This window comes from Malus domestica, chromosome 16 (genome assembly GCF_042453785.1).
Source record: "Malus domestica chromosome 16, GDT2T_hap1".
Classification (NCBI taxonomy): Eukaryota; Viridiplantae; Streptophyta; class Magnoliopsida; order Rosales; family Rosaceae; genus Malus; species Malus domestica.
This window is the reverse complement of record NC_091676.1, coordinates 6,444,557-6,575,561: the sequence shown is the minus strand read 5'-3', so window position 1 is coordinate 6,575,561 and position 131,005 is coordinate 6,444,557. Positions and strand designations below refer to the sequence as shown.

Sequence of the window (131,005 nt, the reverse complement as noted above, 5' to 3'; positions counted from 1 at the left end):
TGGATGTGTGGGCACACGAGAAAGGATAAGATTAGGAATGAGGATATCCGGGGTAAAGTAGGAGTAGCCGAAATTGAAGGAAAGATGAGAGAAAATCGGTTACGGTGGTTTGGACATGTGCAAAGAAGGCCTACTGACGCTCCGATTAGAAGATGCGACTATGGGACAGAGGTTCAGGGCCGAAGGGGTAGAGGAAGACCTAGGAAAACTTTAGAAGAGACTCTAAGAAAAGACTTAGAGTACTTTGATCTAACGAAGGACATGACACAGGATCGAGCACAATGGCGTTCTAAGATTCATATAGCCGATCCCACTCAGTGACTTGGATTTTCCAAGTCTCCAACCGAGAAGTTTTCCTCACTCGGGAAATTAAGGGAACACTACCCCAACCTACATGCTCCACTCAGAAAGCTTCAACATACAAGCTTCAACAAAAGAAAATTCAAAGAACTTAGCGAAGAAGGCTTTGGTGTATTTAACACAATACGTTGAAATGAAGGAAAGCTTATTTATTGATATCCCCGATAAGCTACAAATATGTACATATACATGAGTCAAAATAAACACACAAGAGGGAGCCTTCACAAAGGTTGCTTAGGAGAAGTCTCAGTAGTCGGTAGAGCCCCAGAAAGAGAAGGCACCGGAGGGGGATCATTTGGAGCCTCAGTACTGGACAGAACCCTAGAAGGAGGAGGCATCAGAGGTTGATCATTTGGAGCTTCATTACGCGGTACAGCCCCAGAAGACGAAGGCAATAAATGCCTTTGGAACAAACCCACAAATCTCTGATGATCAAGTAAAACCTGACCATCAGTTTCCTTCATCTGGTCAAGCTTCCTCTTCATGTTTGTAGCATAGTCATGTGCGAGCCGGTGCAACTGTTTATTCTCATGCTTGAGCCCTCTAATCTCCTGTTTGAGACTCATCACTTCAGCCGCCAATGATTCAACTTGGCGGGTTCGAGCAAATAGGCGTTGGGCCATATTAGACACAGAACCTGCACACTGAACACTGAGAGCCAGCGAATCCTTAACAGCTAACTCATCAGACCGTTTGGAAAGTAGTCTGTTATCTTTGGGAGTGAGAAGGTTCCTGGCCACCACCGCAGCGGTCATATCATTCTTCATCACGGAATCCCCAACGGTAAGAGGACCAGTAAGGGAGACGAAGGATGGGCGCCATATGTTGTCTGGAGAAGGCGGGGCTGCCTCTTCAACAAGGTTCAAGTCAAAACGACGGTCGGAGGGGCCAGACATTTTCAAAGGTGTTGAAGAGAGAAGAGGTCGGACAAATCAAGATCTTAGAAGTGCAAGAATGAAGCTTCTACTGGTGGAGATTCAAGTGTGCTTTGGAACTTAATGCCAGCCCCTATAAAAATCTGCACTCGACGGAGCTTCAGAAATCGAAGAGGCGCCTGCTCAGAAATCGAAGAGGCGTTTGCTTTCTCAAAAGCTGGGCTGCTTAGAGATCACGAGGGTTGATCTCAGAAATCGAAAAGGCGTTTGCTTTCTCAAAAGTTGGGCTGCTCAAAGACCTCGAAGGCTGATCTCAGAAATCGAAGAGGCGCTCGCTTTCTCAAAAGCTGGGCTCCCCAGAGACCACGAGGGCCGATCTCAGAAATCGAAGAGGCACCTACTTTTCCAGCCTTGTCAGCACCTGTCACACGCACACTCAGCTTTGCGGAAATTATGGGCAGTCTGTCGAAGACTTCTGGGGAAGTAGAAAACACATGAATCTTACTGTTCAATCACCCACTTCCCACACGCAACAATAGCTCATGGGTACCACAGATAACTTTGCCAAAGTTCTCTGCCAAAGTTGAGCACGTGAAGCTTGCAGCTCCCACTACATCGCTCTGACCAAGAAGGGTAAAAGAATAGCAAAGAAACAGCACTAACAAAGTTTATACCCATAAATTTTGAAGGTCTAGCTACCATATTATTACCCACAAGGGTAAAGGAATAGTACCACTGCTGGATAATTGGAAAGTCCCTGTGTGTCAACCTCTGTGCTTCGTGGCAAGGTAGACTAGCAAACATGCCCAACCTTTACTCACATTCGAGAAAACACTCCCAATAAGATTGCTTGCTCCAAAATCGAAGAGGCACCGTCCTCCGAATCTCGAGAGCCAGACTCCCAACATGACTACTTTCTTAAAAATCGAAGAGAGGGTAAAGGAACAGTACCATTGCTGGATAATTGGAAAGTCCCTGTTGCTTCGTGGCAAGGTAGACTAGCAAACATGCCCAACCTTTACTCACATTCGAGAAAATACTCCTAACAAGATTGCTTGCTCCAAAATCGAAGAGGCACCGCCCTCCGAATCTCGAGAGCCAGACTCCCAACATGATTACTTTCTCAAAAATCGAAGAGACACTGCTCCCCGAATCTTCGAGAGCCAGACCCCCAGCATGATTGCTTTCTCAAAAATCGATGAGGCATCGTTCTCCGAATCAATCGAAGAGGCGCTCGCTTTCTCAAAAGCTGGGCTGCTTAGAGACCACGAGGGCCGATCTCAGAAATCGAAGAGGCACCTACTTTTCTAGCCTTGTCAGCACCTGTTACACGCACACTCAGCTTTGCAGAAATTATGGGCATTCTGTCGAAGACTTCTGGTGAAGTAGAAAGCACATGAATCTTACTGTTCAATCACCCACTTCCCACACGCAACAATAGCTCATGGGTACCACAGATAATTTTGCCAAAGTTCTCTGCCAAAGTTGAGCACGTGAAGCTTGCAACTCCCACTACATCGCTCTGACCAAGAAAGGTAAAAGAATAGCAAAGAAACAGCACTAACAAAGTTTAGACACATAAATTTTGAAGGTCTAGCTACCATATTATTACCCACAAGGGTAAAGGAACAGTACCACTGCTGGATAATTGGAAAGTCCCTGTTTGTCAACCTATGTGCTTCGTGGCAAGGTAGACTAGCAAACATGCCCAACCTTTACTCACATTCGAGAAAACACTCCCAACAAGATTGCTTGCTCCAAAATCGAAGAGACACCGTCCTCCGAATCTCGAGAGCCAGACTCCCAACATGACTACTTTCTCAAAATCGAAGAGAGGGTAAAGGAACAGTACCATTGCTGGATAATTGGAAAGTCCCTGTGTGTCAACCTTTGTGCTTCGTGGCAAGGTAGACTAGCAAACATGCCCAACCTTTACTCACATTCGAGACAACACTCCCATCAGATTGCTTGCTCCAAAATCGAAGAGGCACCGCCCTCCGAATCTCGAGAGCCAAACTCCCAACATGATTACTTTCTCAAAAATCGAAGAGACACTGCTCTCCGAATCTCGAGAGCCAGACCCCCAGCATGATTGCTTTCTCAAAAATCGAAGAGGCATCGTTCTCCGAATCTCGAGAGCCAGATACCACAGACCACTTTTTCAAAGTGCTCTGACAGAGTTAAAACATGTGAAACTGGCAGCTCCCACTACCGTGCTATGACCAAGCAGGGTAAAGGAATAACATTACTACTTCTTAGGGAGACTCCTATATATGTCGACCTCCATCCCCAACAGACAGGCAGACCTGCAAAAATGCTCAACCCTTCATCATATCTGAGAGGGCACTCCCAACGAAGCCTTTCGAAATATTCAGCTTTCCTTCCCCCCGATAATACCTCTGCAAACAAGCTATACTAGAGCAAGAATATCTCATATCATCAGGGTTAAAAGCAAGAGTATCCCATATCATGCTTTTTCCCTGTCTTTTCCTTTGGCCTTGTTTTTACCTGCAAGACAAGGAGAAAGAGAGCAATCAGTCAGCACTTGGAATCAAGCTTCCAGCCAGGAACTGACTGCCTGGAACCCCTTACCTGATTACTTACCTGGCATTGCTCTCGAGTACTCATCTTCAACATCTTATATTTCCAGGGAAGATTCCGCATCTGCTTGAGGAACAGATAGGGCAAGTGCGAAGGATACAAGGAAGCATGTGGAGACAAGCGTACCAGCACACGTGCCGATACATCCATTACGCTGTCAAAAGCAAAAGTATCCCATATCAGCAGGGTGGAACGTACTCTAGATTTGATGGACTTGTTTTGACCCTCAAATTCTTCAGTCGGCCTTATACTCTGGAGGAAACCAGAAAACCCTCCAGCTCAGTTCAAGAATAAGCCTGTGGAAAGTTACTTCTTCAAAAGCAAAAGTATCTCATATCATCTCTTCTCATTTTTCTTCTCTTTATCCTTCATGCTGCTGCAAGATGGGGAGAAGGTGAACAATCAGTCGGAGCTCTGATTGCTTACCTTGTCTGTCACCTCTTTCAGCAGACCCCCTAGCTCGGCGACTTGGGGGACTCCTACTACATGGTTTGTATCGCGCTTGACCAAGCCTGAAACTACAAGTAAGCTTCAAGTGAAATTGATACATTACCTTGTGCATCTCCACCAGTTAAAGATACCACCCCTGGATGGAGGAAGAGTACTTCCAGAGAAGATGCCACATCTACCTATGAGACAGATAAGGCAAGTCAAGACGACACCACACTCCGATACTTAGAAGTTTCGTGATTACGAGATCATTCTCCCACAATATTTCCTAATGTCATTTGTACTAAATCATTCACTTGTACTCACTAAAGGAGAGCTTGAACCTATGTACTTGTGTAAACCCTTCACAATTAATGAGAACTCTTCTATTCCGTGGACGTAGCCAATCTGGGTGAACCACGTACATCTTGTGTTTGCTTTCCTATCTCTATCCATTTATATACTTATCCATGCTAATGACCGGAGCAATCTAGCGAAGATCACAAAAAGCGACCGTTTTCGCTACCTAGGATCTATCTTGCAAGAGAACGGAGAATTAGATGGAGATCTCAACCATAGAATACGAGCTGGATGGATGAAGTGTAAGAATGCATCCGGCGTGTTGTGTGACCGTCGTAGGCCACTGAAGCTCAAGGGAAAATTTTATAGGACGGCAATAAGGCCAGCGATGTTGTATGACACAGAATGTTGGGCGGTGAAGCATCAACACGTACACAAAATGGGTGTAGCGGAGATGAGGATGCTTCGTGGGATGTGTGGGCACACGAGAAAGGATAAGATTGGGAATGAGGATATCCGAGGTAAAGTAGGAGTAGCCGAAATTGTAGGAAAGATGAGAGAAAATCGGCTCCGGTGATTTGGACATGTGCAAAGAAGGCCGAATGACGCTCCGGTTCGAAGATGTGACTACGGGACAGAGGTTCAGGGCCGAAGGGGTAGAGGAAGACCTAGGAAAACTTTGGAAGAGACTCTAAGAAAAGACAGTACTTGGATCTAACGGAGGACATGACACAAAACCGAGCGCAATGGCGTTCTAGGATTCATATAGCCGACCCCACTTAGTGGGAAAAGGCTTTGTTGTTGTTGTTGTTGTTGTTGTCCAAATCTTGCAACTATCTAGTAAGATTTGTTCCCCAACAACTGACAACCATATGGAAAAGCTTCGTACCATTAATATTCATATATTGGCCGTTGGCTATATAAATTTTACTTAGCTTATTTACCAAATATTATTTGCTTGATTGAATTGATTTTTTTGGTTTCATAAGTAATCACGTTATCCGAAAAACGCTTTTCACAAAAATATATAATTTGCGTGTATTTAATCTTAATAATCAACGTCGTTCCACATTGATTTGCCATTATAAAATATGCTCTTGATAGTCAAATATTAGCTAAAATAAAAAAGAAATCGTAAAAAAGGTTGTTCTACCACGTAATTTTATCAAGGGAGACTTTGGATGCGGTCCCTAGTTATGAATAGTCTTTGACTGAAACCTTGTTGGTTTTCAATTTTTGATCCAAGTCCCTGAAATTAATTGATACTTTATTTCTATGTACGTTACTATATTTTTTAAATTAAAAATTAAAATTTATAGTTGTTTATAGTAATGAGATTTTAAATAAAAAACCATAATTTGTGGGATTAAAAATATTAAAATATAAATATACTATTGTGTGTGTGTGTGTAAACATGGGTACATTCATAAAAAATAACCAAAAAATTATTGTATCAAAACATGGATACATTCTTCAAAATGGGTACATTTAGCAAAAATAAAAATGGGTACAAATAAATAAAAAAATATGGGTACAATACAAATAAAACTTTAAAAAATATGGGCACAAAAAGAAATTAATATATGGGTACAAATTAAAACTGAAAAGAAAATTGGTACAAATTAAAAAAGGGTTGCAAATTAAAAATGGGTACAAACTAAAAATAAAAATATATGATAAAAAATTTAGCCATAAATATAAATATACTAATTGTAATATTTTTAATATTAAATGAATATATTTAGAAATAAAAAATATTTTATTATTGAAATAATTAATGATATTATTAATACAAAGGACCTTGATCAAAAATTGAAAAGTAATAAGGTTTTAATCAATAAAGTAGTAAAAAATAAGGATGAAAACCTAATTACTCCTTTTATCAATCTATTCAAATTATAAGTTTAAATTTACACCAATTTAGCATTCTGATTTGGCACGAGAACCACGTGGATTATTTTGAGTGGTGTGGTTGTTGAGGAAAGACGTAGCACCACCTAATCCCACCGAATTTGAAATATAAATAAAAAACAATAGCTGAGCCTGTTGACTTTGTGTTTGACTGGTAGGGGAAAAATTCCGTCTTCTTTTCGATCTTCTGATTCTTCTCCAATCCAATCCAGTCCTCCACAAGGTAAGGAATTTAACCATGAAAAAGCTCTGCTGATTATTTTGTTCTCTCCCGCATTTGTACTTGAAATAATTCTTCGGCTTTTAAATTATGCTCCTTTCGTACTGCAGTTTTTTGTGTTCCTTCATTTGTAGTTCAAACTTCTGTCGAATCGTTGTTTGATTTGTACGATATTTTGTTTGTTTGTTTGTTAACATTCGACATGTAAACTGTTACCAAGTTTTTGTCACAAAAATTTGCAGGGTTGTTATGGTTTCTTCCATGCTCTCTGATTTGAGCAATTATGTTTTTGCAATTTCTGTGGCAAATTAGATAACGTAATTAGTGGGGCAAGTACGAGTGAAACTCACGAGCTATGAGTTTCTTCACAGGATCATCCAACCGCACTAGTACTAGGCAACCCGTCATGACTGCGGATACGACTGATCCGAGTTATTGGTTGAATTGGAGGTTTCTCGTTTGTGCAGTATGGATCTTATCTACCATCGTTGCAGCCTCAATTCTTATATGGAAATACGAAGGTTTCAAAAAATCAACAACGGGGAGGAGAACAGAAGATGAGCGAGAAGCGGTGGGGGCTTTGTACGAGGGTGAAGTCTGGAAGACGTGCCTTAAGGGAATTCATCCCGCGTGGTTACTTGCTTATAGAGTAATCGCTTTCTTTGTGATGTTGGGGTTGATAGTTGCCAATGTTGCTCTTGACGGAGGCGGCATCTTTTACTATTATACTCAGTAAGCTATCTTATCTGTTTGCATTTGAATCCTATCGTGTTGATTGTATATGTGCAACGCTCTATATGCTGATGTACTCTGTTGCCCTATTGTGCTTAACAGGTGGACGTTTGCTTTGGTCACATTCTATTTCGGGGTATGTTTTTCAGTGTGGTGTACTGTAAATATAAAATGTAGTTCGTTTTTGTAGCTTCGGCTGCTCGGTTTAATCTTCCTACTCAAAGATGGTCATTATGGTTGATGAACTATGACAGTCATTATGCTTGGGTTTCCTCGAATCACATTATCCCTAGTTTTCATATGTTCTGAAGACATTTTATAGTTTGGATCTTCAGTCTCGCTTTGCGGAATTTATAAGCATCGCAATAGGATTGGTGAGGATGAAGAGCGAGGCGCTTATGTTGCTCCGACACTAGGGGAGAGTGGCAATACGTTCAGTGGATCTAAAAGACTTACTCATGAAGAATATCCCGGCCGCGAAGGTGCAGGTGCATGCGAATACATCTTTCAAATTATTTATCAGGTAGGTTTTCTCCAATTAGCAGCTGCAGTTGTGGTTAAATTAGGACTTGGATTCTTAAAGTTAGGTAATGTCTGAGTTTCTGTTATCTCAACATGGTTATTTCCTTCTCTTTGTTCATGTGTATAGATGTGTGGAGGTGCCGCGGTTCTCACTGATTGCGTATATTGGCTCATTCTGTCCAAATCTGACACACTGGATTTTGTAAGTACGAGGTTGCTATTTTCATTGACTAAGGTTTCTTCTATACATTGTGACTAGATTTGAGTTGCTGTTCTAATTTCCAATACTGAACGGCTTTTATTTGACGCGTCTGCGCTTCGTTCAACTGCAGATGCTGGTCAGTATGCACTCGGTCAATGCCGTTTTCCTCCTTGGCGAGGCAGTTTTGAATAACATGGTACGTTCGGTTCCTTGTCCATTTCAAAGGCATCTGCTATTCTGTTTTCATGATTAAAGCTTAAAATCTTCTCTCTTTTTCCTCCTTTCAGCGGTTTCCATTGTTCCGAATCGCATATTTTGTGCTGTGGACGGGAGTGTTCGTGATTTTCCAGTGGATATTCCATGCTTTCAAATCCATGGCGTAAAACTGCATTTCGAATTACTTTTGTTTGAGATTGAAGAACTTAAACTAATGCTCATGAACATCATAACTTCTTTACAGGTGGCCTTATTCATTTCTCGACCTCTCATCCTCGTACGCTCCCTTATGGTATGTTTTTTTGACCTCGACAAACAAACATTGCAGAAACTGGACTGCATGTATATTGCTACTCGTCTGAAACGGATTCAGCTTGACCACAACTCAGTTTATCGTTGTCGTCGACCTTGCAGGTATATTGGGATTGGATTGATGCATCTCCCATGCTACGGCTTCTTTGCTTTTATAATTAGGATGAAGAACTTGCTGTTGTCAAGAGCGTTTCCGGAGTCTTATCAGAGCGAGAGATGAGGAAGCGGATGAGGACCGCATTCGTTAATCGGAGGCTACGTGGTGCGACCACGGCACCACATTGCAAAACCATTTTCATATGGCAGATTAATGATTTTTTGGCCTAACTCTGGTGGTTCCGGCTTCGAATTGTAATAAGCTGCACTAGATGATTCTTCTTCTGAAGCAGCTACGGCATTTAGACTTGCACGTAACAATGATATGATTGATTTTTCAATGTCCTTACATACATGTTTCATCAAACAAATTCACCTGCAAATCATAATGCAGCAGACAAACTAAAGGGCTGCGCAGACTGCGGTGAATTGCTTAAGTTGCGGCCCTCCGCACCTGAGCCTCGTTAGACTCAGCGGAAGTGTAAGGTGTAAGTGAAGAGAATAGAAGAGATGAAGTCCGTCCCTTAGCCTAGTCTATATCTACAGCTGACGCAACTCCGTACCGACGCCGGACAATCGTTGTCCATGGCATCAACTTTCAATTGATATCAGAATAACCTTGCCACAATGTAGTTTAATGGTCTTAAAATTCTCATCAAGGGGAGCAACTTGTATTAAACGAGTTCACCACCACGTGGCATTCCAGTCCACTAATTACATATGGCATGATATTATTGGACCAAGGCGCCACGGTAGCGTTGAACCTGTTCCATACAAGTCCTCCTTGTCAAGAGGTTACAATTACTAGCAGAGGACCAAGCACCAGCATCAATCCTGCACCTATATCGAATGATGCGAGGATTTTGCTACGGTAATAAGCAGAATGGAGTTGCACGTTTAAATGTCGATAAATGAAACAGATACCGCAATCTCAATTTATAACGCAGATTGAATTTGTATATCAACTTCAACCATCTGATTAACAAATTACAAACTTGTTTCCAGAACAATAAAACTCAAACCCTTCTTCATTTCAGGGTCACCGTCATTTAATTTCAATACAAAACATTCAAATCTCAACTAGTGTATTTGCAATCAGCAAACAGTCTATCATTGCAACTAACAAGAAAAATTCCCAATCTTCAGTACCTGTGTTCCAACTTCTCCTGCTCCTGGTAATACTGCACGTACCTGCAAATCCCACCAAATCAAAACCCAAATCATGTACTAATCCACCCAAATGTTCACAACCCCCATATCCAATCAGCCCTAAATCCAACATCTTGACCATAAATTTCAACAATTCACCACAAATACGTACGGCCCACTTCAAAATCCAGTAACAATTGAACTCCAATACCATCAATTACAAATTTAGGAACATAATCGAACAACCCTAACCCTAATTTTTAGATCGAAGACTTACGAGTAGGTGGCGACGAGAGGAGTGAGGAGGAAGGTGGCGCTGAGCCAGTTCTCGGAGACCTTGTGGTGGATCTTGCCGGTGAAGTCCTTCCAGAGGCCGGGCATCACCTTCTGCTGAAACGGCGACAGCGCGTACACCACTGCTCTCATCTTCACCGGAATCTTCCCCATTTTCTTCTTCTCAATCGCTTCACTTCAATGACTTGTCGTCTGTTTGCTCTGAGCTTCTACCATTTAAAAGTCTACCGAAATCAAACGACGAAGTGCTCAATGTCGTTTTTCTTCCGTGTCTTCGTCATCTGACGGGTCGGATCTGGTAGACATTCATTTACCCAGCTCAACTCAAAGGATGCCACGTCACCAGGTAGTAAGAAAGAGTACACCGTTAGATGGAGAGAGAATCTCGCCGGATCCTCTTTGTAAGGATCTCGGGATCATTAAATCATATCCGTTTATCATATATTGTGTGGTCATTTTTTGTCCGTTACTGTTTATATTTAATTTTAAATAAAAAATTTACAATAATTTCTGACCGCACGATGTACGATGAACGAATGTGAATGGAGGATCCGGCGAGGATCCTCCTGGCGTTAGATGAAGCACACTCACACTTCAAAATTTATCGCCACTTAGTACTACAATATCATGGTATTCTTCTTTACTTGTAAACGAGAGGTTTATATTTGATTCTCGTCAAACGCGAATTTGAATCTCATTGTTGCTAGCGGCTTAGCCCACCTTTCCCATTTAGTAGATAATATCGCTAGTTCACAACAACAACAACAACAACAAAGCCTTTTCCCACTAAGTGGGGTCGGCTATATGAATCCTAGAACGCCATTGCGCTCGGTTTTGTGTCATGCCCTCCGTTAGATCCAAGTACTCTAAGTCTTTTCTTAGAGTCTCTTCCAAAGTTTTCCTAGGTCTTCCTCTACCCCTTCGGCCCTGAACCTCTGTCCCGTAGTCACATCTTCGAACCGGAGCGTCAGTCGGCCTTCTTTGCACATGTCCAAATCACCAGAGCCGATTTTCTCTCATCTTTCCTACAATTTCGGCTACTCCTACTTTACCTCGGATATCCTCATTCCCAATCTTATCCTTTCTCGTGTGCCCACACATCCCACGAAGCATCCTCATCTCCGCTACACCCATTTTGTGTACGTGTTGATGCTTCACCACCCAACATTCTCTGCCATACAACATCGCTGGCCTTATTGCCGTCTTATAAAATTTTTCCTTGAGCTTCAGTGGCCTACGACGGTCACACAACACGCCGGATGCACTCTTTCCATCCAGCTCGTATTCTATGGTTGAGATCTCCATCTAATTCTCCGTTCTCTTGCAAGATAGATCCTAGGTAACGAAAACGGTCGCTTTTTGTGATCTTCGCTAGATTGCTCCGGTCATTAGTGTGGATAAGTATATAAATGGATAGAGATAGGAAAGCAAACACAAGATGTACGTGGTTCACCCAGATTGGCTACGTCCACGGAATAGAAGAGTTCTCATTAATTGTGAAGGGTTTACACAAGTACATAGGTTCAAGCTCTCCTTTAGTGAGTACGAGTGAATGATTTAGTACAAATGACATTAAGAAATATTGTGGGAGAATGATCTCGTAATCACGAAACTTCTAAGTATCGGAGTGTGGTGTCGTCTTGACTTGCCTTATCTGTCTCATAGGTAGATGTGGCATCTTCTCTGGAAGTACTCTTCCTCCATCCAGGGGTGGTATCTTTAACTGGTGGAGATGCACAAGGTAATGTATCAATTTCACTTGAAGCTTACTTGTAGTTTCAGGCTTGGTCAAGCGCGATACAAACCATGTAGTAGGAGTCCCCCAAGTCGCCGAGCTAGGGGGTCTGCTGAAAGAGGTGACAGACAAGGTAAGCAATCAGAGCTCCGACTGATTGTTCACCTTCTCCCCATCTTGCAGCAGCATGAAGGATGTTGATGCACAAAATCAGCGAAGACTTTGGTACAACAGAAAGTGTCAGGTTTTGTGACCTTCGCTTGGTTGCTTCGGTCACTAGTGAGGATAAGTACGTAAATGAATAGAGACAGAGAAGCAAACACAGGATGTACGTGGTTCACCCAGATTGGCTACGTCCACGGAGTAGAGGAGTTCTTATTAGTAGTGAAGGGCTTATACAAGTACAAAGGATCAAGCTCTCAATTTAGTGAGTTCTTATGAATGATTTAACACAAATGGCATTAGGCAATATTGTGGGGGAATGACCCCTATTTATAGAAAAACTTGTAGCTTTGTCACATTGACATGTGTCATGTTATGATTGGTTCTTGATGTCGACACGTGCTGCGCTCTGATTGGCTTCTAATCTTGACACGTGTCGAGTAGTGATTGGCCTCCTGGTCGGAGGGGAACTCTTCTGGGTCCTTGACAGTATAGCGTTGGCCGGTGCTCGGTAGTTTCGGGATTGGTCAAGTATGGTACAAACAGTGCTTCCCTAAGTTCCCGAGTGAGGGAAACTCCTCGGTTGGGGACTTGCAAGATCCAATCCCTTGAGTAATCACGAAACTTCTAAGTACCGAAGTGTGGTCTGATCTTCATCTGCCCTTCTCTGGAAGTACCTTTCCTCCATCCGGGAATGGTGTACTTAGCTGATGTTGACGCACAAGGTAATGTATCAATTTCACTTAAAGCTTAGTTGTAGTTTCGGGCTTAGTCAAGTGTGATACAAACCCTATAGTAGGAGTCCCCCAAGTCGCCGAGCTAGGAGATCTGCCGAAAGAGGTGACAGACAAGGTAAGCAGTCAAACTTCCAAGTAAACAACCCAGGATCAGAGGTTTGACTTCGGCTTCCGGTTGATTGTTCTCCTTCTCCTTGTCTCTCATTCAACTGCCAGGATAAGGAGAAGCAAATGGATAAGAGATGATATGAGATACTTTTGCTTTTGAAGAAGTAACTTTCCACAGGCTTATTCTTGAACTGTGCTTGAGGGTTTTCTGGTGCCCTTCAGAGTATAAGGCCGACTCAAAAATTTGAGGGTCAAAACAAGTCCATCAAATCTAGAGTACGTTCGACCTTGATGATATGGGATACTTTTGCTGTTGACGGAATAATGAATGTGGTATGGAAAGGTGTCGTGCTGTAGTGATCTGTTTCAGCTCACCGTTGAACCTTCTGCTTCAATCTTTTGCATGGCAGAAGTGGTGTGCAACCTTTGCATTTAAATGGTCATTCAGAACATTCCTTCATAGTGACTCATCCACGCTTGGCAGCTTCAGTGTAAAGAGCCAATATCTGATCAACTGTCATGAGGTATTTGCCGGTGGAATTCGTGACCTTGACAGCAGTTGAGGATGAGTACTCGAGAGCAATGCTAAGTAAGCAACCAGGCAAAGGCTCCAGGCAGTCAGTTCTAAATTAGAGGTTTGATTTCAGGTTCCGACTGACTGCTCTCTTTCTCCTTGTCCTGCAGGTGTGGACAAGGACAAAGACAAAGATAGGGAGAAAGCATGATATGGGATACTCTTGCTTTCGACCCTGATGATATGAGATACTCTTGTTCTTGGTGTGGCTTATTTGCTGAGGTATTATCGGGGGGAAATAAAGCTGAGTATTTCGAGAGGTTATGTTGAGGGTGCCTTTTCGAATGCGAGAAAGGGTTGAGCATTTTTGCAGGTTTGCCTGTCCGTTGAGGAGGGAGGTCAATGTATATAGGGATTTCCCAATAACAAGTAGTAATGATATTCCTTTACCCTTCTTGGTCACAGCAATGTAGTGGGAGCTGCCAGCTTCACGTGTTTTAATTTTGTCAGAGCACTTTGAAAAAGTGGTATGTGGTATCTGGAAAGCTGATGTTACGTGTGAAGATTACAGACAAGCTCTATCTAAGGAAATCTGGCTCTCGAAGTTCTGAGAGTTGTGCCTCTTCGGTTTTCGAACAAGCAATCCCGTCGAGGATCTGACTCTCGAGATTCGGAAAGCGGTGCTACTCCGGTTTTTGAGAAAGTAATTATGTTGGGAGTCTTTTCTCGAATGTGAGTAAAGGTTGGACGTTCTTGCCAACCTGTCTTGCCGCAAAACACGGAGGTCGACACACATAGGGACTTTCCAGTTGTCAAGCAGTGGTGCTGTTCCTTTACCCTTATGGGTAATAGTAGGGTAGCTGGAACTTCGAAATTCTCGTGCCTAAACTTTGTCAGAGATCTTTGACAAAGTTATATGTGGTACCCGAGGAGTTGATGGTGCATATGGAGAGCGGTGATTGAACAGTAAGATTCACGTGCTTTCTACTTCACCAGAAATCTTCGACAGATTGCCCGTAATTTCCGCAAAGCTGAGTGTGCATGTGACAGGTACTGACGAGGCTGAAAAAGCAGGTGCTTCTTCGATTTCTGAGATCGGCCCTCGTGGTCTCTGAGCAGCCCAGCTTTTGAGAAAGCAAACGCCTCTTCGATTTCTGAAGCTCCGTCGAGTGCAGATTTTTATAGAGGCTGGCATTAAGTTCCACAGCACACTTGAATCTCTACCAGTAGAAGCTCATTTCTTGCACTTCTAAGATCTTGATTTGTCTGACCTCTTCCCTCTTCAACACATTTGAAAATGTCTGGACCATCCGACCGTCGTTTTGACTTGAACCTTGGAGAAGAGACAGCCACGCCTTCTCCAGACAACATATGGCGCCCATCCTTCATATCCCCTACCGGTCCTCTTACCGTTGCGGATTCTGTGATGAAGAATGATATGACCGCTGCGGTGGTGGCCAGGAACCTTCTCACTCCCAAAGATAACAGACTACTTTCCAAACGGTCTGATGAGTTGGCTGTTAAGGACTCTTTGGCTCTTAGTGTTCAGTGTGCAGGTTCTGTGTCTAATATGGCCCAACGCCTATTTGCTAGAACCCGCCAAGTTGAATCATTGGCTGCTGAAGTGATGAGTCTCAAACAGGAGATTAGAGGGCTCAAGCATGAGAATAAGCAGTTGCACCGGCTCGCCCATGACTATGCTACAAACATGAAGAGGAAGCTTGACCAGATGAAGGAATCTGATGGTAAGGTTTTACTTGATCATCAGCGGTTTGTGGGTTTGTTCCAAAGGCATTTATTGCCTTCGTCCTCTAGGGTTGTACCTGGTAATGAAGCTTCAAATGATGAACCTCCAATGCCTCCTCCTTCTGGGGTTTTGTCAAGTACTGAGGCTCCGGATAACCACCCTCCGGTGCTTTCTCTTTCTGGGGCTCTACCGACTGCTGAGACTTCCCCTAAGCAACCTTTGTGAAGGCTCCCTTTTGTTTGTTTATTTTGACTCATGTATATGTACATATTTGTGGCTTATCGAAAATATTAATAAATAAGCTTTGCTTCATTTCAACATATTGTGTTAAATACACCAAAGCCTTCTTCATAAAGTTCTTTGAATTTTTGCTTTTGTTGAAACCTGTATTGTTGAAGCTTTGTGAGTGAAGCATGTAGTTTGAGGTAGTGTTCCCTTAATTTCCCGAGTGAGGAAAACTTCTCGGTTGGAGACTTGAAAAATCCAAGTCACTGAGTGGTTGTGAGACTGCCGAGTATCAAGGTGCAGTAGCATATGGTGGGAGTCCCCCAAGTCTTCAGGCGAAGAGAGTTGCCGAATGAGGTGTCTCGCGTGTTACTAATTTGTCAAAGTAACGAATCCTTGTTTCGATGTCACACATTCATATATGCTTTATCTAAAAATATTTCCAACTTTTGTGTGTTTGATGCTGCATGCTATTGACTAGACAAGATCAAGTGCAATTAGTAGCTTTTCTCTATTTTTCATCTTTTCTTTGGTGGAATTGCTTTTCGTTTCCACTAATCAGCCTGAGTGAATGCAAGATAACACCTTTCTCTATAGCTCAGATTGCAAAGTCGTCTTCATGAAAGTTTTTCCTTATCTTGTGAACTACAACATATCCAAATTTGAGATCCATCGGAGTAGTACAACTTCAGAAATTCAAGTATGATGAGTAACTGTTCATCAATGTTCTGTTAATCCGTCAGACTTGTTGTGAGCTTCGAAACTCCATTTTCTTTTGTTCAGATCAACATACTTTCTTCATCGAAGTTGTTCCCTAACTTGTGAACTACAACATATCCAAATTTGAGGTCCCTCGGAGCAGTAGAACTCCAGAAATCCAGGTATGATGAGTGACTGTTTATCATTTGTCTGTCAACCCGTCAGATTTGTTGTTCCTCATCGACTCTTTCATAACATATCAAAAATTCAGGATGAACTAACGGTTAAATATTTCCAGATCTTCGAAACATCACAACAGCTTCGAAATCTGCAAGAAGCCGACTATCATGTTTGGAGCTTCAACACTTTAATTTCCGTCGCTCAAACAGAAATGGTTCCTTCTTGAAAGTTGTTCATATGCTCAAGAACTATAGGGTGTCCAAAATTCAGCTCCATTGGAGAAGAGCAGAGGTTGCAGAAATTTGATAGATGAAAGGAGGCGGAAGAGGGAGAGAGAGAAAAAGTCTCTTGGGTTGGATTTCTATTTTGGGGCAGATTCCAATTTTTGTAGCACCTTCATTATTGATAAATTGCTTGTACTTTTGTCCATTATGAAACTTGGGACTTTGGCTTGTTGTTGGATCTATTATAATATGTTTGGGAACATATATAAGTGAATAAATAAGAAGGAAAATTTTGGGCCCTTGTGGGTGTAAAACAAAAAATGTTTATGTTTACCCAAGTGTTTTTGTACAAGTTCAAGGGCATCTTGGGTTTTGTGAACAAAATTTGTTTATTTGGACCAAGGTTTTGTGTTGAAGCTTTGTAGGTGAAGCTTTGGTGTTGAAGCTTTCTAGGTGAAGCTTTGATGGTGAAGCTTTGTAGATGAAACTTTGTAGATGAAGCTTTCTAGGTGAAGCTTTGATGGTGAAGCTTTTCGGGTGAAGTTTTTTTTTTTTTTGGGTGAAGCTTTGTGGGTGAAGCTTTTTAGGTGAGGCTTTGTGGGTGAAGCTTTGGAGGTGAAGCTTTTCGGGTGAAGCTTGTTGGGTGAAGCTTTTTAGGTGAAGCTTTGTGGGTGAAGCTTTTTAGGTGAGGCTTTGTGGGTGAAGCTTTGGAGGTGAAGCTTTTCGGGTGAAGCTTTTTGGGTGAAGCTTTTTAGGTGAAGCTTTGTGGGTGAAGCTTTGGAGGTGAAGCTTTTCGGGTGAAGCTTTTTGGATGAAGCTGTTTTTTTTTTTTTTTTTTTTTTTTTTTGGCGTTTGACACGATCTTCATTTGCTTGTTTTGTAGTGACTGTGGAAGACGGTGAGGGCTAAGTTGGCTAAATTACCTCTTTATTGAATTCATTGCCAAATGGCCTTCATTACATAGGATGCCGAACGGCTATAGCTCAACACTTGTACATCGTGAGTCTATTTGTAGTAGTACTTCAAGTGATCAGCGTTCCATGGATGGCCAAGGGTCTTGCCATCAGAGCTTCTAAGTGTGTAAGAGCCAGGGCGACTGATGCCAATGACTTCATACGGTCCATCCCAGTTTGGACTAAGTGTGCCTTCACTCGGGACTCTGTCGCAGAGTAATCTTTTCTTTAAGACCCAGTCTCCTATTTTGAAAGAACGAGGCTTGACCCTAGAGTCATAATAATTGGAGATGCGCTGCTTGTAGGCGACATTCCTCAAGTGAGCTTGGTTTCTGTGTTCCTCGACTAAATCCAAGTTGAGGGTGAGTTGTTTGTCATTTTCACTTTGAATGTAGTTCTGGACTCGGAATGTTGCTTGCTCGAGCTCAACAGGGACAACCGCCTCTGTGCCAAAGGCAAGTGAGAATGGAGTTTCTCCTGTTGAAGTCCGATATGAAGTGCGATATGACCAAAGAACTTGGGGTACAAATTCTGGCCAACAGCCTTTAGCTTTGTCCAAGCTGGTTTTCAAAGTGCGCTTGATTATTTTGTTGATGGCCTCAACTTGTCCATTAGACTGGGGATGAGCTGGAGAGGCAAAGCATAAGTTGATGTTGAACTTAGAGCAGAACAACCTGAACTTCTTGTTGTCAAACTGTCGCCCATTGTCAGTGACTATCGCATTGGGAATGCCGAATCTACAAAGGATGTTCTTCCACACGAAGTCTTCTATCTTTGCCTCAGTAATGGTTGCCAAGGGTTCTACTTCGGCCCACTTTGTGAAGTAGTCCACTGCAACGACTGCGTAACAGACTTTGCCCTTCCCTGCCGGCATTGGGCCGATCAAATCAAGTCCCCACTGGGCGAAGGGCCAAGGGCTGATCATAGGAGTAAGAGGCTCTGGAGGGGAATGAGGAATAGTTGCATATCGTTGACATTTGTCACATGAGCGGGATACTTTGATGGCATCCTGGTGGAGTGTTGGCCAGTAATATCCTTGGCGAAAAGTCTTGTGTGCTAGGGACCGAGATCCAGCATGATCTCCACAGACTCCCTCATGTATTTCCCGAAGGACGATTTCCGCCTCGGCAGGCGTAAGACACCTTAAGTATGGCAGGCTAAAACCTCGCTTATAGAGTTGATCATTGATGATCAGGTAGCGGGTAGACTTGTATCGAATTTGCTTAGCCTGGACTTTATCATTTGGGAGGGTGCCATGAGCAAGGAAATTATAGATCGGGGTGATCCAACTATCCCCCTGTTGTAAGTTGCATACTTCTGCGGCCATGGTGCTTGGTGTTGCCAACAGTTCGACATGAATTTTTCTTTCAATCTTGTCTTCCACAGCTGAGGCGAGGCGAGCCAGGGCGTCTGCATGACTGTTTGCCGTTCGAGGAACTTGGGTGATCTGGTAGTGGAAGTGCTTGAGCAAAAGTTGTGTTTGCGCAAGATATGCTGCCATGGAGCTGTCCTTAGCATCAAAGTTGTTGGTAACCTGGTTGACCACTAATTGGGAGTCACTGAAAATATCAATTTGTTTAACCCTGAGGTGTTTGGCCAAACGTAATCCTGCTAGAAGGGCTTCATACTCGGCCTCATTGTTTGATGCCTTGAATTTGAAACGAAGAGCATACTCCATTGCTACTTTGTCGGGCGTAGTCAAGACTAGTCCCGCTCCACAGCCCTGTTGGTTGGATGAGCCATCAACATACAGACTCCATGCTGAGGTCGTTGATTCTACTTTCTGAGCTTCCGATGGTAATGAAGCTACTGCTTCAGGTGTAGAAGAAATGTCAACAGGATATGTGAAGTCGGCGATGAAATCTGCTACTGCTTGACCTTTTTCGGCTGGTTTTGGTTGGTAGGAGATGTCAAACTCACCCAATGCTATCGCCCATTTGATCATTCGCCCAGACGTGTCAGGACTCTGGAGTATCTGTCGAAGAGGGTGATTGGTAAGCACGATGATGGCGTGTGCTTGGAAATAAGGGCGAAGTTTCCGAGCAGACATGACCAATGCTAGAGCTAATTTCTCAATGTTGGAGTATCGTGTCTCCGCATCTTGTAGGGCCTTGCTAGCGTAGTAGACGGGCCGTTCGACACCACTGTCCATTCGAATAAGAACAGAACTGACTGCTGAAGCCAAAACCGATAGATAGATGATGAGAGTGTCACCAACTTCTGGTTTGGAGAGCAGAGGGGCTTTACTCATGTACTCTTTGAGGTTCCTGAATGCCTTGGCACATTCCTCCGTCCATGTAATGTACTTCTTATTTCCCTTGAGTGCTTTGAAGAAAGGAGCACATCTGTCTGTGGCCTTAGAGATGAATCTGGTTAAGGCTGCCACCTTGCCAGTAAGGCTTTGGATGTCTTTTGAAGTTATTGGCTCTTTCATGTCGAGGATTGCTTTGATCTTTTCAGGGTTAGCTTCAATGCCTCGTTGGCTAATCATGAAGCCTAAGAATTTGCCAGAGCCCACGCCGAAGGCACATTTGTTGGGGTTCAACCTCATTCGATACCTCTTTAGAATGGTGAAAGTTTCAGATAGGTCGGTGATGTGTTGGTCAGCATGTTTGCTTTTGACTAGCATATCATCAACGTAAACTTCCATGTTCTTCCCAATTTGTTCGGCGAACATTGAATTGACCAGTCTCTGATAAGTTGCTCCTGCATTCTTTAGGCCGAAAGGCATGACTTTATAGCAATATAGTCCCCTGTCAGTAGTGAAGGCCGTGTGTTCTTGGTCTGAGGGGTTCATGAGGATTTGGTTGTATCCTGAATAAGCGTCCATAAAGCTCAAGAGCTCACACCCTGCCGTAGAGTCTATAAGCCTGTCAATAAGAGGAAGAGGGAAACTATCTTTCGGACACCCTTTGTTTAGGTCGGTGTAGTCAACACACATCCTCCACAAGACCTTTTGAAGCGAAAGACTTTCTTTGGTCGGATTTTTCCTAACAAGGACCACATTTGCTACCCATGTCGGGTAATTGACTTCGCGGACAAAGCCTATGCCTTTGAGTTTTTCAACTTCTGCTTTCATTGCCTCGTATCGTTCAGCGTCATAAGATCTTCGCTTCTGTCTCACCGGCTTGATCTTGGGGTCAATACTCAAACGATGACAGATGACATCGGGAGAGATGCCTGGCATGTCCTCGTATGACCAGGCGAAGACTTCAGTGTTCTCTTTCAAAAAAGATATCAATGCTAACCGAAGGGGTGGTGACAATGTGGTGCCAATCTTCACCATGCGATCTGGATAATCTCTTGAGATAGGTACCTTCTCCAACTCTTCAGCAGGTTGGGCTTGCTGGGTGAAAGAGTCATCTCGAGGATCATCGGGTTGATTGTTGCTATCAGGAAGATCCAAGTTCGCTTCATCTAGGCTGGTCTTTGTGACTTGGTCATGTACAGACAGGGTTTCCTTGGGTCCGGGCAAGTGTTGTTGCTTAACTGAAGTGTTGTAACATGATCGTGCAGTAAGCTGATCTCCTCTGATGTAGCCGTTGCCATGGGGGGTTGGAAATTTCATCAACAGCATATGCGTGGATACCATAGCCTTGAGATCATTGATGCCTGTGCGCCCAAAGATGACATTGTATGCCGTTGGGCAGTCAACCACTAGGAAGTTAGTGGTAATGGTAGCCGTGTAAGGGCCTGTACCAATAGTAAAGGGTAAATGTATGCTCCCTAAGGGTTGCACGATATCACCGGAGAAGCTTATCAGAGGAGAAATCGAGCGATCGAGCAAGTGTTCAGCTACACTGAGTGCCCTGAAAGCTTCGGCAAACATGATATTGACCGAAGCCCTTGTGTCTACGAGGATTCGTCGAACATCAAAGTTGGCTATGTGAGCCTCCACGATCAATGGGTCGTTATGAGGGTAGATGATGCCTCTTTCTTCCTCAGGGTAGAAACATATCGGATCCCAGTTAGGTTTTTGATACTTCCCTCCCCTGATGTCTTCCACGTGAAACACTTGGTGACCAGGCCTCAGACTTCGTTCACTGTTTTTCATGGCCCTATTGGAAGATTCAGATATGGGTGTGCCGCCGCTTATGGAATATATGACATTCACCTGGCGTTGGTTACGGTTATCCCTTTGAGGGTGAAGAAGGAATTGATCAATTTTTCCTTCTCGTGCCAAAGCTTCAATACGATCACGGAGGATGATACATTTCTCGCTATCATGGCCGTTATGCTCATGGTAGCAACAAAACATGCCCGCGCTATTCGGGGGCGTGTAATCTGGGTGCCTCGGCTTTGGCTTTGGTATCAGGTGAGCTATGCTGGGGTAAATGGCCGCACATGTGGCATTCAAGGGCGTGTATGTCTCATACCTTGGGGTAGGGGGTATCTTGACGCGGGTTTGACCCACTGCATTGACTGCCTGGGGGCGAGCGTTATTGTGGCGATACCCTTGGTTATCGGGATAGTGTCCCTTACTCTTTTTACTGAAATGAGAGTGGTGAGGATGGAAATCCTTCCTCTTGCCTTGAAATTGATATGTCTGTTGATTCGGTGAAGCATTATGCAAGGCATGGGGAGGTGCCACTGCTGTTTGGAAAGTCGAGGTCTTCTCATTTAGGTGAGTCTGGCTTCCACCTCCCACTTGTTGATAAAGGATGGTTGTAGGGGGTTTCTCCTGATATGTCTTTGCCTCGGCGGAGGCATGGTTATAAGCCTGCGCCATCACCTCAGAGTAAGTCTTCCAAGTATTGGCATTGATCATGTATTTAAAGAAACAATCACGTAGGCCTGCCGTGAAGGCTTTGAGGGCAGTCTTGTCGTCTGCCTCGGCACACCGGGAGTATTCATGGCTGAAGCGGCCAGCATACATACGTAATGACTCATCTGGCTTCTGGCGGATAGTGTACAAGTCATCTGCAGAGTGCAAGCGATCGGTTTGGAAAATGTGTTGGGAAACAAATAGTTTCCTCAATTCCTCAAATGAGTCTACCGTCTCAGGTGTAAGACGACAATACCAATTTAGAGCTCCACTAGAGAGGGTGGAGGGGAAGAGAAGACATCGCTCTTCGTCGGTGTGCATCCGGTATGCCATGGTGGACTCAAAGAGGTTAAGGTGCTCAATCGGGTCCTCTTTTCCAGTATAAAGTTGCAAGCCAAGCTTTTGCTTTGTCTTTGCTTGAAGGGGGGTGTTGAGGATCCTCCTTGTAAGAGGGCCAGGCCTGGGTTGGTTCCAGTCAGGTATTTCAGCCTGACGTTCAGCCTTCAACTTGTTTACTTCCTCAAGAAGTTGTAGGACAAGGGGGTCCTGAGCGGAGTTATGTGTCACTGGAGCTTTCTTTCGTAAATCTCCATCTCCTCTTGGAATTAGGAAGGTTTGATCAAGGGCATGTGATTTTTCCCTGGACTCGCTGTACTGGCTTCCAGGGTATGTCTGTCGGAACACCTCTGAGTCCCCTGTACCCTCATGTCTCTCGGGGACTTGTTGCCCCTTCCCCAAATTGGTGGCTGGCTTGGGCCGTGGCAGGGGACCGAGTCTCTCAGAAATCCTTGGGTCATTAATCTTTGAGCTTATATGGATGGAATTCTCTCGACGTTGCTTCAGGAAATCCCGACAATCGCGAAAGACGGCTTTCGATCCTTCTGCCCCTTCAGCAAAGAGGTGTCTCCCTCCACTTCTCATGGTTCGGGTCGAAGCAACTGGGTTAAGAGAAGCCTCATGTTGATTATCAAGTCGAGGGTAATCTGTTCCCGATCAGGGATATCTATGTCGAATGCATGTGACCCTCCATGTTGGAGGGCACCCAGTTGATGGTTGACTTCCACGGGGGCAACAAGCTCGCGTGTCTGAGCTTGCCTAGCTTCGTGGAGTGTCTCGAAGAGCTTCTCATATTGCTCCTGGAGGACCTCATTCCTCATTGCTATCTTGTTGTTCTGAGCTTCCAACTCATCGACTTTAGCTTGAAGAAGAACTCGTTTTCCTTCATTCTTTCGTTGTTTCGCACTATGTGCAAGGGGGGTGTCATTCTGTGTGCTGTGGCTTCCTTCGCTTCCCATGTTGGAGAGGGATGCCTGATCAAAAGAAAGTGTACGAATGATAGAAACCAGCTTGACACAGCTGAAGAGAGTAGGAATAAGTGTCGTTTCCCACAGACGGCGCCAAATGTTGATGCACAAAATCAGCGAAGACTTTGGTACAACAGAAAGTGTCAGGTTTTGTGACCTTCGCTTGGTTGCTTCGGTCACTAGTGAGGATAAGTACGTAAATGAATAGAGACAGAGAAGCAAACACAGGATGTACGTGGTTCACCCAGATTGGCTACGTCCACGGAGTAGAGGAGTTCTTATTAGTAGTGAAGGGCTTATACAAGTACAAAGGATCAAGCTCTCAATTTAGTGAGTTCTTATGAATGATTTAACACAAATGGCATTAGGCAATATTGTGGGGGAATGACCCCTATTTATAGAAAAACTTGTAGCTTTGTCACATTGACATGTGTCATGTTATGATTGGTTCTTGATGTCGACACGTGCTGCGCTCTGATTGGCTTCTAATCTTGACACGTGTCGAGTAGTGATTGGCCTCCTGGTCGGAGGGGAACTCTTCTGGGTCCTTGACAGTATAGCGTTGGCCGGTGCTCGGTAGTTTCGGGATTGGTCAAGTATGGTACAAACAAAGGATAAAGAGAAGAAAAATGAGAAGAGATGATATGAGATACTTTTGCTTTTGAAGAAGTAACTTTCCACAGGCTTATTCTTGAACTGAGCTGGAGGGTTTTCTGGTTTCCTCCAGAGTATAAGGCCGACTGAAGAATTTGAGGGTCAAAACAAGTCCATCAAATCTAGAGTACGTTCCACCCTGCTGATATGGGATACTTTTGCTTTTGACAGAGTAATGGATGTATCGACACGTGTGCTGTTACGCTTGTCTCCACATGCTTCCTTGTATCCTTCGCACTTGCCCTATCTGTTCCTCAAGCAGATGCGGAATCTTCTCTGGAAACATAAGATGATGAAGATGAGTACTCGAGAGCAATGCCAGGTAAGTAATCAGGTAAGGGGTTCCAGGCAGTCAGTTCCTGGCTGGAAGCTTGATTCCAAGTGCTGACTGATTGCTCTCTTTCTCCTTGTCTTGCAGGTAAAAACAAGGCCAAAAGAAAAAACAGGGAAAAAGCATGATATGGGATACTCTTGCTTTTAACCCTGATGATATGAGATATTCTTGCTCTAGTATAGCTTGTTTGCAGAGGTATTATCGGGGGGAAAGAAAGCTGAATATTTCGAAAGGCTTTGTTGGGAGTGCCCTCTCAGATATGATGAAGGGTTGAGCATTTTTGCAGGTCTGCCTGTCCGTTGGGGATGGAGGTCGACATATATAGGAGTCTCCCTAACAACAAGTAGTAATGCTATTCCTTTACCCTGCTTGGTCATAGCACGGTAGTGGGAGCTGCCAGTTTCACATGTTTTAACTCTGTCAGAGCACTTTGAAAAAGTGGTATGTGGTATCTGGCTCTCGAGATTCGGAGAACGATGCCTCTTCGATTTTTGAGAAAGCAATCATGCTGGGGGTCTGACTCTCGAGATTCGGAGAGCAGTGTCTCTTCGATTTTTGAGGAAGTAATCATGTTGGGAGTCTGGCTCTCGAGATTCGGAAGGCGGTGCCTCTTCGATTTTGGAGCAATCAATCTTGTTGGGAGTGTTGTCTCGAATGTGAGTAAAGGTTGGACATGTTTGCTAGTCTACCTTGCCACGAAGCACAAAGGTTGACACACAGGGACTTTCCAATTATCCAGCAATGGTACTGTTCCTTTACCCTCTCTTCGATTTTGAGAAAGTAGTCATGTTGGGAGTCTGGCTCTCGAGATTCGGAGGACGGTGCCTCTTCGATTTTGGAGCAAGCAATCTTGTTGGGACTGTTTTCTCGAATGTGAGTAAAGGTTGGGCATGTTTGCTAGTCTACCTTGCCACGAAGCACAGAGGTTGACACACAGGGACTTTCCAATTATCCAGCAGTGGTACTGTTCCTTTACCCTTGTGGGTAATAATATGGTAGCTAGACCTTCAAAATTTATGTGTCTAAACTTTGTTAGTGCTGTTTCTTTGCTATTCTTTTACCTTTCTTGGTCAGAGCGATGTAGTGGGAGCTGCAAGCTTCACGTGCTCAACTTTGGCAGAGAACTTTGGCAAAGTGATCTGTGGTACCCATGAGTTATTGTTGCGTGTGGGAAGTGGGTGATTGAACAGTAAGATTCATGTGCTTTCTACTTCACCAGAAGTCTTCGACAGAATGCCCATAATTTCTGCAAAGCTGAGTGTGCGTGTGACAGGTGCTGACAAGGCTAGAAAAGTAGATGCCTCTTCGATTTCTGAGATCGGCCCTCGTGGTCTCTGAGCAGCCCAGCTTTTGAGAAAGCGAGCGCCTCTTCGATTGATTCGGAGAACGGTGCCTCACCGATTTTTGAGAAAGCAATCATGCTGGGGGTCTGGCTCTCGAGATTCGGGGAGCAGTGTCTCTTCGATTTTTGAGAAAGTAATCATGTTGGGAGAGTGGCTCTCGAGATTCGGAGGGCGGTGCCTCTTCGATTTTGGAGCAAGCAATCTTGTTGGGAGTGTTTTCTCGAATGTGAGTAAAGGTTGGGCATGTTTGCTAGTCTACCTTGCCACGAAGCACAGAGGTTGACACACAGGGACTTTCCAATTATCCAGCAATGGTACTGTTCCTTTACCCTCTCTTCGATTTTTAAGAAAGTAGTCATGTTGGGAGTCTGGCTCTTTAGATTCGGAGGACGGTGCCTCTTCGATTTTGGAGCAAGCAATCTTATTGGGAGTGTTTTCTCGAATGTGAGTAAAGGTTGGGCATGTTTGCTAGTCTACCTTGCCACGAAGCACAGAGGTTGACATACATGGACTTTCCAATTATCCAGCAGTGGTACTGTTCCTTTACCCTTGTGGGTAATAATATGGTAGCTAGACCTTCAAAATTTATGGGTCTAAACTTTGTTAGTGCTGTTTCTTTGCTATTCTTTTACCCTTCTTGGTCAGAGTGATGTAGTGGGAGCTGCAAGCTTCACGTGCTCAACTTTGGCAGAGAACTTTGGCAAAGTTATCTGTGGTACCCATGAGCTATTGTTGCGTGTGGGAAGTGGGTGATTGAACAGTAAGATTCCTGTGTTTTCTACTTCCCCAGAAGTCTTTGACAGAATGCCCATAATTTCCGCAAAGCTGAGTGTGCGTGTGACAGGTGCTGACAAGGCTGGAAAAGTAGGTGCCTCTTCGATTTCTGAGATCGGCCCTCGTGGTCTCTAGGGAGCCCAGCTTTTGAGAAAGCGAGCGCCTCTTCGATTTCTGAGATCGGCCTTCGTGGTCTTTGAGCAGCCCAACTTTTGAGAAAGCAAACGACTCTTCGATTTCTGAGATCAACCCTCGTGATCTCTAAGCAGCCCAACTTTTGAGAAAGCAAACGCCTCTTCGATTTCTGAGCAGGCGCTTCTTTGATTTCTGAAGCTCCGTCGAGTGCAGATTTTTATAGAGGCTGGCATTAAGTTCCAAAGCACACTTGAATCTCCACCAGTAGAAGCTTCATTCTTGCACTTCTAAGATCTTGATTTGTCCGACCTCTTCTCTCTTCAACACCTTTGAAAATGTCTGGCCCCTCCGACCGTCGTTTTGACTTGAACCTTGTTGAAGAGGCAGCCCCGCCTTCTCCAGACAACATATGGCGCCCATCCTTCGTCTCCTCAACTGGTTCTCTTACCGTTGGGGATTCCGTGATGAAGAATGATATGACTGCTGCGGTGGTGGCCAGGAACCTTCTCACTCCCAAAGATAACAGACTACTTTCCAAACGGTCTGATGAGTTAGCTGTTAAGGATTCGCTGGCTCTCAGTGTTCAGTGTGCAGGTTCTGTGTCTAATATGGCCCAACGCCTATTTGCTCGAACCCGCCAAGTTGAATCATTGGCGGCTGAAGTGATGAGTCTCAAACAGGAGATTAGAGGGCTCAAGCATGAGAATAAACAGTTGCACCGGCTCGCACATGACTATGCTACAAACATGAAGAGGAAGCTTGACCAGATGAAGGAAACTGATGGTCAGGTTTTACTTGATCATCAGAGATTTGTGGGTTTGTTCCAAAGGCATTTATTGCCTTCGTCTTCTGGGGCTGTACCGCGTAATGAAGCTCCAAATGATCAACCTCTGATGCCTCCTCCTTCTAGGGTTCTGTCCAGTACTGAGGCTCCAAATGATCCCCCTCCGGTGCCTTCTCTTTCTGGGGCTCTACCGACTGCTGAGACTTCTCCTAAGCAACCTTTGTGAAGGCTCCCTCTTGTGTGTTTATTTTGACTCATGTATATGTACATATTTGTAGCTTATCGGGGATATCAATAAATAAGTTTTCCTTCATTTCAACGTATTGTGTTAAATACACCAAAGCCTTCTTCGCTAAGTTCTTTGAATTTTCTTTTGTTGAAGCTTGTATGTTGAAGCTTTCTGAGTGGAGCATGTAGGTTGGGGTAGTGTTCCCTTAATTTCCCGAGTGAGGAAAACTCATCTGATTTGATTAATTTTTGTTTTATTGATTACTTAATTAGTTTGATTATCTGCTTCTTGATGTGTTTCGAACACTTCAACAAGTCATTCAATCCAAGGCAATTCTAAAACCAAACAAGACCTGCAAGAAAATCAAGAAACCGACGAATTGTATCTTCACTGGTGACAAACCTATATTCTTACTTAATGACTTGGATCAGTAATGATAAAACACATCATATCTTGTTTCTAAATGCCACCGAAAGAAATACCTTGGCTCTTGTACTTTTCTTTTCCCCTTGAAGTTGTCGAAGGGTTTAAGTGCTTGCGAAAGAGAGCAAATGTTATGATAACGACGGTTGGTCAAGTACTCTCTGATGCCGACTTTTACCAAATATTGTTGGTAAGCACTTAAAACGTGAGTCTGTATGAGAAGTATTATTGTTGAAAAGTTTTCAATGGCGTGACAGTCGTTAAGTATTTAAGAAATACAATATTATATGTTTGCCACATGACATATTTGGAGGAGTCTATTTGAGTGCTGGCATCAAGTGGGTCAGCGAGCAAGCACAAATTGACCGGCACTGCCTTCTCTACGTTCAATGTATCGCTCGACGACATGAGTGCCTTGATTGCGTGAGGATTGTTCAGTCGACTTCTTGCGATTCTTTGGGCATGCAGAGTTGTCGATTCCGTTGACAATAGCCATGACGGAACACATAAATGGACCAAGGACGGTTTGATGTAAAACGAAAGGATATGACGCATTCCACCGCCTGATGGAGGGGATGAGGCAGACTTTCCTGGCATTTTCGTAAAAGACTAACGACCAAATGGTTATATAATTAGCCTCCGGCACCAGCAAGCAAAGTAAAAGGCCGAAGAAGGAATAAGAGACCAAAACCAGCTTTGCTTTCTTCAACTTGAGGACGGCATTCTCCTTCTTCAAATTCTCCAAGGACAGAGTTCCGTACTGAATTTCTAAGGTCTGCTTTCAACCCAACTCTGCAAATGCATTTCTTTAATCCATTTAGCTTTTAAATTGTGAATTGTTGTGTGTTTTTGTAATGAAATTTTAATTGTTCAACTGAGAGTTCCAAGGCTTAATTCCCATTTTTGGCGGTAAAAGCATGCATTTTTCGTTATATTCAAGTGAAAATACTGTTCTAAAAATTCCTGTCTAGACGCTAGATGGCTGGTCACCATTTCGATTAATGTCTAGGCGTTTGAAAATTAAGAAATTGTGTCTAGATCAGCTGAGGCACCCGTCTTGACCGCCTAGGCACCCGCCTAAGCACCCGTCTAAGTTGCGACTCACTTAGACAGAAAATAGATAACTTTCAATTTGCATTTAATTTTTCTTTTCAATAAATTTTAAGAAACTTGTTGAATACTTAAATGAAAACATACTGCATGCTTGTTTTCTATGTTTTCATTATGTTCTAATACTTCATAATACCTTGAGTGAAAATCTGGTGTTTGATGCTTAAATCACTAGTAAACTAGCTTGATTATCTCAGAGTCTTTGCTGGGTTCTCTTCTTTGACCAAAAAGACTACAACTTTCTTCGAAAAGAAAAGTTGGGTTTTTGAAAAATTTGAATTTGGTGTTTTGACAGCGGAGTTTATCGAGGATTGGGAATTGGATTCAGTTGCAGAGTGAGGAAATGGGATCAGAAGGACCAAAGAGAGTGGTGGTTCACGTGAGTGGGTTCAAGAAGTTCCAGGGGGTTGCTGAGAATCCCACAGAGATTATAGTTAGCAATCTGAGGGGGTTCGTTGAGAAGAGAGGGTTGTCTGCTGGTCTTATACTTGGCAACTGTGATGTTCTTGAAACAGCGGGAGACGGCGCGCGCCCCGCTCTTTACAAGGCCATGGAATCGGGGATTTCAGCAACCGGTTCTAACGGCAATGAACAAGTTGTATGGGTGAGTGTCTCCTTTAGAGTTGCAAAATTTAGTTTTGTTTTCAGGGTGGGTTTGAATTGCTAGAAATGAAAGAAGCATCCACATTGTTTTGGTTAGTAAATAGTGTTGCTCTAAATTTTTTAAAAAGTTACTGTTCTAAATTTTAAAAAAGTTACTGTTCTAACTTGTGCTAAATTTCATGCATCTATTGACTTAGAAGGTCCCCTTTTGCTTCATAGTTCAACATGTTACCCTTGATTACTACTGTGAGGACTGACAAGACATTTTGATCACTGATTGCTTAGTTGGTCTTGTGAAACACACAACGCACTATCTTGATTCCTAACTTGCCATAAACTTTTTGTGTCTCACTAGAAGCTTCTTGTCAGGTTTTGTTGCTTTGCAGATAAACGTTTTCATGAATTTGTGTGATCAGATTCCAATAGACATTTTTATGCAGAAACATAAGTTAGCGGCAGTCTTCTGTACGTTGTTTTAATAGTTCTACTTTCGTTACTTGTTCAGCTCCACCTGGGGGTGAATAGTGCGGCTGTAAAATTTTCTGTTGAGCGGCGAGCAGTAAATGAAGCCACTTTCCGCTGTCCAGATGAGTTAGGATGGCAACCTCAGGTGAGTCTGATTCTTCCTATTTTAATGGTGTTTTCTTTATTTTACTCTACCAGGGTTCCTATTATCTTGAATTTGTTGAACTTAGTTTTCCTTTATTTCTCTTCTTCCAGCAACGACTAATAGTCCCCGAGGATGGAGGAATTACACGAGCAAGAAAGGTATTTGTATAATCTATTTGCAATACTATGATATGCTGTCAGTGTCGGGTACCAAATACTTAGGGTCGGAGTTCAATGTATAGTTTTCACCTTGTGCTGAGTTAACATTTTGCAGAATTGCTGCGTTTTCTTGTATAAGCAACCGAGGGAAAGGCTTCAAGCCTTCAATGTTGCAGGGTTTGACATTGATTTACGTGGAATGTAACGCTAATGTCACATATTGGTGTGCTTAGTTTCCCAATCAATAAATTGTTAGATGAGTTGTGGACAAGGTCTTGTTGCATATAAACAAATTAATGGTCCGTCTTCTTTTAAGTTTTGATTGAATCACTTATACTGGACGTGGCTTAATGTGTCGTCATCCAAGAAACCATTTATCATATATGCTCATGTAGTCCTCTCTTCCCCCATCTCTCTCACGCGTCCATGTGCGCTAACTTTTCCACCATTTGGTTCTTGAAGACATGTTGCTCGATCGAGGCAATCCTTAAGATCTTGAAGAATCGAGGATATGATGCGGCAATATCAGATGATGCTGGACGTTTCGTGTGCAATTATGTCTACTATCATTCCCTCCGTTTTGCAGAAGAAAAGGGTCACAAATCTTTATTTGTCCACGTCCCTCTCTTTTCCAGAATCGATGAAGAAACTCAGATGCGCTTTGTGGCCTACCTCTTGGAGGCGATTGCAGCTACATGTTAGTGATGTGAAAGCTGCTTGTGTTTTTTGCCATTTGCTGCTAAATGTAAATCGACGGTGTCAATATCATTATAATTGTAGAACAATTTGTATGGAGCTGATTGCTGTTTGGTTTTTGGTCGGGAAAATGGCTTTCCTATTATCCGGGAGGCGGCGTCGTCGTCGATGTATTAGAATGTTCATCTCCGTCTTGTGATGGTTCGAAGATTTGCTCGCACTTTTTTCTACTTCTTCCTTTTTCCAAATATTTCATGGGTGTTCATTTGCATATTGCAAGTTGGATTGAAATGAGAAATATTAGTTTCAACTTTTCAAGTGGCTGTGGCTGGAAGAAAAGTGTCTTGTAGGAATCAAATTAATAAAGTGCAATTTGCAAGCAAAGCAAAGTTTTTAAAATGTGTTCTTTGGGCTTCATTACCAAGTTTTTAGGTCAAGAGAATGTCTGTATGCAGGCCCGAGACGTTTTTGGCGACTTTTGAGATAGGGCAGGGGTGAAAACGTCTCTATCCAATGAGAGTAGCCAAAAACTGGCCTAGACGTGGTCGAGGCGCGCTTAGACAGCTGAGCCGCGCCTTAGGGCATTATGAGGCAGCTGAAATCCTTGCTTAAAATTTTCTATGGACCTCTGGAAGTCGAAGGTTGGGCCTCTAAGGCTCTTCCCTCTCGGTTTTTTTCTATTGCAGTGTTGGCGTATTCAAGAAGAACTGCAAAGAAAATGGAACTTTAATGAAAAGATTGTTCATTTTAACGAAAAATCACATTTTTACATTAAAAAGTCAATCATAGTACTATTTACTTTACTCTTTATTTTGTCTTTATCGTTAAAACTCAAAGTTTTCAAGTCTTTTTTTTGTTAGTTATCCTCAAAGATTAAAAAGAATTTTTTTTATTTTTTTTAAGACTTGACCCGAAACAAAATCGATTTGTCTTTTCGATATAATAGTGTAGAATATTGATAGTTTAGAGTATCGTCAATTTCTCTCTTAGCAGTCGTTTAAAACATCGCAGAAAATACGACAGAACGACAGAGAGGGTAATGAATTCGGTCAATGATTAATACGAACCCGAGAATATTGGATATCGCAAATGTTGTCAGTTTCACTTCGGAGAGGCGCATGGCCAATGCGGATTACTAGGTTACTGTCTTCCGTACGTTTCAGTACAAACTTCAACGTAGCCACAGCTTCATCAACCTCGTCATCTCTGCGTTTGAACTCGTACTTTGAACCCAGTGTTCGTGACCTTGTATACTCCATCAACCGAAAAATCGATGGTTTGATTAAATCCGGGGACTTGAACACTGCCCTCAAACTGTTCGATGAAATGCCTGTATACGATGTTGTAACATATAACATGCTGATTTCTGGGCACGGCCGACATGGGTTTCCGGAACAGGCTTTTCACTTCTATGCTGAAATGGTTTCACAAGGAATTAGAGAAAGTGCTTCGACGTTTTCGTCGGTTTTGGGTGTTTGTAACGACGCAGGGTTTTGTAGAGAAGGAATGCAAGTTCATTGCAGGGTTGTCTCACTTGGGTTCGGCTTGAATTTGTATGTGGGGGGCTCCCTTGTGGATCTTTATTTGCATATGGGACTAGATAATGTAGCTTTGAAGCTGTTTGATGAATTGCCGTACCGAAATGTAGCTGTTTGGAATTTGTTGTTACGTGGGTTTTGTGAACTTGGTCGGTTGGATGAGCTATGTGGTGTGTTTTCCACGATGGAATTTGATGGTGTGGATCCAAATGGGCTTACTTATTGTTATTTGATCCGCGGATGTAGTAATGGGAGGCTCTTGGATGAAGGAAAGCAGCTACATTGCCTAGTTGTTAAGGACGGATGGGTGGAATCGAATGTATTTGTTGCGAATGCTCTGGTGGATTTGTACTCTGCTTGTGGGAGCTTGATTGATGCAACAGAAGCATTTGAAGCTATTCAAATGGAGGATGTGATTTCGTGGAATTCAATTATCTGGGTCTGCGCAGAAAATGGTTTGCTGCTTGATGCTCTTAAGTTATTTGTTGAGATGCAGTTTTGGGAGAAGAGGCCATCGATTCGTTCGTTTATAGGGTTTTTGAATTTAGCGAGTAGGACTGAGAATATTGAACTTGGAAAGCAGATGCACTCTTATGTTTTGAAGTCGGGTTTTGGTCATGGTGGGAGTGTTCATGTTCAATCTGCTCTAATAGATATGTACGGGAAATGCGTCGACATTGAAAGTTCGGTGTCCATTTATGAAAGTGTTGGTGAGAAAACGTTGGAGTCTTGTAATTCTTTGATGACCTCTTTGTTGCATTGCGGTGTTATTGAGGATGTGGTGGAAATGTTTGGTTTGATGGTTGATAAGGGAATTGGTCTTGATGAAGTTACTCTATCCACGACCCTGAAAGCCTTATCGATATCTGCTTTAGCAAGTTCGGGCAGCTGCAAATTGGTACATTGTTGTGCAATAAAATCAGGTTTTGGATCTGATATTGCGGTTTCGTGTTCACTAATCGATGCCTATGCAAGGTGTGGCCATGTCAAGCTTTCTCGACAAGTTTTCGAACAACTACCTTCACCGAATGTCATTTGTTTTACGTCGTTAATCCATGGATATGCACGAAATGGAACGGGAAGTGAAGGTCTTGATTTGCTTCAAGAAATGATCTCAAAGGGTCTGAAACCTGATCAAGTGACAATCTTGGGTGTGTTAAGTGGGTGCAACCATTCAGGACTGGTCAAAGAAGCAAGATTTGTGTTTGATTCAATGAAAAAACTATATGATATTTCTCCGGACAGAAAGCATTTTTCGTGTATGGTTGATCTCTTAGGCCGGGCGGGTATGCTAGAGGAAGCTGAAGACTTGCTGCAGCAGGCACCGGTTAATGGGGACTGTGTGATGTGGAGCTCGTTGTTGCGTAGTTGTAGGATACACAAGAACGAAACAGTCGGAAGACGAACGGTAAAAACTTTGTTGTTGGAGCTTGATGTCGAAGATCCTGAGATATGGTTGCAAGCTTCAAACTTTTATTCTGAAATTGGAGAGTTTGACACTGCAATGCAAATCAGGGAAATTGCAATAGCAAGGAAAGTGAAATGGGAGATGGGTCACAGTTTGATCGAGGTAAACAGTCACCATCACCGCTAGCATCTTGAAATGATGAAACCACCTGATCGGATTCTTCATTGACCCCACTGTGGCTCTGTATGGAGGAAATCTTGGTCAGGGGCTCCATAGACCACCTCTCACGAAAACACAAGATCCCTTGTATTTTAATCCCGCTCGACTCCACTTGACTCAACAGGATCCCACATAGTGTGTGAGTTGTCCTAATCAAGCAGTCTTACCAGAATTCTCTCCAGTCTCCACTGCATGATGCTTTCAGCTAAATTTTCATCTGGCCGGCCCCTGCTCATGAGGTTTACATCTTCTCAATAAAAATATTCTTCTATGTTTGGTCTAACTAACTCGTTGACCTTTTCTTTTGCTTTTCTTACAAAAAACATTTTAGATTTTGTTGTACGGCAGACTGCAGCTGTACATCCAATCATTTTATTTCAAAACCCTTGAAAATCAAATTGTCCTTAAAAATTAATTCGATTTATCCAGAAAGTATTGCACTTTGCTGATTTACCTTTACTTTCCTTTTATCCTGAAACAAATGCCAGAGTGAAACACTATTTCTGGTTCATTTTGTTCACTGATTTAAGAGTAAAGCAAACAACAAAGATTTTCCCTTGCTTTAAGTGTGGGCTTGTAGAAAATGTAACATCTTCATCTACTTTCAAGCCAAGCCATGTTAAACCAGAGAGCCCTTTGGATTTCTTAAACTAATCTGTACGTATAAATGGTAACCCATTGTTCGTTGAAATTATACGAATCGACTAATCTTGCAAAACAACAGAAAAGACAAGCATGGATAATCTCTTTGCGGTTTTTGTTTTTGGTATGCTGATAGCGGTTTTTGGAGTTGCAAGAGACGTGGTCTGTGACAACATGAGCATGCTTCATGAGCTTGAAAGCTTTAACATAGAAGAAGACAATGAGCTGAATGTTTTCGACATCCCGACATGGAAAAGTGAACGTGGTAGCAAGACTCTTGTTAACGTGGATAGCTTCGGCGCAGCTGGGGATGGAGTTTCTGATGATACTCAGGTGACTTTTTTTTTGTCATTCAAATGCACTTCATTTGTTGAACAATTAAACTCACTTTCAAATACTAGATTTTGCCAAAATATTGAGACTCAACTTTTGATACCAATAAACTGAAAGAATATTAATTATACAACGTACTGTGATCAGCAGTTAATTTATTGCAAAAAAGACATGACGATTCACAGCTCTAGCACGTCTGAACTTTGCCAATTTTAACCACGAAAAAAGAATCATTTACCCAAACTATTTACCATTTTTGTTGACATTTAATTCTTTTACACTACCATTATTCTTAGGCTTTCCAGAAAGCCTGGGGTATTGCTTGCAATACAACAAAAGCAGTTTTCTTGGTACCCCAAGGACGCCGGTATCTAGTGAATGCTACAAAATTTCAAGGGCCATGTGCGGATAACTTGATCATCCAGGTAAAACCTTTCTGGATTTTTTGGAAAGATAGCTCTTTATAATCCATCTCCATTCTAACCATCAATGATAACTCTTTATATTCCGTCACTTTACACCTCTACATTGTTATGAAATGTTCGTGTTTGTAAATGGTACGACTAATGCACAGATTGAAGGAACTATAGTAGCACCAGATGAGCCTAATAACTGGGATCCAAATTTTCCACGAACATGGCTTGATTTCACTAAACTGAATGGAGTCCTTTTCCAAGGGCATGGCGTTATTGACGGCTCAGGCAGTAAATGGTGGGCCGCATCCTGCAAAACGAACAAGACAAATGTAAATCTTAGTATTTTATCATTTCTACTGTATCCAAATACTTAAATTCCATTTGGTATTGGATATTGATTTACCTCTCTGTCTCTTTCTTTTTCTACAGCCTTGCAGAGGGGCACCAACTGTACGTACCTTTCCCTCTGATCCAAAAATCAATTTATTCAAATGATATGGACACCAGGATCACTAGATAGAATTTAAGTTGAGTTTTTATTGCAGGCATTTACTATTGATAAAAGCTCAGCTATAAATGTAAAAGGCATCACCATCAAGAACGCCCAACAGATGAATTTTGTCATCTCTCAGTGTGACGCGGTGCGAGTTAATGCAGTACAAGTCTCGGCTCCAGGAGACAGTCCCAACACTGATGGAATCCATATCACGGCATCTACTAATGTGATTCTCCAAGACTGCAAAATTGGAACAGGTTCTCAAACTTTCTTCAATATCATGTCTCATCTCACTTTTCATAATCCAAAAGAAAGAACTGGGATGGAAACAAGACTAAATTGGTTATATGAACAAAGAATATCATAAATTAACCTTTGATTGGATACAAAGGAAACAATTGATCACACTTGAAGGGCGCTTGATCACATGACACATTGTGTTTCCTGTTGATTCAGGTGATGATTGCGTCTCAATTGTCAATGGTACCTCTGGAATTAAGATGAAAAGAATCTTTTGCGGACCAGGACATGGAATCAGGTATCATCTACTTTTGCTGTAGACTAATCCTATAGTTTGTGTCTCATGTAGTCATGTCTCCCAAAAGAAATACATAGCAGGCTGCTGAAATCGTTGTTCTCATTATCTTTGTTGGCACGAAATTCTGAAACTTAGCATCGGAAGTCTTGGGAAGGATAACTCCACTGCCATGGTCACAAAAGTGGTCTTGGATACAGCATACCTCAGGGAGACGACCAATGGCCTCAGGATTAAGACTTGGCAGGTTTTTAATCTATTAATGGGATTTCTTTGTTTTATTTTTCGGGTTGCAGATGGATTTCCCCTATGTTAACATTCACTGTTTGCATTTGGGTATAGGGCGGTGCTGGTTATGTTCGTGGAGTCCGTTTCCAGAATGTGAAGATGGAAAATGTATCAAACCCGATAATCATAGATCAGTTTTACTGTGATTCCCCCAAAACTTGTCAAAATCTGGTAATGCTCCGAATCTCTTCTTTCTTTCACCGCTGATTTCTCATCCATTTGACTCTGATTGTAGTTTAAACTCCCCAATGCTTCACTTAAATCAATCATAACCAGAACTCTGTCAAATTTCTGTTAATTGTGAATGTGTTGCTTTTCTTTGTCATGACATTCCAGACATCAGCGGTGCAAATAACCCAAGTCATGTACAAGAACATTTATGGAACCACAAAGAGTGCGAAGGCCATGAAATTTGCCTGCAGTGACACAGTTCCATGCAGGAACATAGTCCTGACTGACGTCAACTTAGAGAAGGAGGATGGCCAAGTGGAAACATACTGCAACTCTGCGCAAGGCTTCGGGTATGGCATTGTGCATCCTTCAGCAGAATGTCTGAATTCCCATGACAAAGAGACATCTGAAGCTGAGCTTGCAGATCTGACTACAGCGGATATTGTGCACACTGAGCTATGATTTGGTTCCCTATATGCACATAACTAAATAACTGTTTGATAGTATACTGAACAGGGTAATGAGCCTGTAGAGTGCTCTTTAGTAATGTAAAGGATTATTGGAGGGAGGTTTAAGGGGCAGTTGCGCAGAATATTATTATATAGAATTATAGTTATGAAATTGATCACTCTTTTGTTAAAGACACTGTCTCATTGAAAAAACCTCACTTCCACTCTTTATTTTTCAACCTTGATTTCATTTATTGACATGATTGATCATTTGAGGTGTAGAATTGTACTTCAGAGGAGACTCCGTCCAAAGTTTGACTCTAATACCTAAATCTAAGCGATTAAGGATTAACCAATCCGAGACTAGAAACTAAAGAAGTTCAAATTTGCACTTTGCCCCTGGGCCTATACCAAATTTCAGGGATAATCAAATCCCCATTCCTCAGCCTTGCCCATTATTATCACTATATTCGGAAATGGTATGAACTATGAAATGTGTTTCGTTTTTGGAATAGGGACAACTAGAAAGTTAATTTGCAGACAAGGACGATCGAGGACCACTCGGATATTCGAATCCGGTCCAACAGAAGTTCTGATTTGTTAATTGACAAGATGACATTCAGAACCCAACAACTACAACCAAAAGCTTATTCTGCAGCAATGAAACGACATGAAAAATAGAAGCTGTGTGCAATAAATAATCACTGACTGGTTGATGAAAGTATTGGGATCCTTCTGCCGACACATTTGATGAAATTTTATACAATTACTAGGTGTCATATGGTGATTGATTGAAGAAAAGCAAGCAATTCTAAACTCTGTTTTTTTTTGTCCTCTATTTTTTATTTTTGTAATCTACACTTATTTCATTTGTATTCACGTTTCACACTCTCATATAATGATATGTGTGAGCAGTTAAGTTGAATTTATTCAATATAAATGAATTATACATTGTAAAAAAGAGTCTAGTTATACACACGTTAACAAAAACGCGCTTCAGAAGACTAGTCATTAGTAGTTATTAGTACTAAAGAAGAGGCAATGGCCCATGGAAGATTTTGCATCTTGAGGTTGGATGAGACTGGACCTATTGTATGATGATGAGAACACAAAACGCCCGAAATTCCAAATGTGGATGAAAAGGGGTCACCGAGAATATGACTAATTTGTAATATCAACTACTACTAGCCAGTGGTTGAGTTGTGTCATATATATATATTCGTTTGGTTGGTCCTCCTCACTTCGGATGCTTGGGTCCATTCTAATAATGCTAGGCAGCAAGCAGAGCACACTAGCTAGGGTTGCAACAAAACTTATAAGGATGTATAGGCTGTATGTATCGATTAGGGTTAGGGTTTTCAAAAATATAATATTAGATTGAACACATTGACAACTCTCTCTGCAATTTAAGTAGTCACGAGAAATGGCCACCTAGTACAAAACAACAAATATGGATGTGCATTTATTTATTAGATTCACAATTTTCATACACACAGATGTGCATACATCACTGGAGTTTGCAAGATGGATCAAGAAACAACAGACGCACGATTTTTTGTTATATTTTTATAATTTCTACTCGCATTGTTGCCATTTATTAATGCAGTAATGAGATACTGGAATTTTTGAAAGCAGCAAAACTATACCATGCATGCTCATTGACCGCACAGAAGAGTCGAGAAACTTGGTTTTAACTTAATTTTAAGGAATAAACTATATTTATTGTTTAGTTTTTACCATCCGATATTTTTTCAATTATCGTTTAGTTTTCTTTTTTGCTTCAACATCGATCGGCTTTATTGCAGCTTTCATATTTTAACAGCCATGAACATTCTTAGATCGGTCGTACTGATGGTACTTACAACATGCCTGAATTCTGATGCATTTCCAGATGGGGTGTGGTATCCACACACTCCATTTCACTTCTCACAAACCTTTTTAATTTTCGATTGTTGGATCGGATGAATTGAAGAAGATCAACGGACATAAATTATCAAGAGGTGTGTGAGAAATAAAATGGGGTGTGTGGATAGCACACCCCTTCCATTACACAACAGGAATGCACATGTGCAAACACAGTAGTCCCGTCCATTGTTCACTATCAATATCATAACCCAATTTGCAAACACACAAGTGAATTTCCAACACCCATTTCTAATTTCTCCTATTGCGGCACCCATGTTTATTTATGAATTTCGAATTACATCAATCATAAGGAGAATTCAGTGAACACAAATAAATAAAGATGTAAATAATAAGAAAAAAGAATGTGTGAAAATCATTCCTTGCAATATATTATCTTATTAATTCTAATTGAAATGTTTACGTGGTTTAAATATCCACGGAAACATATATATATATATATATATATATATATATATATATATATATATATTATGTATATACGATTACAATATATACGTGCCTTTGATTAAGGGTTTTGTGGCTTGGCATGCATGCATTAGATGCTAAGTCAGAGAGGGAGAAGAAGCAACAGGGAAAAGTCTCTGGAATCTTGTCCCCAAAGAAACAATGGCGGTATGGGGGGAACTTCATCAGCGGCTGTCTAAATCGATCCGTGATTGTGGCTACAATAAGGGTTTTTTTTTTCTTCTTGTAGGCCATAATAAGCCAAGGGTATCAAAGGTATACAAACAAAGAGGTACGTCGGGACAAAGGCAATTTTGTCTTCGGAAAATATTTTAAGAATCTATTGAGATCATGGACATAATCCAAACTGGAAATATATGTGTGTGTGTGTGTGTGTGTGTGTGTGTATTCACATGCTTAACAATGCCCACCATCCATACCTATAACATCATAAGCATTCAGCAGGGCCTACGGGCCTAGCGGTAGCAGCAACAACAAAGAGAAAACCCCGATGGGGAAAGTTTATTTCTGATGAATTAATGTAATTAATTCATTAATCATTATCGTAATCATATGATATATATACAGGTAGAGCTAGCTAGCTAGCTCCAAATCTTAGAAAGATCCGTGACCCTTCGCTTACAAGTTAACTTCAATCTGGTGATTGGTATTTGTAGGACCTATTCGATTACTGTTGCACATTATGCAACTAGCATGTAATTTCGATGGTGATGTTACTGATGTTGAAGTTTGTACAGAGACACATTTTGCCCCTTTTTTAACGGTCATATTTATCTATATTTTATATCATGATCATAATTAACTGTGTGTTACTGATTAATGCTTGTAAATTGTACATCAGTACTATTGGCCTCCGAAACACACCAGCTCCAAAATATAAAATCAAACAAGAAGCTTCCGAGTTCAAACGGGCAGCAAAACATAATTTATGTGATGCGAAAAAGTGCTTTTTGATCATCTCATATTATTTGTCTTAGGTAATGCTAGGTAGACTAAACTTGCAAATAAAATGATGTATCGACAATAAGAAATAAGCATGTTAATTAACACTTAAGTAATAATTCAATCATCAATTTCCATGTCATTTAATTTAAAAAATTTAATTAAAAAATTTAGTCTTCCTAGCATTAACTTTTGTCTTCAAGCCACAATGGTGAAAAAAATTACTACATTAGAGGCTGAAAATTAATCTTTAATGAAATTAATATAATATAATAAAATTAGGTGTTGCATGAAAACTTTCATGTGTGCATGAAATTTTTGATGCGTTGGTGAATGATCTAAACATTTTCTCAAAATTAATAATTAATCGAAGAGAAGGAAAGGAAACCCTAATCAATATCTGGCTGCGCATGGAGATGGAGATCACGAGAGTACTCAAAGTTCACGAGAACATGAAATTTAATGTAAGCACAAAAGGACGGCTAATCAAGAAGGTCTTCCAGGTCGTACTTCCAAGTGTCTATATCTTATTCACTCATAGTTGTCACAGAAATTACAAAAGAAAAAAAAAATATATATATATATATATATATATATATTGCCATGCATGCCAAAAATTGCGATTAAAAAGTTACAATTCGTTGCATATATGTGCATTATCTATACATATCATATATATATGTGCATGGACTGATATGCATAGACCTGCACCTGCACAGCAGCCAACAAATTAAGAGCAATATAGTTTTGTGCGCTAGAATCAATTGATATTCGAGAACAAAAGGAAAACTATTAACTATGCATGACAGCACAAAAATTTTAACGGTTTTCTGTGCAAATAATGCTACAATATGATCATAAATTATAGAAAATATTGTTTCCATAATTTTGAATTCACATCTCTTCTCCCGCAACATCGCTTGTATAAAATACTAGAGTATGAAAGCAAACAAATCATATAATTCATCATCCGTATTCTTATTATCTTATCATTATTCTTTGGATCATTTTGGTTTTGTTCCCTAATCAACTTAGTTGTTAGACTGAAATTTTATTTGTTTAAATATTTTGATCAATGTCCTTAACATTATTTAAGCGATTTAACTCATGCATTTAATGTCCCACAAATTATGAAATTTAAACAAATTCAAATAATATTTTTAAAATATAATAAATACTTGAAAATAAATATTAGAATAATATTGTTCTTCACAAAATTATAGCAAAGAAAATAATGTACCCACATAATTATTAACATACTTTAAAAAATAATTGCTGATATATTTTAAAACATAAAATAAATACATATAATTAGCATGGGTACATTTAGTAAAATTAAAAATGGGTACAAATACAAATAAAACTTAAAAAATATTGGCACAAAAAGAAATTAATATATGGGTACAAATTAACATTGAAAAGAAAATTGGTACAAATTAAAAAAGGGTTGCAAATTAAAAATAGGTACAAAATAAAAATAAAAATATATGATAACAAATTTAGCCATAAATATAAACATACCAAATGTAACATTGCTAACAATAAATGAATATATTTAGAAATAAAAATATTTTATTATTGAAATAATTAATGATGTTTATTAATACCTAAGGCCTTGATTTAAAATTAAAAAATAATAATGTTTTAATTAATGGAGTAGCAAAAAGAAAGATGATAACCTAATTTCTCCTTATTCTTTTTTTATTATTTTGGGCACCAATAAATTCTTGCAAGCAAGCATAATGCATGAGAGAGGAAGAGACCAGTTTTGGAAGGAAATCGGGGAAAGGGACGGGCAAGGAAGAAGAAGTCGAGGAGTTGTGGGTGATGGAATTGAGGTGTGCATGTTATTGCTAATAGCTTCTCGGCTCTGGCATTTCTGTCAATTCATCAGCCACAGAAATGAGTAATAAACGATGGGGACGTTCTTGGCCTCATGTTTTTTCTCAATTGCTTAGCTAGCTCTATCTGATAAAAAGTATGAGACACATACACCTAAATAATTCAACCGAAAGTAACAGAAAAAATAATTCAACCGAAAGTAACAGAAACAGAAATATATATCTCTGTAGTATACATATCATCATAATGTTTTGTTCCCATAAAATATTCCAACTGTATTCCCATCGTCTTCTTGGAATTAATTATATGAAAGCCATGAAATAGTTCACAACGATGTAAGTTGTAATGCTAGCTAGACTTTAGCATAACCAAGTTAACTAAAATAATGTGTTTTTTTTCTTATTTAAGTTTGAATTTTTCACTCCAAAATTTATATAAATTAATTTGAATATCGCTTGAATACAAGAAAAAACATTTCACTATATAGATATGGACTATGGTAAGGAATAAAACAGAAAGACTGAACACGAACATCGTAAGGAAAATAACGTAACATGTCCAACAAAACATACCAACCCATGAATTAAATTTAATAATAATTACACAGAAAAAAGTTCAAAATTAAAAATCTAATCCAACAAATCGAAGAAGAAAAAAGAGAAGTTTAGCGAGAGATTCTCTCATACAACTAAGTATAAACTATAAATATGTTCAAGAGATTTTCAGCAGACAATAATCTGATCAATTATCGAAACAGATATACTGTTTCTGCACTGTTATACCGCACCACTAAAAACAGACTAAACCTCAATTAGTTCTTAATTATCGTCTCTCAAAGTCATTGCCATCGCATCGCAAGTATTGATCATGTGACTTGAAAGAAACCATTTTGTTTCCCACTGTTCTGTGGACAAATCATTACAAAATAATGGTAGTACAAACTGCAGGCTTGGTACTCTTCTGTTCTTCCTTCAGAATTCCGTAAAAACCGAAAAGGCAAAACTATGGGCGCAGTGGGTTTTACATTACTTCATAAAATTAAGGATTCTCTCACAAATAAGTCTCTCGAAATTTTATTTCTTATTAATACGCAAAGCACTTTAAAAAAAAAATAAAAATCTATGAACTCCACTGTTATTCCTATTGACTGTTACAACACAGTAAGTGATCAGTATTCATATTGTTTGATTCTCGAGGTAAATTAAATATTATAAGTTTTTAGAAGACTACGAAGGCCTCGTGATTTTAATTGGCTTTTTAGCCAAAATGGTTCATGAGATTTGCATAACACATCACTTTGGTCTCTGAGATTGAAAATCAATAGAAATGGTCAATGAGATTGTCCACCATCGATAATTTTTGTCATTTCGTTAAAAACTCCGTTAAGTGTCCCGGAGCTCATGGCCAAAAGTTTGGACAATTTTCAAAGCTTCGTAATTCAATCGTTTCTTAACCAAATTCGACCCATAATATATCAAAATGAAGATAGGAAAGTTTAGAACAAGATTGTACCTATTTGGGCTAATGAAGATAGGAAAGTTTAGAACAAGACTATACCTATTTGGAAGTCCAATAGTTGCTGGAGATGGCAGGAAAATAACTTTAAAGGTGATAGTCAGCGGGAAAACTAGAAAATTCACTGGAAACTGGGTAAACTTTAAACGTTCATAACTTCTTCAATACTCAACAAAATCGAGTGATTCAAAAACGAAAATCATACTTCTCAACGAGATGAAGAGAATATTACCTTTCTCAATGACCAACTCACTGTGGTTTGGCTGAAAAATGGCTCTAAAGTGACTGTCTTGGTCTCAAGTTAGCCACGTTCGAGTCGTTTTCCTGCCAAACCACGGCGAATTAGCCATCGAGAAAATATTATTCTCTTCGTCTCATCGAGAAGTATGATTTCCGTTTTTGAATCACTAGATTTCGTTGAGTATTGAAGAAGTTATGAATGTTTAAAATTTACCTTATTTCAGGTGAGTTTTCTAGTTTTCTGGTGGACTAGTCACCTTTCAGGCTATTTTCCGGCCATCTCCAACAACCATTGGGCTTACAAATAGGTATAATCTTGTTTTACACTTTCCCATCTTCATTTTGATATATTATGGGTCGAATTTGATTAAGAAATGATTGAGTTACGAAGATTTGAAAATTGCCCAAACTTCTGGGACACTTAACGGAATTTTTAATGGAATGACCAAAATAATCGATGGTGGACAATCTCAAGGACCATTTCTATTGATTTTCAATCTTAGGGACCAAAGTGATATGTTATACAAATCTCAATGATCATTTTAGCTAAAAAACTATTTAAATTAAAACTTTCTCGTATTAGATAAACTTGAATATATAAAAATATGAGAAAAATATATATAAGGGTGCAAGCAAGCACCCAATCCCAATCCAACACTTTTTTAACTCAAGTCATGCCATGTCATGTCAAACAAGCAATATATATAGAAATGTACACTAAATTAAATTTCATTAAAAAAAAAGGAATTTAAGAGAAATTTGTAGCAGCAAAATCCGTTAATTGGTAGCCATAGATGCAAGTCAAGAGGACAAGGCAGAGAAAAAAGAGTAGCCCGTGAAGGTTGCATGTGATCATAAAGTGCTGTTATAGTCAGTGCCGGGGACTTGACACCTAGTCCCACTCACGTGTGTCCTTGGCCTTCACATCCCCACTCACTCTGCTAGGTTAAATATTTTACTAACCCTTAACTCTATAGGGCTACATGTTATCAAGTTAAGTCAGTTGGTTAAATTAGTATGTTTATCACTTTATAATTGAGTACAAATTTTTATCGGGCAAGGTAAATAGTTAAAATATAATATCATCTTGTAAAGAAAAGAAAAAGTGGTATAGCTACAAAAGAGCATTATACAGACCAACATAGTTTAGAGGGGGAAACAAGTATGTGAAGGTCATTCGCAGATGCTCCGCATGTTTGGTACAGATCATTTTAGTGCTCATCAAGTGTTTGATGCATGCCTACTAGGCATATCTCGACAGTACTCGGCAAGTTGCATTAATAACACTTGACAAATGCTTTCGATAATACTCATCAGATTGCTTCGACAAATGTTGATATTTATTAACATGTGCACAACATAGGTCAATTGACGAAAGCAGGCCAACCAAGTATTTGATGCAATGCCTCCATGAATAAACTGAAATTTGTTTGCACACTTTGAGCCACGTTGGACCTTTTACAATAGGACTCCCCAAAATTCAAATCTTGAATCCACCACTAAATACGCATGCTATAACTTAAATGGATTTGTAACACTACATGACAGCGAGGTTAAAACATCACTTGCCAAAATGAACCATATTAACGTCCAAATAAACAGTGGTTGGTATTCTTAGCTTGTCATGGTTTCGTCATTATAACGAATTAATTAAGATTTGAGCAAGGATTATTTAAATGGACAATTTGTTCACATAAGCATTAAGAAATTGAATGAGTTGCAACAAACAGCTGCAATATTTGGCATGTGAGCCAAAACAAATTACAACTATAATTTTATACCAACCATAATTCACAAAAAAGAAAACATGATAATTAATATAAGAGAAAAAGGAAATAAAAATGAGAATTATATTCATAAATTTATAAATTCCTACGAGCTTATGTATGTGTCTCTGTCTATATAAACACAGCCACCACATCTTTTTTTCTATGTAAACTAAAGCAGCCCTCTCACACAACACTCTCTCTGTTTCTTAGCTCTTCCTTTCTCTCTCCTCTCTCCTCTCTCTCTCTCTCTCTCTCTCTCTCTCTCTCATCCACAATCCCACATTGTGCAGAAATGAGTGCGTTCAGTTTCAGAAGCATCGCATTCATGCTTGTACTTGCATTTCTGGTTTGGTCGTCAAATTTCGACGCTTGCATGGGGAGAAGAGGGCGGCATTGGAGGCAGAACAGAGCATCCTCTGCTTCTCTTTCAAAGAAAAAAGGAAAAAGTAGCCATGGCGGCGGCGGGGGTAGCCACCACCACAGTGGTAGTGGATCAAAACCTAAAAGGGCACCATCTCCACCTCAAAACAAGGCACCATCGCCACCTCAAGTTCCCAAGCCAATAGATGACACTCCACCAAGTTCTCCACAGAAAGGTTCATCCACTTTTAATGTGCTAGATTTTGGTGCTAAGGGTGACGGCAGTACCGACGACACCAAGGTTCGTAGTTCCTTTAAGCTCATCATGGTTTTACTATGTTAGCCAATTAAGGACTAATCAATCATGATCAAGGGTTAATTAAAATATCTTCATAGAAAAAACATTTGAGCTTTGATTAGAAATGTTGCTAGGTTTGAACACTGCATGTCTCCTTACCGTTATGGAGTCAATTTTCGCTAACTGCAAATCATAAATTGACACATATACTAAAATGACTATTAACAAAACAACGAGGAACGAGAAAATACATGTAAGAAGTCAAGTATTTTCCACTGCATTTACGAATGTAGCTCATGATATCATATAACCATGAAAATGACAAGGAATTCCAGCTGTAACGTAGATGACAGGTAGCCAATTAATCATTGAGAGAAACAAAATAGTTATTTTGGCAAACGTTTTGCCTTTTTGAATCATTTGCACGTGACCCTTTAGGGTTAATAACTTTACGTGACATGCTCTGGGTTAGATGGTAATTTTTCCCAAATTATGAAGAAGCATTGTGGTCGGTTTTATACTTTTTGTAAGTTCTACCTATTTATAATTACAATTTAATACAATGATTAAACTCACCAGGAGAATATTACTAAGATCCAGGAGGATCCTCGCCGAAGAATTTTGAAGATCTTCCAATCACATCCGTTTATCGTACATAGTGCGGTTAAAATCCATTGTAAATTTTTTTATTTAAAATTGAATATAAACATTATCTAACAAAAACTGACATCACGATATAAGATGAACAGATGTGATTGAAGGATCTCCGGGATCCTTACAAAAGGATCCGACGAGAATCTTCTCTCACTAATTGGTGGGGCCCAATGGGCCCACTGAACAAATTTTATTCTCGTTACGGCAGTTGGGTTGTTACGGTTCCAACAATAATTGTATACGGTTGTGCACAACAAACTAACGCCATTTTCTACGGTTCAAGATTACTTACTGTAATTCGTATAGTATCTGACAGAGGGGTTTTGATACGGTGTGACGCAGGCATTCCAAGCTGCATGGGCCGCTGCTTGTAAAGTTGAGGCATCAAATATCATTGTTCCAGCCGGTTACCAGTTCCTCGTGGGTCCCATCTCATTCTCCGGCCCATACTGCCAGAAAAACATCCTTTTCCAGGTAAAAATACGTACACACACAGTAACAGAGGTAAAAAGTAAAAAGTAACAAAATAAGAAGAAGAAATCAGAGTGTGGGGAAGTGATCTCAATCCCAAGGTTAATGGGAATTACTCGAATTGTGTGAACGACTGTCATTAGCATTCACTTAATTATGATTTCCGTCTTTCGTCTAGTGTACCAATGACGAGGTGAATTATGAATTTCTCAGCTGGATGGTACGATAGTAGCGCCAACGGACTCGGAATCATGGGGCAAAGGTCTGTTCCAATGGCTTGAATTTACAAAGCTAAATGGAATCACAGTACAGGGAAAGGGAGTGATTGATGGAAGAGGCTCATCTTGGTGGCAAGACACTCCCTATGGAGACCCTATAGACGATGATTTCAAACTCATTGTGCCACTAAACAGCTCAGTCCAACAACGCCCGCCAATGCCGGTAATTAAACTAAACTGTGTTGAATTTGAACATGAAATTTCATGATCGTCGAGCTTAATTAAACTAATCATCATCCTGTGAATGAAATCTGTGGCAGATAAGAAGCCAGCTGAGCGGGAAAATGCCAAGCATCAAACCGACGGTAAGGACCACTTGTGTGCCAAAATCTTGAAGCTTATGTGCTCTTGAGTCTTGACCTGCAGTTTCAGTAACATGATTTTTGAACTGTTGTTGATTGTACAGGCATTGCGGTTTTATGGGAGTTTTAATGTGACGGTCACAGGCATAACGATTCAGAATAGCCCTCAATGCCATCTCAAGTTCGACAACTGCCAGGGAGTTCTGGTCCATGATATGAGCGTCTCGTCCCCTGGGGACAGTCCCAACACTGATGGAATTCACCTCCAAAACTCCCAAAGAGTGCTCATCCACACCACCACTCTTGCTTGCGGTAACTATACACCTTACTCTCCAATATCTACTGTTAGCGCGGCGCACTGTGTTGGACTCAAAGATTCCACACTTAGTTATTATAACTCTTTGGGGAATTCCGTGAGCAATCTTATCCCGCCTGCAGCCTTGTGTATTGGCATCTTCCATCGACAATCCTCGACCACTAAAAGTTTGACACACAACAACAGGCAATCTGCTACATTCCAAGAATCATAGCAACCTCCCATGTGATGCATTGCACACCCTATATCATCAGTGGTCTATCCAATTTAGGATTAGGTCTCAACCCCCACTGACAACTACCCCCACTGACAACTCTTGGTTTGTAGTATTCGCAACCCTCAATCGATATTTTGTCATCATCGGATGCCAGAACCAGTGCTGAATTCCCCTGCCATTCTGTCCAGTTCAACTTAAAAACGGCCCACATACAACAAACAAAAGAAGGAAAAAATATCAAGCATGTCAGTTCACATCACAATGATTCCTAAGAACTAACTAAAGACTCAAATTTAAGCAGAAAATTAAAAACCAACAGACAAGGCATGAAATGGGCACAGACTTAAAACCAAGTCGATTAGTATAACTGTCATGGATTAATATTAACCTAAATGTTTCAATTCTAATGATTTGTGCAGGAGATGACTGTATTTCCATACAAACTGGATGCACAGATGTATACGTACACAACGTGAACTGTGGACCAGGGCATGGAATCAGCATTGGAAGTTTAGGAAGGGACAACACGAAAGCATGTGTTTCAAACATTACCGTTCGAGACATCATTATGCACAACACCATGAATGGTGTCAGAGTCAAAACATGGCAGGTATGAATTCACCTAAAAGTTATAACACATCCTTCCTACTGATTGTTAGACTTTAACATACAACTCTCTTCTGCATCAAATAATCAAATGTCGACTGCAAAACAATCTCAGTGACGCTAGAAATGAGTATTAAGAATTGTCTTCTTCATGGGATCTAACGCCACGTCAAATTAGTTTCTAATGCTTGACAGCTTACCCTTTTCTTTTACTTATATAACTGAATCCTAAATGTGCAGGGTGGATCAGGCTCTGTTCAGGGAGTGATGTTCTCAAACATTCAAGTTTCTGAAGTTCAACTCCCTATTGTGATTGACCAATTTTACTGTGACAAAAGCACATGCAAAAACCAAACATCAGCTGTGGCTCTGTCGGGGATCACCTACGAGAGAATAAGAGGAACATACACCGTAAAACCAGTACACTTTGCCTGCAGTGACAGCCTACCCTGTGTAGGCGTAACACTGAATGGCATAGACCTGAAGCCATTGCAAGAAAAGTATCACTTGTACGACCCCTTCTGCTGGCAGACGTTTGGGGAGTTGAGAACCCCGACAGTCCCACCCATTGGTTGTTTACAGCTTGGCAAGCCATCGAGCAACAAAGTTAACTCGGATCACGATGTGTGTTGAGATTTTTAGTACTAAGTATACATATGTATATCTGATGACGATGGTGTATTCACTTTGTGTGGTCGGCAAGATTTCCTGACCCCTTTCGCACCATCAGCTTGCTTGGTAATTGGTATAGTGTGTGTATAATTTGGCAGTCCTAGTTTTACAGGAATTCTTCATCATCGTTATTAAAGGCTTACATTTATATCCTGAAGTTTTACAAGGTATCATCATTGTATTTTCATCCAAAAGAACATAAATTACAGAACTTCCATTAATTGTCTACACTCTGGTGACTCTACAGATTAAAAAGCAAGCAGATTTAACATTATGTATGGAAAAAGTACAACCAAGAGAGTCTACCCTACAACTTATGAGAGAAACTTACATGAAATAGGTGCACCGCCAGTTTGGGATCCCAATCCTATCACACGTTGCAAGGTGGTTTAACTTTGTTCATGACAACGTAGGTTTGGGACGCCAAAGTGACAGTGTACATGTTTCATGTAATTCTTCGGGATCGAGATACATCCCATTGTCTACAACTCTATCACTAGTGTCTCTCAGTTCATGTAACAGTGATGTAGACACAAGGAGATACCGCGGTGTCGCTGACACATCAGAATTTCCCCCAAATAACAGAGTAACACACATATACCATTCAACAGAAAATAACAGAAGGAGATTAATTCTAGCAATTGTATTTCAAACAGATTAGGGATTAAAATTGAAATCCAGATCAGATACATACTACAGATAGCACAATAAGCAGATTAATTAGTACAAAATAAGAAGATTAATTGACATTTATAACAGCAGATTAAAGCATGAAATCCCATCAGTGCATACTTACAATTTCATAAATCATATGAAATACAAAGAAATTTATCACAAGAAGTTTGAAAACGCACAGTTTTCGTCCTTTCCCTGGATTCTGATATGATTTCTGTAATCTGAAATTCTGGACGCGCACACCATGCTTGCGAATTGCAATGGCAGTTTTACCTCTAGGGCTTGGCGCCAAAACGACGCCGAAGGAGGAACTTTGACGAAACGCACCGTCTCGCTGTTCGCGCCTTATCTTATCCCATCCAAATGTCTCATCTTTAACCTCCCAAGTCCAAAGTCCAAAGCCTTGGCCATTTTCCCGGTTTTCCTTCAATGGCAGAGAGCTCAGAGCAGGACCTCATGACCACCGCGAGTAGGAGGTTGGCCTCCATCGCCAACCACCTCAGTCCGGCCCATCTATCTCCCAGCTCCGCCGCAATTTCTCTATCCAACGCCTCCATGAACGACAGCTACCACCGCACCCACGGCGAGGTCTCGACTCACCAAGTTGTTTGGAAAAATGCTCGCGACGAGTCTGGCGAGGAATTCACCGACATTATTTATGAGAAATCCGTCGGCGAAGCCATTGCAAAGGTCAGGCTCCTCAGGTTGGTTTTGATTAATGAGTCCTAAGTCCTACTTACTGAGTCTAATTTGGAGATAATGAGATTTGATGTGTCTAAATCTCGCGCTTTCTGTAGATTACGATTAATAGGCCGGAGAGAAGAAACGCGTTTCGGCCGCAGACGGTTAAGGAGCTCATTCGCGCGTTTAACGATGCCAGGGACGACGGCTCCATAGGCGTCGTCATTCTTACCGGGAAGGTACCCCCCGCCCCCGCGAACAACTAGCTAGTAATATGATGCAAAGATGTCAACTTTACTCTGTTTTGTTGGCAATTTGATGTTTTTAGGGAACCAAGGCATTCTGCAGTGGCGGTGATCAGGCTTTGAGAGGCAAAGATGGATATTCTGATTACGAAGATTTTGGTCGTCTTAATGTTTTGGATTTGCAGGTATATATATATATATATAATTTTTTTTTTTTGGTATGATTCTGTAACATTTTGTTAATACTGGGCAGTAAACTAATAATTGTTCTTGCTGGTATATAAATCATCTCAAATTGCTATGTTCAGGTCCAGATTCGACGTCTTCCAAAGCCAGTAATAGCCATGGTATGCTCTTGTGAACCTACTTTGCATTAGGCCTTTGTTGTTGGACAGTTGGAGAGCTGTGAAACTTAAACTTTGCCTCCACCCCAACTTAGTGAATGCATGATCCGTTGTCAATGTTAAATGGTTTATCAGGTGGCTGGTTATGCAGTTGGGGGAGGACATGTATTACACATGGTCTGTGATCTAACCATTGCAGCAGACAATGCTATTTTTGGTCAGACCGGTCCTAAGGTACTCGTATCATATACCTTTATTCTGGTTAGTCACAAAGTTTTAATTTTGGTTGGGGTGCTAAACTATTGAAACTTACAAACTTGCTTTTCGTTTCATCTTCAATCTAAAGAATGGGTGAGAGCAGCATGCTAACATACAGAAACCTCACAACTTGTACATTTGACAGGTTGGAAGCTTTGACGCTGGTTATGGGAGTTCAATCATGTCCCGTTTGGTAAGAATCGATTCAAGTTGATTTATGTTATGCAAATACTTGTTTCAAATTACCCTCACTTGGTATGTGGTGGACTACCTTTAATGAATGGCTTTGGTTAATCAGATCGGGCCTAAAAAAGCACGAGAAATGTGGTTTATGGCAAGGTTTTACACAGCCGCTGAAGCTGAGAAAATGGGTCTTGTTAACACTGTTGTACCGGTAAGTCTACTCCCAATGTGACACAGATCTCATCGTATGGTGTATGTCTTATCTTATGTAGTATAAATTGAATACAAATGGCTTTTGCCTAAAAAATTAGCCTTATTTCACTCAAAGTTTGCAGAAGATAGCATCTTCACTATTTTATACTGTTATCCAGCTGGAGAGTTTAGAGCAAGAAACGGTTAAATGGTGTCGAGAAATGCTAAGAAACAGCCCAACTGCACTTCGGGTGCTGAAATCTGCTCTTAATGCAGTTGACGATGGTCATGCTGGACTACAGGTACCTTCAGTTATCATGTGTATTTCTAGAGATTCCGCACTCTTATTCATATATCTGTGTGCTAACTACTTTGCCAATGTTTCCAATGCAGCAACTTGCTGGAGATGCCACACTGTTATTCTATGGCACTGAGGAAGGGAATGAAGGGAAGACAGCTTATATGCAACACAGGCGTCCGGATTTCTCAAAGTTTCCCAGGAGACCTTAATGCTGAGCAGTTTCCCAGCAGACTTGGACCCCTTGGCCACTTGTTCGTTTGTTTTTCCTCCCTTTCCCCCCTTTTCGGATAAATGCTTTAGTTTTGAAGCTCCGACGTTGGTGGTGAGGAGTTCAAATAGTGCCCTGCTGCCATTGTTCTGAGTTAATAGGTTGACTGCTTTTTTCCAGACTCCAGAAATGTAATTTGCTCAAAACTCTTGCTTACAGTGAGGTTTCTACTCTTCCCATTGCATCTTTGGAAGTTTGGTTTATGTTTTTTGGAGATATTTTAAACTACTCTTGCTGTTGCATCTTTGGGTGATTCAAACTCGAGTGTTAGCTAACCTAACCCACGTATACATTTATTAGTAAAGAAAGGAAATTTCTAACTTTCTAATTTCCATTGTGTGGTTATTGACGAAAATGAAAATAAAAGGGAAGAAATGGAGAGCATAACTCAAACTATCAAAGACACACACAAGTGAAAAATGCAAAAATAGAGAAGTGTGTATGATATTTTTCTTTAAAAGTGCCGATGACACTTTTTTCCACTCAAAAGTTTTTTTTTTATTTTTCATTATTTTGTTATTTTCCCTTGTATATTCTTCAACTAATAAAATACAAGATATCAAATTTATTTATTTATTTTCTTGGATGAAAATAATGAACCTTATCCGAATAAATACAAATATCTACTAATTAATAAGACACTCATTGTCAACCAAAATTCTATGAAATTATCAGTTTAATCCTCTAATTAAAACAGAACATGAATGAGAAATATGAGACAGAAATGTAATTTCACACAATCAAATTTTACTGTTTTTTTAAGCCTCAGCTACATGTAATCCTAACATATATTTCATTAAAATTGAAAAAAAAAAAAAACTTTCCACTCCCACATTCTCTATCACTCTCTTTCTCTCTCCTATTTAAAAAAAAAAAAATTTACGTACTTTATATGTGCCCATATGCTAGTAATAATATAAAAAAAACTTTGTTCTTTCAAAATAAGAAAGAAACAAATAAAAAGCTTATGAACTTCGGAGTGAATCTCCTGGGCTTACAGCTCAAAAAGAAAGCCCAGTAAAGTAACGACCCAAAACTCCTCCCGCTTCAAGCTGACGTGGCAACCTTCCTCCTCCTGCTCAAGCAAACTCCCCCGAGTTCGCATTGCTCCCACGCCACCTCGATTCAGAAAACTCTGCTTCAGAATCACGTCCTCGACCGAACTCCAATTCGATTTTCTCCCCCCAATTCGCTACCAGAAAACCCTAAATTATGAGAAAACACAGCTCCTAAAACTCTATAAGCCATGAGCGGGAACGAGTTCCGCTTCTTCTTGTCCTGCGACATCAACCTCCCAGTAACCTTCCGGATCGAACTGCTAGAAGGAGCCTTGCCTCCCTCCAAGTCCCCTAGCTCCGGTACATTTTCTCACTAATTTTCTGTTTGGTTCCCGAGAAAATATTTTTACTCAATCAACGTTCTTCAATTCAGTTTTATTTTTTTTATTTTTTATTTTTTATGCACTGCAGATGTTGATCCCGCTTTCGCAACCGAAGAGAGAAATTCAGAGCTGTATGTGGAGTGTGCATTGTACATTGATGGTGCTCCATTTGGGCTTCCCACCAGGACAAGGTTTTTCCGCCTTCACTGGTTTCTTCTTGCTTCAATTGCATCAATGATGTTGTTATAGATTTTGAATTTTTGTATCTTCTGCTAGGCTGGAGTCTTCAGGACCATTATATTGTTGGAACGAACTCGTTACTCTGAGTACGAAATACCGAGACTTAACCGGTCACTCACAACTTGCTCTAACAGTATGTTTGCTGTTTCACTTCACATCTTAAACAATTCGGTTCTCTGTAATCCCTTGTATATTAACAAATAGTTCAGGATTCCCGTTTGGTATCGATAATCTTTTTACTCGTTGGAAATTTAGGTTTGGGATGTTTCGTGTGGGAAGGATGAAGGGTTGGTTGGTGGTGCCACAATTCTTCTTTTTAATAGCAAAAAGCAACTCAAAACAGGGAAGCAAAAGCTGAGGCTTTGGAAGGGAAAAGTAGCAGACGGGTCGTTTCCTACTTCTACTCCTGGAAAGGTTTCTGATTGTTTCTTTTTAAGCAGTTACAGATATGGGCCTTAGCGTTGTTCCTTGAATTTTCCTAATCGGTTTAGCTTTGTTATGTATCCCTCGTTTAATTTTTTTATAGGTCCCCAGGCATGAGCGTGGGGAGTTGGAACGCTTGGAGAAGCTCGTGAATAGGTATGAGAGGGGGCAGATCCAATGTGTTGATTGGCTGGACCGCCTGGCTTTTAAAGCTATGGAGAGAATAAAGGAACGGGAAAGCTCTAAAAATGGAAGTTTGCATTTGTACCTGGTTGTCGATTTCTGTAGTTTTGAACATCGTGTTGCTTTCCAGGTAACCCCAGTCTGCAACTAATCTGAAGTTATTAAAGTTACCTATTGGCTGATATTGAACTATAACTTTTTGGTTAGATTTTAAAATTTAATTAGTTGGTTGACAAATGCATGCTTATATGGAATGTTAGCTTATGTTGCTATTTAAACTCTTTATTTACTCTGAAACTCAATACTTATTGTTATCACGTCTTGAAATAAGTAACTAACTTTTAGTTGTTATTTTCCGTGGATAATGAGTTTCCCTAGCACTAACCTTTATTTATTGGAGTCTAGGAATCAGGGGCAAATTTCTTGTTACCGTCCCCAATAGCTTCAACAAATGAAATTGTCACGGTCTGGGACCCAGAAGTGGGAAAGATAAATCCATCAGAGCACAAGCAACTAAAACTCGCAAGGAGTTTAACCCGTGGTATCATTGACTGGGATCTCAAACCAAGCTCCAACGAAAGAAAGTAAGTTCAAAATTTACTCTAAAGGTTCATATGTTGGTTAACAGTGTTTTCATAAATTCTTATTGTCACAATTACGATCATACAAACTCATGTATTGCTGATTAATTGGTGGGAACTGTGTTCTACTTTAATGGTACCAATTATAATGGTACCAATTATATATATATGCAGATGGTTCTCACTTGGGATCAGCTGTTGTGTAATGGTTGAATTAATTATCATCGGATTTTGTTAGTGTCGTATTATAGATGGACCAGTCTTCTCAATTTGCCATATTCTTTAGTTTCAACATCACTGCTATATGTTCTTCTGATTGATTTTTTTGGTTAAGTAAGCTGGAGATATATAATTGTTCGCCTTTTCCTGTAGGTCGATACAGAGGATTTTGAAATACCCACCAACAAGGACTTTGACTGGCGATGAAAGGCAGCTCCTCTGGAAATTTCGTTTCTCATTGATGTCAGAAAAGAGGGCCCTCACAAAGTTCCTCAGATGTGTTGAATGGAGTGATATTCAGGTCTGCATTTCTTTCTTCTTCCTTCTCATCATTTTCCCCTTTAGCCACTAGTTCATGTGCCATATTACTACTGCTCTGCAGTTTTATTTAACTCCTGTAATAAAATTGTTTTTAATACTTCTTATTTCCAGCTTATTCTATTTCTTATATATATATATATAAAGGTAGCTTGTGTAGCTGATCCTAGGACTTCAGTCCAACTCCGATCCATCACTAGTAAGCTGCAGGCCAGCTATTACCTTCATATGTGACTATCCATGTCCCACTTAGGATTATTGCACTTTTGACAATATGCATAGTGTTGTACCAAAATATCAATCGTTTATTTCTGTTTTACATGAGAAATTACTTTTATGCAGATCTGTTGCTGAGATCAATAGTTGACAAGTAAAGTAACAGATTTTGTATTTGGAATGCTATCTCTCATTCATGTACTTGACTTGCTCTTTCTTGTTTATGTTGTCTTTATCACTAAGGAATAAGAAATAGATCAGATTTTCAAGAATTCCATATTCGTTTTGTTGCAGGAAGCAAAACAAGCATTAGAACTGATGGCCAAATGGGACATGATTGATGTCTGTGACGCATTAGAGCTGCTATCTCCTGTTTTTGAAAGTGAAGAGGTGGGCATGTCTGTAACACTTGAGCTGCTATCACCTGTTCTTTATCGTCTTACAACTGTTACCTGGAGGATTTTTTTTTTACCTCATACTCCTGTTAAAATCAAGTTTCATATCCTAATCAGCATGACTTGAAGTTAACCATATCAATTGTTTCTGCTGTTGTGTTCCTTCCAAGCCCATGGTAGCTGATGACTGATTAGGCTGAATATAGATAATAGGATCATGAAGAAAAGAGGGAATTGTATCTTGCATATGCAGTATAAGTACAATCTAAAAAGTCCATGCTTTCTTTGTCATCCTGAGCAATGTCCAATGGGATATGATGTCTTAAATAAGAATAACTCTGTTGATCTGGGAGATGAAAAGTGTGTTATGCAGTGATACATATTGCTCTCCATCATTGATTTATTTAATATCTTCAGTCTTCTACACATTTAATTTGAAACTGACCAATGCCCAACTTTAATACCTCCTGCCAGGTTCGTGCATATGCTGTCAGTGTTCTTGAAAGAGCTGATGATGAAGAGCTCCAGTGTTACTTACTTCAACTGGTTCAGGCTCTTCGTTTTGAGCGTTCTGATAAATCTCGTCTTTCTCATTTCCTTGTGCAACGTGGTATGTGGTCAGATACTATCGTCATGTATGTACACTGTCATGCACATGCACTTACCCTCATGCTACTTCTAATGTTTTTCTTTGGGATGTGTGCATGGATGTGCAAGGCTACACTTCAGTTTTTCACAGTATCAGAAGTATAGGTTTTTATGGCATCCTGATTATACTTTTGATCTGACAGCGTTAAGAAACATTGAGTTGGCTAGCTTTCTACGCTGGTATGTTGCTGTAGAACTCCATGATCCAGCATATGCCAAACGGTTTTACTGTACCTACGAAATCCTGGAAGAGAATATGATGAAGGTGAGAGTTCATCAACTAACGTTATGGGGTCGTTTGTTTTGTGTGTTGTGCTTGGGTATGAATCTGGATCCCCAGAACAGTATAAACATTTATGTAGATTCTCCAACCATGAAATGTAGCTTTTGGGATTACCCATCTATTTGGTTAATATGATAATGCCTTTCTTAGTTTCTCATTGGCTGAAGCCAGAATGGAAATAAACTGTATCCAAGTTTTTATATAGTTGCCAGCTGGTGTGCAAGGAGATGAAGATGGATTTAAACTGTGGCAAAGTTTGGTGCGCCAGACAGAATTAACTGCACAGTTGTGTTCAATAACGAGAGATGTAAGAAATGTACGTGGCAATACCCAGAAGAAGATTGAAAAGCTTAGACAACTGCTTTCTGGTCTCCTTAGTGAACTTACGTATTTTGAAGAGGTAATACTTTGGTTGAAGTTCCTTGTCTACAGATCTTATTATCTATTAAAATATGAATGCCTTATAGCCTTACCAATTGTATCTTTCGTGGTTGGTCTGTGATGTCTCTAGCCGATAAGATCACCGCTGGCTCCAGGAGTCCTCATAACTGGGATTGTGCCATCTGAGTCATCAATATTCAAAAGTGCACTGCATCCTTTGCGTTTGACTTTCCGAACAGCAAGTGGGGGAAGTTGCAAAGTTATCTTTAAGAAGGGGGATGACATTCGCCAAGACCAATTAGTAAGTATTTCATGCAACCACCCTTGTGGCTGTTCGCATGCACAGACATGAGAACTCTGATTAAGTGGATCTATGCTTCCTGTAGGTTGTTCAAATGGTATATCTCATGGATCGATTGCTGAAATTGGAAAATCTTGATCTGCACTTAACTCCTTATCGAGTTCTTGCGACTGGGCAAGATGAAGGAATGCTAAAATTGATACCATCCCGCTCATTAGCACAGGTATTAATTGATGACCTTATTTTGTTGTATCGTGATTACTAATGATTGTAAGCTGTGTGTAAATTATGAAGCATTTTACCTTGATTTTAGACTCTCAAATTTTTTACAATTGGTAAAATGTTCTCTTTTCCAGATTCTCTCAGAGCACAGAAGCATTACAAGCTACCTGCAGAAATTTCATCCAGATGAGCATGGACCATTTGGTATTACTGCTACCTGTCTGGAAACATTTATAAAGAGCTGTGCTGGCTACTCTGTTATCACATATATACTGGGCATTGGAGACAGGTGACAATTAAGATACATATATCTGCACCACTGCTGTTCTGCTTATGCGGTATTGAAATGCATAATTTTAAAGCATTAATTTGTCCTCTGTAGGCATCTTGACAACCTTCTCCTTGTGGACGATGGACGTCTTTTTCATGTTGATTTTGGCTTCATTTTGGGTCGTGATCCAAAGCCATTTCCGCCGCCAATGAAGCTTTGCAAAGAAATGGTTGAGGCTATGGGTGGAGCTGAAAGGTACTTAATGATTAGTTTTGTCTCTGTGATGCTTTTAATTTCGCCACGTTTGCTAGATGGGGTTGCATTAGATTTATGGCATGATATCCATATCATGCTGGGTGCAAGGTGCTAATACAGGAATGCACAAGGTTTGATTAATTATATTCCTTCTGCAGCCAGTACTATACAAGGTTCAAATCCTACTGTTGCGAAGCGTACAACATTATTAGGAAATCCAGTAACCTAATCTTGAACCTGTTTCACCTAATGGCGGGTTCCAACATTCCTGACATAGCTTCAGATCCTGAAAAAGGCATCCTCAAGGTGACTTCTTTTGTGATTGTAATCTAATGTTTGTTCAGTCCAAAACGATTTGGTCTTTTTGTTTGACGGCGAGTCTTTTGGCATGTATAGCTCCAGGAGAAGTTCCGGTTGGACTTGGACGATGAAGCCTCCATACATTTCTTCCAGGATTTAATCAATGAGAGTGTCAGTGCATTGTTTCCTCAAATGGTCGAGACCATTCATCGGTGGGCTCAATACTGGCGCTGATCCCTGAAACTGGTTGGGTGTCATCTACATCTTTGAAAGATACAGGTAATTTCTATTTCCGTCCGTTTTGTTTGCAGTCTTTGCACTTTCTGCATAAATAAGGAAAACTAATGAAAAGGGCTTGAAAACTTTGAGTTTTAATGATAAGGACAAAATAAAGGGTAAAGTGAATAGTATCAGGATTGATTTTTTAGTGTAAAAATGTGGTTTTTCGTTAAAGTGAACAGTTGGGTGCTTTTCGTTAAAGTTCCCTAAAATTTAAGCTTATCTAAACCTTTACTATGTACAGAAAATTTCTGTAACAATGCTGGAGTTGGTTCATGTTTTCGGTTGATTTTACTCTCTTTATGGCACCCCTTTTTCATGTATACGTCTGTATTTCTTTTTGTTTGGTGAAAAATTAAAAAACTTTATTACAAGTAAAAGAGAGAATATTAACTTGAAAATTTGAGACTTTTTAAGTTTTCATTAGATAACATACATATAGAATTTGTATTCAGATCTTGAATTATTGCAATTCAATTTTTTCAGGTTTAGATCTAAGCGAAAGGGAGCGGAGTGACATTCTAGGATTCATACAGCCAAACCCATTCAGTGAGATAAGGCGTTGTCGTTATCAAATCTGCGCTAAATAAGATGAAAGGGGCATATGCATGATATGCTTGAAGAAACAGTAGATTGGTCCAGGGAGCATGGGATGAAAGTTATATTATTGTGCATAGATTTATGTATATAAAGTTTCAAGTGTAATTGAATAATCGTACATAAATTTATATCTTTTCTATGCCCATGGCATATAAAAGCAAATAACTTGTTAGGGACTTGCAGATCAAAATTATAAATTCTTATTCTTCTTTATACAATCAATCATCTAACGTCTGATAATTAATTATTATAGTACTTCGTTTATTTACAAACACACCTACCAAACTCGACGCAAAGTAAAAGATGTTAATAATTTATCAGAAATAATATTTTAATATGCACCAGTGTATATTATAATGGAACATATCTGGTCCTTAAATTTGTAACCGATCATTTTAATACTTCATACGTTAGGAACATATCACAAAAACGAACGTAATAGAATTTTCGCTACTTGCATTAACCATTCAAAATTGAAAATTGACTTTGAAATTGAACCACCAGCGATGCTTTTTATTTCTATCCTTAATTAATAAAAAAAAATTAATAAATATCTATGGAATAATTTTTATGTAAATGGTGGAAAGTTTTACATTTTAAGTTATTAGTTTTTAACATATTTATTTCATCATTTGTATGTATTAATATCTGTGACGGTCGTACTGAAAATTCCCTCAGACCGCAGCATCAGCATTTATGCGTGCGCCGGGGGCATTTTCGTATTTCACACAAACTACGGACCGGGAGTTTATAAACCCGTAGTTGTCGATCCTCACCACCACATTCACGCGTTCCTTCTCCTTCCCTCTCCCTCGATCTTCAAGGTCCCTCTGCGAAAGCTCATCGAAGGTAAATTCTGACTTTCAGATCTTGAATTTCTCTGAATTTCTTCGCATTTGCACTTCTCTGTTTGATTTCGGTACTTTTGCGCTCGATTTGGTTTCTAATTTCGCGGTAATTTGTTGATTACGGTCAGATTTAGCGTTCATTTGTGTTTAATGTGGTCAAATGCTTGAATACCGTGAGATTTGTGTTGATTTTTTACTCTGATTCGAAGATTACGTGTTCTAATCATTCGGATCTCTAGAATTTTGCTCGAATTTCCACTGCAAATTTTGGCTGTAACTCCAGATCTGCTCGATCTGTTGCGGCATGCTGCATAATTACTAGTTTCAATCCTTCAATTTTGTAATTTTAGTTTTTTGGATGAGAAAATATGAATTGCTAATGATTTACGTTTGGCCTTGCCGGAGTTTGATCTGTTGATGCAAGTGAGTTGGTGTTTTGATATGTAGGGATCCGTAGCCAGAAATGGGGCTTACGTTCACGAAGCTTTTCAGCCGGCTTTTTGCCAAGAAGGAGATGCGAATTCTGATGGTTGGTCTCGATGCCGCTGGTAAGACCACCATCCTCTACAAGCTCAAGCTTGGTGAGATTGTCACAACCATTCCCACCATCGGTGAGTTCCTTCTTCCCCTCCCAAGGCAATCGTGTGCTCATTGTTGTTATGCCAGCTTTGTAGAATATGTCTAGACTTTAACATTGGATGATATCCATCACTGATCGTTGACATTCTAATCTACTTTTGTTAGAATTGTTGATCTTAATTTTTGATATGGTTTCATTGTGATCTGGTGGAGATGAAAATTTTCAGTCCAAGATGCTAGATAGTTTGGATGGCAAAATGTGGCTATATCTAAAATGGTTGTTTTATGGTTGGGAGACGTAGCTTGTGATCTGAAATCAAGAGAAATTTTTCAGTGTGCCCGGAACACAGGATGGTCCATCACATGTCATTATACAAGTGGAAGGAAGTTTTATTTTTCAAGTGTCCCTCCACTTGTATAATAACATGTGGTGTACCAACCCGTGTTCCGAGCACATTGAAAATCTCTGTCTTTATTTTAACCATTTTGTGAGTTTGTAACTAAAGATAAATTGTCACAACTTAATAGCAACGGTATTTATGCTAGAGTTAAAAGTGTAAAGGCTTTTTCTTCTGCTTTGTTTTCTTTTATTTCGATCATTTTCTATCCTGTTCCTTTATGAAGTTCATTAGGTTTTATAAAATTTTTTTTAAAGATTTTTGAAAAATATACAATTGTAGGGTTTAATGTGGAGACCGTGGAGTACAAGAACATCAGCTTCACCGTCTGGGATGTCGGGGGTCAGGACAAGGTTAGTTTAGTTCATGTTTCTGAGAGATGTAAAGTTATTTAAAGAAATTTTGGTGATTTCCAAAAGTTTTCTTGACTTGTGGATGACAAGTTTAGGATATCTTGAAAATTGTGGATGACAAGTTGGCAACCTATTTCTTTCCTTTCAGATCCGACCATTGTGGAGGCACTACTTCCAGAACACGCAGGGTCTTATCTTTGTTGTGGACAGCAATGACAGAGACCGTGTTGTTGAGGCAAGGGACGAATTACATAGGATGTTGAATGAGGTTTGTTGTCATTTTGCTAAAGCGTTTCTATCCATCCTTCTTTGAGTATTCCAGGATGTATTCTGCGCTGATATGTTTTAAAATCTCATCCCTTCAACTTCTGGAATTTCCTAGATTTTTTAGTGTATGAGATTTAGGACCGAAACCTGTAGTTTATAGGAAGATAACGTAAGGTTTTCTATTGATTAGAGATGATAAAGATGCAGTGGCCTAAGTGGCAGCTTCCTGAACTGTGTTAGTATGCTGTTGATGCGTGTTGTGGATATCGACAAAACTAGTTATCCTATTTTCTTACTCTGTTGATATCATTGCTTGATTTGCTTTGCTGTATTGGCTTTGAATGGTGTGGCTGATTGATAAACATTATTTTTACTGAGTCATATATGCTTAGTAAGGTCGATCATGTAAATTTTGAATTGTGGTTCTGTGGACCTGTTATCTGGAACCTTTCAATACTTCCAGGTTTACCTAATTGATGTTGGAGATAGTAGGACAAGTTACTTATGTTCAATTATTTTGTGTGATTGGAATATTCTGTTTTCAGGATGAACTGCGTGATGCTGTGTTGCTCGTATTTGCTAACAAACAAGATCTTCCCAATGCAATGAATGCTGCTGAAATTACTGATAAGCTTGGCCTCCACTCTCTGAGACAGCGTCACTGGTAATCTTTTTATGGGATTCCTTGTCCCTCCTGTGATTCATCTTTTTAATTTTTTTCTTTTTTCTTTTATTAGGTCTAACATCCATTGTATGGTTTTCCAGGTACATCCAGAGCACTTGTGCAACATCCGGGGAGGGTCTATACGAGGGGCTGGATTGGCTCTCCAACAACATTGCTAACAAGGTAAACTAGTCCCCCCCCCCCCCCCCCAAATTCACTGGTTTTATATTCCTTCAGAGCGAAGTACCGTGTAATTACCTAACCTTTAATTTATAACCATCATGGCAAGGCTCTTGTGCTGTATGACTTGGTTGACGATCTCTTTTTGGAAATTCTTATATTGTTATTGTTATGTGGCATTTGAATGCTCGTTGCGGTTTCTCATACTCCTTGAATTGCAGGCGTGATTGTATCGAGGAGTCTTTTTGTGGACCGGAAATTCTGGATGCAGGGGTGAATATTATCTAGTTGTTTTTTTTTTTTTTTTATGCTATTGAGACGATTGAATTGTTGTTAAATCTGCTTCTTGTATTTGTTGTGGGAATGCTGTTTTCATCTAGGACCTTTTTAAATCGGGTTGTATTTCTTTTGGTTGGATTTTGGATACAATTCTGTTCTGAGTTGTAATTCGATTATTGGATAGATGACTCCTGGTTCTGTTTCTGGTTCTGGTTATGGTTCTGGTTCATTATCTGCTCGGCTGCTCTAACCGAGCTTATGTGAGGATCTTAGTTTCCAAGGCTGTGAGGAAGTAAACTTTCAAATTTAATTTAAAAATGATTTCTTTAAACTTATAAACTGCAATTGCTATTCTAATAAAAAAGTGAGGTTTTAGGTTCGATTATCGTGAAAAGCGAATTTGAATCACAATAGATGGCTTGTTCATTGTGATGTTTATTTTTTTAATGTAGATAATATCGCTTGTTTAACGAGAAAAAAAAAATTCACTCATGATTTATAAATAATTATGTATTTCATCTTAGAGGTCGACAGTCACCTTAATTTCACACATAGGTCAGTATTAATTTTTATTTCTTTTCAAATAAATTAAAATTTACTCTTGATTTATTTCTCCCTAAAGGGAAAATTGTTGATTGACTTTAAACCTAATTAAAATGAAAACAATATAACATCCCGTTTCGGACGGCAGGCTGGGTGAATATTATGGGCATCTGCAGTAGTCATGCATGCATGCAGATGCATACAAATTAAGACAAGGTTTGTGTCCTGCGGCTCTTGCCATGCATGTTTGAGGGGCCTCCATGCTGGATGCACGTCCAGTACTAGCCACTCTTGCCATTTGAACCGAGCACCACTTTTAAATGACTAAACTACAGAAACTGAAAAGCTTGCTTTAAGCATTAAGCTCCCAACTTTTGGCTCTTCCTGCTGATGATGGTGTAGAATTATCAAAGAGACGGACTAAAGGTCCACTTTCAACAACATCGATACTATCCCTAACTTAGTAATTACCATCTGCACAATTCGTCAAGTGCAAAAGGCCTCGGTATTAGTTAGAATGGGGTTAGAATGTTTTAAACTCTTCTTTTCTCATTGATACGGTTGATGTGAGACATTTCAACACGCCCCCTTACGTGAGACCCAATTAGTGGGTCACACGTGGGAGATCCACACATCGACAATCACGTGGAGTCAAGGGGACTCACCCTACACGCAGGGCCAAGGGACCCACCATCATCGCGCGGGGCCAAGGGGACCCACCCATCACTTGGCAGTACAGTACGAGTTCGTTCCCTGACTCTGATACCATGTAGAATTATCAAGGAGACGGCCTAAAGGCCCACTTCCAACAACACCTATATTGTCCCCAACTTGGTAATTACTACCTGCACAATCCGTCAGATGTGAGGTTTTATCACAAAATGTCTCGGTATTAGTTGGAGTGGGATTAGGATATTTAAACTCTTCTTTTCTCATTGATACGGTCAATGTATGACATTTTAACAGATGGAAAACCAGTCACCAACATTAACTTATTATGGTTTCTTCTTCGTTTTATTTCTCTAGGGCTAGGGGCCTAGGACTAAATCCTTCTTGGATCTCTACCTTATTAAAGTTGGCAGTGGAAGATTCCCACTTCCAACAAACTTTGGTAACTCAATTTAAGTTGTCTACAAAAGCGTCAAGTGTGTTGTTTCTATGTATGTCAAACTACTCTTGGATCCAGTACACTTCTCCATAAATCCTTGATAACATTATACAATCGCTTGATAGGTGAAAGCCTAAGGAACAAATTTTCAATTTTCAAAGTTGGAGCCTCAGTGTCTAATTTGGACTCATAAACCCTAAACCCTAAATTCACTGATTTTCTTTTATGTAGTTGTTTTAATAAAGTTTTGGTGGACAAAATTTCTGATATTTTTAACTTTTGCGCATTTTGTTTGAGAGCTAGGGTTTTGTAGGAATAATTTAAAAAAAAAAAAAACAGAATGTCGCAACAAGGGATCGTTGTGTCCCACGATTAAGGAGCCCTTTACAAACTAACATTGAGCAAGATTGTTGAGCAAGATCGACGAAGCAAGAAGCATTTTCCCTTTACTTTTTCTTTTGCTTTTTTTTTTTTTTTTTTTTTTAAGGCAGGACAGGGCCCAATCGCCCTATACTGTGATGCGCAGTTCCTGGAGATGATTGATATACATATATATAATATACATATATATATATATATATATATATATATATATGTATGTGTGTGTGTGTGTGATTCAACAGGCACCTTGTGCATGTTTATCCATAGATAAGATGACATTATAACTGCAAGTAAATTAATCAAAGGAAGAGATGGTTTTGTATCAGCAGACAGCAAGCGTTGCTTTCTTAGAACGTTTTTCATGTTCTAAATTACAAACTTTTGATTAAGTAGCTTACCCTATATTGTCGCCGACCAACCACATGTACAACATCATATCAACCATTTATATATGTTTAATCAAACGTCAACAATATGTGAAATTTTTAATGACGTCGGTGACATCTCAACGAAGGAAAACAATTTTGTATCTGCCTCCTCCAGAATTCGTTGTTGAATATGTTTCAGATTTGTTTTTGGGTATTTAAAATGCTACATACATACTTTTCAAGATATTCTGGTATGCATGTGAGAAAGCAAACCATGGGAAACAAAATTTTACACTTTACAGTGTGCTGAAGTCTGCTTGCAGTAAAATCTCAAAAGAAAAAAGGAAACATAAAAGCTAACCCTAATTCTTCTCTGTCACGAACAAATCACAACAGTAGCATTACTCGTCACTCAAAGTGTATTTATATTACTTTGCTTGAGGACTAACTCTGAGGAACAACTAGTGGCGGATCCAGAAAATAATATTATGAGGGTCAATAAGAATAGCGCGCGCAAATTTTTTTTTTACCAGAAATAACATGCATATCGTCATTTCATCGAGTCTTTGTAGGCCTGAAGTCATTTAGAAATGCATAATGCACACCTGTTAATGCCTCATTTGCAAGGGTAACTAACATTCTAAGGGAACAAAGAAACACACTTATCTTGAACACACTAACAATGTTTGATATCATTGCATCCTATCAAAATGTTTGTCCAAGAATGATGATGCTTTGTTATTCACTGAGATCACTATTTCATTCACTCTTCTTTCAAACATTTTATCAAAAGGGCATATATGAAGCCAACTCTAATTATCTTCAAAATGGTAGCACCCAAGGTATCCATGGACATTCACTGAAGTTTGGAGAGTCAACACCCAAGGTATCCATGGACGTTCATCGAAGTTCAGGGGGTCAGCTGACCCCCCCTGCCCCTCAATGCATCCGCCACTGGGAACAAACGTCACTTAGTACCACGGTCTAATAATATTACTCTTCACGTGTAAGTGAGATGTCTTAGGTTCGATTCTCGCCAAAGATGAATTTGTACTACATTATTACTAGCCCATCGTGAGCCTAAACCTACCCCCTCCCCTAATGTAAATAATATCTTTTTTTTTCAAAAAAAAAAAAAAAACTGAGGAACAACCAAGTGCATGCAGTGTAATTAATCCAAGTTTCTACTAGTGTATGAAATGTCAAACAAATATATACCATTCTTAAACAAAAAAATTAGGGTTTGATTAATTAGTACGGACAAAAAATATAACTTAATTTGACGACAGGGATTCATGCACATGCATGGTCTCAACCATACTAATATCTCCATCATTTTTTGGGTACTTCCCTTCCTTTCTCGTTGTTGGTATAGAGGAATACACCAAATTAAGGTCAATTAATCAGTAATCTTCCCAATCATTAAGCTAGCTAGTCAATCTTTGCGATTACTGTTAAACTTTCTCATCAAAATAAAAACCCCACATCTGATTTTTCCTTGATAAAGGCATCATTAATTTCTAAGTTACTAAAAGCATGCATGATGTATGTGTTTCACCAAAAGAAAGCTGGTGTGTTAATCATGTCTAAGTTGTTTCACCTTGAAAAAAAAATAAGAATTTGGTTAATAATAATACATAAGCTCTTAGGCAAGCTTTGTGTTTGGGAAAGAATAATACACTAAATTTATCTGTACTGTGAAAAAAGATATACAAAACTCATCTCTCTAGTACTAATCATGTTTTAGAAGTTAATGGATGTTACTGAGCAGCTGAGCTTAAGCCTCTAAACAAACCTCTCCAAATTATAAAAGAAAAGTCGTAGATTAATATTAGAGATCTGTGATAGAATTAGATGAGACCAACATCCAGAATGCTTATTTAAAAATAATCTTTTACATGCCGTGGTCAAAGGCCCCACTTCAGCCGATTACTCCACCCTTTGATGCTAACTTTCTTGAATATATATTTTCCACAAAGAAAAATTACTCCCACTTGAAGCCTAATGCATTTTCCCCATTGCAAGTAACTACATAGTATTATATATATTTTCTATTGACCATGACCTTATTACCTCCCATTAATCTCAGCCGTCCATCTTGATACTTGATGATAAGGCTACCCTAGATGAATGGTGGGTTTGAACAGAAAACACTGTTCATTCTTTCTTTCTTGTTTTTTTATTTCCCTTCAACACCATCATAAACCCCAACAAAAACATTATTTATAAAAACAAACTTGGACCATACTTTGCATTTGGGTTTCATTTGGGGTTCATCTTACATGCATTTAGTCCTCATTTGTTTATATAAGGCATCCAAAGGGCAGATTACAACCCATAACCAAAGGTTAGTGGGGGGGGGTGGCTTCCTCGGTGTAGCTACTTTACTTTCCTCACACTCCTCATTTCTCAACACACCCAGAAGTTCCAGGCAATGGCACCCCCAGAAGTTCCAGCTGATGTGTTCCAGGCCACAAGGAAAGTCTCAACGCTCACTACTACTACTACTACTACAGGCTGCTCCAAGAGGGCATTTGTGACTTTTTTAGCTGGAAATGGTGATTATTTCAAAGGGGTTGTGGGTTTGGCTAAGGGCTTGCGCAAAGTTAAGAGTGAGTACCCTCTTGTGGTTGCGATATTGCCGGACGTGCCGGAGGAGCACCGTGAGATTTTACGTTCTCAGGGTTGTATTGTTCATCAGATCGAACCTATTTATCCTCCTGAGAATCAGATTAAGTTTGCAATGGCCTACTATGTCATCAACTACTCCAAGCTCCGTATTTGGAATGTAAGTATGTAAAACCATAGAACATATTGATATTTATCATGATAACATATCAGATATCTAATATGTTATGTTGTCAGATTGTCGATTGAAACTAGTCTACCAATGATTTAAACATAACATATGGTGAACAGTACGTCGTGCATACTCTCTTATGGTTACAGTAAATGTATATACATTTGAGTATATGGAACTGATGCATATATGCAGTTTGAGGAGTACAGCAAAATGATATATTTGGATGCGGATATCCAAGTGTTTGAGAACATTGATCATCTGTTTGATACGCCTGATGGCTACTTCTATGCTGTGATGGACTGTTTCTGTGAGAAAACATGGAGTCACTCACCACAATACACAATCGGGTATTGCCAGCAGTGCCCTGACAAGGTTTCATGGCCTGCTGACATGGGCTCTCCTCCTCCGCTCTACTTCAACGCCGGCATGTTCGTGTTCGAGCCTAGCCGCTTGACATACGACGGCCTTCTTCAGACTCTCAAAGTCGTCCCACCCACCCCTTTCGCAGAACAAGTAAGTACATATTAGAAATTAATCATAATTATTTTGCGACAAAAAATTTAAGTGGGGCTATTTCTGCCACGTAACAACAATTTCATCGCAAATTGGGATCAAACGAAACATAAAATTGCTATTACCAATCTTTTTGTTTATGACTTTTACAGGATTTCTTGAACATGTTCTTCCAAAAGAAGTACAAACCAATCCCAAACATATACAACTTAGTTCTAGCCAATCTATGGCGCCACCCAGAGAACGTGCAGCTTGATCAAGTAAACGTAGTTCACTACTGTGCTGCTGTAAGTACTATTTAACAGATAGATTAAGCATATTTATTTTAATTAATCTCTCTTTAATGAATTGTTTCTTTTTAATTATAGGGATCAAAACCATGGAGGTATACCGGCAAGGAAGCTAACATGGACAGAGAGGACATCAACTCACTACGAAGCTGGAGAAGGCGACCGGTGGACTGAGAAGCGTAACGATCACGTAGTGTTGTCCAGGCAGAGTGGGAGCTGGTTTTCCCAATTAAAGCAGCAAGCACGGTAGGATGGACGGAGGAGTTGATCCATGACATAACAGTTGCATCCTGTTGTATCCAAGTGTCGAAATCAGGGTTGACTGTGTCAGTGATGTTTCCATCCTTATCTGTCAGCAATGCTGGGGGACACTTACTAGTTCCATCAACAAAGGAAACCAGATTTCGACTGCGGAGGAGAGGTAGCATTTGGGCTTGCCAGAGAGGGTAGTTGGTACGATCAAGTTTGATCGTGAGAAAATGGGAGACATTAGGAAGGGGAATAGGAGAGAAAGATTGAGAAGCCATGGGAGAACGGGGAAAAGAAAAAAAATTATTGTCGCTAGACTTTAGCTCTTTGATACCATGAAAGAGTTTAAGCTAGGGTTCGAAACTGTGAACTGCATAAACTCATCAAGGAGTATAGTTTTGGCTTTCTTACTATCTGCATTATTGCAGTATGGTTTTATACAGTTTTACATACACCCGCATGCCATAAACAATAGTACACGCATGCAATAAATAATGTGAGATCATTCAATATGCTTCTGCCCATCTTTGACAGGACTTCATGGGTTTCAGTTTCAGCAGCACATGGAGACAGGACTTCATGGGTTTCATTGTCAGCAGCACATGGATTATATGTCAGCAGCACATGGCTTATACTCAGGTGGTTTATCACGCCCCCGCAAGCTGAGTGGGCGCTGTCGAACAGGAAGCTTGGAAAGAAGATAACTGAACCGTGCGGTGGACAAGCCCTTTGTTAAGAGATCGGCAAGTTGGTCAGTAGATGAAACATATCCCACAACAAGTTCATTTCTAGTGACTTTCTCTCGAACATAATGATAATCAACTTCCACATGACGCATACGAGCCTGATAAACGGGATTGGAAGCCACTGCCAGTGCACTGATATTGTCACACCACAATTTTGGTGGAGTGAGGGGAAGACGAAGATCACAAAAAATGTGTCTGAACCAAGATAAGGTGGCAGCTGTGTAGGCCATTTGGCGATACTCGGCCTCCGTACTTGAGCGAGACACGCCGCGCTGCTTTTTAGAACTCCAGGAGACCAAGTTATCCCCTAGAAATATGCAATGACCACCAGTGGAGCGACGATCATCAGGGTCACCAGCGTAGTCAGCATCGGCAAATGCTGTGAGGGACAAAAAACTGGGTTTATAAACGAGACCGCAATCATGAGTGGCTTTCAAATAGCGAAGAATGCGTTTGACGGCAACCCAATGTGTAGTGGTGGGCGAATGCATATACTGGCAGACTTGATTAACAGCGAAAGCAATGTCCGGACGTGTGAATAAGAGATATTGGAGAGCCCCAACAATACTGCGAAAGGTTGTTCCATCCGCCAAGGGCTCGCCCTCATACAAACTAAGCTTGCGGCCAGGGAGGGCTGGAGTAGACAAGGGTTTGGCATCAGCCATCTGAGTTCGTTTGAGGAGGTCCAGAATATATTTGGACTGTGTTAAGTACATGGCCGTTGGCGTTCTCGTAATTTCCATGCCCAAAAAATAATGCAAGGGACCAAGATCCTTCATGGAGAATTTTCGACCCAATTGATGAATCAAGGTGGAGATGTGAGCTGGATTATTACCGGTGACGAGGATGTCATCAACGTAAATGAGCAAGTAAATGACATGAGTTCCATTGCAGAAAATGAACAGCGAAGAATCTGCCATGGAGGCTTGAAAGCCGAGCTCCTCCAGATGGTGAGAGAAGCACTGAAACCAGGCACGTGGAGCCTGTTTTAAGCCGTATAAGGACCGGCGAAGACGGCAGACATGTGACGGAAACTGCGGATCGACAAAACCAGAAGGTTGGCGCATGTAGACTTCTTCATTTAAAGAGCCATGAAGGAACGCATTTTTGACGTCAAGTTGGCGAATTGGCCAGTTAAAATGAAGGGCCACGGAGAGAATGATCCTGATGGTGGCATGAGTGACGACGGGACTAAACGTCTCACTGTAATCAAGCCCTTCTTGTTGATGGAAACCATTGGCAACAAGACGTGCTTTAAATCGTTCAATGGAACCGTCAGATTTCCGTTTAATACGGTAGACCCATTTATTGGGTAGGACATTCATGGAGGGATGAGAAGGAACTAGGGACCACGTTCCTGTGCTTTGTAGAGCATTGAACTCGTCTGCCATTGCCATACGCCATTCGGGAGACTTATTTGCCTGTGTAAAACAAGAGGGCTCAACAAGTTCATTAGTCACATCAGAAACAAGAGCATACTTGGGGTTTGGCTTCTGAATGCCATCCTTTGAGCGTGTAACCATGGAGTGAACAGGTTGAATTTGCGTCTGAGAGGAAGGTGAGACAGGAGCAACACCCACTGCAGTCGTAGAGGATGGAATGGAAGAAGGGTCAGGGAGGTGCGGATTTGGTGGGAAATTAGAGGAAATAGGGTTAGGTTGGGGGGATGGTATAGTGGGATGCATGTGATGGGGCGGATGTGGTGGTAAAGGGCAGGGAATAGGACTAGGGTTAGGTGGGTGAGATAATATGGGGAGTAAGTTGGACGAATGCGAGTGTGGTGGTACAGTTGGGAAAATGGGGTTCCTAGAGGGATAATGGAAAGAGGAGGGGTCAATGTTCAGTACCATAGACGATTGGGAGGATGAGGACCGTGTAGAAATGGATTCTTTGTATGGAAAATTGGTTTCATCAAATAGGACATGGCGTGACAAAAAAATACGACCTGTGGACGTATCTAAACACTTATAACCTTGTTGATTTAATGAATATCCTAAGAAAATGCAACGTTTGGAGCGAAATTGCAGCTTGTTAGTATTATAAGGACGAAGAAATGGAAAACATGCACACCCAAAAACTTTAAGAAAATCATATTGAGGAGATTTTTGAAACAGTTTTTGAAAGGGAGACTCATCATGGAGAACTTTAGTCGGTAAACGATTGATCAAATAGTTTGCTGTATGGAAAGCATCATCCCAAAAAGAAGTTGGTAAGGAGGAATGAGCAAGAAGGGTGAGACCAGTTTCAACGATATGACGGTGTTTACGTTCGGAAAGTCCATTTTGTTCAGGATGATGTGGACATGTAAAACGATGTAGAATGCCATGTTGAGTCAAAAAAATTTTGAATTTGTTGTTTACGTACTCCCCTCCTCCATCAGTTTGAAAGGATTTAATTGTAGTGTGGAACATGTTTTCAACCAGTTTCTTAAAGGACACAAAAGTGAGAAAGACATCAGATTTTAATTTTAAGGGATATATCCAAGAGTAGCGAGAAAAATCATCAATAAATACGACATAATATTTAAAACCATTGATAGAAAAAGAAGGTGAAGTCCATACATCGGAATGAACCAATTGTAAAGGAGATGAAGACCTAGAGACAGACAATGGAAAAGGTAACTTGTGACTCTTGCCCATGGGACATGAGTGACATAACTTACTAGTGACAACGCCCTTAATAGGCAATTTGTTCCTAGAAACCAAACTTTGCAAAATATGAGAAGATGGATGACCTAACCTAGAGTGCCAAATTGAATTGGACACTCTAGTTCCTAAAAATGCAGACACGCCTTTAATGGAAGATGAAACACCAGAAAAAGGGTAGAATCCATTTCTACTCGGGCCTTGTAAAAGCATCCTCCCCGTGTGAAGTTCCTGAACACAGTATGAGTTGGGATATAAGGTGAAAGAACAGTTATTATCGGTAGTAAAACGATGGATAGAAATAATATTGGTTGATGCATTAGGGCAGAGTAGTGTATTAGGTAATGTGAAAGTAGAGGTAGGTGTACGAATGGAAGTGTTGCCTATGTGGGAAATTTGCAAACCTGTGCCACCAACAACTCCATTGACTTCGTCCATGCCAGTATAAGGATGAGGATGCGCAACAGTAGCAGGATTATTGGTGATGTGAGCATTGGCCCCGGAGTCAAACAGCCATTCCTGGATGGCAGGTGCTGTTGCAGAAGCAGGAGGAGCACGAGCAGCAAAAGCTTGAAGACGTGGTGCAGGGACACGTCCCTCATAAGACATATTTAGGCGGTTGAAGCAGTCAATCGCAGAATGACCATAACGATTACATATTTGGCATTGAATCCGGCTTGTAGTAAAAGTACCTTGGGAAGGAGAGGTGCCAAGAATCCCATCATGTGGGCGGGAGTGGGAGACTTGGTGAGAGTTGGACCCTTGGTGATAGTAGGAACCTTGGTGAGAGGGTGAGGAGCTGTAGTGGCGATTGGTAGAGCCACGACCAGTATTGAAGTTACTACGACCACGGAAGCCAGTAGAGGATCCTCGTCCTCGAGACGATGCAGGTGCGCGGTTGCCATTGCGAACGGCGGCAAGGACAGTGAGCCCACTGTCAGTACCAAACGCGGAATGTATTTGCTGTCGTCTTTCAGCGCCAAGGAGGAGGGCTTCCAAAGCACTGTAGGTAATAGCCTCATCACGGGCTTGAGCGGAAGCAACCGTACTTTCATAGGCCGGACCAACATTGTTGAGGATGATGGCAACGATGTCGGAGTCGGAAACAGGAGCACCAGAGAGAGAGAGGGTATCTGCGAGACAATTAATTTTATCCAAAAATTCAGAAATGGAAGAATCACCTCGGTGAGTATTCATCAACTCACTACGAAGCTGGAGAAGGCGACCGGTGGACTGAGAAGCGTAACGATCACGTAGTGTTGTCCAGGCAGAGTGGGAGCTGGTTTTCCCAATTAAAGCAGCAAGCACGGTAGGATGGACGGAGGAGTTGATCCATGACATAACAGTTGCATCCTGTTGTATCCAAGTGTCGAAATCAGGGTTGACTGTGTCAGTGATGTTTCCATCCTTATCTGTCAGCAATGCTGGGGGACACTTACTAGTTCCATCAACAAAGGAAACCAGATTTCGACTGCGGAGGAGAGGTAGCATTTGGGCTTGCCAGAGAGGGTAGTTGGTACGATCAAGTTTGATCGTGAGAAAATGGGAGACATTAGGAAGGGGAATAGGAGAGAAAGATTGAGAAGCCATGGGAGAACGGGGAAAAGAAAAAAAATTATTGTCGCTAGACTTTAGCTCTTTGATACCATGAAAGAGTTTAAGCTAGGGTTCGAAACTGTGAACTGCATAAACTCATCAAGGAGTATAGTTTTGGCTTTCTTACTATCTGCATTATTGCAGTATGGTTTTATACAGTTTTACATACACCCGCATGCCATAAACAATAGTACACGCATGCAATAAATAATGTGAGATCATTCAATATGCTTCTGCCCATCTTTGACAGGACTTCATGGGTTTCAGTTTCAGCAGCACATGGAGACAGGACTTCATGGGTTTCATTGTCAGCAGCACATGGATTATATGTCAGCAGCACATGGCTTATACTCAGGTGGTTTATCAGTTAGTGGCCAAATGGTGGGAAATTTACAACGACGAGTCCCTGGATTTCAAGGCTGAAACCCCAGCAGCCGCGGAGGAAGAAACTTTCTCGAAGCCGTCGTCGATCATGGCTTCCATGCCGGAGCCTACCATTCCCTACATTCCTGCTCCATCTGCTGCTTGATATATAATATAATCTTGAGTGACTAATTATTTTTCACAAGTTAATGGTGTGATTAGTGATCCATCATTTTTAATTTTTTTGGTCTCATACTTGTATTACATACTCCTTTTTAATTAGATTGCTTCTGATTGGCCTTATTTTCTTGGTGGTGAGGTGAGTTAATGTATTTGGTATGACTTAATTACCTAGTGTACTTGGGAGCTCTATAATACTTATTAAAAATATACGAGTTTGTTTATAAGTGATTTTAAAATGATTGAAAACGCTATTAGAATTTAAAATGCTTTTTCAAAATTCATTTGCATTTTAATTAAATATTGATTTCAAAAATATTTTCATAAAAAACATTTTAATCATTTTAAAAACAATTCCAAACATACATGTTCTTATTTCGGTGCATTTAACGTACAACAATATTTTCGGCTTATGCCAAAATTTGAATTCCACCTCTTTTTCTTCGAAAAATGCTGGGTTAAGAACTGCTACATAACTCTCATAATGAAGTCGACTCTATACATGTGGGTCCCATGCAGCAGTCGCTTCACCCAAATGCCATTTGAGATAGAGTTTAGCTCATTATCAACCCAAATTCTAGTAGGGATTTGGATCATTTCCGAGGCAACTGGTCGGATCCTTCTAACCAGTGTTTATAAACTATTAGATTTTTATCCAACGATTACAAGTAGTGGATCCTCTAAAAGTTATAATAATTGGAGCCGTTAGATTTTTTATCCAACGGTCCATGAACACTGATCAGGAGGATCCCGACCAGTTGCCTCGGAGAGGATCCAAATCCTTCTAGTAGTTCAGAATTGAAATATGACTCGGTCCCAAACTCGGACAACTCGATTCGCTTACAATACCACATCGGAACAGCCCAACTTCATCCAATTGGCACTGCCTTCAATCCAACTAAACAGGTACCTTTCCAAACGGGGAGTATTTTTGCTCACCACCACCATTTAATGTGGTATATATTCACCACCCTATTTATCACCATTAGATAAGTTTGAATTTCAATATTCATGTAGTGGATAGACACAAATCTCAAAATTCAAACTTATTTAACGATGATAAATAAAATGTTGAGTATACACTATACTAAATGGTGGTGAACAAAAATGAACTCTCCCAAACGCATGGTAACGAGTGTCTAGCTATACACGTGGCAGACTTACAATGGGTCTGGACCTTGGTACCAAGATCCCACCAGATAATCGATATACATTGACTTTTGGTCATTTCGGGTGGGACCAGTGATTTGATGTTTGGGATCATCACAGTCTGATTGTCAAAACAGCGTAAAATGTTTTTTTAAAAGAGAATGACTTACCTGCACTGATTACGATACAATGTCGATATATCAAACAAATGCAGACGTTATGTTATTGACTTGAAATACCATCGCAAATCACCGCCTCATGTGCGTTTTAACATATATCCATAGAGCCAAATGCACCCTCTCCTTCATATTCCCCGTCTTGAGACCCCAATTCCTGCAAGTGATCATCCTCGAAAAGAAAAGTTGGCATTTCTTTGCTTCTCTGGGGCTCTCTGTCATGCATTTCTACTACTGCAATGATCTTTTCCCTTATACAATCTTCAACGGCTTCACCTCCAACTCCTTGAGATTGCAATCCAAGAAAAGAGCAGCATTCTTCTCGGAAGTCCGCGTCATTGGAAGACAAGATTAGGCTAGAAATTGTTTTCGCGAGATCGGGGGCATAGCTACGGACCTGGGGAACCAAGGCAATCGGTTAACCAAGGTGCTAAAATGCAGACGTCACCTTGTTAAGCGAAGTCTACGGATTTACCATTGAGATGGAAAGTCTAAGTTTCAGACGCATCGTCTGTCATTCTCATGTGGAATATGTTTCTACCTTACGGAGTTTGACGTAGTAACAACCAATCACTGAAGGTACGATCACATACACAACAAGGACGTAAACACTAATTATTTCGGAAAATTGAAATTTTCAGCAGATATTTTGATGCAGAAACTTGGTTTTTATAAAATTGTTTTCGTGTAAGACAATTCAAGCAATAAAGATGAAAAGTAAAACACAATATAGGATAATTGTCAATAGGATAATTTTCGAACCATTGGTCTCTTAGAAGACCCACTATGCTAGGAAATTCGAAGATGACAGAGTAGTGAGAGCGAGAAATGTACCTTGACGGCATGGGCACTTAGAAGAACTCCAGCGTAATTGTCCTTCAAATCGTTCAATGCAAGCTTAATTGCTTTTTTAATGAGATTCTGATCAGGTCGCGTCTTTCGCCTTGCTGATGGTATTGTAATCTTGGCAATGTGTCAAGGAATAGGCATATACATATAACATATGGCATGTTTAATAGGAAACAGAAATAAAAGAATGCAAGGAGGAAGTTAACCAATATCAAGGATGTTAAGAAATGAACGATTTTGGATATTGCTCGTGGTAGTGGTGGAGGACAATATCGATTTGAACAGATGGGGGCAAGTTGTCCCATTCCACTAATGCAAAGCCGCCCTGATCCACAACGCTCCCAAAGCTCAATCCGTAACTTTTCCAGTCAATGCTAGCTAACGCCTTCAGAGAGGATTGAGGGATTGGGCACGGTGTGAAATCTTTGAAGTACAAGACCTGAAAGTGAATGCACGCATTCATAAAAACCAAACCATACATTTCTTCACACCGAAACAAAGACGAACAAAATAATGCATTTGGTCACTTCTGTTATTATTTTTGAGCCACAAGCAAAATTCCATGAGAAGATTAGAAGGGCAAGTAACTACATAATTTAATTGCTGCCAAGCACAAGGACTGCTACATCGTAAAGGGATTTGAAAAACAGAAGAATGAAAGTGATTAAACAAACCTCAGTTTTCGAGCTACATGTCCTCGGACAAGTACTGGCTACCTCCGACATTTCACTAATTACAATCACCGCTTCCATCACTGATCCAGGATACCTTCGGCTTTCTGTGCAGCATGCTGCTCCACTACCAATCTTGAGATGCTCCCTTAAAAGATTTTAAGTAACAGTTAAGACTCACAAAACAAACTTTCAATCAACGGCAATTCGGGCCTAATAGAGAGGAAACTGGCATGAATTTCATTGTAACTTACTTACCCACTTGAGAAGCATGACTCGCATTTTTTCCCTAATGTATTCCCATGCTTAAAAACGTAGTCTTCAACCCCTGACCTTAAACGTTCAAGATTTGAGGCTGCAAAAGGTAAAGGGTTCCTCCCCTCATTCGCTACAAAAACATTTACGTATCTAGATCCAGGAGCATCCCCTTGTTCAACTACCAGTTCAATTGAAACATTCTGGGGGAAAAAAACAATTGAAGCTGATCGATTAGTCGCTGCTGAAGTCATAATTGTAGTTAGGCACACTACTATACACACACTGGATCAAGTAACTCCTCTCTTTTATTATTAACCAACTCGATGTAACACAATAGGATTGCGAACTTGTAAATCTTCTGCCACATAAAGTTGTATGTAGATCTTACCGGGATCTTCAACATGAGGATCTTCCGAAAGAAGCAACAAAACGCTGGCAGCAAAACATCAATGCTTTCGAAAATTGACAGACGTACTTCAGTCCCACTGAACACCGAGAAACAATCACAAATCAGCTATGTGCATAACTTGAAAGATAAATACCTAAAATAAAATATTCAGCAGCACAAAGGTTGAAGTGATTTGCATACCTGAATTGGAGTCCATTCTTAAGATTTGAAGGCAGCCTGGTCAACCGTCTCCCCGACGCACTTTCTTTCAGATTCAACTGGTAATGATGTATCTCATCATCACCAATACCTGCAATTCTTACAAATTCATTCAATCAGCAATCACAAAACCGAACTTCAAAACTCAGTCGTTTTGAATTTTAATCAAAACAAAGCACAGTTACTGCAGAGAAATCGGAATTCACCGGTGGTTGTGACGAAAAGCAATCCATCTGCATCACAATGCGGCCATGTAAACCAAACTGATACATAGAAACCGCAAACGAGTATGCATTTTGGTAAATTCACTCATATACGTACCCCAAATTTGCGCGCCAAATGCCTCCCTACGAAGCTTCAAACCTCCGAACTCCTCTGCGCAGCTCCCCACGCCGGTATCCGAGACTGATCAGACGGAAACCAAGCCCATATTCGTCATTTTACTAACCACACACACCGTTTGCCGCTCGAGACCACGCCGTTTCGTTTCCAAAAATCCCAAGCAAAAATCGAACTCATAGAGAGTGAGAGAATTAGAAGGGCGGCGAGATACCTGAAATTTGAACGGAGCGGGGATCAGACGGCGGAGAGCGCTTGAGAAGGACGGAGAGTCTGCAGAGGTCCTCCGACGTGCGGCATCTTTGAAATGCCGACGAAATTAACTGCAAAACCGAAGTGCGGAAGTTAACGGCGACAGAAATCGAATCGATCCGAGCGTTTGTAAGTTTTTAGGTGGAGATTTAAACTCACTTGCAGGCAGAGGTCTTGGGCTGAAGCGATGGTCATCTTTCTGTATTTGGATTTTGGGAGAGAAGACTGAAACTCCCGCCGTTTCCGTTCGTGAATGTAGCGACATATTATTCCTCCTTTTTATGAGCATTTTTAAATTGTGGGCTTTTATTTGGGCCCGTTTTTATCTGAATGGGTAGGATTCGAATTGGGACCAATTGGATCAGAATGGATGGGCTTAGGCCCATGTTGGTCAGGGGTCGTGGTTGGCTATCCAAAAGGTCTCGGATTTGGTAATATCTAGTGATTTATCCAATTAAAAGCGCATAAAAAAAAAAAATTCCAATAACAACTACTGCATAAATAAAAAAAGAATCTAATGTGTTATCTGATTGGGAAGTAATGCATTTTTTTGGGGTTGCGTTCTCCCTTTATTAGAGCCTTCATATGCAGTAATAGTATATTTACTCATGCAGTTTTATATATATAGATGCAGTTTTATATATATATATATATATATATATATATAACAATATATTTACTAAGGATGGAGAAGCCATCATAATAATTTGGTTTGATCATAAGACTTCTCATTATCAGAAACTAGCATTTGCCTACACATTTTGTGTGTATGAACACATTTTTTTATAAAATGATAAGGATAGAGGGAGAGAGAGAGAGAGAGAGAATGTGGAGGGAGTGTGATGTTTTTGTTTTTGGTTTTTTTATTTTATATAAATTTTAAATATTAGAGATATTTTAACATCATATGTAGGTGAGGCTTCAATAAAAAATAGTAAAATTTTGGACCTGTGAAATTACATTATTGCCCATCTTTTTTTTTTGTGTGATAGAATACTAAGTTGTCTTTTCATCCTCTTTTAGTTGACAAAGAGGGTTTCATTAATTAATAGAGATTAATGCAGCCATTTATTGTCCCTCCTAGAAGTTGGGTAACGTATCCCTTGTAAAGCTTGAAAACTAGCAGAGTAGGGTGGGTTTGGTAAAACTATGAGAAATGCAAAATAGACTCTCTCAAAGTGAGACTCTTCATGGACTCTTTGTCCTTCTACATTTTAACGTTAATTATTATAAAACATTGTGCCATAAATACTAGGAGACAAAAAAGTTTTTAATGGTAGACTCTTTGTCCTCCCACAGTTAGCATCTCTATTAAAACTATACATGTGGTCTTGGACTCTTGGTCCCCTCATAAAGCTTTTAATGGTGGACTCTTGGTCCTCTCATAAAACTTGTATGACATACATGCACTGCCACTGTAGCATTATGTGTTAATAACACAAAAATATGTGAGAAAATGTTAAATACACGTTCTTGTATTATTAGTATAGAACGTCATGCTACTATGTAGCAGTGATATATTATCCATATTGTTCGTTGTCAAACATATTTCCATGCATGTTATATCATACCCATCACGTAAATCATGTGGTGAATGTGAGATGAAATAGGTGGAAATAAAACAATGATGAAAGTCGATGAGAAAGTGGAAAATAAAGTCTAGCATTCCTTCCACACAAATCACCACCACTCAACTCTCAGTTGTGGAAGTGCAAGTCAATGCTTTAGAGAATAAATGAAAAGTAGCACTCTTTTTTCCTTGTTGCTATAACGTGAGGATACTCTTCTGATCTTCTTTGTAAGGATTTCATATTCATTAATTATAAATCGTACGGTCTATTTTCGTCATGTGCTATTTGTATTTAATTTTAAATATAATACTTTCCGACTGTACGACGTACGATAAGTGAATATAATTAAAAAATCCTCAAAATTCTCATAAAAAGAATCCAGAAAGAATCGTTGCTATATTCATAGAGTAACTTTTTCCGTCAGTCTCCGAAAGACTGCTGGACGGACTCTTTGGACTTACCTATTAAAGAAACAGTCGGTCAAATCGTGTTCACTGTCACGACACCGGTTGCAGTCAACAACAAGCGCCAGTGCGCCGGTCAGCTTGATATGTATAATCCGCATTCCCCACTCCCTAGATTGCAATTTAATTTGCAAGAGGAGCTCAATAATAACCTACTTAACCTGTTGATGCCACGCACGTTTAATATATAGTAATGAGCACCAGAGAGGGATTCAATATAATGTTATAATGTAACGGGATTATGACGACTCTCATATCGTAAAATTTGAAAAGTAACATAAATTTAGATAAGACCAAAATATAGAAAGAGTAAGCTCATATTTCGCGAGAGAAGATATGTCTTAAAAATGATGCTGTCGGCAGGCTTAGCTACCTAAAATTCCCTATCTTGTTTAGTAAAAATCCAAAATAAAAGCACATGATGTTTATGATAATGTTTTGTAGAGCGGGCGAAGACAAACAAATCGCTGGAGGGCAGCGAGGAATATTTTGGTAGGAAGAAAGCAGTTGACACGTTTTTTGTAGCGATGAATAATAAAGATGAGAGTTGGGCAGTTAGACTAGTCGCTATTTATATATCAATAATTCATAATTACCATTACTATACGCAATGTTTTGTGTTATAGGTGCAATAATCACATTTTTGGTACAAGTTAACAACGCTTAGGTGGAGTAATGAAGGGACCAGGATGGTCCTAAGTCTATCCTAATATTTTTTTTTTCGAGAAAATTTTTAGTGTTATGCTTATGATTTTTAAAGCTTTCCGTAGTCTCAATACCCCACTCCAATGTTTTTATTTTAATTTCTTTTATTGGGTTTGGAATTTAGATAATTTGTTGCTTGTTCGCCTTACGGACTATGGTATAGGATTTAGTGGAAAGAGAGGGAAGAACATAGTCAAAGAGTCAAAGAGTCTTGGGGTTTAAATTCAAGGATGAGGACAACACCATACCAAACTCAAATAACAAAGTAATTTTTGTAAGATCAGAAGTGTTTTGGATTGAGACATTTGGGCCCTCATAGGCTAAAATTCTGGCTTCGTTAATGCGCTTGGAAATGTATAAACATATTTAACACATTCATATACTCTCTAGAATACACATGAACTTTAAACATACAATAGTATGGATATTTCTATCAGAAAGCGTGTTCTCAAGTCGAGAAAATTTTCATAGTGCTCGGTGTATAAGCTGGTATTTTAAATGTCATAATATAAGTGAAGAGACGTAAAAAAATATATTAAATCCTCTATTTGTTTATAACATATGGAGAGGATCAAACTTGAACAACCGATTCTTGAAAAAGTGACATTTTTGAAATTAAAAATTAATTTTTTACTATATTTGATAAATAATCGAAATATAAACTACTTGCTGTAAAATTACAAAACTACCCTCGGCGATTGACCCAACTGCGCCTCTGCAAGGAGAGAGATATAAAATAGGGAACTTTAATGAAAAGCACCCGGTACTGTTCACTTTAACGAAAAACCATATTTTTACACTAAAAAGTCAATCCTGGTACTATTCACTTTACCCTTTATTTTGTCCTTATCATTAAAACTCAAATTTTTCAAACCCTTTCCATTAGTTTCCTTATAAAATAAAGGCCAACGCCTACCTTCTCCCGTTTGAAAGTCAAAGGTTGAGATTGAACAGAGTGATCTCCCGAGAAATCTAACGCATCGAATACTGAAATTCTGTGTGGGAAGGAAGGAAGAAGGGACCGGGACCCCCCAAAAAAAGTATATATACAATGGGTTAGGTGCAGCGCAGACTGCAGAGGGGCAACAGTGCAATTTGATTCCAAAAAAAGCTCAATTCAAAAGAGGAAGCCGACCCGAAATGGAAATTGGGAACGTTGGAATTACAGAGGTTTCAAAACCCACCAATTCGGAAGCTCAAATTTCCCACCTTGCTCTCGATATTGGAGGCAATTCACTCTCCTCGATCATAACCTGGTTTTTGTTTTTGGAGTTCAATTGCTCAAATTCTCTGATTTTTCGATTGTTTTTGTATTTGTTTTGTCTGTTGGCAGGTTCTCTGATAAAGTTGGTGTATTTCTCAACGAACAGTGACGATTCGTCTTCTTCGAATGATAGCTTAGCAGCTTCTAATGGCGATAGAGGGCGTCCTGTTCTTGAAGGGAAGCTCCATTTTGCAAAGTTTGAAACTCAGAAAATCAATGACTGTATAGACTTCATTCGATCCAAGCAACTTCGCCTTACTGGTATGCTTAATGCTTAACAAGTATTTGATTGCTTTCCATCTCCTGATTCATTTTTATCATTTTTCGTTTCAATCAACTTGGGAAATGGGAAGATTCATTTTTTTCACTAATTGAGGCTATTTAACCTTGTTTTGTTAAACTAAGTGTTGATGTTGAAATCTTGGATTGAAAGTTCAAACTACCATTTTTATTGGTAAATGAACTACTTCAGCTTAAGTAAATTAGTACCCATATTTTTGACTGCGAAAATTTTGTAGTTTCGGAAGATTTGTACTTCTGAAAATGAAATACGAAAGAAGATCATATATGCCCTGAATATAGCTGCTTGTTCAGTAGTTGTAGTTATCATTTTCTGGTTTTGGGTCATTGCTTATGGTTGTAGATGATTTCAGGCTCTGAACAACACGGAGCTTCTGGGAGCGCGAAGTGCGTTATTAAGGTAAAAACCAATTGTTTGGTTTGGCCATTGTATGACTGTTTTCTGCCATGTATGGAAGCTAATTTATTGACAATGGTGAGCAGGCCACAGGTGGTGGGGCATTCAAGTACGCAGATCTCTTTAAAGAAAAGCTTGGGATTTCTCTTGACAAGGCAGATGAAATGGACTGTCTTGTGGCCGGAGCAAATTTTCTGCTTAAGGTGGGATCCTAATACCACTAACATAGATTGGTATGTTCAATTTGGTGCGTTTCCTAAGTCCTGTCACGTGAGCCATAGAATGTGTGGGTTGGGAATTGGGATGAGCACTAGCAAGCTCAAAACAAGAGGAAATTCTCTCTGTTTTCTTTCAGAAGGAAGATCAAAGTGAATGAGTTGTGAAATGTGGAACTTGCAAAATTCAGCTTCTGTTTATAGAGATATTTCTTATTGTTTAGCACTACAGAAATATAGGGATGAACAAAACCACGGACAACTTCATTGGAAGTTTTCTTTGCTTGTCTGCAAAATTCAGCTTCTATTTATAGAGATATTTCTGCACAAGATACCCTCAAGTATTGTTGCTCAGTACTCTATGTGAGTAACTTTATTGCAAATTTTCTGTCTTGTTTGCTTTCTTGCCTGAAAGTAGCTTTGCCATTTTGATTGTTTTTTAAGTAGGCAGTTCACCCTGAAGCATTCACATACATGGGTGGTCAGAAAGAATTTGTGAAGATTGACCATGATGATCTATATCCCTATCTGCTTGTCAATATTGGTTCTGGTGTCAGTATGATCAAGGTATTCTCATCAAAGCCAATGCTTTATTTACTGTAGTAGTTTCATATGTTTAACCTTTTTAAGGCTTGACATTGTCCTATGCATTGCGCTTGGATAGGTAGATGGACCTGGTAAGTTTGAGCGAGTAAGTGGAACCAATGTTGGTGGTGGCACCTTTTGGGGTTTGGGGAAGCTTTTAACAAAGTGCAAGAAGTACGTTGTCTTTTGCTTATGTACAGAGCTATTGATATTCTTGTTATATGACTTTCACTTAATAGCCAAAGCTGCAATTGTGCCTCAGTTTTGACGAGTTGCTGGAGTTAAGTCATCGGGGAAATAATAGAGTGATAGACATGCTTGTCGGGGACATCTATGGTGGAATGGACTATACAAAGGTATGCATATTCAAGACAGACAGGTCCCTCTTTCGACTTAGGACGTTGAATACGTTCTGGTTGAATTTCTGTATGCCAAATTAAAAGAGTTCCTAAATTTAAACAACGATGAGGGGATCCTAGTTTCCATTAGCTTTCGTCTCACTGCTATTTAATTGCAATGTAATTTCTCTGATGATTACAGATTGGTCTGGTATCAACAGCCATTGCTTCTAGCTTTGGCAAAGCAATTTCTGATAATAAGGAGCTGGAAGATTACAAACCTGAAGATATTTCTCGATCCCTCTTAAGAATGATTTCAAATAATGTTGGACAGGTAAACCATGGTGAAAGAAACTTGTGTCACTTGCAATGAATAAAATTTCTGGAACTATTTGATTCTGTCGTAACCTTTTCCAGAAGATTGAAACTATTTTTATTAACATACTGATCATATTGTTTCAATTTTTGTCCTCTCCAGATCTCATACTTGAATGCACTGAGATTTGGGCTCAAGCGAATATTCTTTGCTGGATTTTTCATTCGGGGCCATGCTTACACCATGGACACGATTGCTGTTGCCGTTCATTTCTGGTAAGGCTGAATTTAATGTCCTTTTTCATGCGTCAGAATTGATTCATACTGAGAATTGAAGTATAAATTATGTCAAAAGAATCTTCAAAATATAAATTTGACGGTTGTGTCACATTCTGTGCCTGATTTAGCTTTTTGCTCATCCATCTTTCCTCGTGTTTTTGGGGTAAAAATTTCATTCATTTGATCCTTATTTTCAGGTCTAAAGGTGAGGCAAAAGCAATGTTCTTAAAACACGAAGGATTTCTTGGAGCATTGGGTTCATTCATGAGCTATGAAAAGCATGGTTTTGAGGACTTGAAAGTCCATCAGTCGGTGCAACAATACCCAGTTGGTGCATCCCTCGGAGGTGATACGAGTCATGATCCACCAAATGAGGACTTGAACGAAAACCAAAGTATAGACTGCAGCGTCTACCTGTCATAATAATTTGCGCTGGCTTCTCCCCCGGGGCTTGGATGCTCGAATCTAAAGGCAATTCTTGGTTGCCTGTCTGCATTCCGTGGAGTTCAAAGGCTTGAAACTTCCGTAGCGTATGTAACATTGTCGATAAAATACTAGGACATGTATTCAAAACTAAAAAGAGAAAATTTCAGATGGAGAAGGAGGAAAACTTTATAGCAGCGCATAATGTAACTTCACTTGTTCGATTTTGAATTGTGATCATCCGTCTAGGTTTTGTATCTTGTCAAGAAACTGTAACTGCGCATCGTTGTTCAATAAAATGAATTCTCAACTGTTATTACAGTTTTGCTTTTAGTATTTAGCTTTCAAACTTCTATTGGCTTCTATTAAGGGCCTACTTCGAAATTGTTTTTGAAATGGCTAAAACCGCTTCCAAATATCCAAAATGCTAAAAGTGCTTATGAACTCTAAAAGCACTTTTTGGGGCACAATGACCACAAAAACATAATGTTTAGTGCAAATTATAACATCTTCTTTCAATGCCATTACAACATTAACGTACAAGACAGACGCAACAAACAGTTTCTGACAGGCAATCAGAATGTACAACATACATGGGGATTGAATCATCCTCGATCTCATCCTCCACCCTCGTCGAAAGGAAGAGGAGTTGATACACAGCGCAAAGGCCACTACACTCGACGGATTATTGACGGTATTACGTATCAATTTCAATCATAACGAATAGGGATAAATGCTGGCATTGATTACTAACTCAACAGAATTCGATCATTTGACAGGCGGTAGCCTCCGATGGCATTGCTTTGCGTTCCTCCTGTGCAAAGCCCATCTTTCTTTGATGTCAGATACATTATCAACGCGACTAAGTACTTCCCTGTCCTGAGACATTTCGTTCTCTTTATTAGACTCTTCAGGATTTAACTCTCCTCGTAATCTGGCAGCTTCCGCAAGCATGTCGTTTATCAGCATCTCAGTAGTCTTGCTGGTGATTCCCCGTAGGTACCAAGAAATAGGTGGGGGTGGAACTATAGATGGCTGGATCAGTTGCTCCAAGCTCAACTTTGAACCGATCCTTCCTTTGCCTCCTGTGCAAGAATTATAATCTGCCCATGTCTTGGGTTTGAACGGAAAGCAGGTCTTTTCATCGACAAAAAGAGGTTCCATTCTCCAGCAGCCTTCAAATTTCTCCATAAACCCTGTTTTGATTTGCTTGAACTTCATCTGGCAAATGGCATTTTTAGAAATTAGAAATCTAATTTTACCATGACATCGCAGAACATGTTTCTAAACTAATTTTTTATTATATGATTTGCCGATAAAATACAGCATACTGGAGATTCTAAATATGTGATGGGTAACAAAGAACCAGTGGAAAAGAAACAAAAAAACCAAGTTCTTATGTTACGGTGCAACAAGAAGAAGATCGAGTCTTACTGAGTGATCTTTTCTGTTTTGATCTACTAAAACATGAACCGCAAAGGTCCCTGACCACCAAAGAAACTTCCATATAGCAGCTTGCTCCAGTTCAACGACCTGCCTATGACCTTCATCGACCAAAACGTTTCTGGATATCACTTCCTGAGACAGATTATAACTTTTCGAATTAAGAAATACACAAAGTAAATGCACTACACATCAAAAAGTAAAAAAGGATTGGTTCCCAGGCCTCTTCAGTTTCCAAAGAGAGAGCTGTTGCCAGTTGAATCTGAAAGGAAAGTCGATAGAATAATATCACTTGCCTTAATATTTTTGAAAACCCTCTTATTATCAGGGTCAGTTACAATATTATATACTGCATCCGGGGGCAACCCAACATCAACGCTTACACCGAGGTTGCAAAGAGAACCTTTTGGTACGCTGACCTGCAAAGAGTAACCATATTATGTGACTTAAGGTCAGTAGATATCGAGAGAAGCCACAAACTCTTGAGATATTCCTTCCAAAGAGAATGTGCTTCCAGCCTCGAATTTCTCACTTAACTAACATATGCTGCGTGAAGGTCTCCATGTTCAAGGTATGGAAACATGATGCATTTATGCACGAATACTTAGTACATAGGGGACCAAGACTAGTAAGAACTTGACTAAAAGGGCGACCCCCAGCCAACAAGCTCCTTGCTTTGTAAAGGGGTGGGGGAACGTCTATTGTACGCAACCTTACCCTTGCTTTCATGACTTTTCAGTCACAAAGAGCAACCTTTCCATTGACGCAACGCCAAGGCCCCCACCTTCACATGCAAGAACTTGACTGATATGAAATTATCCTTTCCAAAGAACTTCACAAATATGGTTTAAGAAATGGAATCCATCTTTTTCTATTGGCGTCTATTACCAATATGGCATACTACAAGTTTAGAACAGGAGAAAAACGCAATTCTCACCTTCATATCTGGTGGTTGATCAACCCAAGAAGGATTTTCTCTCCATGCTTGCAACTGCTTCTCCAAGTCAAGCTCCAAAGATGCAGCCTTTTTCGGTAGACAGCTCACCGTTTTCACTCCGTCATCCTTTACCAGTCTCCTTAGCTGCGACTGTCACGAGGCGGGTGTCAAATCCATAACGCCACAAGCAAATCACAAGCTTTTAGTGAAATGACTGACCTTTACACAATTTTGCAGCTTCTGAGGAACCTGCAACAACGCTTTGGAAAACGCCAGATCAAAGGCCTTGAGCTGCCCATTTCTCTCGTTCTTGCCAACGTTTACGTTCGTCGTGGTCACCTCTGTCTCACCCATTGAAACAACAACCGTTTACAGCAAATTCAAGACCTTTACTTTCCACATCAAGAAAAAACAAAACCCATCTCAAATTTCAGAGACATCACTCAAAAATTAACGGAATAATTAGAGAATTCCCCATCTCAAATTTCAGAAAACCCCGTAGTTGTGGAAATTAACAGAACCAACCCAGCTAACAAAGCTCAAAGATTAAGCTGGAAGTAGAATAAATGGGTTAACTCACAGTGGTTAAAGAGAAGATGTAATCGGAAGAATATTCATTCCAGTGTCGAATTTATGAAGCTGATCCAAGAATCGGGTTTTTTATGGTTCAAATACCTTTTTACCTTCACGGCATTTGTTGACTTTGTGGTTTGATCCTTTTCCATTTATTTCGATCCGAACGAATAAAAATTAAAAAATGTGTATGAGTTATAAAAAGTGTGCAAATGACACTAGTGTCGAATTTTTAAATAGAGTAATACTAAGAAAATTAAATTGGTAGATAAAATTAAAAAAAATTGATATGAAAATTGATAATTAATTTATTACTTAAGCATTGATAAACGTGCTCATTTATATTGGAGATACATCATTTAATTTGTACATTTTTTCTCCAAATTTTTATTTTCTTTTTCAATGTGCCATATTTTAATTTTATTATTTGGATTGTCAGTCACATGTTGTATGAATTTGAAATTAGATGAAAACTAAAGGGTTTAAGGATGTGATATCCAAAAACAGTAGTATATAACGGAAAACACATCCATAATAAAATAGATTTCACATAAATAAAACTTTCTCATGACAATTTTATTTATGAGACAATCTTCAGGCAAATAAAAAGTTCTCATTGGATCACAATTTTACATCACTTAATTAAGCTCGTAAAACATCTTCCATCATGCAATTAGCATAAGACACACAAAACCAGCTTGTATTAAACATCATAGTTTACAAAATCCAGATGCATAGGGGAATTCAAATGCCTTCTCAAACTTTACGGCACACATCGCCGTCACAAATATAATCCTCGGCTGCCTTGGAAGGGTCATCCTTCGCCGTGGGAGGGTCATCCTTTGTTCCTCCATTGTTGCCCAAAGCACATCTTGGGTGGAGATCGAAGTCGCAGTCTTTGCAGTAAAAGGACCAGCCACTTCCCGGCTCCCTACACCAGCAAACATAGTCGTGGTGGAGCACACGAATGAGCTCGTGTTCAGCATGGAGTATACTCTTCACTTTCTCAGGCCACCCCTTTGCTTCTTCCTCCAGCTTTTCCTCCAATTGCTTCAAATGCTCTTCGGTGAAAGGATAAGCATCGGCTCCATGTGCCTGTATGAGCTGCCGGGCCTGCGTGCTGAGTGTCTGACCGCTGGGGCTAATGGCTACCAATGCAGGAATTGCTTGGATTTTGAATTTGCGCTGCAGGAGGGCCTTCCTTGGATCGCCTAATGGGATGGCTAACCAAGGCATGGTCTCAAAGAATTCTTTGAAGGAATGATGATCACGATCGCTTGAGAGGAAGATTATTTCGATTGCATTGTCCTTTGCCTTGATCTGATTGTATGCTTTTATAAGCTTAGGCATGAATGCACGACATGGACGGCACCAATGAGCTGAGAAATAGAGCAGAATGTGCTTCCCAGCAAGCTCAGACACGGGTACCTAATCAAACACACAACAGAAACTTGAGGCATGCAACTAAAAAACCTCTGACTAATGACAATAAAGAAACATTTGAAATTTAATTGATATCATAGAACATTAGGAAAGGAACCAGCAAGAAAATTGTACCCTGGAACCGTTCTTTTCAACCACAAAGTCTCTGCCCCCAGCAACCAAAAGTGACTGTACAGTCTGTTCTTCGAGTTTCAATTCAGCAAGCTCAGCAATCTTCTCTGCTGTAAACGGATAGGCTTCAGCGCCATACTCTTCAATGAGTTCAGCCGCATTGGAGTGTAAGGTCTTCCCATCTTGCCCAATTATAACTAGTCTAGGTAAGCTCTCAAGCGCAAAGTAGCGAGCAAGTTTTTCACAGTTCTTGTCCTTAAACGGCAATGCCAACCATGACACTTGAAATCCTTCTTTGAAGTGTTCCTCTTCAAGGTCTAGAGATATCAATACAATCTCAAAGTTCTCTCCTTTCTCCTTCAGTTCCTCATGGAACTTCACAAGTGCCTGAGTAAATTCTTTGCATGGCTTGTGAGTATAAAGCGAGAAATACAATCCAACAATCTTTCCTTCAAGCTCGGACACAGAAACCTGTCAATACATTTTTTCGGTATTCATGATCATCAACTACCTCAATCATATAAAATCAATAGCAATCCAACATTATAGAAGTGCTAGCAATGTAGCATCAAAGGGGAAAAGTTGTACCTTATTCCCATCCTTCGAAATCAAATAATCCCGGGAGTTAGAGACCAAAAGAGAACTCAAGGACTGATTCTCCTTCGCCACGGCTTCCTGCTCAATCAAGAAATTCATCTTCTCCGCAGTAAACGGATAACCATCCACGCCGTGGTCCATCACAATTTTAGTTCCATCATCAATAGAAACCTTCCCATTGGCATCAATAATGACAAGATGGGGAATCCCCCTGACTTTGAAGAACTCCTTGAGGCGTTTCCGGGTCTCCAAATCCGAAAAGGGAATCGAAAGCCAAGGCATTTTAGAGAAGTATCCATTGAACGATTCCTCATCTCTATCAGAAGAGATGAACACAACTTCAAAGTCGCCTTTGGCAGCCAAGTCCTGGTGAACCTCCACCAAGTTTGGGGTGAACCGGCGGCAGGGGCCGCACCACGAGGCGGAGAAATACAACCCCACAATCTTTCCGGTCAAACTACTGATCTCAACCTACGTATTCATCAAAAAATCACCATTTTACCCAGAAATCAAAAACCTGCCATCTCAATCTTTCATATCATAAATGCCAAAGCCAACATTTTGAAATAGAACTAGGCAATTCCCGAGCATTTAATCAACTGGGTTTCAATTATAATTACATTTAGATTAACATTTTAATACTTCACGAACGAAATAAAAATAGTTTCCTGCGATCTTAATGAACATAAAGTCAGAAACTTTGATGAGAAAACATAATGGTTATACTTTTACCTGGTCGCCGTTGTTGCGGAGGAGGAAGTTTCGGTCGGCGGAGGCGAGGAGAGAAAGGAGGTCGTGAGTGACGCCGTGTCCGTCGCCGTTAGCCATGCTTACTGAGTCTCTCTATCTGTGCGTGCTGCAATTGGAAAGTTTGGTGGTGAGAGTTTGCGACTTTTTTGAGTATCGTCAAGGGCACAAGTTACCACTGAATAATAAAGACACGCAATAAACGAGCCGGCCGGCCAAGTTTGAGCTTCAGTTGGACGCTTTTTTTTGTTATTATCCCTAAATGTAAATCCCACGAGGTAATAGTTTTTTATTTAAAAATAGTAGTTATTGTTGAATTTATGACACACTCATAAACAATTGAAAATAGAAGATCATAGCACTAAATGAATGAATGAAATAGAAGATTTATATATGTGAAAATCAAATTTAATGACTATAACACTTGTAAAAGAGTAAAGTTAGAGAGATTTAAATTTGTAAACTAAATGATATAAAGTCGATAATTAAATTATTATTTAAGTGTTGATTGACCTGCTTATTTTTTTTTATTGGTGACACATCATTTAATTTGTAAATTTAGTTTACCTATCATTACTCCCTATAAAATGCTTGTATGTGTAAATCATGTAAATGCAAGTATTTTGTTGTTGGAATATATACATTGTGGGACTCGCTACAATATTTGGATGTATTTAACTAAAACAATGAAGTAATGAACATCCGATAATCATAGAATTCATGTGAATATATGTATTTAATACAATTACTATTTGACCATAGAAGAATCGAAATGAAATAAAATACATGTAAATATTGTAGTCAATTCGTGTGTAATGTAGCAGCAACAAAAGGATAATGCTTGAGTACTCACTAGTGAATACTTACCTTTTAATTTTGCCCAATAATATTTAGCACACATTTTATTGTTTTAAAAATAATGAATATGTTATTAATTATTTTTTGTTTTAAAAAATAAAGAACGCCGTGACATTTTCATTGAATTAAATTAGAAAGTAATTACACAGCTACCTAAGCATTATCCACAAAGAACTCATGCTCGTTTAGAAAGTGTTTTTAAAGAAAATGTTATTGAGTTCCTTTTAAATGATTGAAAGTGTTTATAGAGAAAATATTATTGAGTTCCATTAGTATTAATTATATGCTTTTCTATAATTAACTTGCATTTTTAGTAAGAATTTATTTTAAAAATATTTTCTCTAAAAATATTTTTAATCATTTATAAGCTTTTTCCAAACAAGCTTGGGTCATGAAAAGACAGGGGAGATGTTTGGGTCAAAACCTCCTTATCCGTAGTGTCCCCTGTAGTAGGTAGCATTTTTGGTGTTGATGAGGTGGGTGGGGGCCTCATTTGTGGAATATATGACCAAAAAATAGAAAAGGTAGGAGAGATGTGGTAGGGTACTGCTATATCTTAAATTTACTTTTACTTATCACTCGTTTTTTAAATATTTTTATCATTGAATCAAATAAATTAAAAAAAATTAATAATAAAAAATTAAAATTAACAAGAAGTGTAAACATTAAAAAATAAATATATAAATAACACTTTTAATATTTTTCTACTAACCAAAGCACAAAAAAAAAAAAAAAACTAAAAACGAAATAATTACCGTCAAATTCTTAGTTTATCAATCCATTTTATAATAATAATTATAATATTGCACCATCTGAAGCGACATCAACATAACAAGTCACTACTTTAAACTGAAAACACATTTCTTAGCTTGTCATGAAACGCTAAATGCAGAGTCAAGCCTTATTATATCACACACACATTACACATACATATTTCTTAAGCTGTTGTAAAAACTCATCCTTCTTTGGATTCCTCTCCTTCCTGTTTGCCATCATTTTCGGTCTTTTTATCTCCCTCGAACGCGCACTTCGGGTGGAGATCGAAATCACATTCCTTACAGCAGAATGACCACAACGCTCCCGGTTTTCTGCACCCATCGCACACAAAAACTGTGCGCTTCGAGAGCACAAGCTCGTGCTTCTCATGGAGTGCACTCTTCAACTTCTCAGGCCACCCCTTTGCCATCTCCTCAGATTCCGCTTCAAGATGCTCTTCGGTGAAAGGATAAGCTTTCGCCCCATGAGCCATTATGTGATTTCTTGCTTCTCTTGTGACGGTTTGGCCAGTAGGACCGATTGCTACGAGCATGGGGATGCCCTGGACCTTGAATTTGCGACTCAAGAACGCTTTCCTTGAGTCACCAAAGGGAAGAGCAAGCCATGGCATTGTAGCGAAAAACTCATCAAAAGAGTCTTGGTCTCTGTCACTTGAGATGAAAATGACTTCAAATGCATCGTCCTTGGCCTTAATCTCGTGGTAGGCTTCAACGAGTGTTGGCAGAAAGGCGCGGCATGGAGGGCACCAGTGAGCTGAGAAATAAAGGAGGATGTTCTTCCCCACTAGATCTGCCACAGGGATCTGAATGCAGAAATAATAGTTGTTATTCACATGCTACCACAGAAAACACACAGATGCACACGCACATACAAGTTATTTACACACAAGAATATCACGGTATAAACCACAAAAGCGGGGAACCTATATGTCTTACCTGAGTTCCATCTTTTCCAATGACAAAATTTCGATCCCCGGAAATCAAAATTGACTCCAGGGTTTGAGCTTTCTCCTCTGCCTTTTCTATCTCAACGAGCTCTGCAAACCTCTCCGCAGTGAACGGATAACCATTGGCGCCGTAGTCCCTCACAATTTTAGTTCCATCATCAATGGAAACCTTCCCATTGGCATCAATAATGACAAGATTGGGAATCCCCCTGACTTTGAAGAACTCCTTGAGGCGTTTCCGGGTCTCCGAATCCCAAAAGGGAATCGAAAGCCAAGGCATTTTAGAGAAGTATCCAGTGTACGATTCCTCATCTCTATCAGAAGAGATGAACACAACTTCAAAGTCGCCTTTGGCCGCCAATTCCTGGTGAACCTCCACCAAGTCTGGGGTGAATCGGAGGCACGGGCCGCACCACGTGGCGGAGAAATACAACCCCACAATTTTTCCGGTCAAACTACTGATCTCAACCTACATATTCATAAAAAAATCACCATTTTACCTAGAAATAAAAAACCAGCCATCTCAATCAGTCTTTCTTTTCATAAATGCCAAAGTCAACATTTTGAGATTGAACTAGGCAATTCCCGAGCATTTAATCACCTGGGTTTCTATTATAATTACATATAGATTAACATTTTAATACTTTACGAACAAAATACAAATAGTTTCCTGCGATGTTAATGAACATACCGTCGGAAACTTTGATGAGAAAATATAATGGTTTTAGTTTTACCTGGTCGCCGTTGTTGCGGAGGAGGAAGTTTCTGTCGGCGGAGGAGAGGAGAGAAAGGAGGTCGTGAGTGACGCCGTGTTCGTCGCCGTTAGCCATGCTTACTGAGTCTCTCTCTCTCTGTGTGCTGCAATTGGAAAGTTCGGTAAATTCAAGTTTGGTGGTGAGAGTTTGCGACCTTATAGAGGATCGTCGAGGGCACAAGTAACCACTGAGAATATACGAGCTGGCCGGCTAAGTTGAATGCTTTCTTTTGTTATTATCCCTAAATGTAATTCCGACGAGAAGTATACGAGGTGGCCGGCTAAGTTCGAGTTTCAGTTGGATGCTTCTTTTTGTTATCATCCCCAAATGTAAATCCCACGAGATTATAGTTTTTTTATTTAAAAATAGTAGCTCTTGTTGAATTTATGAAATCAGAACATCGTAGAACTGAGCGGTAAAAAAAATAAAAGGATGAAAAAAAAGATTTAATAATTGTGAAAATTAAATATAACAACTATAACAGTAAAATCATGTAAATGCAAGTTTTTTATTGTTGAAATATGTATGTTGTGGGAATAGCTGCAATACTTGGTTGTATTTAATACAATCAACATCTAATGATCATATAGAATTCATGCAAGTATATGTACTTAATATAACCACTGTTTGACCGTTGAAGACTCGAAATGATGATTATATTTGTTGATGCACAAAATCAGTGAGGACTTTGTACAACAGAAAGTGTTAAGTTTGTGACATTCGCTAGTTTGCTCCGGTCACTAGTGTGGATAAGTATGTAAATGGATAAAGATAGGGAAGTTAACACAAGATGTACGTGGTTCACCCAGATTGGCTACGTCCACGGAGTAGAGGAGTTCTCATTAATTGTGAAGGGTTTACACAAGTACATAAGTTCAAGCTCTCATTTTGTGAGTACTAGTGAATGATTTAATACAAATGACATTAGACAACATCATGGGAGAATGATCTCCTTTTATAGAAAAGAGTTTCTAGCTTTGTTCTGATATTGACATGTATCGTGTTGTGATTGACTTCTGATGTTAACACGTGTCGCGCTATGATTTATGTCGACACGTGTCGCGCTGTGATTGGCCTCTTGATTTGAGGGAAACTCCTCTGGGTCCTTGACAGTATTACGTTGACCGGTGCTCGGTAGTTTCGGAATTGGTCAAGTATGGTACAAACAGTACTCCCCTAAGTTCCCAAGTGAGGGAAGCTCCTCGGTTGAGGACTTGCAAGATCCAAGCCGCTGAGTAATCACAAAACTTCTAAGTACCGAAGTGTGGTATCGCTTTCACTTGCCTTATCTGTCTCATAGGTAGATGTGGCATCTTCTCTGGAAGTACTTTTCCTCCATCCAGGGATGATATTTTTAACTGGTGGAGATGCACAAGGTAATGTATTAATTTCACTTGAAGCTTACTTGTAGTTTCAGGCTTGGTCAAGCGCGATACAAACCATGTAGTAAGAGTCCCCCAAGTCGCCGAGCTAGGAGATCTACCGAAAGAGGTGACAGACAAGGTAAGCAATCAGAGTTCCAAACAATTAGTCCCAGATCAGAAAATTGATTTCAAGTTCCGGCTGATTGTTCTCATTCTCCCTATCTTGCAGGTAGCAAGAAGGATAAAGAGAAGAAAAATGAGAATAGATGATATAAGATACTTTTGCTTTTGAAGAAGTAACTTTCCACAAGCTTATTCTTGAACTGGGCTAGAGGGTTTTCTAGTTTCCTCCAGAGTATAAGGCCGACTCAAGAATTTGAGGGTTAAAACAAGTCCATCAAATCTAGAGTACGTTCGACCCTGATGATATGGGATACCTTTGCTGTTGACAAAGTAGTGGATATGGCATGGCGAGGCTTTGCTCTTTGGTGACGGTGTTAACGAAAGGTTGTTGAAGCTTCTCAAGCTATTCGGATAGAGCAACGATGTCGAACTTGGATTTGACTTAGACTCATCCGTCTGGATTATGCGGTTCTGCAAAGGGCGTCGTGCTATAGTGATCTATTCCAGCTCATCGTTGAACCTTCTACTTCAATCTTTTGCATCGCAGAAGTGGTGCGCAACCTTTGCATTTGAATGGTCCAAGTGTTCTGAGGTATTTGTCGAAAGAATTCGCGACCTTGACAACAATTAAGGATGAGTACTCGAGCAATGCTAGGTGAGCAACCAAGCAAAGGTTCTGGGCAATCAGTTTCAGATCGGAAGTTTGATTTCAGTTTCCAACTGATTGCTTTCTTTCTCCTTGTCTTGCAGGTAAGAGCAATGGCAAATGAAAAGACAGGGAAAAAGCATGATATGGGATACCCTTACTTTTAACCCTGATGATATGAGATACTCTTGCTCTGGTGTGGCTTGTTTGCAGAGGTATTATTGGGGGGAAAAGAAACTGAGTATTTCAAGAGACTCTGCTAAGAGTACCCTCTTGGATGTGAAGAAAAGTTGAGCATTTTTTTTATTTGCAGGTTTGCCTGGTTGTGGATGATGAAGGTCAACATATATATGAATTATCCCAACAGCGAGTAGTAACGCTGTTTCTTTACCCTTCCCGGTCATAGTAATGTAGTGGGAGCTGCAATATTCGCATGTTTTAACTTTGTCAAAGCACTTTGAAAAAGTGGTCTGTGGTATCTGGAAAACTGATGTTGCGTGCGAAGATTGTAGACAAATTTTATCCTGGGAAATCTGGCTCTCGAAGTTCGGAGAGCGGTGCCTCTTCGATTTTCGAACAATCAATCCTGTTGGGGATCTGGCTATCGAGATTCGGAAAGCGTTGCCTCTTCGATTTTTGAGAAAGCACTCATGGTGGGAGTCTGGCTCTCGAGATTTAGAGAGTGGTGCCTCTTTAATTTTTGAGAAAGCACTCCTGGTAGGAGTCTGGCTCTCGAGATTTAGAGAGCGGTACCTCTTCGATTTTTTAGCAAGTAATCCTGTTGGGAGTGTTCTCTCGGATGTGAGTAAAGGTTAGATATTTTTGCCAGTCTGCCTTGCCACGGAGCACGAATGTTGACACACATTGGAACTTACTAGTTATCAAGCAGTGGTGTTGTTCATTTACCCTTGTAGGTAATAGTAGGGTAGCTGGACCTTTAAATTTTATGTGTCTAAACTTTGTCAGAGATATTTGGCAAATTATCCATGGTACCAAATGAGCCGATGTTGCGTATGGGGATTGTCGACATATTTTACTCAGGAAAATCCACTTCTCGAAATCCGGAGAGTGGTGCCTCTTCGATTTTTGGACAAACGGCCATGCTGCCCTTTCTTTTATAGGGGCACCAATTGTGTGCAAGAAGTACGTTCATATAGTTATTGCTTATAGGAATTTTCCCCTTATTTTTGTACTTCAGAGATTTATTGGACTCATTTTTCCTTCATCATTTCTGAAAATGTTTGGCACATCCGACCGTCGTTTTAACTTGAACTTTGGTGAAGAGGCAGCCATGTCTCCTCAAGACAACATATGGCGCCCCTCATTCTTATCCCCTATTAGTCTTCTTGCCATTGGGGACTCTGTGATGAAGAATGATATGACTGCTGTGGTGGTGGCCAGGAACCTTCTCACTCCGAGAGATAACAAACTATTTTCGTAACGGTCTGATGAGTTGGTTGTTAAGGATTCTCTGGCTCTTAGTGTTCAGTGTGCAGGTTCTATGTTTAATATGGCCCAACGCCTATTTGCTCGAACTCGCCAAGTTGAATCATTGGCGGCTGAAGTGATAAGTCTCAAACAGGAGATCAAATGGCTCAAGCATGGGAATAAACAGTTGCACATGCTCGCACATGACTATGCTACAAACATTAAGATGAAGCTTGACCAGCTGCAGGAATCTGATGGTCAGATTTTACTTGATCATCAGAGGTTTGTGGGTTTGTTCCAAAGGCATTTATTGTCTTCGTCTTCTGGGGCTGTACCGCGTAATGAAGCTCCAAATGATCAACCTTCGGTGCCTCATTCTTCTGGGGTTCTGCCCAGTACTGAGGCTCCGAATGATCACCCTCCGGTGCCTCCTCTTTCTGGGGCTCTGCTGACTGCTGAGACTTCTCCTGAGCAACCTTTGTGTGAAGGCTCATTCTTGTTTGTTTATTTTGATTCATGTATATGTACATATTTGTAACTTATCGGAGATATCAATAAATAAGCTTTGCTTCATTTCAACGTATTGTGTTAAATACACCAAAGCCTTCTTCACTAAGTTCTTTGAATTTTTTCTTTTGTTGAAATTTGTATGTTGAAGTTTTGTGAGTGAAGCATGTAAGTTGAGGTAGTGCTCCCTTAATTTCCCGAATGAGGAAAACTTCTCGGTTGGAGACTTGAAAGATCCAAGTCACTGAGTAGTCGTGAACCTTCCAAGTACCGAGGTGTAGCAGCATATGGTAGGAGTCCCCTAAGTCTCTGGTCGAGGGAGTTGACGAATGAGGTGTCTTGCTAGTAGCCAAGCTTCACCTACAAATGCTTCAACACAAAAGCTTCACCTACAATTGTTTTTGTGTTGAAGCTTTGTAGTGAAGCTTTGTAAGTGAAGCTTTGGAGTTGAAGCTTTTGTAGGTGAAGCTTTGGAGTTGAAGCTTTGTAGGTGAAACTTTTGTGTTGAAGCTTTGTAGGTGAAGCTTTAGAGTTGAAGCTTTTGTAGGTGAAGCTTTGGAGTTGAAGCTTTGTAGGTGAAGCTTTTGTGTTGAAGCTTTATAGGTGAAGCTTTGGAGTTGAAGTTTTGTAGGTGAAGCTTTTGTGTTGAAGCTTTGTAGGTGAAACTTTTGTGTTGAAGCTTTGTAGGTGAAGCTTTGGAGTTGAAGCTTTTGTAGGTGAAGCTTTTGTGTTGAAGCTTTGTAAGTGAAGCTTTGGAGTTGAAGCTTTTGTAGGTGAAGCTTTGGAGTGGAAGCTTTTGTAGTTGAAGCTTTGTAAGTGAAGCTTTGGAGTTGAAGCTTTTGTAGGTGAAGCTTTGGAGTTAAAGCTTTATAGGTGAAGCTTTAGAGTTGAAGCTTTGTATGTGAAGCTTTTGTAGGTGAAGCTTTGAAGTTAAAGCTTTATAGGTGAAGCTTTAGAGTTGAAGCTTTGTATGTGAAATTTTTGTGTTGAAGCTTTGTAAGTGAAGCTTTTGTGTTGAAGCTTTGTAGGTGAAGCTTTGGAGTTGAAGCTTTTGTAGGTGATGCTTTGGTATTGAAGCTTTGTAAGTGAAGACTTTTGTTTTGAAACTTTGTAGGTGTAGCTTTGGTGTTGAAGCTTTTGTTGGCACCATAAATTGGTTTTGCTTCATACTGTCTTGATCAAGAGTGTGTGAAGCTTTTGAGAATTGTAGTTGCCCTCCATTGATGAAGCTCTTGTTGGTATCATAAATTGGTTTTACTTCACACTGTCTTGATCAAGAGTGTGTGAAGCTTTTGAGAATTGTGGTTGCCCTTCATTGATGAAGCTCTTGTTGGCACCATAAATTGGTTTTGCTTCACATTGTCTTGATCAAGAGTGTGTGAAGCTTTTGAGAATTGTGGTTGGCCTCCATTGATGAAGCTCTTGTTTGCACCATAAATTTGTTTTGCTTCACATTGTCTTGATTAAGAGTGTGTGAAGCTTTTGAGGATTTGTAGTTATCCTCCATTGATGAAGCTTTCTTGAATTTCCCAATTTCCCTTTTTTTGATTTTTTGATTTTTTTTTTTTTTGGAAAATTGGAAATTTGAAAATGTAGGAGAGACAACATATACAAGCCACACTTTGTAGTAGTCGAAGGTTTGGATAAACCATATAAATTGAATTTGGTTCGAACAATCTTGATGAAGAGTGTGTGAAGCTTTCTACGAGTTGTAGTGTTTGCATTGTTACAGAGGGGAAATGTCTGAAGCAGATGCAAGAGGGCTGAATAGCTTGGTCTTCGTATACCATGCACTGAAGCCGTTATTGGCTTCTAATAAGACTTTGTTGGTGACTATAACTCTTGTTGGGCATAAGTGCTCCCCTAGTTGAGTTGTAAAGCTTGAGGGTTTTTGATTATTTGTGAAACTAGGAGTTCACATGTACAAGTTGTACCACTCGTCTTCTAGTTGGTGGAATGAATGGTGAGTTGCTTTCATCACATGGTTGATGGTACGAAGGTGAGTTCCTTCATCACATTTCATCACCTGGTTGGTGGCATGAAGATGAGTTCCTTCTTCACCTAGTTGGTGATAAGAGTAGCAAGTTGCCAAATAATATTAGAGTACAGGTTGTACATTTCATCACCTGGTTAGTGGCACGAAGATGAGTTCATTCTTCACCTAGTTGGTGATAAGAGCGTCATGTTGCCAAATAATATTAGAGTACGGGTTGTACATTTCATCACCTGGTTGGTGGCACAAAGGTGAGTTCCTTCTTCACCCGGTTGGTGATAAGAGTGGCAAGTTGCCAAATAATATTAGAGTACGGGTTGTACATTTTATCACCTGATTGGCGGCACGAAGGTAAGTTCCTTCATCACCTAGTTAGCGAGAATAAGGGCAAGGTGCCGAGGCACATTGTAGCAAATGTTGAATGACACAAAGTATGTTGAACCCTTTCGAAGCACAGTTGGCTTATGTATGAATGTGTTAGAATGTATGATTGAACGAATATACTGTGAAGTTGTTCGTTTATTTGTATAGTCTTGTTGATATATACTTAGACTTTGTTTCATGTGGAAGCTTTGAACTCGAGTGTTTCATTGCTAGGAATGTAAGAAGATTAGGACTGAGTTGTCTAAATCACCTCTTTATTGAATTCATGCCTAATGGTTTTCATTACATAGGATGTCGAACGGCTGAATCTTAACACTTTTACAATGTGAGTTTACTTGTAATAGTACTTCAAGTGATCAACGTTCCATGGATGGCCAAGGATCTTGCCATCGGAGCTTCTGAGCTTGTAAGAGCCAGGGCGACTGATGCCAACAACTTCAAACGGTCCATCCCAATTTGGATTAAGTGTTCCTTCACTCGGGACTCTGTCGTAGAGTAATATTTTCTTCAATACCCAGTCCCCTACTTTGAAAGAACGAGGTTTGACCATTGAGTCATAGTAGTTGGATATGCGCTGCTTGTAGGCGACATTCTCAAGTGAGCCTGGTTTCTGTGTTCCTCGACTAGATCCAAGTTGAGGGTGATTTGTTTGTCATTTTCACTTTGCATATAGTTTTGGATTCAGAACGTTGCTTGCTCAAGTTCAACTGGGACAACTGCCTCTGTACCAAAGGCAAGTGAGAATGGAGTTTCTCCTGTTGAAGTCCGATATGAAGTGTGGTATGACCAAAGAACTTGGGGTACGAATTTTGGCCAACAGCCTCTAGCCTTGTTTAGGTCGGTGTAATCAACACACATTCTCCACAAGACATTTTGGAGCAAGAGACTTTCTTTGGTTGGATTTTTCTTAACAAGGACCACATTTGCTACCCATGTTGGGTAATTGACTTCGCAGACGAAGCCTATGCCTTTGAGTTTTTCAACTTCTGCCTTCATTGCTTCGTATCGTTCAACGTCATAAGATCTTCGCTTCTATCTCACCAGCTTGGTCTTGGGGTCAATACTCAAACGATGACAGATAATATCGGGAGAGATGTCTGGCATGTCCTCGTATGACCAGGCAAAGACCTTCGTGTTCTCTTGCAAAAAAGAGATCAATGCCAACCAAATGAGTGGTGACAAGGTGGTGCCAATCTTCACCATGTGATCTGGATAATCTTTTGAGATAGAGACATTCTCTAACTCTTTAGCATGTTATGCTTGGTGGGTGAAAGAGTCATATCGAGGATCGTCGGGTCAACTGTTACTACCGTGAAGATCCAAGTTGGCTTCGTCCCGGCTGGTCTTTATGACTTGGTCATGTATATAAAGGGTTTCTTTGGGCACAGACAAGTGATGTTGCTTGACCGAAGTGTTGTAACATGATCATGCACTAAGTTGATCTCCTCTGATGTAACCATTGCCATAGGGGGTTGGAAATTTCATCAACAACATATATGTGGATACCATGGCCTTAAGATCATTGATGCATGTGCGTCCAAAGATGACATTGTATGCCGTTGGGCAATCAACCACTAGGAAGTTAGTGGTAATGGTAGCTGTGTAAGGGCATGTACCACTGATGAAAGGTAAGTGTATGCTCCCTAAATGTTACACGATATCACTGGAGAAGCTTATCAGAGGAGAAATCGAACAATCGAGCAAGTGTTCAGCTACATTAAGTGCCCTGAAAGCTTCAGCAAACATGATATTGATCGAAGCCCCTATGTCTACTAAGATTCGTCGTACTTCAAAGTTGGCTATGTGAACTTCCATGATCAGTGAGTCGTTGTGAGGGTATATGATACCTCTTTCTTCCTCAGGCTAGAAACATATTGGATCCCAGTTAGGCTTTTGATACTTGCCTCCCCTGATGTCTTCCACGGGAAACACTTGCTGTCCAGGCATTAAAGCTCACTCATTATTTTTCATGGCCTTGTTGGAGGATTTAGATATGGGTGTGCCGCCACTTATGGAATATATCACATTCACCTGGCGTTGGTTACGGTTACCCATTGAAGGGTGAATGAGGAATTGATCAATTTTTCCTTCATGTGCCAAAACTTCAATATGATCACAAAAGGTGATATACTTCTCGTCGTTATGGCCGTTATGCTCGTGGTAATAGCAAAATGTGCCTGTGTTCTTCGTGGGCTTGTAATCCAGATGCCTCGGTTTTGGCTTCGATAGCAGGTGTGCTATGCTGGGGTAAATGGCCACGTATGTGGAGTTCAAAGGTGTGTATGCCTCATACCTCGGGGTATGGTCTGTCCTGACACGTGCTTGACCCACTGTGTTGACTGCCTGGGGTCGAGGATTATTGTGGCGATACCCTTGGTTATCGCGGTAATGTCCCTTACTTTTTTTACTAAAATGAGACTGGTGAGGATGGAAATCTTTCCTTTTGCTCTGAGATTGATATGTATGTTGACTTGGCAAAGTATTAAGTAAGGCAGGGGGAGGTACCACTGCCGTTTGGAAGGTTAAAGTATTCTCATTTGGGTGGGTATGGCTTTCACTCCCCACTTGCTGATAGGGGATGGTTGTTGGGGGTTTCTATTGGTATCTCATTTGGGTGGGTCTTGTCGTCTGCCTCAGCACAAAGGGAATACTCATGGCTAAAGCGGCTAGCATATATACGTAATGACTCGTCTAACTTCTAGCAAATAGTGTACAAGTTATCCGCATAATGCAAGCGATCGGTCTGAAAAATGTGTTGAGAAACAAACAGTTTCCTCAATTCCTCAAATGAGTCTACCGTCTTTGGTGGAAGACGATAATACCAATTTAGAGCTTCGCCAGAAAGGGTGAAGGAGAAGAGAAGACATCGCTCTTCATCGGCGTGCATATAATATGCCATGGTGGACTCAAAGAGGTTAAGGTGTTCAATCGGGTCCTTATTTCCAATATAGAGTTGCAAGCCAAACTTCTGCTTTATCTTTTCTTGGAGGGGGTGTTGAGGATCCTCCTTGTAAGAGGGCCAGGCCTAGGTTAGTTCTAATCAGGTATCTCAGCTTGTCATTCGACCTTTAACTTATTTACTTCCTTAAAGAATTATAGGACAAGAGGGTCATGCGTGGAGTCATGTACCACTGGAGCTTTCTTTCGTAAATCTCTATCTCTTCTTGGAAGTAGGAAGGTTTGATCAAGAGCATGTGATTTTTCCCTGGACTCGCCGTATTGACTTCCAAGGTATGTTTGTCGGAACATCTCTAAGTCCCTTATACATTCGTGTTTCTCTAAGACTTGTTGCCCCTTCCCCAAATTGGTAGTCGGCCTAGGACATGGGAGGGGACCGAGTCTTTCAGAGACATTTAGGTCATTGATCTTTGAGCTTAAATGGATGAGATTGTCTCGACGTTGCTTTAGGAAGTCTCGATAGTCGTGAAAGACGACTTTCGATCCTTCCATTCCTTCTGTAAGGAGGCGTCTTCCTCCGCTCTTCCTGCTTCGGGTTGAAGCAGCTGGGTTGAAATAAGTCTTATGTTGGTTGCCATTTTGATGAGTAGCTCGCTCCTCAACAGGAATACCCATGTCGAGGGCAAATGACCCTTCGTGTTGGGGGGCACCCAGTTGATGGTTGACTTCCACATGGGTGATGAGCTCATGTGTTTTAGTATATCTAGCCTTGTGGAGCATCTCGAAGACCTTTTCATACTACTCTTGGAGGATCTCATTCTTCATCGTTATCTTATTGTTCTGAGCGTCTAACTCATCGACTTTAGCTTGAAGAGCAAACTTTTTTTGTTCATTTTTTCATTGCTTAACACCAGGTATGAGGGAAGTGTCATTCTTTGTGATGTGGCTTCCTTCGCTCCCCATGTTGGAAAGGGATGCTTGGTCAAAAGATAATGTACGAATGGTGGAAACCAGCTTGACAAAGCTGAAGAGAGTGGGAATAAGTGTTGTTCCCACAGACAGCGCCAAATGTTGATGCACAAAATCAGTGAGGACTTTGGTACAATAGGAAGTGTTAAGTTTGTGACCTTCGCTAGATTGCTCCGGTCACTAGTGTGGATAAGTATGTAAATGGATAGAGATAGGGAAGCAAACACAAGATGTACGTGGTTCATCCAGATTGGCTACGTCTTCGGAGTAGAGGAGTTCTCATTAATTGTGAAGGGTTTACACAAGTACATAGGTTCAAGCTCTTCTTTTGTGAGTACTAGTGAATGATTTAGTACAAATGACATTAGGCAACATCATGGGAGAATGATCTCCTTTTATAAAAGAGAGTTTTTAGCTTTGTTTTGACATTGACACGTGTCGTGTTGTGATTGGCTTCTGATGTTGACATGTGTCGCGCTATGATTGGCTTCTGATGTCGACACATGTCCCACTGTGATTGGCCTCCTGGTTGGAGGGAAACTCTTTTGGGTCCTTGATGGTATAACGTTGACCGATGCTCGGTAGTTTCAAGATTGGTCAAGTATGGTACAAACAATATTAAATACATGTAAGTAGCCAATTCGTATTAGGGATGGGGTCGGTTCCATTTGATTTGGTTTTTTTGCCGAAACCAAAAACCAAAATAAATTTATTATTCGGTTCAGTTCTTCTTCGGATTTTTTCGGTTCGGTTTCAGTTCGGTTCAGTTTTTTTTTTTTTTTAATAGATTGAAAAATATTATTATTTTCTAAATTATTTGGTTAGGGGTTTCTAATGATGGTGAGATTAAGCCCCTTTTTTTGAAAGTTGGGGTAGCTTTTGCTGTATTTCTCTTTTCTCGTCTCAAAATCAGAAACAGCAAGCCTTCCTTGCCTGCCTTCACCACGCTCTATGTGCTCTACAGTTTGTCTTCAAACCTTAGTAGAGTTTTCAATAAAAAAAAGAAAAAAAAAAGGAAGAAAGATAGAGGAGAAATTGGGCTTTCAACATATTTGGGCTTAAAATTAGGTGAACAGTTTATTTGAAATTGCACTTGCAAAATAAACATCCAACCAAGGTTCTAAAAGACGATAGGCGCTAGTTGGGCGGTGAGTTGGGACCTAGCATCTAGGCGGGTTAGGCGGATTTGAGTAAATTATTATATCTCATATAAATAGTGTCTATTTTTAATTAGAAAAAAACCTATACTAGTATTGGATGACATTACATATATATATATATATATATATATATATATTTCTTTATTTTTATTAAAGTTACTATAAAACATATGAATAATTACATTCTTATACTTGAAATTTTCAAATATTTAAAACTTAATGTAGTCCACTAAGTTTAATAAAAAACTAGAAATGAAAAAGCCCATTAACTATCTTTTGGTATATTGTTGTTTTGGACGTTTTTGGTTGGATCAAGAAGGCCATTAAATTTTAAAGCCCATTTAGCTTTGGCAAACGAAAAGTTGCAGATCCACTTAAATAGGCTATAGCAAACGACGACGTATAGTATAGGTCATTTAAACTATTCATAGTCTTCATGTTCTCACCCGTTGCTCCTGCTAATGCATCTTCTTGTCGATGGCCACCAGACTTCACGCTTTTCGTTCTGGATGCAATTTTTTTTCAAACAAACTCAATCGCCCAGGCAGATCTCCCAGCCCCGCCTGCTCCGCCTAGCCGCTTAGACCCTCGCTTAGGCACCGCCGAATGGGTTTTGCGACTTATCAAACGATTTGACCTTAATCGGAATGGTTGGCCACCAATTTTTAAAACATTGCAACCAACATAAATAAATAAAATTAATACATATTTAATTTGGTTCGGTTCAGTTCGTTTTTTTAAGTCGGTTTATTTTTTTGGTTTTGATTCAGTGTTCGGTTCGGTTTTTTTTTTTTTTTTTTTTTTTTTTTGCTTTTCGATTTTTAAAACCCACCCCTAACTCATAGGTAGTGTAGCATCAACAAAGGGATAATACTTGGATACTTACCAGTACTCATCTTTTGTTTTTGTCCAACAATATTTAAAACATTTTATTATTTTAAAAAATAATGAACATGTTGCAAGTGATCATTTACCATAGTGGTGAAAAGGTGTTCAACCATTGCATCAACGTGAGTTTAAATCATGTCGATGACTAATCTAATATCTAATCTAATAAAATCTATCGTTTAACAAAAAAATAAAAAATAATAATGAACATGTTATTAATTTTTTTTAGGTTTTTAAAAATGAAGAACGCATGATATTTTTTAATTGAATTAAATTAGAAAGTGAGTACAATGTATTCACTACTGGCTATTGAAGTACTATCCACAAAGAATTCGAACTCGTTTGGAAAATATTTTTAAATGACTGAAAACGTTTTTAAAGAAAATGTTATTTGGGTTCCAAAAGTGCTTCATGAAAGAAACACCAGTTATGTGCTTCCGGTAGAAAGCACTTCCAATGCTTTTTCATGATTAACTTGCGTTTTTACCAAGAATTAATTTCAAAAATAATTTCCTCAAAAGTGTTTTTGATTATTTATAAGTACTTTACAAACGAATCCTTGATCAATTTTCTTTCTCTCTCACCCAATCGCTTCTCTCTCTCACCAGTTATGGTTTTGATGCAGATGGGAGGAGCTCATTTGTGGAATTTATGACCGAAAGACGAAGGGTGAAGAGAAATGGCACTGAGGATGGGAGCCTAGTGCAGTGGCACTAGAGCCAATAAATGTTTAAGAAGCACTTTGCATATTTTTCTGAAAACTAATTCATAAAAAAGTACTGAAAGCAAAATAATTATTGTCAAGTTCTTAATTTGTCACACTCATCTTATAATAATAATTATAATATTACACCATCTGAAACGACAGCAACATAACAAGTCACTACTTGCTAGATGCAGTTTCAAGCCTTATTATCACACACACATTCCACATTCATGATACTTACTTCTTAAGCTTTTGTACAAACATCACCGTCACAAACCCATCCTTCTTTGGACTCGTCTTCTTCCTGCTTGGCACCATTTTCCGTCTTTTTATCTCCCTCCAACGCGCACTTCGGGTGGAGATCGAAATCACACTCCTTGCAGTAGAATGACCAGACCTCTCCCGGTTCTTCGCACCCATCACACACAAAAGCTGTACGCTTCGAGAGCACAAGCTCGTGCTTCTCATGGAGTGCACTCTTCAACTTCTCAGGCCACCCTTTTGCCATCTCCTCAAATTCCGCTTCAATCTCCTTCACTCGCTCTTCGGTGAAAGGATAAGCATTTGCCCCATGACGCATGATGAGATTTCTTGCTTCTTTTGTGACGGTTTGGCCAGTAGGACCGATTGCTATGAGCATGGGGATGCCCTGGACCTTGAATTTGCGACTCAAGAACGCTTTCCTTGAGTCACCAAAGGGAAGAGCAAGCCATGGCATTGTGGCGAAAAACTCATCAAAAGAGCCTTGGTCTCTGTCACTGGAGATGAAAATGACTTCAAATGCATCGTCCTTGGCCTTAATCCCATGGTAGGCTTCAACAAGTTTTGGCAGAAAGGCACGGCATGGAGGGCACCAGTGAGCTGAGAAGTAAAGGAGAATGTTCTTCCCCACTAGATCTGTCACAGGGATCTGAATGCAGAAATAATAGTTGTTATTCACTTATTGCCACAGAAAACACACCGATGCACACGCACATACAAGTTACATGCCCTGAAAGAAGCCATCTTTGGGCATTTGTCCTCACATTACACAAAAGAATCACAGTATAAACCATAAAACGGGAACCTATATCTTACCTGAGTTCCATCTTTTCCAATGACAAAATTTCGATCCCCGGAAATCAAAATTGACTCCAGGGTTTGAGCTTTCTCCTTTGCCTTTTCTATCTCAACGAGCTCTGCAAACTTCTCTGGTGTGAAGGGGTAAGCCAGACTCCCATGCTCGTCAATGGCATCAGCAACGTTCTCACCAAGTGTTTTACCATCTGCCCCAATAATAACCACTGTGGGCAAGGTTGAGAGCTCAAAGTACCGAGCCAACTTCTGTACACTTTTGTCCCCGATGGGTAAAGAAAACCAAGGCATTTTCTCAAAATATTGCTTGAATGATTCTTCATCATCATCAAGTGGCACCAACACAATCTCGAAGTTCTCTCCATTTGCTTTTAGCTTATCATGAGCCTCCACAAGTTTTGGAGTAAATTCTACGCATGGACCGTACAAAGACAACGAGAAATAGAGACCCACTATCTTCCCCTCTAGTTCAGAGACGGGCACCTTGATTTATGCACACATCAATAACAAAATTCAGATTGTGCAGCCGTGTTACAATTCATGCAGAATTCATAAAGTAGGATACTAGTAAGTCAGTTTCATAAAGAAGTAGCAGCACTGAAACTTACCTTCTCTCCATCATTTGAAATTACAAAGTCGCGCGAGCGGGTGACCAGGATTGTTTTCAAGGACTGATCCCTTCTGGCAGCTTCTTCTTCATCTTTCAGCTCTTTCAACTTTTCCAGCGTAAAAGGGTACGCATCAGCTCCATACTCCTGAATAATCTCAACTCCACTGTCACTCAAAACTTTCCCATCTTCGCCAAGGATCACAAGATGGGGTATCCCTCTAACTTTGAACAACTCGTCCACGCGATCGCGTGCCTCTGAATCAGAGAACGGAAATGCAAGCCATGGCATCTTCGCGAAGTACCCTTCGAATGACTCATCGTCTTCATCAGCGGAGATAAATACAATCTCAAAATCACCTTTTGGAGAGAGTTCATTGTAGGCCTCAACTAAAGCTGGGGTGAATCGTTTGCATGGACCGCACCATGATGCAGAAAAATACAGCCCAAGCTTTTTCCCCTTCAAGCTCTCAACCTTAATCTGCAAATCCAAAACTTGACATATGATGATATGATTCCTCTATTATATCATCCCATTACCAATATAACGATCGAAACTAACCCCTCTACACCTCTAAATTTTGTATTCCAGATAGTTCAGTGAGCCTTTGAAATTAGTATCTCTAAACCAATCATTATTCAAGTTAATACATGGTACCGAAAAAATAACAATTCAAAGACAGTAGTTACATCCAGTCGCATAGCCCGGATTTTTAGATAACGGGATCATAATATCAACCAAAAAACTTCATTGGGCCATTTCGTCGAGCACCTAGTAGACACCTGCCAATTCCTGTCAACACATGTCGAAAGTTTATTCCAACATATGTCGACAACTACTATTATTTGTAGATGCTTGTTGAGGGTGGATGCAAGACACTGTGGAGTATTGCTGAAGGCTGGGAAGGTTTTTCAACTAAAGTATTTCATATAAGAAAGAAAATGAAGACAAATATGATAGAAGAAAATAGTAGTAGAGGAGGAGATTATAATTTAGGTTGCCGTAACTGTTTATTGGGGTCAAATACAATATACAGACAAGTATACATGAGTTTTTGGAGTTAACCAATGACCCCATGCTGACTCCATCGTAATCTAAACCGTTTATTTTCATAATTATCATTTAAATATCATCCCTGTTCAAAGTTAATCAAATTAAAGACTGTTTAATAAAACAATATGTATCAAATAGTTGGACGGGTTGAGGAACTTAGGGCCTGTTTGCTATCTTTCCCGAAAACTTGAGTTCGCACAAACAAATGCTGAGTTCAGTAAACCCCAGAAATAAAAATTCAACCCAACACAGTCTAAGACCTTGCAAAGTACCAAATTAACGAACCCCAGACAGAATCTACTTCAAAGCACCGCTAAGAAATTCACCAGAAAATCGAAGAGGATCAGAAAAAAGAGGTGAAATTTTACCTGATCACCATTGTTACGGACAAGAAAGTCCCTCTCGGAAGACGAAAGAAGCGAGACAAAGTCGTGGGGTTCGGCGCCGACCAGCTCGGCAGCTTTAACATCGCCGTCCGACATTTTTGATCTTTCGGATGTTCCTAGACGAGGTCGGGATTTCGAACTTCGAATTCACCGGAGGCTGTGTGAATTGCGATTTGCGAGAGTGAGTAATGTTGGGGGAAATCCATGGTGGGGTGTACTTATATTGCATAAATTTAGTGGGAGGGAGGGACTTGGATTCTCTGCCCTCCCATTTCGATACCCTCCTCGTGCCCTCCTGTTTTGTGTGGTCACGTAATCCATGCTAACATTTTATATTGTTTTTTATAAAAATAATAAGACAAAAAAAAATAGTAATATAAAATATTGACGTGACTTAACCGTGGCCACACAAACAGAAGGGCACGGGAAGGGCACCGAATTGGGAGGGCAGAGAATCCAAGTCCGGGAGGGAGAGGGAGTCTAGAATTCTCTCTTGCATAGGTTCGCGTACGAGCTCCGTTGGATGCATCAGCATGTATGTGTCAGCGTCACCCTACTCAAATCTCTGAGAAATTTTTAATTGTAACGTGAACACATTTACTTGTTAATAGAAGTGGTGGTAAATTTTATTTTTTAAGTTCTTAACTTTTTAGCACATATATCTTATCACTTGTATAATAACACGTTGTGTATCACCTATGTATCGATCACACTAAAAAATATCTCTCAAATCTCAATACAAATTTAATATTTGCTTTTATCGCCGTTTAGTACTACTGTTTAAAGATATTCTTATTCTTATTTACTTTGCTTTTATTCTTCTTTTTTTTTTTATAAAGAAAGAAAAAAGCTTGATTGCGAACAATTAGCAGCCATTCCTGTTAAAAGCGGTTTTTTAGTTCGACACCTGTCCCATTCTTATTTTTTAGGGTAAAAGACTGTTTACTACCCTCATTTTTCGTGGTTTTCAACATTTAGTACATCAAGTTTTTTTCGTCTCAGAGTCATACCTAAAGTGTAAATTTTGGGACAGTCTCATACATCCGTTAGTCAAACTGTTAAGTTTTTCGTTAACTGTGACGTGGCGCACTGACTGGGCGCCACATGTCATCCACGTTTTTTTTTTTTTTCTTTCTTTTCTTTTCTTCTTTCTTCTTCTTCCTCCGACTGCAACATTCTTTTCTTTTTTTTTCTTCTCCCTCCTCCTTCTTCCTTCCTTCCTCCTTCCTACTTCCTTCCCTTTCTTCCCCTTCTTCCTTCTTCTTCCTTCTCATTCTCCTTCTTCTTCCCGAATCTGGGGAAGCTTTTTTTTTTTTTGTTTTTTTCTTTTTCTTCTTCTTCTTCTTTCTCTTTCCTCCTTCCTTCTTCTTCTTCTTCTTCTTCCTCCGAATCTACCCAGATTCAGTTTTTTCATTTTTTTTCTTTTTTTTTTCTTTTTTTTTTCTTCTTCTTCTTCTTCTTCCTCCGAATCTGCCCAGATTCAGTTTTTTTTTTTTCTTCCTCCTTCTTCCTTCCTCCTTCCTCCTTCTTCCTTCCCTTTCTTCTCCTTCTTCCTTCCCCTTCTTCGTTCTTCTTCCTCCGAATTTGGGGGAAGATGAAAGGTTTTTTTTTTTTTTTTTTTTTTTGAGGAAGAAGAAGAAGGGGAAGGAAGAAGGAGAAGGAGGAAGAAAAAATTGCAGTCGGAGGAAGAAGAAGAAGAAGAAGGGAGAAGGAGGAAGAAGAAGAAAGAAAGAAAAAAAAAAACAAACAAACTTCCCCAGAAGAAGGAGGAAGAAGAAGAAAGAAGAAAAAAAAAAAAAACTTCCCAAGATTTTGGAGGAAGAAGAAGGAGAATGAGAAGGAAGAATGGGAAGAAAGGGAAGGAAGAATGAAGGAAGAAGGAGAAGGAAGAAGCAAAAAAAAAAGAAAAAAAAGAAAGTTTCAGTCGGAGGAAGAAGAAGAAGGAGAAGGAAGAAGAAAAGAAAAGAAAAGGAAAAAAAAAACGTGGATGACACGTGGCGCCCAGTCAGTGCGCTACGTCATAGTTAACGAAAAACTTAACAGTTTGACTAACGGATGTATGAGACTGTCCCAAAATTTACACTTTAGGTATGACTCTGAGACGAAAAAAACTTGATGTACTAAATGTTGAAAACCACGAAACATGAGGGTAGTAAACAGTATTTTACCCTAATTTTTAGGTATTATTTAGTTTGATGTCAAACCAAAGAGCAGCCACATTGTCTTTTTAACTCAAACTACTAGTTGTTCAACCGTCAAGTATTGTTCTTAAAGAAAATAAGAAGATAATTATACGAAACTCACTTAAACTATTAAGTGAGAAATTCCAACGTGAATACAATATAAATTAAAAAGATGAAGTACAATGATTTAACGAACTTGGTTAAACTCAAATTTAGTTTTTAGTACAAATGAAATTGTAAACTAATCCAAAGGGTAAAAGAGATTAAACCTATAATGTTGTGAGTTTGGGAAGAAAAGTCAGACAATCCACCACTAATCAAAATTTGTAATTTTATGTTTTCACAATCCTTAACCTTAGCAGAGAAGTATACATTTTTCTATATAAAAGCCTATTAGCTTCCAAATATATCATATAGAAGATACACAATATATTATTTCCATTGCCTTTGTAATTTCAATTGAATAATGAGAGAAACTATTGCTAATGCCCTAATAATGTAGGCATACTAGCCGAATCTCGTAAATATTATGTCTTATTTACTTTATATTCTGCCACACACATATTGTCTATTTCACAATACCTTGTTTATTTAAGGCATAATTGCAATCTTCGTACTTAAGTTTTCAAGTGTGAACATTGGAAAAAAACAGAGTGTACTTGGACCACAACATCATCAACATTGACTTGATGAAATCATTGACCTTTCCGGGTCGTCAAGCGTAAAATTAAAACCCGTGCTCTTTATGGGCTTTGGCCTGTTTTGATTGTTGACAAGAGCCCAATCTGGCATACCTAGTATTTGGTTTGTTGGTAGTTGTCTACGTTTGGTTGGATAAGGTATCAGATTCGACTTTCGTAAATGAAATATGTATTCTGTGATGAGTTTGATATCTAGTTGTGAGTAGCCCGTTACAGCGATGTAATTTTATTGTGGTATTGTAGGTGCATTACATTGCATAATTTTAGTTGAAATTAAGGTCATAAGCCTTGAGCCCGTCAGGCCCAAAAATCCCGAAATGCCTCTCAAATTCTTCCCCATACTTCTCATTCTCATCAAACAAATCAAACAAGAAAACCTCCGCTCCAACTCCCGGCCTCCTTGGCGTCCCAACCCCTTCCACCGCCCGTCTCACCACCTCCGCATTGTACGCCCTCGAATTCTCCACACTAACGGCCTCCCCTCCGTCGGTCGGCCACCCCATCTCCGAAACCACCACGGGAACTCCAACAACTCTCTCCCTTTCCATCACACTCACAAAATCATCCATACTCGCGTCGAAAAGATTACTATACACCAACTCGTCGTCGTTAACCACCTCATTGGTGGCTCGAAACAACGCGTATCCAAGAGAGACGTAGTTCTTGTTGTGTAGGTAGCTAAAGTAGGGGTAGGAGTTGACCATGAAGGGAGAGTTCGTGTCCCGGAGGAAGCGGAGGAGGGGGAGAAAAAAAGGTTAGACGGAGGGGTCGAATGAGGCTGAGGATGGAGGGTATGAGGTGGACAGAACGGAGGCGGCTTATAGGGAAGAGAGCTTAATGGAATTGTCAAAGCCTAGGGTTTGGAGGGCTTGATGAAGATTGAGAATGGCGGGAAGAACGTGGATAGTGTAGTAAGGGTCTTTTAGGAAAATCTCGTTGCCAACGGTGATGTAACAGATTTGGTTTGCGGGATGTGAGCGAGGATGTTTGATTGGAGCTAGTCAGGGGTGGTGGTGACAGAGGAGAAGGCAAGGGTGGGGAGGAGTTCATTGGGGACGCCGATGGTGAGGTGGATTGTTGGGGTGGCGGAGAAAGAGCTGAGGGTGGCAGGGTCGGTGTTGAAAAGGCGGATGGATGAGATTCCGTTGCCTTGGAGGATTTAGAGGACGATGGAGGGTGGCGGGATATTGTTGGCTACTCGGCCGTAGCAGATTCCAATTGGTTCTGCTGCTGCTGAACTATTGAAGTGTTGAAGTGTATTTTGGCCTCTAAAGTCAGCTACCATGTTCTCTAGGGATAGCTCTAGGCACTAGAGTAATTAGTCTTCTTTCCTTGATTTAAGAGATGTGATTGATTGGTGCAAGTTGTTTTTTGTAAGGTGTAGATTAGGCTAGCTTGTCTAATTTGTCTTTCTTTTTCAGTCCTTATCTTCTCTTTTCTGTTGGATGCTTGCAGTAGTCATCTTATCTCTCTTTCTTCCCCCTATTTCTTCTCATATATATCTGGACCCCTTGTACATAAAACTCATGAAATACATTACAAATTAAAGTCATAATTTCTATATGGTATCAGAGAAGGTTCTTTCATAACCTATCTCTGCCATTATTGTTGCTGCGAATTTTTTCTTTCAAAGTCTAAGTCATGATTGAAGAAAGTTCTGTGAATCATGATGAGGAAACCCAGCATAGTCTTTCTCCAAACTTCTCAGACGTTGAGGTTAACACCAGTCAACGTTTATGTTCAGTTCTCTTAAACGAGTTTAATTATCTTCCTTGGTCCTGAGCTGTTTCACTAGCTCTCGGAGGCAAAGGGAAGTTAGGGTTTGTAAATGGAAGCGTGGAAGCTCCAGACCGTTCTTCCTTTACATACGATGCATGGCTCTGCAAAGATCAACTTGTCGTATCCTTGCTGCTCAACACCATGGAGAAACATATTGCTGAAATTTTTAACTACTCCAATTCCGCACATAATCTTTGGAAAGCTTTGCAGGATATGTATGGAAATCAAAACAACTATGTGCGGGTCTTCCAAGTAAAGAAAGACATTGCCAGTGCTCAACAAGAAAGGAAAGCATTTGTTCAACACCTTGGGAGTCTCAAAGCCATGTGGAATGAGTTGGATGTATATCTCCCACATACCATAATCCTACCATTCTCTTAAAATGAGACGAGGAAGACAAAATTTATCAGTTGTTATGGAGTTTGAGCTCTGAGTATGAGGACCTAAGCAGTCACATCTTGATGAGTCAAGACTTACCTACCTTCAACAATGTTTGTGCAACTATCCAACGAGAAGAAGCAAGGAAAAAGGTTATGAATGCTGCTCACAGCCCCAGATTGATTGAGACTCGGGCATATGCATCAAATTACAAGAATTTAGAAGCCAAGGTATACAAGGGAAAAAAACACACATCTAAAATGCAAATATTGCAATGGTGTTAGTCAAAGTGTTGGGAACTTCATCCTGAACTTAAGCCTAAGTTCAGCAAAGATGGAAAGATGATACCAAGGTCCTCACAACAATTTCAACCTCATTTCAAGGCACAACTTGCTAATGTTCACCCTCCTACTATTTCACAAGGATCCATGGAGTTCATTGCCAATCCATTGTCATTGATCAATGCATTTGTAGCTTACCTACAAAGTAAGGGACACGGATGAGGCTCACATGGTCAAGGCAATGAAGAGGGTAGTTACACAGCTATGTTGGGACAATTTGCCGACTTTCTTGCTAGAAATGAGAAAGTTCCAAAGGAAGAAACATCAGGTATACTCAAAGCCTTCACTACTGCCCTATTAACTAGTACTGAAACTGATTGTTAGATAATTGATTCAGGCACCACATATCATATGACAAACAAAGTTACAAATTTACATCATTTAAAAAAAAATTCAAGTCCCTCGCATGTGTCTGTTGCAATTGGAAAAAATGTCTTAGTTTTGGGAAAAGGAGAAATAAACTTACTCTCTCAAAAAATACCTTCCACTGCCCTCTATGTACCAACCTTTCCTTTCCAACTTTTGTCAATTGGAAAGATCACCAACACTCTAAACTGCCGTGCTCTTTTCTCACCAAATAATATGATGTTTCAGGATGTTCTCACCATGAAGATGATTGGTGAATGGGTCTTCATAAATGGACTTTACTACCTGTGTAAGAATGCATGTTTCACTCAGGCTCTTCAAGCTCAATCGAAGTCCATAGATGAAAACCAACTTTGGCATAGGAGATTAGCTCACCCCTTTAAAGTTGTCTTGTCTAAACTGTTTCCAAATTTTTGTAACCCTTATCCTACTTGTGATACTTGTCAATTTTCTAAGTTTACTTGGCTACCTTTTGGTAATTCAATGTCTAGGACAAGTAAACCTTTTGAAATGGTTCACACCGATGTATGGGGACATGCAACTGAATCAGTGGAAGGGTTTAAGTACTTTGTTCTATTTGTTGATGATTTCTCTCGAACAAGTTTTCTATATCTTATGAAATCAAAGAGTGAAGTTCCAACCATTTTCAAAGATTTTTACATGCATGTTAAAACACAATTTCAATCAAACATTAAGGTTTTAAGGTCAGTTAATGGCACTGAATTTCTATCGAACAACATGCTTCAATACTTAAGTTCTTAGGGTATCATACATCAAACCAGCTGTGTAGGGACTCCTCAACAAAATGGAGTAGCCGAGAGGAAAAATAGAGATCTCTTGGAGAAGACTCGTGCTCTCATGATTCACATGCATGTTCCAAACAAATTTTGGTCGTTTTCCATCCTTACTGCCACTTATCTCATCAATCGAATTCCAAGTCGTGTGCTAGGGTTTAAATCTCCCTATAAAGTTCTCAAGGGGAGGAAAATATATTTGACACACCTCAAGGTGTTTGGTTGTGTTTGTGTTATTCACATCCAAACCTTGAACCGTGACAAACTAGATGCTAGGGTAACCAAATATGTGTTTATGGGATACTCGGCCACCCAAAAAGGATACAAGTGCTTCAATCCAGTCACTAAGAAGTCCACAGTTTCAAGAGATGTGAAAATCGAAGAAGACTATCCCTATTTTACAAGTCAGGGGGAGGATTTAGTTGACATGTTCCCACTCCCTCAAAACTTTAATCATCCGATGTTGGAAGAAAGATCAGTCACTGTGAGTCCAGATTGTGAAGAGGTACAAACTGACCAAATTATTGCCAATGAAAGTGAAGAAGAGCCCTACTCTGATCATTCTCAATCCACTAAAGAGTCTCCGGTGATTAAGAGAAACCCTCATCGAATCAGAAAACCTCTAGCTAGGTTGCAAGACTATGTTACATATGTCTCACGGCATCCTATCACTGAATGTATCAGCTTTAGTAAGTTCTCAACATCTCATGCTGCATTTCTTAGTGAAATTGATAAGCACTGTGAACCAAGAAGCTATCAAGAAGCTTCTCTTCTCCCACAATGGAAACAAGACATGACAGAAGAGTTTCGTGCGCTAGAAGAGAATCACACCTGGAGTCTAGTTCAACTACCACCAGGAAAAAAGGCTGTTGGAAGTCGTTGGATCTACAAAACAAAATTCAAAGCTGATGGATCTATCGAGAGACACAAGGCTAGACTTGTTGCTCGAGGTTTCACCCAAACCTTTGGAGTAGATTATAAGGAAACATTTGCATCGATGGCCAAGATGAACTCGATCAGGGTTTTACTTTCAGTTGCAATCAATTGTGAGTGGTCACTCTACCAAATAGACGTGAGAATGCTTTCTTTCACAGAGAGTTGCAGGAAGAAGTGTATATGCAACCTCCTCCAGGCTATGATGGTATCAAAGGCAACATGGTTTGCAAATTGCACAAGGCAATATACGGATTGAAATAATCACCAAGAGCTTGGTATGCCAAGCTCAGTTCTGTTCTGGAAAAGGCTGGATTCGTGCGTAGTAATGTTGATTCTTCATTATTTGTGAGAACTGGCACCAGTGGGAAGTTGGTGGTCCTCATCTACGTTGATGATCTTATCATCACTGGAGAGAGTACCGTGGAGATTGAGGCACTAAAACTCTCACTATATCAAACTTTCGCTATCAAAGATTTGGGGAGGTTAAAGTATTTTTTAGGGATCGAAATGGCAACATCTTCAAAATGACTGTTTCTACATCAACGGAAATATGTATTGGACCTTCTTCAAGAAGCAAAAATGCTTGACTGTAAGGCTGCTATCACTCTCGTTGATTGTAAACTGAACCTCAGCATAGATGGAGAAGCCATGCATGATGTAACTTACTATCAACAATTAGTAGGCAAGCTCATATACCTCACCATCACTCGTCCAGATATCACTTATGCAGTGAGCTTGGCTAGTCAGTTTATGCACTCTCCCATTATTGATCACCTTAACATTGTTAAAAGAATCATTCGTTATCTCAAGGGTTCAATAGGGCAACGAATTACAATGCACAACAATCAATCCACTGTCATTAGTGGCTACACAGATGCAGACTGGGCAGGTAATGCAATTGATAGGAAATCAACCACAGGCTATTGTACATTTGTTGGTGGAAACCTTGTCACATGGAAGAGCAAGAAGCAACAGGTAATTGCTCGTTCCAGCGCAGAGGCTGAGTATCGAGCCATGGCAGCCACTACTTGTGAACTTATTTGGTTTAAAGGGCTTTTTTCAGACTTAGGGTTTTCTAGTTATACTCATATGTCACATATGTGTGATAATCAGGCAGCCATACATATTGCTGCCAACCCTATGTTCCATGAAAGAACCAAACATATTGAAGTGGATTGTCATTTCATCAGAGCTCAAGTTCAAACTCAATCATCTGGACCATGTTCACACGAAGCCACGATCAATTGGCAGATCTCTTTACAAAGGCATTGGCATGCACTCAGTTCCATCGATTATTAGGCAAGCTTGGCTAAGTTAACCTCTTCGATCCAGCTTGAGGGGGAGTGTTGAAGTGTATTTTGGCCTCTTGAGTCAGCTACCATGTTCTCTAAGGATAGCTCTAGGCACTAGAGTAATTAGTCTTCTTTCCTTGATTTAAGGGATGTGATTGATTAGTGCAAGTTGTTTTTTGTAAGGTGTAGATTAGGCTAGCTTGTCTAATTTGTCTTCCTTTTTCAGTCATTGTCTTCTCTTTTCTGTTGGATGCTTGCAGCAGCCATCTTATCTCTCTTTCTTCCCCCTCTTTCTTCTCATATATATCTGGACCCTTTGTACATTAAACTCATGAAATACATTACAAATTAAAGCCATAATTTCTATATGAACCTACAAATGTAATTACAAAATCAGTTTATTGAAACTTAATTTAGTTATTTAATGCATACCTTGCCATGCATAAATTCATGCAAATATATATATTTGTATCAAAATTAGATTGACGTTTATAACTCAGTTTACTAAGAGTATTTTCTCTTTACACTCGATATCTCAATTCGTTTCTTACCTTCCTGAATAGCATCAACGAAAATAATAGACAAAAGAGAATGAATATGAATTTTACCTAATGAGCGTGAGAGAAGATAAAGAAGGATGAGGAGATGATTATGATCAAATTTCTTTGGCATTTTAGTTAATTTGAAGAATTGAGCCCAATCAAGCTGATATGCTGAATTAGTACTTAATTGCTTGATGAAGTTTATTTTAATTAAATTGGGTTGCCGAGCTATGATTTGTTTCGGTGAATTATGTTGTTTTGATTTTGGTTTTAAAGTAGTTTGTGCTTTCGTTTTGGGCTTTCTAGTTTAAGAACATGTTTTGGTCATTGTGGAGCCAAAAATAATCACAAGGTGACACGTGAATTTTTGGGTGAAAATGACAAATTTACCCTTGAGGCATACCGGGTTTCCTACACGCAAGCTGTAACACCCCGTCTCGAATAAATTCTTTAATTCGGGAAATAATGTTATTATTTTTGATAGACCCAACCTAAAAAAATCATGTTTAGTTGTTTACCATTAATTGTTTATTTTCTACCATATTCAATCCACTAATCCTTACCTTAAATTCAAAACCGACTAAGAAAGTAAAACTCAAATTATTTACTAAATTCCTTCCTTTAATTCTATGTCTTGTTTCCGACCTTGATTCATAATTAAAAAGATTTAAACATCAACGTACAAATTTATTCTCATCTTGTTTCTATTTCCTTTTATAACACACTTCTCATTCTAAGAATTATTTCTCGAGTTATTTAAGGCTGCATCTAACACTGTTAGACTGCCTACGTACCCTGGAGCGAGATCAAGCATTTCGTAGTTCACATATTCCAAAATTAAACAAAATATGAATATATTTAGCTAATCCAACATATACCAAAATCGTAATAATATTCAAACCACAACAATTTTGATCTTAAAGACATAATTTGAATAACGAAATTCGCATAAAGAGCAATTGTTGACTTCCTAGCCGTGCGCCGCCGCACCCGCCGCTGCGAGTGGCAGTCTGCCACCCCGACTCGCCGGAAACTCAACTATGTCTAAAAATTACCAAAAATTACAGGAATGAAGATCTCAATACGTAGAGTAACTTTCATACATGTGACCAAGGGAAATTTATCCCGGAAATGCTCCAATTTACCTCGAATACGCCGGGAACCCTAGAAATGGGTGTTCTTGATTTGACTCCATAGCAGCTCCGACGCCCCAAACCTTGTTTGGGCTTTATTCCTAGGTTCTTAAGGAACATGTGGGTGGTGGAAATTGGGAGAGTTTGCTTCAGATTTGGTGGATCGCCACCTATGAACTTGTGCACCCCCCGTGGGGTTTTGCACAGATTCAGGGCCAATATCTATCTGATTTGTGATAGAATCAGTCAAGGGGAGGTCATGAAACCTTTTTAAGATGGTTTGGTAGCATAATTCGTCGGAAAAACTGACGAAAAGCCACCGGAGGAGGTGGAGGAAGCCGGGTCGGGTTGATGACATAGAACCGGGTCGAAGGTTCCGGTGCACTTCCTTCCTCTCCTTTCCCCTCCTTTCTCTCTTCTCTCATTGGTCACTCTCTCATCTCCCTCTTTCCTGATTGGCTCCTCTCTCCCTCCTTTCCCTCCTTTATCTTCCATCTCTACCGCCTAACTTTTCTTACTTTTAATCTGGGCCACACACGTGGCCTTCCAGATTTGGCTCCAAAAATCTGGAGCATTCCATAAAGGATAAATTTACAATTGTACCCTCGACTTTAAGCGTTAATAACTTCTTCGTTATATCTCCAAATTGCGTTCCGTTTGCGCCTACGCGTTTGTGAGATCGGGCTTTATTCAAAAACATAAATTTTGACCTTGAAAGGTCTACAGATTTTCAAAAATTAATATCTAAACTTTAAACCTCGTAACTAGTTTACTATAAAACTAAAATTTTATGAATTAATATAAATTCCCAATTCTTTTTACATAATCATAATTATGAATGCCAAATTCCTATATTTACATTTTTCAGGGTATTACACGAGCAGTGGAGAATCATCCATCGACCAAATTAAGAGTACCCAAAATAAGTAACAAGTTCAAATTTGTCTCATCCATCCTCATTCCATAACCTCCCAAAACCTCCCAAAACATTTCTTTTATTATGATAATAAGAAAATTAATATATTTACATGTAATTAATATATTAATTGCTAAATTGAATCACCAAGGCCACACTCCCCTAGAAAAGCCATATTCTCTTCTCCAAAAGAGACTTCTCATTCACTTGCTAAAATTCTCCAAAATTCTCAAACACTTTCTCTCTAAATTCTAACTTTAGCATTAGAGGTTCTTCGGCCAAAGCCCTCCCCATTCATCGTGGACGCGTGAGGCTCTTGGCCTTGACCTAAGGTGTAAATTGTTTTGTAGGTGCAATCTTGTCCAAGATCAAGAAGGAAGAAATTTGCATCCATATTGGTGCTTTCATTGAAAGTTGAAATCCATACTCGTAGAAGACTCTTGCATAAGGTTTTTCTCTATTTTCTAGTCCATTTGAATATTTTTCATACATTCTTATTATTAGAATTTTTTATTTGCAAAGGTTCTTTGATAAAACGTATAAGAAAAATATAATGGCTAGAAATTTAGAAAATTCCAATACTAAAGAAATGGGATCACGGAGATCCATGAGGCAAAATGCAGGCGTAAGCAGAGTGGCACCACCACTACAAGGTTCCACCATGGCCCAAGCCATGCCATCCAAGCTTGCACGGGCCCGAGCCTAAGCCTCGCATCCGCATGCACCACGCATTGAGCAGCCTGTTCCCGCGACCCAACCTGCTCCCATGATCTAGCATGCTTCTGCGGCCTAGCCTACTCCCACGGTCCAGCCTACTCTCGCCGAGCAGCCCACTCCCGTGGCCCAGCCTACTCCCGCTGGGCATCTCACTCCCGTAGCCCAGCCTGCTCCCACGACCCAACCTGCTTTGCAACCCAGCTTGCTTCCGCCGAGCAGCCCACTCCCGTGGCCCAGCCTACTCCCGTGACCCAGCCTGCTCCCGTCGGGTAACCCACTCATGTGGCCCGCTTACTCCCGTAACCCAACCTGCCTTCATGGCCTCCCAAGCAGCCCAAGTCGGCCCAAGACTATCTCAACCATCCGGACCTACCATCAAGCCGGGGGTATTTTCACCACATTTTCTTCGTGGATTTGACATTTCCCAACTCAAATCTCGCGCTCGGAGCCTACCACACTTCCACTGCTCAATAAGGCACATTTTTTCCAAGCTCTTCTAATCTAAATGGTGAACAACACTTGTCTTGACAAGTCATAGAGTTAACGAGCATCCTTGCACAACAGACAACCTTGGTGAATCAACTCTTGCAATGCATCAAGATCCAACGTGTCTCGAAAGAGGTGTCCCGAAGTAAAACAAGGGCATATGAACCTCTCCACCAGCGTCCTGGAAAGTAGCTCATCAACCAGCCATGATCCTTACATTATGGCAGTTTATGCTCCTACTTGGATCATTGGGATAGCGTATACTCTTGTCTTAGTGTGAGGATAAGCGTGCATTCCTAATCAAGCCCATGGACGAGCATACGATCACAGTTGAAGTCACACTCCGATTTTCAATATGGACAACCTTCCAAGCGAAGTATTCATTCACGGCTAGACCCGCAAGGAGTATTTTTCACATCACATCGAAGCAGGCAGCACAGCAAAAGGAAAGAACATGTCACTCAATCCGGCTCAAGTTTAACCAGCAGCCTGTGAGTTACACGCTCGCCTGCTAGGAACATACCACACCCACCGCAGTCGTGGCATAGACGAGCCGAACATATGGAAGAATAGCTTAGATCAGCACATCATGATCAGGGGTAGTCGAGAGCTTTGCCACCTCAACAAAGGAAAATTCAGGAAGAAGTAGAAAGGCTCATGACCAAGCAATTGCGCAATTTCTCGCACCAACCAAGCCTCAAAATGGCACAAGATGAAGCACCTAATGATGGTACAATAATTCAGAGAGCAGCTCATTGCACTTACACCATTACGTGGGTTCCACAAGCAGTTCACCAAACAAGACCTCGCAGCATGAGGATTATTTCAGTTGTCCAATAGTCCAGCTTTCCTCAACTGCACTTACGACAACGACTTCCATGCTCTCCAGTGTGAGATGATAAACTAATTGCTCACCAGTGCGATAGGGTAAACCAATTCCCCGACACCTAAAAGGGTCTACTCTCCAGTGCGAGAGGATAAACTAATTGCTCTTCAGCGCGAGAGGGTAAACTAATTGCTCTCAAGTGCGAAAGGGTAAACTAATTGCTCTCCAGTGTGAGAGGGTAAACTAATTGTTATCTAGTGTGAGAGGGTAAACTAATTCCCCGACTCCTATCTGGGTAAGCTATCCAGTGCGAGAATGCCACATAGTTTAAAAGATCGAATGCTTGAAGATCAACTAGGCAACAAATGGTCAGGGGCAGCAACCACTTTTGCATTTAACAGTTCACTCATCTGACACTTCATCTTCAGCAGCTCCGATCTTGGTAGTTTTATCCTTGATTGCTCCATCTACGGCAATTGAGAAATTAAACTCAAGCAGTTTCCTCATTTTGGCAAGTAGCCTAAACTGTTGCCCATGTCATGCCACTTCCTCGGCCCATGTTGAGCTAATCCTTGGCTTCAATCAAGCCGAGCAGCACAAGCAATGGCCCTTGCCACACCACCTCATTGGCCCATGACAAGCCAACTCCTGGCCCCTGCTAGCCGACGTGCTGCACCACCCCGACGCCTGCCCCGTGGCAACACCTCCTAAGAAAAAGACAATGAGAATTAAGTTTTCCTTACATCGGTGCGACGCGGGAAAGACGAAGAAAACAACGAAAGACGGTCATTTGCATGGGCAAGATGTAGAAGGTTGCTAGAGGAGGAGGAACAAATATCCTCTAAGCTCTTTCTCTTGTAGGGTATAATAATCGCTCTCCAAAGTTGATTTAACAACCCACTTAAGGTGGACTTAAATAGGCTTTGAAAGAAATTTATTTCCCTTTGTTAGAAGTATCTAATTTCATATTAAAGAGGGAATCTACATCAAAACAGGAAGCAGTCCTAAGTTTCCTAGAGCAAGAAGATCTCTACACCTGCTGCCATTTCCTACGAGCAGCCCAACAGGTGTGTGGGCATTTGTGGAGCCAATAATAATCATAAGGCGACATGTAGATTTTTGGGTGAAGATGATAAATTTACCCTTAAGGCATATCGAGTTTCCTACATGCGAGCAGTGGAGAATCATCCATCAACCAAATTAGGAGTACCCAAAATAGGTAACAAGTTCAATTTTGTCTCATCCATCCTCATTCCATAACCTCCCAAAACCTCCAAAAACATTTCTTTTATTATGATAATTAGCCAATTAATATATTTACACCTAATTAATATATTAATTGCTAAATTGAATCACCAAGGCCACACTCCCCTATAAAAGCCCTATTCTATTCTCCCAAAGAGACTTCTCATTCACTTGCTAAAACTCTCCAAAATTCTCAAACACTTTCTCTCTAAATTCTAACTTTGGCATCGGAGGTTCTTCGGCCAAAGCCTCCCCCATTCATCGTGGGCGCGTGAGGCTCTTGGCCTTGACCTAAGGTGTAAATTGTTTTGTAGGTGCAATCTTGTACAAGATCAAGGAGAAAGAAACTTGCATCCACAGTCATGATTTTGTTGGTTTCACCTACTAAATTACAGTTTCTCATCTTCTTATTGAAGGATTAAAAAAAAATTGATACGTGACTTACATCATTGATTAGACACTCTCATAAAGAATGAGGTTATGTGCATTTTTTATTGTACTTAAGCTAAATTAAAACTAAATACAAAAAAGAAGTAACTTAATGAATCATGTAATTGAGTTGTTTCTATATATGGTCCCACTTTAACCTTGAGTGTTTGGATAAACACACTTTTTGACTAGCCAGCGCCCATTGAAATTAAGATTAACTAGAGTCACACGTTTGAGTTGATTTTTTGACATTCAAACCATACCAGGGCTTATTATAGTTGTTAGAACTTAGTAAGTGTTGGATGTAAAGACATTCCTTTTCCACCAACACTACCCGCATGGATTTTGGACAGGTAAAATATGGCCAACAAACAAAATGCATGTCTCCATGTTCATGTTAATGCTAAGTCCAGTCGCACGAACAAAAATGTTACTTTTATTACATATTTGTATCATTATTTGTACTATCTATTATAGAGATAAGATCTACATGTGTTTGCGAGTCCTACCTCTATTAAAGAGATAATACAAATATGTAGTAAGTATAACGTTAACTCGTCCCACAAAACATTGAATTTTTCAATAACACGGTTGAACAGTAATCTTTAATGAATTTTTCAATAACCCAAAATTGCCCTCATTTCCTCACACTTTCAGCTCTCGCAAAACCCGAACCAGAAAACTTCAATCCCAGATCTCTTTCATTCTCCCAGCAGCGATCTCTCTCGTTCTCCCAGCAATCTCTCTCGTTCTCTAAGTTTCTCCAGCTCAGTGTAGATTCAGAGTTACCCAGAGTTGAGATTTGGCAATTGGTATAGATTCAGGCTCGAGTTCACTGGAAAAATGACCAAGAAGGTCACCAGATTTATGGGCATGAACACAAAGATGGCATTTGGGGTTAAATCCCAAGAATTTCATGCCAAAATTCGATATACATGATACAGAAGTTGTACCTGAGATTAAATGAAGGTTGAATTAAGTTTGAAGCACCCTAATTTTGTCGAGCCTCAGGTCAACTCGTCTAAGAGTTTTTCACCGAGAGGGAAATGTTGGCTTTCTTCATTTTTGAGTACTTGATCTTCACAGGCAACGCCACCGTTCGAATCCATAGGTCAAACTACACCTAAAACAGGGAATATTGGTATGGATTTCACTCGAAAATTGGTGTTGGAGTGGGTGATTCTCTCAGTAAATAGAGAGAGTGAGAGTATCATAGAGAAAGAGAGTTAGAGAGAAAGGAGAGTCTCACGGGAAAAATGGAAGAAAGAGAGAAGAAGAGGAAGACCAAATAAAAGAAGTGGGCCCTTCAAGGCACACTAAATAAGACCAAACTCTTTTTGGTCATTTTACACAATCACAACAGTTTTACATAAAAGTTTACCAAATACTATAATACTGCTTTTTTTTTTCTTTTTTTTTCCCAAAATCACTTTTACAAAAAAATTTACCAAACACTTTGCTGCTTTATTTCACAACTGCTTATTCTCACAGCACATCAGAAGTAGTTTTTTTTTTCTTCAAAGCACAGCAATACTAAACCAGCTCTAAGCCCCTTTTGTTGAAAGTTGGGGTAGCTTTTGTTGTATTTCTCTTTTCTCGTCTCAAAACCAGAAACAGCAAGCCTTCCTTGCCTGCCTCCACCACGCTCTATGTGCTCTATGGTTTGGCTTCAAACCTTGGACGAGTTTTCAATAGCACTTGAGAGAATAAAAAAGGAGGAAACAAAGAGGAAAAATTGGGCTTTCAACATATTTGGGCTTAAAATTAGGTGAACAATTTATTTAAAATTGCACTTTCAAAATAAACATCCAAAATAAATAAATAAAATTAATATGTATTTAATTTGGTTCGGTTTGGTTCGGTTCAGTTCGTTTTTTTAATTCGGTTTCAATTCAGTGTTCGATTCGATTTTTTTTGCTTTTCGGTTTTTTAAACTCACCCCCTAATTCATATGTAGTGTAGCATCAACAAAAGGATAATAATTGAATACTTACTAGTACTCATCTTTTGATTTTGTCCAATAATATTTAACACATTTTATTATTTTAAAAAATAATGACACATGTTGCAAGTGGTCATTTATCACAGTGGTGAAAATGTGTTCAGCCATTACATTAGCATGGGTTTAAACCCCGTCGATGACTAATTTAATATCTAATCTAATAAAATATATAGTTTAACAAAAAACAAACAAACAATGAACATGTTATTAATTTTTTTTAGATTTTAAAAAATAAAGAACGCTTGATATTTTCTAATTGAATTAAATTAGAAAGTGAGTACAAAGTATTCACTAGTGGCTATTGAAGTACCATCCACAAAGAATTTGAACTCGTTTGGAAAATATTTTTAAATGATTAAAAACATTTTTAGAGAAAATGTTATTTGAATTCCAAAGCACCAGTTGTATGCTTCTTACAGAAAGCATTTCTAGTACTTTTTCATTATTAACTTACGTTTTACCAATAATTGATTTAAAAAATAATCTCTAAAAGTACTTTTAATCATTTATAAGTACTTTTCAAACGAGCCCTTAAGCGGTTTTCTTCCTCTTTCACCCAATCGCTTTTGTCTCTCTCTTGGATATCCTTTTTGTCGCGGATTAGTGGCATGAAAATAAG

The 131,005-nt window shown here is 39.9% G+C and overlaps 16 protein-coding genes, 1 long non-coding RNA gene and 1 pseudogene across 29 annotated transcripts; 10 read left to right on the top strand and 8 right to left on the bottom strand.

Annotated features, from left to right (window-relative positions):
* Positions 1-6,584: 6,584 nt before the first annotated feature.
* LOC103403031 (uncharacterized) lies at positions 6,585-9,125 on the top strand. Of its 2 annotated transcripts, none has more exons than XM_008341839.3 (9): positions 6,585-6,699; positions 7,068-7,428; positions 7,531-7,564; positions 7,751-7,951; positions 8,078-8,152; positions 8,283-8,348; positions 8,440-8,531; positions 8,613-8,660; positions 8,783-9,125. In XM_008341839.3, exons 2-9 carry the CDS (start codon positions 7,103-7,105, stop codon positions 8,898-8,900), a joined length of 960 nt encoding a protein of 319 aa, XP_008340061.1. In that variant the 5' UTR covers positions 6,585-6,699; positions 7,068-7,102; the 3' UTR covers positions 8,901-9,125. The 2 variants fall into 2 exon arrangements, with proteins under 2 accessions (XP_008340061.1, XP_028951862.1); XM_029096029.2 differs by having other exon boundaries at positions 6,593-6,699; positions 6,939-7,428.
* Positions 9,126-9,697: 572 nt separating this feature from the next.
* LOC139192664 (cytochrome b-c1 complex subunit 8-like) lies at positions 9,698-10,540 on the bottom strand. The gene is made up of 2 exons (XM_070815000.1): positions 10,203-10,540; positions 9,698-9,967 (listed from the first exon to the last, which is right to left on the bottom strand). The coding sequence occupies exons 1-2, from the start codon at positions 10,370-10,372 to the stop codon at positions 9,919-9,921; spliced, it is 219 nt and encodes a 72-aa protein (XP_070671101.1). The 5' UTR covers positions 10,373-10,540; the 3' UTR covers positions 9,698-9,918.
* An 18,001-nt stretch (positions 10,541-28,541) lies between these two features.
* Positions 28,542-31,743, top strand: LOC139192740 (uncharacterized). The gene is made up of 5 exons (XM_070815389.1): positions 28,542-29,021; positions 29,654-29,962; positions 30,467-30,571; positions 30,682-30,729; positions 31,192-31,743. Exons 2-5 carry the CDS (start codon positions 29,702-29,704, stop codon positions 31,429-31,431), a joined length of 654 nt encoding a protein of 217 aa, XP_070671490.1. The 5' UTR covers positions 28,542-29,021; positions 29,654-29,701; the 3' UTR covers positions 31,432-31,743.
* A 771-nt stretch (positions 31,744-32,514) lies between these two features.
* Positions 32,515-34,557, top strand: LOC139192739 (pentatricopeptide repeat-containing protein At3g03580-like). The gene has a single exon (XM_070815388.1). The coding sequence runs from the start codon at positions 32,515-32,517 to the stop codon at positions 34,555-34,557; it is 2,043 nt and encodes a 680-aa protein (XP_070671489.1).
* Positions 34,558-34,687: 130 nt separating this feature from the next.
* Positions 34,688-38,112, top strand: LOC103403029 (probable polygalacturonase At1g80170). 2 transcript variants are annotated; one of them, XM_017323441.3, is made up of 10 exons: positions 34,688-34,829; positions 35,369-35,565; positions 35,862-35,990; positions 36,140-36,310; positions 36,411-36,431; positions 36,527-36,734; positions 36,934-37,015; positions 37,151-37,259; positions 37,355-37,471; positions 37,637-38,112. In XM_017323441.3, exons 2-10 carry the CDS (start codon positions 35,407-35,409, stop codon positions 37,931-37,933), a joined length of 1,293 nt encoding a protein of 430 aa, XP_017178930.3. In that variant the 5' UTR covers positions 34,688-34,829; positions 35,369-35,406; the 3' UTR covers positions 37,934-38,112. The 2 variants fall into 2 exon arrangements, with proteins under 2 accessions (XP_017178930.3, XP_008340057.3); XM_008341835.4 differs by lacking the exon at positions 34,688-34,829 and having other exon boundaries at positions 35,009-35,565.
* Positions 38,113-46,746: 8,634 nt separating this feature from the next.
* LOC103403027 (polygalacturonase At1g48100) lies at positions 46,747-51,023 on the top strand. Its single transcript, XM_008341832.4, has 7 exons — positions 46,747-47,280; positions 48,274-48,405; positions 48,616-48,843; positions 48,941-48,985; positions 49,087-49,294; positions 49,935-50,125; positions 50,362-51,023. The coding sequence occupies exons 1-7, from the start codon at positions 46,912-46,914 to the stop codon at positions 50,752-50,754; spliced, it is 1,566 nt and encodes a 521-aa protein (XP_008340054.1). The 5' UTR covers positions 46,747-46,911; the 3' UTR covers positions 50,755-51,023.
* LOC114821959 (uncharacterized) lies at positions 48,652-51,780 on the bottom strand. The gene is made up of 2 exons (XR_003769851.2): positions 51,648-51,780; positions 48,652-49,708 (listed from the first exon to the last, which is right to left on the bottom strand). It is a non-coding gene; the product is annotated as an uncharacterized lncRNA (long non-coding RNA).
* LOC103403026 (1,4-dihydroxy-2-naphthoyl-CoA synthase, peroxisomal) lies at positions 51,401-54,199 on the top strand. Its single transcript, XM_008341831.4, has 9 exons — positions 51,401-52,158; positions 52,266-52,388; positions 52,478-52,579; positions 52,703-52,741; positions 52,874-52,972; positions 53,142-53,189; positions 53,295-53,390; positions 53,551-53,673; positions 53,765-54,199. The coding sequence occupies exons 1-9, from the start codon at positions 51,898-51,900 to the stop codon at positions 53,879-53,881; spliced, it is 1,008 nt and encodes a 335-aa protein (XP_008340053.1). The 5' UTR covers positions 51,401-51,897; the 3' UTR covers positions 53,882-54,199.
* A 738-nt stretch (positions 54,200-54,937) lies between these two features.
* On the top strand, positions 54,938-61,654 carry LOC103403025 (phosphatidylinositol 3-kinase, root isoform-like). The gene is made up of 18 exons (XM_017323742.3): positions 54,938-55,298; positions 55,410-55,512; positions 55,598-55,694; positions 55,817-55,975; positions 56,088-56,297; positions 56,573-56,751; positions 57,121-57,268; positions 57,796-57,891; positions 58,371-58,506; positions 58,688-58,809; positions 59,033-59,227; positions 59,339-59,509; positions 59,595-59,732; positions 59,866-60,020; positions 60,114-60,257; positions 60,416-60,563; positions 60,654-60,836; positions 61,323-61,654. Exons 1-17 carry the CDS (start codon positions 55,187-55,189, stop codon positions 60,789-60,791), a joined length of 2,451 nt encoding a protein of 816 aa, XP_017179231.1. The 5' UTR covers positions 54,938-55,186; the 3' UTR covers positions 60,792-60,836; positions 61,323-61,654.
* A 440-nt stretch (positions 61,655-62,094) lies between these two features.
* Positions 62,095-65,206, top strand: LOC103403024 (ADP-ribosylation factor 2). Of its 2 annotated transcripts, XM_008341829.4 has the most exons (7): positions 62,095-62,285; positions 62,732-62,895; positions 63,544-63,614; positions 63,763-63,882; positions 64,427-64,545; positions 64,647-64,728; positions 64,947-65,206. In XM_008341829.4, the coding sequence occupies exons 2-7, from the start codon at positions 62,748-62,750 to the stop codon at positions 64,950-64,952; spliced, it is 546 nt and encodes a 181-aa protein (XP_008340051.1). In that variant the 5' UTR covers positions 62,095-62,285; positions 62,732-62,747; the 3' UTR covers positions 64,953-65,206. The 2 variants fall into 2 exon arrangements, with proteins under 2 accessions (XP_008340051.1, XP_008340050.1); XM_008341828.4 differs by lacking the exon at positions 64,947-65,206 and having other exon boundaries at positions 64,647-64,737.
* A 4,407-nt stretch (positions 65,207-69,613) lies between these two features.
* LOC103403023 (galactinol synthase 1) lies at positions 69,614-76,912 on the top strand. The gene is made up of 5 exons (XM_029096379.2): positions 69,614-70,192; positions 70,400-70,720; positions 70,873-71,007; positions 71,089-71,175; positions 76,614-76,912. The coding sequence occupies exons 1-5, from the start codon at positions 69,839-69,841 to the stop codon at positions 76,773-76,775; spliced, it is 1,059 nt and encodes a 352-aa protein (XP_028952212.1). The 5' UTR covers positions 69,614-69,838; the 3' UTR covers positions 76,776-76,912.
* Positions 76,913-78,035: 1,123 nt separating this feature from the next.
* LOC103416552 (type 2 DNA topoisomerase 6 subunit B-like) lies at positions 78,036-81,349 on the bottom strand. The gene is made up of 11 exons (XM_070815477.1): positions 81,250-81,349; positions 81,053-81,161; positions 80,821-80,904; positions 80,706-80,732; positions 80,482-80,590; positions 80,281-80,377; positions 79,893-80,092; positions 79,638-79,782; positions 79,209-79,402; positions 78,949-79,072; positions 78,036-78,511 (listed from the first exon to the last, which is right to left on the bottom strand). Exons 1-11 carry the CDS (start codon positions 81,283-81,285, stop codon positions 78,206-78,208), a joined length of 1,431 nt encoding a protein of 476 aa, XP_070671578.1. The 5' UTR covers positions 81,286-81,349; the 3' UTR covers positions 78,036-78,205.
* Positions 81,350-84,714: 3,365 nt separating this feature from the next.
* Positions 84,715-88,262, top strand: LOC103416551 (pantothenate kinase 1-like). 3 transcript variants are annotated; one of them, XM_008354799.4, is made up of 10 exons: positions 84,715-85,058; positions 85,164-85,355; positions 85,748-85,794; positions 85,878-85,994; positions 86,454-86,573; positions 86,671-86,765; positions 86,854-86,947; positions 87,132-87,263; positions 87,408-87,520; positions 87,721-88,262. In XM_008354799.4, the coding sequence occupies exons 1-10, from the start codon at positions 84,971-84,973 to the stop codon at positions 87,944-87,946; spliced, it is 1,224 nt and encodes a 407-aa protein (XP_008353021.1). In that variant the 5' UTR covers positions 84,715-84,970; the 3' UTR covers positions 87,947-88,262. The 3 variants fall into 3 exon arrangements, with proteins under 3 accessions (XP_008353021.1, XP_070671095.1, XP_028951206.1); XM_029095373.2 differs by having other exon boundaries at positions 84,905-85,058; positions 85,738-85,794; XM_070814994.1 differs by lacking the exon at positions 86,454-86,573 and having other exon boundaries at positions 84,752-85,058.
* A 173-nt stretch (positions 88,263-88,435) lies between these two features.
* LOC103416549 (uncharacterized) lies at positions 88,436-91,066 on the bottom strand. Of its 8 annotated transcripts, none has more exons than XM_070814996.1 (6): positions 90,907-91,066; positions 90,546-90,718; positions 90,327-90,476; positions 89,682-89,808; positions 89,381-89,520; positions 88,436-89,167 (listed from the first exon to the last, which is right to left on the bottom strand). In XM_070814996.1, exons 2-6 carry the CDS (start codon positions 90,678-90,680, stop codon positions 88,715-88,717), a joined length of 1,005 nt encoding a protein of 334 aa, XP_070671097.1. In that variant the 5' UTR covers positions 90,681-90,718; positions 90,907-91,066; the 3' UTR covers positions 88,436-88,714. The 8 variants fall into 8 exon arrangements, with proteins under 8 accessions (XP_070671097.1, XP_008353019.1, XP_070671100.1 ...); XM_008354797.4 differs by having other exon boundaries at positions 89,381-89,524; positions 89,686-89,808; XM_070814999.1 differs by lacking the exon at positions 89,682-89,808 and adding an exon at positions 89,613-89,651 and having other exon boundaries at positions 89,381-89,524.
* Positions 91,067-91,450: 384 nt separating this feature from the next.
* LOC103416548 (probable nucleoredoxin 1) lies at positions 91,451-94,057 on the bottom strand. The gene is made up of 4 exons (XM_008354794.4): positions 93,783-94,057; positions 93,042-93,521; positions 92,457-92,924; positions 91,451-92,327 (listed from the first exon to the last, which is right to left on the bottom strand). Exons 1-4 carry the CDS (start codon positions 93,876-93,878, stop codon positions 91,656-91,658), a joined length of 1,716 nt encoding a protein of 571 aa, XP_008353016.2. The 5' UTR covers positions 93,879-94,057; the 3' UTR covers positions 91,451-91,655.
* A 1,349-nt stretch (positions 94,058-95,406) lies between these two features.
* LOC103416547 (probable nucleoredoxin 1) lies at positions 95,407-97,481 on the bottom strand. Its single transcript, XM_008354793.4, has 3 exons — positions 97,113-97,481; positions 96,368-96,847; positions 95,407-96,234 (listed from the first exon to the last, which is right to left on the bottom strand). The coding sequence occupies exons 1-3, from the start codon at positions 97,206-97,208 to the stop codon at positions 95,611-95,613; spliced, it is 1,200 nt and encodes a 399-aa protein (XP_008353015.1). The 5' UTR covers positions 97,209-97,481; the 3' UTR covers positions 95,407-95,610.
* Positions 97,482-110,287: 12,806 nt separating this feature from the next.
* On the bottom strand, positions 110,288-113,624 carry LOC103403022 (probable nucleoredoxin 1). Its single transcript, XM_008341825.4, has 4 exons — positions 113,303-113,624; positions 111,882-112,361; positions 111,277-111,756; positions 110,288-111,109 (listed from the first exon to the last, which is right to left on the bottom strand). The coding sequence occupies exons 1-4, from the start codon at positions 113,414-113,416 to the stop codon at positions 110,444-110,446; spliced, it is 1,740 nt and encodes a 579-aa protein (XP_008340047.1). The 5' UTR covers positions 113,417-113,624; the 3' UTR covers positions 110,288-110,443.
* Positions 113,625-116,204: 2,580 nt separating this feature from the next.
* On the bottom strand, positions 116,205-117,489 carry LOC103403314 (glucan endo-1,3-beta-glucosidase-like; annotated as a pseudogene).
* Between the last annotated feature and the right edge of the window lie 13,516 nt (positions 117,490-131,005).

Coding starts and splice junctions, on each gene's coding strand:
- LOC103403031 (XM_029096029.2), top strand. CDS start 7,052: ATGAGTTTCTTCACAGGATCATCCAACCGCACTAGTACTAGGCAACCC. Junction 8,153..8,282: donor AATCTGACACACTGGATTTT/GTAAGTACGAGG, acceptor GTTCAACTGCAG/ATGCTGGTCAGTATGCACTC. Junction 8,661..8,782: donor TCCTCGTACGCTCCCTTATG/GTATGTTTTTTT, acceptor TCGACCTTGCAG/GTATATTGGGATTGGATTGA.
- LOC139192664 (XM_070815000.1), bottom strand. CDS start 10,372: ATGGGGAAGATTCCGGTGAAGATGAGAGCAGTGGTGTACGCGCTGTCG. Junction 9,968..10,202: donor CCTCTCGTCGCCACCTACTC/GTAAGTCTTCGA, acceptor TGGGATTTGCAG/GTACGTGCAGTATTACCAGG.
- LOC139192740 (XM_070815389.1), top strand. CDS start 29,702: ATGGGATCAGAAGGACCAAAGAGAGTGGTGGTTCACGTGAGTGGGTTC. Junction 29,963..30,466: donor GCAATGAACAAGTTGTATGG/GTGAGTGTCTCC, acceptor TTACTTGTTCAG/CTCCACCTGGGGGTGAATAG. Junction 30,730..31,191: donor GAATTACACGAGCAAGAAAG/GTATTTGTATAA, acceptor TGGTTCTTGAAG/ACATGTTGCTCGATCGAGGC.
- LOC139192739 (XM_070815388.1), top strand. CDS start 32,515: ATGTTGTCAGTTTCACTTCGGAGAGGCGCATGGCCAATGCGGATTACT.
- LOC103403029 (XM_008341835.4), top strand. CDS start 35,326: ATGGATAATCTCTTTGCGGTTTTTGTTTTTGGTATGCTGATAGCGGTT. Junction 36,432..36,526: donor CTTGCAGAGGGGCACCAACT/GTACGTACCTTT, acceptor TTTTTATTGCAG/GCATTTACTATTGATAAAAG. Junction 37,016..37,150: donor GGACCAGGACATGGAATCAG/GTATCATCTACT, acceptor TCTGAAACTTAG/CATCGGAAGTCTTGGGAAGG.
- LOC103403027 (XM_008341832.4), top strand. CDS start 46,912: ATGAGTGCGTTCAGTTTCAGAAGCATCGCATTCATGCTTGTACTTGCA. Junction 48,406..48,615: donor AGAAAAACATCCTTTTCCAG/GTAAAAATACGT, acceptor TGAATTTCTCAG/CTGGATGGTACGATAGTAGC. Junction 49,295..49,934: donor CACCACCACTCTTGCTTGCG/GTAACTATACAC, acceptor TGATTTGTGCAG/GAGATGACTGTATTTCCATA.
- LOC103403026 (XM_008341831.4), top strand. CDS start 51,898: ATGGCAGAGAGCTCAGAGCAGGACCTCATGACCACCGCGAGTAGGAGG. Junction 52,580..52,702: donor TTAATGTTTTGGATTTGCAG/GTATATATATAT, acceptor TGCTATGTTCAG/GTCCAGATTCGACGTCTTCC. Junction 52,742..52,873: donor CAAAGCCAGTAATAGCCATG/GTATGCTCTTGT, acceptor ATGGTTTATCAG/GTGGCTGGTTATGCAGTTGG.
- LOC103403025 (XM_017323742.3), top strand. CDS start 55,187: ATGAGCGGGAACGAGTTCCGCTTCTTCTTGTCCTGCGACATCAACCTC. Junction 59,510..59,594: donor ACATTCGCCAAGACCAATTA/GTAAGTATTTCA, acceptor TGCTTCCTGTAG/GTTGTTCAAATGGTATATCT. Junction 59,733..59,865: donor CATCCCGCTCATTAGCACAG/GTATTAATTGAT, acceptor TCTCTTTTCCAG/ATTCTCTCAGAGCACAGAAG.
- LOC103403024 (XM_008341828.4), top strand. CDS start 62,748: ATGGGGCTTACGTTCACGAAGCTTTTCAGCCGGCTTTTTGCCAAGAAG. Junction 62,896..63,543: donor CACAACCATTCCCACCATCG/GTGAGTTCCTTC, acceptor ATACAATTGTAG/GGTTTAATGTGGAGACCGTG. Junction 63,615..63,762: donor ATGTCGGGGGTCAGGACAAG/GTTAGTTTAGTT, acceptor CTTTCCTTTCAG/ATCCGACCATTGTGGAGGCA.
- LOC103403023 (XM_029096379.2), top strand. CDS start 69,839: ATGGCACCCCCAGAAGTTCCAGCTGATGTGTTCCAGGCCACAAGGAAA. Junction 70,193..70,399: donor CCAAGCTCCGTATTTGGAAT/GTAAGTATGTAA, acceptor GCATATATGCAG/TTTGAGGAGTACAGCAAAAT. Junction 71,176..76,613: donor GAAGCTGGAGAAGGCGACCG/GTGGACTGAGAA, acceptor GTGGTTTATCAG/TTAGTGGCCAAATGGTGGGA.
- LOC103416552 (XM_070815477.1), bottom strand. CDS start 81,285: ATGACCATCGCTTCAGCCCAAGACCTCTGCCTGCAA. Junction 79,073..79,208: donor CTCCACCACTACCACGAGCA/ATATCCAAAATC, acceptor TGCCAAGATTAC/AATACCATCAGCAAGGCGAA. Junction 78,512..78,948: donor TAAGTGCCCATGCCGTCAAG/GTACATTTCTCG, acceptor TTGGTTCCCCAG/GTCCGTAGCTATGCCCCCGA.
- LOC103416551 (XM_008354799.4), top strand. CDS start 84,971: ATGGAAATTGGGAACGTTGGAATTACAGAGGTTTCAAAACCCACCAAT. Junction 85,795..85,877: donor GCGCGAAGTGCGTTATTAAG/GTAAAAACCAAT, acceptor AATGGTGAGCAG/GCCACAGGTGGTGGGGCATT. Junction 87,264..87,407: donor TTTCAAATAATGTTGGACAG/GTAAACCATGGT, acceptor TGTCCTCTCCAG/ATCTCATACTTGAATGCACT.
- LOC103416549 (XM_070814996.1), bottom strand. CDS start 90,680: ATGGGTGAGACAGAGGTGACCACGACGAACGTAAACGTTGGCAAGAAC. Junction 89,809..90,326: donor ATCAACCACCAGATATGAAG/GTGAGAATTGCG, acceptor TACTCTTTGCAG/GTCAGCGTACCAAAAGGTTC. Junction 89,168..89,380: donor AAAACAGAAAAGATCACTCA/GTAAGACTCGAT, acceptor GCCATTTGCCAG/ATGAAGTTCAAGCAAATCAA.
- LOC103416548 (XM_008354794.4), bottom strand. CDS start 93,878: ATGGCTAACGGCGACGGACACGGCGTCACTCACGACCTCCTTTCTCTC. Junction 92,925..93,041: donor TTTCGAAGGATGGGAATAAG/GTACAACTTTTC, acceptor ATGTATTGACAG/GTTTCTGTGTCCGAGCTTGA. Junction 92,328..92,456: donor TTGAAAAGAACGGTTCCAGG/GTACAATTTTCT, acceptor GTGTTTGATTAG/GTACCCGTGTCTGAGCTTGC.
- LOC103416547 (XM_008354793.4), bottom strand. CDS start 97,208: ATGGCTAACGGCGACGAACACGGCGTCACTCACGACCTCCTTTCTCTC. Junction 96,848..97,112: donor TCCGCAACAACGGCGACCAG/GTAAAACTAAAA, acceptor ATGAATATGTAG/GTTGAGATCAGTAGTTTGAC. Junction 96,235..96,367: donor TTGGAAAAGATGGAACTCAG/GTAAGACATATA, acceptor TTCTGCATTCAG/ATCCCTGTGGCAGATCTAGT.
- LOC103403022 (XM_008341825.4), bottom strand. CDS start 113,416: ATGTCGGACGGCGATGTTAAAGCTGCCGAGCTGGTCGGCGCCGAACCC. Junction 112,362..113,302: donor TCCGTAACAATGGTGATCAG/GTAAAATTTCAC, acceptor TTGGATTTGCAG/ATTAAGGTTGAGAGCTTGAA. Junction 111,110..111,276: donor TTGGAAAAGATGGAACTCAG/GTAAGATATAGG, acceptor TTCTGCATTCAG/ATCCCTGTGACAGATCTAGT.